Source organism: Rhododendron vialii, chromosome 6a (assembly GCF_030253575.1).
Source record: "Rhododendron vialii isolate Sample 1 chromosome 6a, ASM3025357v1".
In the NCBI taxonomy this organism is placed as follows: Eukaryota; Viridiplantae; Streptophyta; class Magnoliopsida; order Ericales; family Ericaceae; genus Rhododendron; species Rhododendron vialii.
The window spans coordinates 1,395,532-1,535,340 of record NC_080562.1 but is presented as its reverse complement, the minus strand read 5'-3'; the positions used below and the strand labels follow the sequence as shown (position 1 = coordinate 1,535,340).

At 38.6% G+C, this 139,809-nt stretch overlaps 13 protein-coding genes and 2 pseudogenes across 30 annotated transcripts; 13 read left to right on the top strand and 2 right to left on the bottom strand.

Annotated features, from left to right (window-relative positions):
* The first annotated feature begins 3,579 nt into the window (after positions 1–3,579).
* Positions 3,580–9,777, top strand: LOC131329498 (probable nucleoredoxin 2). Of its 2 annotated transcripts, none has more exons than XM_058362641.1 (3): positions 3,580–4,067; positions 8,062–8,559; positions 8,940–9,777. In XM_058362641.1, the coding sequence occupies exons 1-3, from the start codon at positions 3,720–3,722 to the stop codon at positions 9,567–9,569; spliced, it is 1,476 nt and encodes a 491-aa protein (XP_058218624.1). In that variant the 5' UTR covers positions 3,580–3,719; the 3' UTR covers positions 9,570–9,777. The 2 variants fall into 2 exon arrangements, with proteins under 2 accessions (XP_058218624.1, XP_058218623.1); XM_058362640.1 differs by having other exon boundaries at positions 3,877–4,067; positions 8,059–8,559.
* A 4,381-nt stretch (positions 9,778–14,158) lies between these two features.
* Positions 14,159–19,565, top strand: LOC131330261 (uncharacterized). 3 transcript variants are annotated; one of them, XR_009201031.1, is made up of 5 exons: positions 14,159–14,638; positions 16,971–17,092; positions 17,318–17,373; positions 17,452–17,558; positions 19,292–19,565. XR_009201031.1 is itself a non-coding variant. In XM_058363789.1 (3 exons), the coding sequence occupies exons 1-3, from the start codon at positions 14,423–14,425 to the stop codon at positions 17,483–17,485; spliced, it is 306 nt and encodes a 101-aa protein (XP_058219772.1). In that variant the 5' UTR covers positions 14,159–14,422; the 3' UTR covers positions 17,486–17,572. The 3 variants fall into 3 exon arrangements, 1 of the variants encoding a protein (XP_058219772.1); XR_009201032.1 differs by lacking the exon at positions 19,292–19,565 and adding an exon at positions 17,728–18,438; XM_058363789.1 differs by lacking the exons at positions 16,971–17,092; positions 19,292–19,565 and having other exon boundaries at positions 17,452–17,572.
* Positions 19,566–21,743: 2,178 nt separating this feature from the next.
* Positions 21,744–28,810, top strand: LOC131328860 (uncharacterized). Of its 2 annotated transcripts, none has more exons than XM_058361818.1 (2): positions 21,744–23,087; positions 28,577–28,810. In XM_058361818.1, the coding sequence occupies exon 1, from the start codon at positions 21,800–21,802 to the stop codon at positions 22,358–22,360; it is 561 nt and encodes a 186-aa protein (XP_058217801.1). In that variant the 5' UTR covers positions 21,744–21,799; the 3' UTR covers positions 22,361–23,087; positions 28,577–28,810. The 2 variants fall into 2 exon arrangements, with proteins under 2 accessions (XP_058217801.1, XP_058217802.1); XM_058361819.1 differs by lacking the exon at positions 28,577–28,810 and having other exon boundaries at positions 21,744–22,960; positions 23,060–23,257.
* On the top strand, positions 22,411–25,729 carry LOC131330334 (probable nucleoredoxin 2; annotated as a pseudogene).
* Positions 28,811–32,555: 3,745 nt separating the features above from the next.
* LOC131328859 (probable nucleoredoxin 2) lies at positions 32,556–38,876 on the top strand (annotated as a pseudogene).
* Positions 38,877–39,882: 1,006 nt separating this feature from the next.
* On the top strand, positions 39,883–46,230 carry LOC131328858 (V-type proton ATPase subunit B 2-like). Of its 2 annotated transcripts, XM_058361816.1 has the most exons (15): positions 39,886–40,003; positions 40,208–40,272; positions 41,765–41,820; positions 41,935–42,033; positions 42,158–42,217; positions 42,881–42,992; positions 43,096–43,304; positions 43,717–43,845; positions 44,019–44,156; positions 44,542–44,692; positions 44,797–44,879; positions 45,298–45,345; positions 45,429–45,482; positions 45,570–45,653; positions 45,770–46,230. In XM_058361816.1, exons 2-15 carry the CDS (start codon positions 40,215–40,217, stop codon positions 45,956–45,958), a joined length of 1,470 nt encoding a protein of 489 aa, XP_058217799.1. In that variant the 5' UTR covers positions 39,886–40,003; positions 40,208–40,214; the 3' UTR covers positions 45,959–46,230. The 2 variants fall into 2 exon arrangements, with proteins under 2 accessions (XP_058217800.1, XP_058217799.1); XM_058361817.1 differs by lacking the exon at positions 45,298–45,345 and having other exon boundaries at positions 39,883–40,003.
* A 2,146-nt stretch (positions 46,231–48,376) lies between these two features.
* Positions 48,377–60,457, top strand: LOC131329883 (calcium-dependent protein kinase 29). 3 transcript variants are annotated; one of them, XM_058363298.1, is made up of 8 exons: positions 48,377–49,382; positions 53,990–54,133; positions 54,509–54,661; positions 54,936–55,051; positions 58,956–59,123; positions 59,530–59,657; positions 60,004–60,103; positions 60,199–60,457. In XM_058363298.1, the coding sequence occupies exons 1-8, from the start codon at positions 48,659–48,661 to the stop codon at positions 60,286–60,288; spliced, it is 1,623 nt and encodes a 540-aa protein (XP_058219281.1). In that variant the 5' UTR covers positions 48,377–48,658; the 3' UTR covers positions 60,289–60,457. The 3 variants fall into 3 exon arrangements, with proteins under 3 accessions (XP_058219281.1, XP_058219282.1, XP_058219283.1); XM_058363299.1 differs by lacking the exon at positions 48,377–49,382 and adding an exon at positions 51,932–52,103; XM_058363300.1 differs by lacking the exon at positions 48,377–49,382 and adding an exon at positions 52,210–52,249.
* A 1,318-nt stretch (positions 60,458–61,775) lies between these two features.
* LOC131330233 (RNA pseudouridine synthase 2, chloroplastic) lies at positions 61,776–67,107 on the top strand. Of its 3 annotated transcripts, XM_058363740.1 has the most exons (7): positions 61,777–62,207; positions 64,074–64,217; positions 64,654–64,914; positions 65,021–65,223; positions 65,562–65,640; positions 66,098–66,273; positions 66,357–67,107. In XM_058363740.1, exons 1-7 carry the CDS (start codon positions 61,848–61,850, stop codon positions 66,484–66,486), a joined length of 1,353 nt encoding a protein of 450 aa, XP_058219723.1. In that variant the 5' UTR covers positions 61,777–61,847; the 3' UTR covers positions 66,487–67,107. The 3 variants fall into 3 exon arrangements, 2 of the variants coding, with proteins under 2 accessions (XP_058219724.1, XP_058219723.1); XR_009201029.1 differs by lacking the exon at positions 66,357–67,107 and having other exon boundaries at positions 61,776–62,207; positions 65,021–65,219; positions 66,098–66,236; XM_058363741.1 differs by lacking the exons at positions 65,562–65,640; positions 66,098–66,273; positions 66,357–67,107 and having other exon boundaries at positions 61,776–62,207; positions 65,021–65,227.
* Positions 67,108–69,640: 2,533 nt separating this feature from the next.
* On the top strand, positions 69,641–70,722 carry LOC131329155 (uncharacterized protein At1g76070-like). The gene has a single exon (XM_058362233.1). It carries the CDS (start codon positions 69,748–69,750, stop codon positions 70,471–70,473), a length of 726 nt encoding a protein of 241 aa, XP_058218216.1. The 5' UTR covers positions 69,641–69,747; the 3' UTR covers positions 70,474–70,722.
* A 10,915-nt stretch (positions 70,723–81,637) lies between these two features.
* LOC131328271 (24-methylenesterol C-methyltransferase 2-like) lies at positions 81,638–83,010 on the bottom strand. Its single transcript, XM_058361238.1, has one exon. The coding sequence runs from the start codon at positions 82,927–82,929 to the stop codon at positions 81,838–81,840; it is 1,092 nt and encodes a 363-aa protein (XP_058217221.1). The 5' UTR covers positions 82,930–83,010; the 3' UTR covers positions 81,638–81,837.
* Positions 83,011–93,575: 10,565 nt separating this feature from the next.
* Positions 93,576–102,131, top strand: LOC131330894 (uncharacterized). 3 transcript variants are annotated; one of them, XM_058364645.1, is made up of 15 exons: positions 93,576–93,715; positions 94,059–94,170; positions 95,625–95,736; positions 97,188–97,300; positions 97,892–98,014; positions 98,764–98,963; positions 99,421–99,496; positions 99,880–99,966; positions 100,185–100,265; positions 100,432–100,464; positions 100,573–100,626; positions 100,709–100,750; positions 100,984–101,062; positions 101,146–101,216; positions 101,651–102,131. In XM_058364645.1, the coding sequence occupies exons 2-15, from the start codon at positions 94,072–94,074 to the stop codon at positions 101,741–101,743; spliced, it is 1,263 nt and encodes a 420-aa protein (XP_058220628.1). In that variant the 5' UTR covers positions 93,576–93,715; positions 94,059–94,071; the 3' UTR covers positions 101,744–102,131. The 3 variants fall into 3 exon arrangements, with proteins under 3 accessions (XP_058220628.1, XP_058220626.1, XP_058220627.1); XM_058364643.1 differs by having other exon boundaries at positions 93,580–93,715; positions 93,986–94,170; XM_058364644.1 differs by lacking the exon at positions 93,576–93,715 and adding an exon at positions 93,722–93,948 and having other exon boundaries at positions 93,986–94,170.
* Positions 102,132–102,969: 838 nt separating this feature from the next.
* Positions 102,970–114,718, top strand: LOC131330892 (phospholipase D delta-like). 2 transcript variants are annotated; one of them, XM_058364637.1, is made up of 10 exons: positions 102,973–104,146; positions 105,352–105,468; positions 106,694–106,888; positions 107,270–107,554; positions 107,648–107,716; positions 107,855–108,002; positions 111,991–112,139; positions 112,697–112,867; positions 113,320–113,520; positions 114,080–114,718. In XM_058364637.1, exons 1-10 carry the CDS (start codon positions 103,250–103,252, stop codon positions 114,371–114,373), a joined length of 2,526 nt encoding a protein of 841 aa, XP_058220620.1. In that variant the 5' UTR covers positions 102,973–103,249; the 3' UTR covers positions 114,374–114,718. The 2 variants fall into 2 exon arrangements, with proteins under 2 accessions (XP_058220621.1, XP_058220620.1); XM_058364638.1 differs by lacking the exons at positions 113,320–113,520; positions 114,080–114,718 and adding an exon at positions 112,997–113,282 and having other exon boundaries at positions 102,970–104,146.
* On the bottom strand, positions 106,171–110,525 carry LOC131330893 (uncharacterized). Of its 6 annotated transcripts, none has more exons than XM_058364640.1 (3): positions 110,395–110,525; positions 110,157–110,283; positions 106,171–106,556 (listed from the first exon to the last, which is right to left on the bottom strand). In XM_058364640.1, exons 1-3 carry the CDS (start codon positions 110,444–110,446, stop codon positions 106,346–106,348), a joined length of 390 nt encoding a protein of 129 aa, XP_058220623.1. In that variant the 5' UTR covers positions 110,447–110,525; the 3' UTR covers positions 106,171–106,345. The 6 variants fall into 6 exon arrangements, 4 of the variants coding, with proteins under 4 accessions (XP_058220623.1, XP_058220622.1, XP_058220624.1 ...); XM_058364639.1 differs by having other exon boundaries at positions 110,157–110,286; positions 110,395–110,517; XM_058364641.1 differs by lacking the exon at positions 106,171–106,556 and adding an exon at positions 106,886–107,002 and having other exon boundaries at positions 110,157–110,286; positions 110,395–110,517.
* A 7-nt stretch (positions 114,719–114,725) lies between the features above and the next one.
* Positions 114,726–125,108, top strand: LOC131330326 (ornithine decarboxylase 1B, chloroplastic-like). The gene is made up of 6 exons (XM_058363874.1): positions 114,726–115,802; positions 118,093–118,152; positions 118,796–118,849; positions 118,966–119,110; positions 120,965–121,139; positions 123,590–125,108. Exons 1-6 carry the CDS (start codon positions 115,497–115,499, stop codon positions 124,902–124,904), a joined length of 2,055 nt encoding a protein of 684 aa, XP_058219857.1. The 5' UTR covers positions 114,726–115,496; the 3' UTR covers positions 124,905–125,108.
* Positions 125,109–136,675: 11,567 nt separating this feature from the next.
* On the top strand, positions 136,676–138,077 carry LOC131330891 (ornithine decarboxylase-like). Its single transcript, XM_058364636.1, has one exon. The coding sequence runs from the start codon at positions 136,737–136,739 to the stop codon at positions 137,967–137,969; it is 1,233 nt and encodes a 410-aa protein (XP_058220619.1). The 5' UTR covers positions 136,676–136,736; the 3' UTR covers positions 137,970–138,077.
* The last annotated feature ends 1,732 nt before the right edge of the window (positions 138,078–139,809 follow it).

Here is a 139,809-nt window from a genome sequence, read left to right as displayed (position 1 = left end):
TGTCCCAGACGGGACCTGGGTTCGAGCCACAGTACCATCTCTTTCTCTCTCTCCATAACCTTCAGAGTTGTTCAGGAAATGAGATTGGCTTATTTACGGCGGGGCCGTGATACCCTTATTCACGGAGCCATGCAATCTCAACCGTCTGTTTCGGCTTTGGACGGTCTGGATTTAAATGAAATTTTTCCAGGAAGGAAAGCCGAAACTTTTTTCAGGAAAAGTTTTATTTAAATTTGGACCGTCTAAAACCGAAACGTTTAACTTGGAAAAGTTTCATTTAAGTTTGAATCGTCCAAAACCAAAACGTTCAACTCTTTTTCGGAGAAGTTCCATTTAAATCCGGACCGTCCAAAATCGAAACGGACTCGTACGATTCACCTCCGTAAATAACTATTCACGGAAGCCCCATTAAAAAGAAATTCCCTCTGGAAATATGTGGCCGTTGGAGCTGGATAAATGATTTCTTTGTTTGTGCGGCCCTAAGTTTTGTTGTCGTGATTATTAAAAGCGCAATTTAATTAATCCAAAAAAAGTTCATAAAGTCGCATTGCATGTCATACTTTTATATTTTACTCCCTCTGTCTCATAATTTTTTTTTTAAAACGGAAAAATATTATTAAAAAAACTTGATAAAGATACATCAAATGGGGATTCAACTAAAGGTTGGACAAAATCAAATGAGCCAAAGGCTAAACACCTGTGGGTCAAAGCCTGAACACCGATGAGTCTAAAAACCCAGATCAAACAATTAAAACAAGTAGGGAAAAAGGCCTAGTTTTTAAGCTTGAAGATATATACTTGTCGAAATAATTTTTGCAATATGAATTTTATTTGATAGGTCTCAATGAGAACTTTTGCATGGTGTAAAAAAATTGAAAAATTAGTAAACATATTATTTTTAAATTTGAGAATTAAACGTAGTTTTGTTAGAGACCAACTTTACGGGACATAGGAAATGTGTGTGTATATATATTAGTTGAAATTTATATCATGAAAGTATAAGCTTCATGAAAGGCAAGTAGTTTTCACTTTCCATAAATTATTCCGTTTGACCCAAAAAATTTTTTTATTCCAATTTGATTTTTCTTTCGGAACATACAAAACAAGTCTTAAAGTTGGACTCTTGTTCCACCTAAGTACGGATAATTTAGTGTCAAGACGGATTGTTTTTATTTACGGTGCGATCACATAATTATTTAAAATTCTAATTAGCGGAATCGATTCAGAATTACCCCAAAAAAAAACCCCATTAAGAAGTTGTAGCAAAATAATTTAAGGTGAGCGAGGAGAGAGGTTAGCTTAAAAAACAGCTGTGTTAATGAATCGAGTTGTTCGCAAGTACGTAGTTCTAGGCTCGCTCAATTCGTGCAATGAACGAGCTGAGCTCGAACATAGTTTGTGGCTATTTCACTAAACGTTAATTTTACTAAACGAGTAGTTAATTAACCAGCCGAGTAGCAAACGAGGTGTGCTTGTTTTAACCGTAGCTCAACTTGTTTAATTAGTGCTTGAACCGAGGTTGAGCTCGAATGCTTGGGCTCGATCTGGTATTGAAATTTAGACGAGGCAACCTCCGTTGTCCTTAAGCGCGACTTTAATCGAGCCGCTTGCACCGCCTAGCATCAACAAGGCGGATGCCAATCGAGGTCGCATGTGGGGACTGAGGGAATGAGAATTTTTGACATGGGACGGAGCATGTTATGGTCACCTGATTTTTCTGTAACAATGTTACCCGTTCTGCTAAGGATTCTTAAAAAATAAATATTTATTTACAATTTTCAAACTTAAAAATAATGTATTAACGAAAATAATTTTTTGATTTTTTTGTTGCGTTAAAAAAATCTCATCGAGATCTATCAAGCAAGATTCATATTGCACAGAAAATTATTTTAGTATATCTATTATTTTTAAACTTAAAAACCGCAAATAAGTATTTACTTTTTTAAGAATCCTTAGCGAAACACAAACACTCTTTTTTCGATAGATCAAAGCCGGGGCGATATTTTGGGAAAAGTAATTGGAGATCAGGGGAGACGGCTCTAAGTCCTAAAAGTTTTAGTCCGATTGATTGGTGAGTTTTCGATTGATTGGTGAGTTTGCTCACTACATAGTTTATTAGGATTCGATAATTGAAATCAGGTTGCAGTCTGCAAGAAATTAAATACTGTTAATTTTTTTGTGAATCTCTAATTCGGCATGGGTGGTTTACTTTTGACTAGACCGAAGAATAAATTAATTGAGATGCAGGTGAACGGCGAGACACTGTTGACCTTCAAGGGAGAGAGAGAGACAGACAGGTGTCCCAGAAATGTTGGCTCTTTATTTGGCAAAGAAAGGTATCCTATGACCACACGGATCTAGCCATCTGTAAATCACCAATGTCAGAAGATAGTGATCTCTCAACGCCAAAGAGAAATGCTACGGTACAGCAGCCCAAGTATAGCAGCCGCGTACAGATCCGTTTTACGCCCGTGTCAGGTTCCACAAAAATGATTAGAATTGCTCATTATTCAAAATGTATTTTTTATGATCCCAGTAAAAAATCATCTCAATCCGATATCCATAACGGCATTTACGAATCATAAAACTTTGTTTTAGAATTTGGCCTGAAATTCCGAAGCAAAGTTGTATGATTTGTAAATACCCTTACCGATATCGGATTGAGATGATTTGTTTTTAGGAACCTTAAACAACATATTTTGAACAAAATGACCGGCTCGATCTGATCATCTTTGTAGGATTTGAGACGGACGTAAAACGAATTTGTACACGGCTAATGTACTTGGGCAGCTGTACCCCTCAAAGAGAAATGCTAATGTACGACCCATATTGTGTCCACCCACGTGGCGGCTCACTCAATTGTGGCCCCATCATGTGTGCCTTGTTCGTTACTTGGGCTGCTGTACCCCTCAAAGAGAAATGCTAATGTACGACCCATATTGTGTCCACCCACGTGGCGGCTCACTCAATTGTGGCCCCATCATGTGTGTCTTGTTCGTTTTGGAGTTCCAAATTGCTTGGGCACAATTTTTAATAAAACTTTTCTATCTACTTCTCTCCATTTAGTACTCTAAAAATCTTTCACAAAATTCAAACTGTGCTCGTGTTCATTATTTCAGTCAAAAGTGTTGCAAGTTTTAATTCTTTCCATAGCACAATCGGGTAGACAAGTAACAAAGACAAAAAATAAAAGAAAAAAGAAAAAATGAAGCGAATTTATCGAAGATTCATAAAAAAAAAAAAATCAACTGAAAAACAGTGACAATAATGTCCAAAAAAATAAGTCCAAATTAATTTTGTGAATAATTGTGATCTACTTCTACGCGTGCGCAATTCTACTGTGATCTTAGGCAGCATGCATGACTTTTCATGGATGTCAGCAGTAGCTTATCGAACCAAGTTGGAGGGAGGGTGATGAATGCTACGTGTCTCGTGTAGTAATTATGTTTGGTGGGACTACAGAATAGTTATTACTACAATTTTGGTACATAAAATGGCAGCTGTCACTTTCGTAACGAGTATTATCCCGTCACACACATCATTACTTTAAGATAGAGGCGAGGTTTCATTACGCATGAGTGATGTTAAAAATATCTTTAGCCCCAATAAAAGGTTATACGGACGGGGACCTGAGCCTTTTGCACCCAACCCGGCTAGCTCCCAAACTAAACCAACCTCTCTTTGGTTTTTTTTTTTCTCCCACACGATAAGGCGTTAACATGTTGGTCATTACTACAAAGGACACAAAGAGGCGGACTGCTACTCTGTCGGCTCAAACCTACAACCTCACCCTTAGGATTCAAACCGAGGGAAAGACCACTGAGCCAAATAAGCCTAAGGTCTCCCCTAAGTCCACAAGTAAGCCAAATTTATCAAAGAGAGAGAGAGAGAGAGAGAGAGAGAGAGAGATGAGGCAGGAGGTGAAGGAAGTTTTGCAGGAGAACAAAGTAGATCGTGAATCCGAGGTATTTGGTGAACTAGTTGAGGTTGTCTCGACTAAGTCCACAAGTTTGTCCCTCTTGACTTCAAAAGATCGTGATTTTCTGCTATCTCCAACTGGAACTCAGGTTCTCTCTCTCTCTCTCTCTCTCTCTCTCTCTCTCCCAAAAGAATCTCGTTTAAAACCTTTAACAAACAATCTCGATCACGGCATGTCCAATTTTTGTTGAAGTTTGATTATCTTTCCCTTCTTATTGCCAAGCTTACAGAGAAGTAATCTTGCGAATATCTTGAAGCACATGCACAGATCCCCATGGGATAACCTTGTTATAATCACTTAAGAGTGCGGGCTTAATCAAATCTTGTTATGTTGACAAAGTGAATATGATTTTTTCTTGCGGATCAAAAAAAGGAATATATATGATTTATTCTTTCTTTTATCGTCCTCTTCTTTTTGCATTTTATTCTCATTCTTCTAAGTTTCGTTGTTCCAACGTTATCCTTAACCACCGCGGCTTCAAAATTTCGGTCCAGCGATGACAAAATCTTGTAGAAAATTTTTGCAATTAAATATTTATTTTTACAATGGACTTTTTTTTCCTTTCCTTTTCTACAATTGATTTGTTTTTTGTGAAAAAGTATTATACTACTGTACTAAAAACTTTTGAAAATTAATGCCCATGCCCTTTATTTCCTTTTTCAAATCCAATCCAATGGACCACCGAAGTGGTAGCTCAGTTGGTGGGATCATCACCCTCTTAACGCAAGTGAGAGTTTGAGTCTCGGCGGGTGCTCGAACTTCGTTTGTGGACCAAAGGGAGGAATCTTTCACCAGTTGTATACTAGGTGGTGCCGTGGTGACGGTCCGTCCTCACGGACCATAGCCAATGGCGGGTTGAAAGACCTTATGATCGCGCCCAAAGGATTGTTACGCTGGTTGTTCCCTCTCACTATTTTTGATTATCAAAAAAAAATCCAATCCAATGGTAAGCAAATTCGTCCTTTTCATTTCACAATATTCTTCTCTTCTCATGATTCGTACGTACATGCTTCTTACGATAATAAATTAAAACAAGTCAATAATGGAACCAGATTAAAGCCCTCATGCCTCTTTAGCAACCAAATGGAATCTCACCAACATTTTGAATTGTGTAACGCGCAAGATCAGTCCTCTTTCGAACTCTTGAGAGGATTGGCCTAATGGTCTGGGCCGCATGAGATTTAAGGGTATGTTCTCATCTAAGGTTTCAATTCGATTCTTTTTGCCAGTAATTTTTAGAGTTATCTTATCTCACGCTTAAGTGTATGAAAAAGCATGTGAAAGAGACTATAAAAATTAATTCAAGGTGCATGCACGCAAGTTAACTCAAGATATCTTGCATTATTAAAAAAAAAACAGAGAAGTCATTTTCCCATTTGCTGTCACTCTGTCTTTGAGTTACACGTACGTTGTTGTGTTGTCAGATATTCAATTCTCCCAAGTTGACGTGGGGTTCAACTAATAATTATCCATCGAAGAACCAAAGTGACATGTGTCCATCACTTTAATTCCTATTCATTAATCCTTTGAACTCATCTTACTGCAAAAATGCAAAATTCACAGCTGTATGCATACATGTGATCTCATGTGGTAAAGTGCAGCTAGCATTGTTTTTCAAAAGGAAATAACAAATAAATTCTTGGGTCTGCTTTAGCTGGGCTGACTTCCATATCGAAAATTTAGGTATTGTGTGTGTTTAAAGGATTCATTATACATCTTCCTAATCAGCAATTGACTAGGTGAATTAGTATGTGAAATTACTCTCTTATCCTTTTTCAAAACAAATAAATTTTGCGATATATATTGCTCATCATAATAATTTTGACATGATTATTGGAGTGCTAGACTTAAGTAGAACCCACAAAAGACTCGAAAGAGGTAATTCGGTTCTCCATTAGCTGAACTAATCGGGTACCAGACTACTGAGATAGATATTAATTAATTATATATATATATATATGTATATATATATGTATAAAATAACGAATTCACAGATGGACTAGGGAGGGTTTGATCCTTTTTCAAACTTAGAGGGTGTTTTCATTAATGAATAAGTTTAGAGAAAGAAAATTGTAGCAATCACGTTGTTAAGTGTTTCTTTTAGTAAATATAAATTGTTTAGAAATGTTAAATTGTTTCGGTAGGAATATGTTGTAGATGAGTTTGTGAATAGAGTTACGTAGCAATTTTTTTTGTGGATTACTTTTCTTATTAGTATGAACAAGATGATAAAATACTGAAACTTGTTAATTAATGTGAACGAAATAAAAAAAAGGTCAAAGTTTTCAGTTTTTTTGCCGGTGGAAACCTGGCCTAAATAATGGGCAAGTGTCTCTTTCGTGTTTGTGTACGTGGCTTTAGGATCGGCTTCATCACATGAGTGTTGGGGGGACACTTCCTATTGTGGGCCTAGTTTCAATGACAATTCACAAGATTTTTTTCACATGTAATTAAAGCACAAAGATGTTTGGAAAATTTGGCCCCCTCCCGCTAAGGTTTTTATTTGTTAAGTATTTGTTTTCTACTTTTCAAGACATATCATTCTCTTATAATACATCAATTTTAATTCAAAAAATAAGTATTTAATTATTTGAATTAATGGAATGGAGCCTTTATAGCATGTATTGATGAACACGAACGATAATACTCAATAATAAATGGGTGGCTATAATGCCACGACACCTTTTATACTGCCACGACAGTTGGAATTAAATGCCAATTCTACCCTTGCAATTGATTGCTGGACTCCATTTTCTGCTTTTCAACTTAACCCAGTTTCATAGTCCATACCTTTGCAATCCCGTCTCCACCGTCTTCCAACCCTGCTGCCTAGTCCCTCCTCTGTGCTCCACGACATCTAGCTCTGTAATTTAACGCCTCTCTCTCTCTCTCTCCCCGGTATCGGGCTCCGGGGACAATCCGCTTCACCAGTCCACAACTTTCTCTTGCAACCACCACTCACCTCACCCGTATCCCATGAGCATTAAACACGGCAGGAATAAAATGGATGACATGTGTTGGTATAAAATGGTATGATTACCTTCAATCCCAACAGCCCAATTCCAAAAATAATAAAGGAAAAAGAAAAAGAAGCAGCCCGACAACCCCAATTGTAGTTTCAAGCAAAACCCCAAATGTCACCAAACCCTATTTTAACAGTGGCTTTAATTCGCCGTGGAATCAGCCAACGGTCTTCAATTTGGGGCGTCCCTGGACCACTTACGCTCCAAACTTGATTTCAGCTGCAGCACTGCCGGTTGTTTTCGCCAGCATCACCGCCAGGGAAATAAAAAACAGAGAGAAAAAGGCCAACGACTGTCCATTGCTACGCTAGAGAGGGTAAAGTTGTCGAGGCATAATAAAATTTGATCGTGGCATTATCATTACAGAAAGTCTACACACACATACACTTTGTGCACAGATTGTGCACAGATTTTATTGTGGGGCCCACCACGGGTCCCACACAAATTATCCGAGCCGTTCATTAAATGTAAAACACTTTTTCAAGGGACCCCATAAAAAATAAGCTCAATCCAATACCTATAAGTGCTCGATCCAACCACATAACTTTTCATTAACCGGAAATCTGAATGAAAAGTTAGATGGTTGGATGAAGCACCTATAGGTATTGGATTGAGCCTATTTTTTACGGGGACCTTTGAAAAACTGTTTTACATTTAATGAACGGCTCGGATGACTTGTGTGGGACCCGTGGTGGGCCCCACAAAAAAATCTGTGCACAATCTGTGCACAGACTGCTGTGTGTGTAGCAGCTCTCTTGTCATTAACCTAATAGATAACATCTACTTTTTGAGTACAAACTTATTCGAAAAGTTTGTTTACACAGACCTTTAAACACAATTTTTTGCACATATTTTTTTGTGGAGCCCATCTAGGATTTTATAAAGATGATCCAAACCACATATTTTTCTTAAAATGATATTTTAAGAGTCTGAAAAAAATTAGTTCAATCTAATAGCTGTAAGCGTTTATTTTGTTATTGTTTGGAACCCTTTTGTTCAAATTTCAAGCTACGACTTAAAATAGTTTTTCTTTTCATTTTGCCTTTAATTTCATTGCAGGTTAAAGTTGCGGACCTCGAAGGCAAAGTCATAGGTCTCTACTTCTCGGCCAACTGGTACCTGCCATGTCGAAACTTCAACGAAATTTTGATCAATGCCTATGACCGAATCAAAACCATTACTGGGTCCCAATTTGAGGTTGTTTTTGTTTCCTCCGATGAAGACTTAAACGCCTTCAACAACTACCACTCGTCGATGCCATGGCTAGCCATTCCATTTTCAGACTTGGAATCGAAGAAATCGTTGAACCGAAGGTTCGATGTTGAGGGAATCCCGTGCTTAATTATCCTGCAGCCAAACAAGACTAAAGATGGGGCCATATTCCATGATGGAGTGGATGTTATCTACCGGTATGGGGCGAGCGCATTTCCGTTTACTGAAGAGAGGTTGCAGGAATTGAAGAGGGAGGAAAAGGAGAGATATGAAAGCCAGACTTTGGTTAATTTACTGACTAACCGTGACAGGGACTTCCTCTTGGGGCATCCCACCCTTAAACAGGTCGGTCCTTTAGTAATCTTCTAAAGGCTAAAGCAACGTTTGATTTGAGGATAAAGGGAAGAATATAGGGTAGGTCTGGCCTATTGCACGCGTGGTGTACCCTCTCAATAAGACGTACATTGATCGCCTCTTCACGTCTTATTTATTAGTAATTTCTAAGCAAAATAGTTTCTCAAGTACTGTCTTTTTTTATTTTACTAGATAAACATACGGTCACATATTTAGTCGGACCTACTAGATAATTTTTCGAGAATAATTGTCGAGCTTGAACTGAAAAAGTGCACAAGTGAACAGCAAAATTTTTTTAAGGACACAAAATTTTCAAGGATAGCTAATCTTGAACGATTGCTGTGTAGTTTTTGAATAATTCACTTGTGCAGGTGCCTGTTAATTCGTTAACCGGGAAAACAGTCGGACTCTATTTCACAGCCCAATGGTGCCTTCCAGGAGTCAAATTCACTTTAAAGCTGATCTCCATCTACCACAAAATAAAGGAGTTATTGCTGGCTGAAAACAAAGATGACGACTTCAAAATAGTTCTCGTGTCGAGTGACCGTGACCAAACAGATTTCGACGCCCATTTCAACACCATGCCCTGGCTTGCATTGCCTTTCGATGACCCGATTGCAAAAACCCTCACCAAGTACTTCGATATCCAAGGAATACCGAGTTTGGTTATCCTTGACCCGGATGGCAAGACCGTTACCAAACAGGGTAGGAACCTGATAAACTTATACCAAGAAAATGCGTACCCTTTTACCGAGGCCAGAGTAGAGTTACTGGAGAAACTAATGGATGAAGAGGCTAAGAACCTCCCGCCGGTGGAGAGACATGCGGGCCACCGCCACGATGTCACGTTGGTGTCCGAAGGCAGCGGAGGCGGACCTTTTATATGTTGTGACTGCGACGAACAGGGTTCGGGCTGGGCTTATCAGTGTATCGAATGTGGGTACGAGGTCCACCCCAAGTGTGTGAGGGCTGTGGAAAATAGCCCGATCACCGATGCTTGATGGGCCTGCGACTGCTTGCTGTATACTACTAGTTCGCTAATTGTACCCGGTGATGTATTTGGAATAGTTAACTTGTTTCTATGAAATATGTAAATTAGAACTATTGCAGGAAAGGCTTTGCTATCCCACGGATCCACACATTTCTTCATCACTTTGTAAGAGAATGGAAGGAGGAGGAATGACTAAAGCTGGATTTGTCCTTGTTGAATACTGGCTAATTCTATGCTTATTCATATAGGCCAAATGTATGATATGGAAGTGTCAGAGAGTGGAAAGAGATTGTCATGCCTCTATCCCAATATCATGTACCAGAGTTGAACATTTTTTTTTGAATTAAAAAAATGTCCAAATCAGTTTACGCGCATCTCAATTAATCTGTATTGGGTTTTCTAAAGATATGCTCCAACAAAGGAAAAACTCCTCAAAAGCAAAACTCCTGAACCCAGAGTTCACTCTCTGCAATTCCTGAAGCAAAACAAAAAGGGGCAGCTCTAATTTTAAATATAACTGGGTAATGGGACTGAATTGAAGAAAGACTGGGAGCATTGATAATATGCACCAATCATTCAGAGATAGCTTCGTGTTTGTTTTCTATCTCATCTTCTCACTTGCTAAAATTGACAAAATTGGCCAAGAAATAGCAGGAGACAGAGAAAAAGCCAACGGTTGTATTTGTTTACCTTGTGTAGATCTTACAAAATGGCTAGTGGCCGGGGCTGGCACAGCAAGATTGTTTGGATCTCCAAACCCGGGGTAGGTGCATACGGTTCGAATTGGTGCGATTATATAGAAACTCAATAATCGGATCAATCAAGTGATTTGTTTACCTTGTGTAGATCTTCCAAAATGGCTAGTGGCCGGGGCTGGCACAGCAAGATTGTTTGGGTCTCCAAACCCGGGATAGGTGCATATGGTTCGAATTGGTGCGTTTATATAGGAACTCAATAATCGGATCAATCGAGTGATTTCAAGAAATTGAAAATTGAAATCCTACAATTATACAATTATACACGTAAGACATGACTAGGACCAAATTGCAAGACCAACCTAATTAATTCTTGTTCGATTCCCGGTTCTTGTTCGTTCCCAATTCTACTTTCTAAAATATTCAACGACAAGTTATCTTAGCATATTTCGAGTTTTGTTGTCATTTGAGATAGTGTTTATGCGCGTACTTTCTATTAGTGTTTTATTTTTGAATTTTTTCCCTTTTTGTAAATATAACATGTTTTCATGTGTTCTTTTTTATATCTCATCAAGGCATGCATTTTCTTTGAATTTTATCAGGTTTTATGTGTTTGATTTTGTGCATGTAGAAATTAGGGATGGATAAATTATTTGTTCTTTATCGGCTTATTCAAGTTGTATTAGATGCACACGGTAAATTGTAATCTTATTCATCAATGAAGTTCTTACTCTTCATAAAAAAAAATTAACCAAGTCAATGAATATGCTTGGTCTATTAATTTTTTCATAATTGGAATTGTTTGGCAGGAGTTTGAGATGTTAGATGTTATTTGTGTGTGCCCATTGTGCGAGCTGCCTGTAGGTTATAAATAAGAGTATTGTTGGACTTTGTTTATACTCCTATTTCAGGATGAGATGAGAACTTAATTATACAAATCAAGTAGGACGAATAAGTATTTACTACAAGGGTTTAGGACTAATATCCAGTCCCTGTTTGGAACTAAAAATGAGAGAAAAGAAAGGAAAATAATAAAAAAAATTCTTAGGGGTTGTTTGGTTTCCTATTTAAGGAAAAAGAAAAGAAAATAATAGGAAGGAAAATAAAGTTCTGAAGAGGAATATGGCCGAGAAAAATGGGAGAGAAAACCCCCCACACAGTTATAAGAAAAAGACAATTACTAAAACTTTTTCTTTTCTTTCCATTTTCCTGTTGAAGCCAAGGAGAAATCAATTTTTCTCGCAATTTCTTTTCATTTTCTTTCTTTCACCAAAGAAGAAAAAGAATTCATTTTTTCGCATTTTTTTTATTTTCTTTCCTTTCTCTATAACGGAGCCTCAAGTTCCCTTTAGAAATCATCGAACAAATGTGAGGGAGAGATTTTTCAGTGTCGAGCAGGTATATGCGTGGTATTCGCTCGGCGCATCTGAAACGCCCGATACATTTTTAGACGGCTCGGATTGAAACCCTCTCTCATCTCATCCCAATACTTTCTCTCTTCTTTTTCTCTTTTTAAATTTGAGCCGTTTAAATATGGAATGGATAGCTCGGATGCCCGGGCAAGCATCATGTGTTACTCGCTCGGCACTGAAATTTTTTTTCCATTGCTAGGGACCTAGGGTTCTATAATTGTATTCCTTATCCCACGGAGAGAGACAGAGACAGGGACAGAAACAGAGGGAGATAGGATGATGGAACAGCAGATAGGGGAAGGGGAGAAACTATCACCATCACCATCACCATCGAGGAAAAGAGCAAAGACGGAAGAAGTATCGAAACAAGCAGTCCCCGCGGCTGCAGAAGCAAAATCCGTCTACTTGTTCACTTGTCACTTGTACGGCCCTAATGCTCATGTTCTGTACGTTGTCGATACTCCTCCTCTTCCTGATCCCTCCACCTTCCTAGCGGATGATTCCCAGATGGAAATTACCCGGCCAGAACCTGTAGAACGACCACTAGATCCCCTTGTCGAATTCCCTCGCGCAGAATACCCTATGGAGATGTGTGCCGTTGAGTTTGATTCCAAGCTATACATTCTCGGGGGAGAATTTGATCCTCCAGATTTGGGAGGACCGCCTCAGTTTCACGAAGACGACTTCTGCCCATTCCCCAGAGATGTCCACATATTCGATCCCACTTATTCCTCCTTGAAGGTAGGTCCTAAAATGAACACCGGAAAGTTCAAACCTTCGGCATTTGTGGTTGATTCTATGATTTATGTGGTCTCCGGCTGCTTAGCTGGATCATACGAGGATTCGCTGTTCCGGTTTGAGGTTTTGAAACCTGACGACGATGGTACTGGTGGAACATGGACTCGATTGGAGGATCCTCCCTTCAAACGCACCGTGTTTACGGGCCACGTTGTTATCAACAGACAGGTCTTTTTCTCCACTCTCAATGACGAGTTCTTGTGTTTTGATCTCGACTCCTCTAAATGGTGGCGCAAAATCTGGGGAGAAGGTCATTCCCCTTGCTGGACCAAATTACTGTCAGAAGAAGAAGATCCCTTCTGGTATAGATCCTGGGAAGGTAGTATTCGTCCTCCTTTCCAACGCTGTCCCAAGCTTACGGAGGATGGCACCTTGTACTCATGTTATCAGGACTTTAGTGTCGCCTCATTTGGTCAGCTTGTTGCTAATAATGATAACAGCTGGAGAAGGAGGAGCCAAGAAGAAGAACGAGAAGAGAAAATGTTCGACATAAAGAACTTCTTGTCGCCTGGTGTGATTCAGATCCACCGCGAATTAGTGTATGCCACGGTTTCCCTCTCGCACTTGGGGGAGAGACTCTTTTGTCACGTGTTGTTTGGTAACCCTATGAAGACCACCACTCCTCGGAATCCATACGACCAAGATCCTACAAGATGTTATGCTAATATCACAATGTTTGAGGCCTCGAAAGACACCTGCTACTCTCAGGACAAGGGTTGTACTTTTTTTAGTGGTAAACTTCTGCAATCAGCTCTTTTCGTCATTACTACTGAGGGCCACACCTTTCTATCTGATGCTTTCACTCTCCCTTCGTGAGTCTCTCTTCTATTCCTCATTGTTTACATGCTTTCTTTTGTTCTCATCTTTATTTTTATGTTTACTTCTGTTTTGGTGAATGTTTCTATGCCTAAACTCAATTTGGCTACAAGAGATGCAAGCTGTCCATTGCATTTTTAGAAGTATATATAGTGAGAATTATATCAGACTTGGTATAAGGCCGAATAAGAATATACAAAAGAATACGTGTTACGCCAAAGTAACCTTACCCTCCTAGATCTCTAACTATACAAAATGGACAAAAAAAAATGGGTCTCCAATCCTTCCACAGATTACTCAATGCCTCAAAAAGATGTTGTATTGTGCTCCGACCAAACGAGCCACATTAAGCAGGTTGTTGGTAGGTGCCAACAGCCGGGCGTTTCTCTGATTTTGAACAAGGTCTACTCATGTTAAAATGAGGCCAGACCAAAAGGCATAGGAGGACATGGATAATATAGCCCAACTTCCTTGGCTCAATCTCTCCTGCTAGTCTCTTTCATTTTGCGATCATGGTAAACTTTTTGTTTTTAATCTTCCCTTGTCTGCCCGTCTACCTTTGGTAAGCCTTTTTTTCAATTGTACCTTCGAGTGACTTGACTTGATAGCATCTAGAACTCTAGCCATCTGAAAACATTTAACTTGCTGAAGACCTCTTTTCCACTCGTATCTTCTTTTAGCATCTCCAACTCACTAGATCTTAGTTATGACCTCTTTTCCACCCTCAAACATGTTTATCAAGTGGCCACAAAATCTTGAAAACCTTAGGCCTGGAACTACAATCGAAGTGGTGTCCTCCCCTTTCAATGCATCCACTATCAAGCGAAACAGATGCATGATCCGAAGTTTACGCAGGATTGAAGGCTGAGACACTACAACAAATATAGCTTTTAATAGCATAATTTCATAGCGTTTTTAAAAAAATGCTATAATAGGGATGCAACAATAGTGGTCCTTGCTTTGAAAGAGACGGGAAGAAGCGGAGGATAAAATTATAGCGTTTCATTAAATCTGCCACAGCGTTCCACCCAAAATCCAAGCGTCAAATCTCTTTGCCCCAGAATCGCTGGGCGCGCTTCTAAGATCTCAATCGCACTCCTTATATTTCAATCGATTCCACTGGTTCCCCACTCTTCTCTTTAATGGATTCATCTCCAGTTGAGCTAGGGTTTCTATTGCAAGTTCTTCTTCCACCCAAAGGTTTGTTCTTCTATCTTTTCCAAAATCTGTACATACGCACTCCCTTCATCCAGTTTATTCAACTCCCTCTTTCCTGCTCAGAGAAGAATCAAAAGCTATTTTGTGATTTGCTGCACCAGTTGAAGCGAAGAATCATTCTCTGGGGAAGCCCTCACCAGGTTTTATTTTTTTCCCGTAATTCTTTCCCAAAGACAAAACTAGGGTTTTCATTTCATCCATTATGTTGTGAAAGGTAATAACGGTTAGGGATTTGTACATATTATACGCTTAAAGGGTTTGAATTAACTGTAATTGGGGTTTTTTGTTCTCATTCGTATATGATTATTGGGATTTATGTTTTGCCCAGAAAACATGAGAATACTAATTTGGGGTTTCCGATTTTTTCCTTCCAAAGGTGGTGGTCTGATTTTCATTAGTTGAGATCTGATTAGGCTTACTTTTGTAGCAAAAGAGCAGCAAACCTTTGATATCCTGCCACCATTGTTGAACCAGAGCACTTTATACTATCATCAAAATCAGTAGAGATTGTTTTTGCTCACAGTTTGTATCTTTAATAAGATCTAATGAATCCTTTACTAGAGACCCACCAATCAATAATTGCGTAAATAGAAGAAAATGGCTGTCTTTTAGTGGATATAGTCCTGTGTTCTTCCTAAATGTGACATACCTTTGTGCTCTTAATTTTAGTTGTATACTCCAAAAATGATCGAAGCTTAGTGGGTCAATCAATTAAATGGATTTTGTTATTGTAGAGAACTTTTTTTCCCCACCTTGCTGAATAACATTGTGACCTCTCCACCATCATGTAAGTTGCCTTTGGTGATGGACTGTGATGTTCCCTTCCTCTTTCCCACCTATGCAAGTCTAGAACAGATCAATTTGGGATATTGGGTTGTAGTGGACATGTGTTGAGAAACGAGCACTTTGAATTTAGTTGTAGGGAGGTTAGTAGCATTATTTAAGATTACATTTGTGAAATAATTTAGCGGTGCAAATTGTCATTATGCAAACTTCAGATATTAGCCTATACTAGTTTGGGGTTTGGTTCAGCATCTCCATATGAAGAAAAAGTAGGGCTAACGTGTCCTACCTACTAGGTCTCTCATACTATTACTCTTTATAGGTAGGAGCCTTGTACAGAATTGCATCTTTATTCTGACATTCATTACTGTAGATTTGCATTCTTTATGCGAAGTTTTTTGTTGGCCCGGTCTAACGTTCTTCATGAAAGACCTGAAAATAGTTACAATTGCAAATGTAGTGTCAAGAACGAGGTTCATTGGAGTTTTGTGTTTGCATGGTTATGTTGAAAAATTAGATTTATGCAACTTTGTGGGTGATTGAGGTGTATAGGAAGGATAGACTTCGGTTTTTTTTTTTTTTGTTTATGTCAAGGTTGGATACTCTGACTTCGATAGACTAAGTCAAATTTGTTCAACTCATATTTGTTGTTGTGGTGTGCTGATACTGCAATCCCGAACTATGAATTACATGTAGGAAGTGAATTTGCTATTGAGCGCTGGAAAATAGTATTTTTGTTAAGATAAAGAGCTGGAATATGATATTTGTTGCTTAATATACCATAGTTGCTGAACTGAAATGAGCTGACTGCTAAAATTGTAAAGAGAGCTAGAACTATAGACTTAAGTCTCGGAGTTTGACGTTAAATGCTGAAAATGGGTTAGTTTGCTTGATATTGAGATGAACTGCTGAAATGCAATGTTTTAGAGTATTCAATGTTAGTTGCTGGCTACATATTTGTTGAATAATACCATTATCTTAACCACTGTGGTCCATGTTGTCACTAACCAACAAAAACACCCCAAAAGGAAGATGAAATCCCAAAGCCTAACAGTGCAATTGTTTTTTTTTCACTATATACTGTTTTGTTTTCATTGTTGAGATTAGTTTTCTTTGTGGGGCAGTTGGCCTCACCTCTCATCAAGTCAGTCTCTCTTGGTCGATATTAGGGACCAAGAAGATTTTTTATGTCTCCCACTAAAATTATTCTCAGTCGTTTGCTGTGCAAACAGTTCTCTTTCCCCTCTTATGGAGCAGAGGTAGCAAAAACAACCGCTGAGTTGTGTCAGCCAAAGCCGAAAGAGTTCGAGATAGCAATGTTCAATAAGTAGAAACTAGATTAGTTTAAATCCATGTATCTGCCCACAATGGTCCCTCTGGTTGGGGCAACTCACGAATAGTCACACCTCAACCAAGAGTTGTATCCACTTCTTTCGCTGGTAGTATCCACTTCAACACTAGATTCATCAGCGAAATTGGAGATCTTTATAAACAAAATAGGAAGTAAAATTATCTTCTGCTGCAATTCTGGGATTTCCAGCAATAAGCGGCTTGCTCTGAAGCATGGATGCCGATACAAGACAGAAATACGATAGGATACAGATATTGCTATGCAAGAAAATTTTGTCTTTTGCATGTAATGAATGATATTGCTGTGCCCACTAAATTAGTGTTCACTTTGCATTTTAGTTTGAATGGAGAACAATTGAACCACTTCATATCAGGAAGAGAGCATGTTGAACCACGTCAAGAAAGGAGAGACGAGTAGTTCGGAAAATCATTAGAAGATGTAGAAACTCCATTATATTAAGGTTGCCTAAACTACACAAAGTTATCAGCGGTTGTAACTTTGTGTAAGCTTAAACATATGTATTGCTACATTTGTTCCCTGCAAATAACTTGGCTGCTTACTTTTGTTCGTACACACGTCGCTCAAAAGATTGCAAGGCCATGGCTCCTTTTATTTATTTGTGTTTTATGCAGACTACTTAGGCTAATGTTTTGTTTGTTTGTTTTTAATTTTTTGAACACTTTAGGTTCACAATCAGGCAACAATGAAGAAACACCAGCTACACCCTTTGTTTGTCCCTTGGTAAACAATTATATATTTTAGCATTTGCTATAGATGGATAATTTAATATTCTTGCATCTGAGTGAATCTTGCTTTTAGGTTTCTAATTGCCGAAATAGAAACTACTTGGTGAATTCTCTACACAATGAGAAATTACTGAAATAATGAGGAGGTATATTCTCTGAAGTTGTTACTGAAATAATGAGGTATATTCTCTGAAGTTGTCGGCTACACCCTAATGTTCCTTTTCCTGTTTTCTTCTCTATTTTCACCTCTTTTTTGTTGCTTTCAATCTCTCTTCAAGTGGACTATATGATAACTGTGATTATACTTTATCACGTTCTCTGTTAAATCATATTTTCCTTTTTGTAATAGGAACCTGATTTGGGCTTTTAGCTAGATCTACATAGGAACCATGCCAAGAATTCTTAATTTGCTAATCAACTGGATTGGGGAGAAAGTAGGAAGAGCAAGCTTGTACAAAGTTGCAACTCCTCACTGTTTGACAATCATAGTCTAACAATGCCAAGTTTGTGTAATTGGTAGGAAGAGCAAGTTTCTTAATTCGCTAACAACCTCAATCCCTCCCCTGTCTCGCTCTTTGTACATATGCTTAGATTTGTATAATTGGTGTGTGTAACCAAGTCTTAGTACTGTTCTTGATTTCTGCACTCACTTTGATGTCTTTTTGCGTATATAGATGTATAACCAAGTTCCTTCCCTCTTCCCCCCTATCCAAGTCTTGTACTGATCAATTTGGGACATTGGATCATAGAGCATGTGTTGAGAAACAGACACTTAGAATCTAGTTCTAGGGAGATTCATTAACACTCATAAAGGTTTATAATTACGTACACAATTGAAAAAATCCACTAGGCTTTGGGACACAAATAAGACTTAGGAGGGACACTTGTTATTCTATATTTTGTCCTATTTAAAGATATTTCAGTTACTTTTTCGCTGCTGCAATAACACCAAAAGAAATTGGTGCGAAAACTATACTAGCCATCAATCATGCGTGAGCCAATTTTCTTAGCTCACACAGCCTTAGTTGTTGCTGAAGTGTGCTGAAATTGTAAAAAGACACGGGGATAATAAGAAGAAAAACTCTTTCTCCCATAGCGTTCAACCAAATTTTGGGCGCCAGTCTCTTTTACCTTTCTTTCCCTTGTTCTTTCAGTGTCTTTCTCTACCATTTATTTTGCTGGTTCTTGCTAGTTTATTAAACACTACAACAAAATGAACAAATTATACTTTTGATAGCTTTGAGTTATGAGTGGTTTAGTGGAGATTCCTATGAATGCTCTACTATTATTATACCTAGCTATTATCCCTTTTCTTTGTTTTGTCATAAGTTCATCCACTTTCCATTTTTCTGCTAAACCTTAATTGATAAGAAAATTCATTGATAAATTGGTAGTCCAAATGCAACTTAGAGGGTACTGGTGTAATGTGGATACATTGATGATAGTGAATGACTATATCCCAATAGGTTAATGTGAACTACTCTCGCCCACTGTGTGTATGTCGACACTCGCACAAAACTCTAATCCATTTGGTTAATGGGGATGATTAGTGATGCCGGTGTCATTTATCTTTTGCAAGAGCATTATGCTCATTGTCTGCCACCATTGATCAATAATGTATGTGTTTGAATAGCTAAGTGGCTCGGCTGGTAGTTAAATGCGTGTGGTTGAAGTTCTAGCTTTTTACATAGTTTTCTCACATGAATAGTTATGTTCCACAATCACGCATGGATTGGTATATGTCGTTCGCCATGGTATGGCTGCTTTTGAGATTGTTCTTGGTTCTTGCTGACAATTATCCATCATATTCTTCTTTTTCTAACTGCAAACATTATGTTGCTTTAAAGTTGTTTTTCTCGTTAATAATTTTTACTATATCTATTGGATTATTTTGAATAGTTCTATATTTACAGGTTATGTGTTCGCCATTGGGAGCAAAAGGGTATAAACTTGGCAAAAAAGTAAGCTTCAAATAAAGAACATCTCCGTGGGCGAAGAATTGGGGTACTTGAATGAGATGGCTGCCTAGTTTAGGATTACATTTTCTGGAAAGAGAAATTACATTAGTGTTTTTTTATGAGTGTAATTAGTCTGACTCTTAAATGTAGTTTGTGCTGAAAAATTATTCTTCAAGCTATTGTAATGAATCTTCGGTTGAATTATTTATCTTACATTGAAATTGTATCGTGTTTAGATGTACTTTGGTGTTGAATGGAATGCAGATTTTCTGTATGGAAATGCTAGTATATTGGCATTTGTAGTATTTAAAAAAAACAAAGAAGAAGCTAAAATTAGCTAAGATAACATTCAGAAAATGCTATTGTTTACATTTTAATAGCATTCATTGCACGCTGTAAAAAGAAATAAGATAATAGGCAAAAAACGCTATCAAAGGTACAAAATACAACAACGGGCAATGGACGCTATAGAAAGTTTTTTAACAGCGGGCTGAACGCTATAGAAAGTTTTTAACAGCAGGCAATGAACGCTATAGAAAGTTAAGACTTTTAATTGCATGGGCTAATAAAGCGTTCTCCGGAACGCTATCTATTACCTACTATAGCGTTTTTTGCATGCTATTAAAAGCGTGTTTTGTTGCAGTGAGAAACACTTGTGGAGCCTCCCTTCGAGTTACTTGGAAGTTGAAGCCAAACAATCTCGGGTAAATTTCACTAACCTCCCCTGAGGTTTTTGAAATGACACTACCCTCCTATGAAAGCTCGAACGAACGCATCTTTGGTACACTGAAACAAGCTTGAAATTGAGGAAAGTGAAAACATTGGACTCTTCTGGTAGCTTTTCCACAACCCTACCATCATAATCACCATCATACCTGACACGTTGCAATTAGTGGGGTTGGCACAACAAGATTGTTTGGGTCTCCAAATCGAGGTAGGTGCATACGGTTCGAATCAATGCGATGATATTGGAACTCAATAATCGGATCAATCGAGTGATTTTAAGAAATTGAAAATTGAAATCCTACAATTATACACGTAAGACATGACCAGGACCAAATTGCAAGACCAACCTAATTCTTGTTTGATTCCCGGTTCTTGTTCGTTCCCAATTCTACTTTCTAAAATATTCAACGACAAGTTATCTTAGCATATTTCGAGTTTTGTTGTCATTTGAGATAGTGTTTATGTGCGTACTTGCTATTATTGTTTTATTTTTGAATTTTTTCCCTTTTTGTAAATATAACATGTTTTCATGTGTTCTTTTTTATATCTCATCAAGGCACACATTTTCTTTGTTGTGTATTAATTTTCATTTTGGCATTTGTGTTTTTGATGGGGGAAGAATTCCCAACAAATTTGAATTTTATCAGGTTTTATGTGTTTGATTTTGTGCATGCAGAAATTAGGGATGGATAAATTATTTGTTCTTTATTGGCTTATTCAAGTTGTATTAGATGCACACAGTAAATTATAATCTTATTCATCAATGAAGTTCTTACTCTTCCTAAAAAAAAATTAACCAAGTCAATGAATATGCTTGGTCTATTAATTTTTTCATAGTTAGAATTGTTGGGCAGGAGTTTGAGATATTACACGTTATTTGTGTGTGCCGATTGTACAAGCTGCTGGTAGGTTATAAATAAGAGTATTGTTGGACTTTGTTTATACTCCTATTTAAGGATGAGACGAGAACTTAATTATACAAATCAAGTAGGACGAATAAGTATTTACTACTAGGGTTTAGGACTAATATCCAGTCTCTGTTTGGAACTGAAAATGAGAGAAAAGAAAGTAAAATAAAAAATAAAAAATTTTCCTTAGGGGTTGTTTGGTTTCCTATTTAAGGAAAAAGAAAAGAAAATAATAGGAAGGAAAAGAAAGTTCTGGAGAGTAAAATGGCCGAGAAAAATGGGAAAGAAACCCCCCCCCCCCCCCACCCCCCCCCCACACACACACACACACACACACACACAGAGTTATAAAAAAAGACAATTACTATAAAACTTTTTCTTTTCTTTCCATTTTTCTCTTGAAACCAAGGGGAAATCAATTTTTCTCACAGTTTCTTTTTATTTTCTTTCTTCCACCCAACAAGAAAAAAGAATCCACTTTTTTCACATTTTTTTATTTCCTTTCCTTTCTCTAAAAGTTCCAAACAGAGCCTCAAGTTCCCTTCAGAAATCCATCGAATAAATTCACGAGGGAGAGATTTTTCACTGCCGACCGGTATATCTTATGTGTCACCTATTCGGCGCATCTGAACCGTCTGATACACTTTTGAATGGTTCGAATTAAAATTGTCTCTCTCCTCTTACCTCAACACATTCTCTCTTTTTTGCTCTCTCCAAATTTGAGCCATTCAAATACAGAACAGAATGGAAGGCTCGGATGCACGAGCGGACCTAGGGTTCTATAATTGTATTCCTTCATCCCGCGGAGAGAGACAGAGACAGAGACAGGATGATGGAACAGCAGAAAGGGGAAGGGGAGAAACTATCACCATCACCATCACCATCACCATCGAGGAAAAGAGCAAAGACGGAAGAAGAATCGAAACAAGCAGTCACGGCGACTGCAGAAGCAAAATCCGTCTACTTGTTCGCTTGTCACTTGTATGGCCCTAATGCTCATGTTCTGTACGTTGTCGATACTCCTCCTCTTCCTGATCCCTCCACCTTCCTAGCGGATGATTCCCAGATGGAAATTACCCCGCCAGAACCTGTAGAACGACCACTAGATCCCCTTGTCGAATTCCCTCGCGCAGAATACCCTATGGAGATGTGTGCCGTTGAGTTTGATTCCAAGCTATACATTCTCGGGGGAGAATTTGATCCTCCGGATTTGGGAGGACCGCCTCAGTTTCACGACGACGACTTCTGCCCATTCCCCAGAGATGTCCACATATTCGATCCCACTTGTTCCTCCTTGAAGGTAGGTCCTAAAATGAACTCCGGAAAGTTCAAACCTTCGGCATTTGTGGTTGATTCTATGATTTTATGTGGTCTCCGGCTGCTTAGCTAGACCAGACGATGATTCGCTAGTCCGGTTTGAGGTTTTGAAACCTGACGACGATGGTACTGGTGGAACATGGACTCGATTGGAGGATCCTCCCTTCAAACGCACATTGTTTACGGGCCACGTTGTTGTCAACAGACAGGTCTTTTTCTACACTCTCAATGGGGAGTTCTTTTGTTTTGATCTCGACTCCTCTAAATGGTGGCGCAAAACCTGGGGAGAAGATGGCTCCCCTTGCTGGAGCAAATTACTGTCAGAAGAAGAAGATCCCTTCTGCGATGGATCCTGGGAAGGTAGTATTCGTTCTCCTTTCCAAGGCTGTCCCAAGCTTACGGAGGACGGCACCTTGTACTCATGTTATCAGGACTTTAGTGTCGCCTCATTTGGTCAACTTGTTGCTAATAATGATAACAGCTGGAGAAGGAGGAGCCAAGAAGAAGAACGAGAAGAGAAAATGTTCGACATAAAGAACTTCTTGTCGCCTGGTGTGATTCAGATCCACCGCAAATTAGTGCATGCCACGGTTTCCCTCGCGCACATGGGGGAGAGATTCTTTTGTCACGTGTTGTTTGGTAACCCTCTGAAGACCACCACTCCTCAGAATTGGTACGCCCAAGATCCTACAAGATGTTATGCTAACATCACAATGTTTGAGGCCTTGGAAGACACCTACTACTCTGAGGACAAGGGTTGTACTTTTTTCAGGGGTAAACTTCTGCAATCAGCTCTTTTCGTCATTACCACCGAGGGTTGCACCTTTCTATCTGGTGCCTTTACCCTCCCTTGGTGAGTCTCTCTTCTATTCGTCATTGTTTACATGCTTTCTTTTGTTCTTGTCTTTATTTTTATGTTTACTTCTGTTTTGGTGAATGTTTCTATGCCTAAACTCAATTTAGCTGCAAGAGATGCAAGCAGTGCATTGCATTTTAGAAGTATATATAGTGAGAATTATATCAGACTCTGTGTGAGGCCAAATAAGAATATACAAAAGAAGACGTGTTACGCCAAAGTTACCTTACCCTCTTAGATCTCTAACTATACAAAATGGACAAAAAAATGGGTCTCCAATCCTTCCACAGATTACTCAATGCCTCGAAAAGATGTTGTATTGTGCTCCGACCAAACGAGCCACATTAAGCAGGTTGTTGGTAGGTGCCAACAGCCGGGCGTTTCTCTGATTTTGAACAAGGTCTACTCATGTCAAAACGAGGCCAGGACCAAAAGGCATAGGATGACATGGATAAGATAGCCCAACTTCCTTGGCTCAACCTCTCCAGCTAGTCTCTGCCGGTCTACCTTTGGTAGCCTCTTTTTTCATTGTACCTTCGAGCGACTTGACTTGATAAACTCTAGCCATCTGAAAACATTTAGCTTGCTGAAGACCTCTTTTCCACTCGTGTCTTCTTTTAGCATCTCCAACTCACTAGCTCTTAGTTATGGCCTCTCTTCCACCCTCAAACATGTTTATCAAGTGGCCACAAAATCTTGAAAACCTTAGGCCTGGAGCCACAATCGAAGTGGTGTCCTCTACTTGAAATGCATCCACTATCAAGCGAAAAAGATGCATGATCCGAAGTTTACGCAGGATTGAAGGCTTAGAAACACTTGTGGAGCCACCCTTCGAGTTACTTGGAAGTTGAAACCAAACAATCTAGGGTTAATTTCACTGAACTCCCCTGAGGTTTCTGATGAATATAGAAACCTCAGGTTTTTGAAATGACACTACCCTCCTATGAAAGCTTGAACGAACACATCTTCGGTACACTGAAACAAGCATGAAATTGAGAAAAGTGAAAACATTGGACTCTTCAGCTAGCTTTTCCACAACCCTACCACGGTAATCACCATTATACCCTACACATTGCAATTAGTGGCGATTCTGGAAAGTTATGATAATGGGGTCAAATTTCAAGCTACTACTTGAATAGTTTCTCTTCTTCCTTTTCATAACTGGTTAAATGCCGACCTCGAAGGCAAAGTCATAGGCCTTTTCTTCTCGGCCAACTGGTATCTACCCTGTTGAAACTTTAACAAAATTCTGGTCAATGCTTATGGCCGAATCAAAACAACTGGATCCCAATTTGAAGTTGTTTTTGTTTCCTCCGATGAAGACTTAAACGCCTTCAACAACTACCACTCATTGATGCCATGGCTAGCCATTCCATTTTCAGACTTGGAATCGAAGAAATCGTTGAACCGAAGGTTCGATGTTGATGGAATTCCGTGTTTAGTTATTTTGCAGTCAAACATGGCTAAAGACGGGGCTGTGTTCCATGATGGAGTGGATGTTGTCTACCAGTATGGGGTGAGTGCATTTCCGTATACTGAAGAGAGGTTGCAGGAATTGAAGAGGGAGGAAAAGGGGAGATATGAAAGCCAGACTTTGGTTAATTTGCTGACTAACCATGATAGGGACTTCCTCTTGGGGCATCCCACACCTAAACAGGTCAGTCTTTAGTATCTTCGAAAGGCTAAAGCTTTGTTTGGAACCTGCGGAAAAGAAGAGAAAGGAAGGAAAAATTAAAAAAAAAATCTCTCCCCTTGTTTGGTTTGGAGAGAAAGAGGAGAGAAAATAGAAAATTTTATAATTGTGTACAGTACATTTTCCCTCCCATTTCCCTCTCATTTTTCTTCCATTTTCCTTTCCCTTTCCCTTTCCCTTCCTTTCTCCCACTTTCCTTAACGTCTAATTTTGAGGATAAAGGGAAGAATATAGGATAGGTCCGGCCTATTGCACACATGGTATGCCCTCTCAATAAGACGTACATCGCCACTTCACATCTTATTATTAATTTCTAAGCAAAATAGTTTCTCGAGTGTCTTTTTTTACTAGATAAACATACGGTCACATAGTCAGTCGGACCTACTAGATAACTTTTTGAGAATAGTTGTTGAGAATCTCGAGATTGAACTGAAAAAGTGCACAAGTGAACAACAAAAAAATTTCAAGGACACAATTTTCAAGGATAGCTAATCTTGATTGATTGCTGTGTAGTTTTTGAATAATTCACGTGTATGGATGTGTGGCTCCACAGCCAATGGTGCCTTCCAGGAGTTAATTCGTTAACCGGGAAAACAGTTGGACTCTATTTCACAGCCCAATAGTGCCTTCCAGCAGTCAAATTCACTCTAAAACTTATCTCCATCTACCACGAAATAAAGGAGATATTGCTGGCTGAAAATAAAGACGACGACTTCGAAATAGTACTAGTGTCGAGTGACCGCGACCAAACAGAGTTCGACTCCCATTTCAACACCATGCCCTGGCTTGCCTTGCCTTTCGGAGACCCGATTGCAAAAACCCTCACCAAATACTTAGATATCCAAGGAATGTCATGCCACGTCAGCACCGGGGACCCACCTTTTACCTTTTAAACCCCCCCCAAAAAAAAATAAAAAATTGGGGGTGGGACCAAAATCCCCCAAATTCAAAATGGTTGTCCTTCACGTTCGAGTTCGAAGGGAGGGGGAGAGAGAGAGAGGAGGAGGAGGAGGAGGACAGACCCATTACAACAGCTGACCACCGCCGCCACCACCGACCCCCATCACCACCTCCAACGACTGCCACTACAGTTGGGCTCTCTCTCGCACGGTTAGAACCTTCAATGCAGACACACGACCTAGGTCTCTCTCTCTGATTAGCCCTACTAATCTTCTCTATTTTCTGTTTCTTCCGTAGATTTCTTTGATTATAATGCAAATCAGTTTTCCCTAATTTTTCCTAAAAAAATCCCTTAATTTCCAAACTAGGATTGCTTAAAATTAGGGCTTTTGAAAACCTAGACATGGATGAAGATATTGTTGTATCCTACTTGATTGGCATTGTTGTATTCTACTTGCTTTCGTAAAATTAGAGCTTTTGGGAACCTAGAACTGTTCCAGAGCTATGTTTTTGTGTTTTCATAAAGATCAGTGTGCTCTAACTAGTTACAGAGCTAGTGACTAACAACTGTGTTGTCAAGGTATGGTTATATTTTCCCGAATAACAATTAGGCTACTCATGTTACTTAAGCAACCATATATATTCCTGCATGGAAAGTGAGGATAGCTAATGACATCAATTTCAAAGCTTGCATTGCATGTCCTTCACTGCCAGAATATTGTAAGATGGAGACTGGTGGTACAAATTTTCACAATATCATTTTTTTTTTTTTGAACATGTCACAACATTAGGTGGAACATTAAAAAGTGGTTTTGTCCCATTATGTACCCATTCCTTTTTTCTTACCCGTTAAAGTGAATCTATGGGAATCTGAAAGACCATGAGCCATCATGTTCCCTTTTTTTCTGATCTTCTGAGCCATCATGTTCTCTGTTTTGATTATAAAGCTGAATGTTCCTGTTTGAATAATAATTTCGAAAGCAATCTCATTTATGTTCTGTTCATTTTCCTTTGTGAAATTCCAAGCATTTTTAGCGGTGATCGAGTTATTTGGCTTCGAGACAGATCTGAGGTATCACACCCAAGGACAGGCATTCTGCCTTTCTGTGTTTGATCATTGGGCTATAGTACCTTGCGACCCTCTAGCCAAGAGTATTGTCTTTAGACCACTTGAGCTTGCACCCATTCAACACCTAGCTCGTGCGTTTATGAGAGTGCTGAGTTGTTTGCATTTCATAGTACACCTAGCTCGTGAGTTTATGAGTGCTGAGTTGTTTGCATTCAATATTTGGCAGCGAATGAGCGAAGATGTAAGCATCAAACAAGTTTTTTGATGAAGCCATGGTTGTGGAACTAGCTCAGCAGGCAATTGATCTTCATCAACAAATGTGGAACTAATTTAGAAGTTTTTTTTTTTCCACATGTAGAGAGATGAATTTTGTAACTTGTACTCGGTTGAATTTTCTTCTACTGGTTTGTACAAATTCAATTTCTGGTGTTCTTCAATAAAGTTGTGTTCTTCAATCAAGTGGGGTCTTCAGTTTTTGGTGTTCTTCAAAAAATTCAGTTTTTGGTGTTCTTCAGTAAAGTGGTCATGTTGCCTTTCTCAAGCAACTTTCAGTAAAGTGGTCATGTTGCCTTTCTCAAGCAACTTTCAGAAAAGATGGTGTGGTGTCCCTGGTCTTTTGAGAGTCAATGACACAAATTTGGACATGGCATAATCAACTAAGAATCTGCCCAATTGTGGAACCATTCTAATTTGCAAGTTCATGACAAATCATTGTACAGGACGAAACATATTGTCAATGCCACTCAAGTTGGAAGCTTTCATTCAAACCTTTAACACAGACAAATGTTATAACATGATAAAGACACGATACAAATACTCAAAAAGGGGATGCCTCGGGGGTAGTTTTTCTGTTCATCACTCAATTTTACATGCCAATACCAATTACAAAGTCTTGCCAAAAAAAACGAGTTTGAGATCCCATTGAGCACTAGCTAGCAAATGGACACAACACAACACAGATACGACACGATACAAATACTAAAACATCCACAATCAAGTGAACTGAACTACTCTTTAGCATTATCCGGTGCATTCAGTATTTCGGTAAAACTTGGTGTTGGTCCTCCCTAACATTGTCCTCGAGTCTCCAAAAAACTTGATTGCCCTCTTCCCCAAACTTGACTACTTGTAATATTTGATTGCCTTCTCCAATTATGACTATTGAATAAGGTTGACATGTTGGTTTGTGAAATTGAAAACGCATACATAAATTTTTTATTTTATTTTTTATTGGCAACGCATATATAAATTGGTTGAAGCCTATTGAATAAGTGTAGGCATTAAACGATACAAATACATTCCTAGAAAGAAAATTTAACCCTAAACAACAAACTAGATTCCATAAAATACTCTTCCAAAAAAACATAAAACCAATTCCCCAACTAAATATTGCTGATAAAGTTAGGGTCACCAAGAAGTTGACAAGCTGTCCATGAAGAACACAAACTTCAGCTCAAACATAGAACACAGAGAGAGAGAGAGAGAGAGAGAGAGAGAGAGAGAGCTTGGTCGAAGTTCGTCGTCCTCTCTTTGCATGGTTTTGAATCTTGTCGGTGCGGTACAGGGGACTCTCGTCGTCCCCGTTTCTTTTTCCTTTTTAGCTTGGTTAAAAGGTGGGTCACCCGGTGCTGATATGCCATGCCATATCAGCATGTTGTAAACATGTTGTAACACAAATTTCATCGTAGCATTATTGTAAACTTATACCAAGAAAATGCGTACCCTTTTGCCGAGGCCAGAGTAGAGTTACTGGAGAAGCTAGCGGATGAAGAGGCTAAGAACCTCCCGCCAGTGGAGAGACACGCAGGTCACCGCCACGATCTCGCGTTGGTGTTGGAAGAGGCGGACCTTTTATATGTTGTGACTGCGACGAGCAAGGTTTGGGGTGGGCTTACCACTGTATCGAATGCGGGTACGAGGTCCACCCCAAATGTGTGAGGGCTGTGGAAAGTGGCCCGATCGCTGATGCTTGATGGGCCTCCGACTGCTTGCTATATAGTACTAGTTTGCTTAATTGTACCCGGTGATGTATTTAGAATAGTTATTATGTTTTTTGTGAAATATGTGAAGCATGTTTCCGAAGGAAGAACGAGAAAATGTTCCATTTTGGATCTTCCTCTTGTAATTTCGTTAATTAACAACAATTATCATAAGTTACTTAAAAACAATTAATGATTCCCTTAAGTATTGGAGATGAGATTTTGCCACATCTCAAGTTGAATTTAGCAAAATCAATTAACCGTTTAACCCCAAGGGATTGGCTCGGTAGTCAAGACGTCAAACTTTGGAGTTTGCTCTCTCTCAAATTAATTAGTAGTTGAATTAAGTATTTTTTGTTTTCTCTAATTTGGTTGGTTCTATGAATACAGGTTTGAGTTTAGAAGGCAAAAAGCGTGTTTTTTAAGATCTGAAACTTGCCCAAGAAGAGTTTGTGCAAGCCAGCATCTACATCGACAAGGGAAGAAAAATTTTGCTTCAAAAAATCCTTGACTACTTTGCTCAAGGATATGTCTCTGGATGTGCCTCGGTTGTTAAAAGTGGTTAATGACTGTCTATCTGAAGTTCAACAGATGGCTATCATAAAATGCATCAAGGGTAGAGTTGACAAGTATATTCCCTGGTTACCATAGAGGTCAACTTTTAGGTACTTGATTCTAGGGGTACGTGAAAGATAAAACCGACGGACCAAAAAGACCAACCGATCGGTTTGGTTTTTGGTCGGAATAAGAGTGGGTTTGGTTGGGTTCGGTTCAGGCCGAACCGAACCAATCAATTTTCAGTTCAGTCTCGGTTTCATTTCAATCTTAACGCCAAACTGAAAAATCTGAAAAAATCGACTGGACCGAACCACCCCGAACCGATATCAGTCCATTTTTTGTTTTCGTTGGGGTCGGTTCCTGGCTACATTACCCTGAACCGATCGATTCAGTCCCAAACACTCCAAAAACCAACCCATTTTCACCCCTACTTGATTCATAGAGGATTGTTTGAAGAAAAAATACATCAAGTTGGATCAGTTCAGTTTCTTTGCAATGCATAATTGGAGTTTTTGCAAATCATAAACATGTGAAATAGTAATTATATGTTGTTTAGAGGTCGAATTTAGTTTTGTTCATCTCTCCTAAACGAGGTTGAACGTAACCCTCCTTCTTATTGAATGAAATTATGTGGATCTCATCACGAAGTAATGTCGTGCTTATCACCGAGAACACCCAATGCACATTTGATGCACACACTTTTTCTCTTCTCCACTGAAAGCGCGCGCACACTGTGCACCCACGGTTTTTTTTTTCTATTTAGGAGACAAAACCCTCATTAGGTTCCAGAGAAGCTAAAACACCCACAAAATCATGTGTCGTAAGGATATGTAGAATTTTCTATCCAATAAGCTAGCCGACAAAAATAATCTTTTGAGCCAAACACTATTAGACCTATTTTCATGGGCAAAAAACCCAACAATTAGCTTGATTGATTAGTGTCAACGTTTTCTCGCTTAAAGATTGATGCTTGAATTTGATTCTTCCATTGGCCAAATGAACTTTCTCATCCTCAATTCCCTTCCTACCCATTTTTCACTGAAATGTGTAACATCCCACGGTCGCATCTATAGTGTCATTGAGGAACATTTTGGACATTTCAAAATTATACTAGTATTTCATAAGAATAAGAGTGGAATCAACTAGTTCGGAAAATAACCGATCAGAAGAAAAAAAAACTAGTTCTAAAAAGTCCGATTAAATAAAAATAAAGAACTACTCCATTTAATTGCGTGGTACAAGCACCACTTTCATATTGCCAATGCCATAGTTCCCTTCCTCCAATACTAGTATGTTTGGAACTTAGGGCATGTTTGATAAGTGTGTAAGGCTCTTGGGATGGGATTACTAATCATGTAGAGTCATTAATACTTTGGTTGGTTGCACAAAGGTGGGGAAGATTAGTAATCACAAGGGATTAGCAATCCCACACTTACCTGGGATTCACAATATCATGTTGGACTAGCTATTAGTAATCCTATCCCATGGTTTCTAATGCCAAATTACCTTATTGCGCATGCTCTTTTTTATAACTGGATGTCTAGAGTCACCGCACGCCTATTGGGCCCATTCCGGGCTCCGCAAAAATACAGAAAAATATTCATAAATTTCAAAACAATATTTTTTATAGGGCCCTGTAAAAAATCATCTCCAATGAATATTGGTAAGTATGTTTCCTGCATTCGCAGACGTGCGACGGTCGTGTGGTGCCGTGGTCTTATCATTGTTGTTTTGTTAATGTATCTTCTTCTTAAGCAAGGAAACCACAACTAAAATAATATTGTTTGAAGAAAAAAAGAAAAATAAAAAAATCTGGAACAATTAATGAATTCTATTTTAATTGTATGGTTGAGGGCCATTGAGGAAATTATGGTCGTAATCCAATCTCATCCAGACTTTTAAACAAAATGGCCTACAAAGAAAAGAAAAAAAAAATGAAACAATTTTCTCGTACTTAGTTTTAAAGAGAAAGGATAGAAAATAATATGCAATATGAGAAGGAAAAAAAAAAAGAGAAAAGAGCATGTTAAAGTAATGAAAATAATACCGGATTTTTTGGTTAATAATTTTTAACTTTTATTCTTTGTTTGTTTCTTCATATTTTATTTAAAGATGGAGCATTTTTATAATAATCGTGTATTTTTTATAACCCTTGTTTGTATAAGGGTAAAAATAGAAATGGATACTTTCAATCCAATCCTATCTAGGGGTGAGCAAAATAACCATGAAACCGTGAATCCAGTCCAAACCAATCCAAACCGAATAATTTGGTTTGATTTTTTAATGATGTGGTTAGGTCTTGGTTTAAAAAAAATAAAAACCGTGTTAAATGGTTTGGTTTATGGATTTACATTAATGGTTCTGGTTCCAAACCAATCCGAACCGTGTGATAGACACACACACACATATAGTATATAATTTGTTTAGATATACTTAATAAACTTAATTTCCTTATCTAATACTCTATTCCACCACCCTATTCTTTTCTTTCACTTTCAATATTAATTTCCTAAACTTCCTATTCCTACAATTTCATTATGCTAAACATACATGGTTTGGGCTTAGTAAAGTGATTTCCTACTCTTTTATCTCGGTAACTTACTTTCTAATGTATTCTATTCTTATTTAGTTGATTGATGTTAGTGAGTTTTGATGATTTTAATATATTAATTTCAATATAACTTTTAGTTTAAGTTATCTATGCAATTTTAAGTACTTAAAATAGTTTATAGTAATGATATCTCAATTTTAAACGAACCGTGGTTTAAAACCGAAACCAAACCGCCTTTGAATGGTTTGGATTGGTTTGGTTTTATGAATTTTATGGATTGGTTTGGTTCTCTAAATTCATAATCCGTAAGTAGTGGTTTGGTTATTGGATTACTATAAAACCAGACCAATCCGATCCATGCTCACCCCTAATCCTATCCTATGTAAAATAAATATGCAAATAACAATCCTTTCTACTAATTCCATGCAAAACGTCGCATTACTAATCCTACCACATCTTACTCACTTATCAAACGAGGCCTTAAAGAATAGAATAAAATAGAAGAGGCCTTATTAGAGAAGAATAGAAGAGAAGAGAATACAAGAGAAAAGAAAGGAAAGGAAACAAGTTAAAATTAATTTTCCTAGAATAGAATAGAAGAGAATACAAGAGAAAAGAAAGGAAAGGAAACAAGTTAAAATTAATTTTCCTTCTTTTCCTTTCTTTTCCATATAGGATCCAAACAGAGCACGGTTCTCACTTCTCACTTGTGATCTCGGCCAAGTTGAACCCTCAGAATGGCGATGCGTTTAGATATTTGGGTACCAGAGAGCGGTCACCCTCTCTCCCGACGACATTGAGTCTAGGGTTTGTTTCAATTCTTACATGTTTTCTTTAGCGAAAATTCTAATCTTTGCTTCTACTAGTCCTGTTCATGTGTGCACTATTTGATGCGTGCAGGAAGCATTGTGTGATTTGTTGGATGGCGGAGGAAAGGAGACCCTCGAGGTTTCTGTCTGCCGGGAAGCTTCTGAGAAGTCGCCGAGGGCCTTTTGGGCTTTCAGAAGATTGGGATACCTTCAGGTCTCTTTCATCATCATCATTGGTTTCATTCATTTTTTCCCCCATCGAGTGCCGGTTCTCTTTGTTGTTTTCGGCTAAAGTTTGTTTCCTTATATCCTGCCTGTGCTGATTTGTGGGAAGCCTGTACTTTGCTCCCCAAGCTCCTTCCTTTCTTTCTCTCTGTGCTTTTTGTACGGGAAAATGATATAGTTATGGTTCTTCCTAAGTGTTATGATGTGATTGCACTATTGCAGGATGGTTTCTGGATTCTTCCTTTTCTTGAATGTGCCCAATTCACCCGGGAATAACGGTTCATTCTCAGTCCATATGTATTTAGTGTAGCCTTACTTTATGTGCGGTTTAAAGTCCAAAGTTCAGACTGGTTTTGCTTCTTTGGAAGTGATTTAAAACCTGTGGAATTGGAAAAATATTTCTGTAAAGCTGCATTGTGCTTACTGAATACAATACGAAAGCTGTAACTCAGCTGCTTTGGTGAGTCCCTTTCATGTCATTAGTTAAGGAGAATCTGCCAATATATTTGCGTTAAGATAGAAATGACATTACATGGATACATTTACATGTTGAGTCTGAAATTAATGCGACCCGTTCAATCTAGTAAAACATAAATGAGCTCCCAATTATGTGGGTGTATTTTTACTTTCAACTTATTCAAGAAATAAATAGATTTTTTTGCCGATTCTTTGAAGCTTTCATTTCCTTTGTGTTCCATGCGTAGTAGGTGCCCTTGTTGTTTCAGCTGGAGTATCATAATTATAGGTGCATGAGGATCACTACGTATGTAGAAAGTAAATTTCTTGCCCTCTAGTTTGTGCTATTTTTGGCCATTAACTGGTTCTGCGTGACTGCACTGTCTTTGATTCTGGTAGTCATTTAAAGTTTTGAATGACATTTGGTTTTGTTTACTTACTTGTGTAACTTCTCTTGGTATTCGAACAGTCATATGCCCATGCAACTGAATTGGACGGCTCAAGACTCTTTGCCTTGGTTGAAAGTGGAAATATTAATCTGATGCTTGGTTCCTTTAGAAACGTATGATGATTTTTCTTTGTATTTGTCTGAAGTTTTAACAAACATTCTACTTATTCTATGTGACATATAGATGCATATCTCAACATTTATTTAGATTTAACTAGATCAAGCCAACCAGCAATTTTTAATAAGTTAGAACTTCCGTCTTTTGTCATTTTGGTTTATCCAGGCCTGAGGTGGTTTATGACATGGACATTTTGTAGACCAAAGTTCTGTACCATCTTTGTTGAGGAAATATGAATAAGCATTCAATGGAAAATTCCTATCCCTTTTTGATGGATTTCTTGAGGCTTTATTGTTGAGGTTCGTTATGGGTATTATCGCATTTTGGTTTCTTGCAAAATTTCTCCCACCACTTCTCTCATACTACGTTTTTTTTTACTTTATAGATTCTTCATTTCTCTTATGATAAAAAAGCCACTGGTTTACTTGAATGAATTGTTAAGAAGTTTTACATCCCTTTGTCGTAACAATGGTTTTTTTTTTTGCAAATCGTGAAGGTCTAGCTGGCTAGCCCAAATTGGAAAATATTGTTGCAGTTAGGACGGGAACGTGATAGGTATTAGACTAGGGACTGTAGGGGTGGTAGCCACCCCTAAGAGTCTATGCAAGCCACCTATTGAGTCGACTCCAACAGGTGGGAACCACTTGTCATGCACTCTAGCACAGTTTTTCTTACTTATAAAGTACTTTTGATGGTGATTCGATGAATTGTGAGATCCCCCATTCTTGTTTTATAAAATCCAGCTTGCTTCTCGCTGGCAAGTGTCGAACGAATGCAAGTGTCTTATCTTTAGCTTGGATTGGTCCATCGGGACCATTTACTTTTTTGCTAATAAACGTGTTGTACTTTTATATCTTGTGTTGATTCTGTTCTTGTTTTGATTGCATGTTCAGCCATTTTCTCATCATAACAATTACAGTTAAATGTTTCTTTGCTATATTGATGGCGCAGGGTGTTCAAATTAGGACAGCATTGAAGTAGTTTTTCTTAGCCATATTGATGTTTCTTGCTTTCTTTTCCTTTCCTCCCTGTTTCTTGATTTTTTTCCGGCCAGCCTTAGACTTTATTTTGTTTGAACTTAGTCTCAGAAGAATCCCCAGTGTATTCTATCCTTTGAGCAATGTTCTAAAAAACGTTAGGCGCTAGTCGGGCGGAAAAGGGTCTGCTGCCTAGCGCCTAAGTGGGGACTATGCGCCCGACTAGTTGGACTGTCTAATCTAGGCGTTGGACCACTAGGCGGGGACTAATCGGCCTTGGTGGCCACCTTTTAGAACACTATCTTTGAATAACTAAGTTCCATAGTGGATTATAGTTGGATATCTTTGTTTTGTAAATGGGGTTCCAATGTCTGCGAAAGCCAAATCTGCTGGATTCAGAATGTCTTCAAAGGCCAAATCTAAGGGAAACAATGGACTTCAATATTTGTTTCCAAATCACAAATTAGTTACATTTAAAATGGTAAACAATGCCCAAACTTCACTTGGGTATAGTGATTGTGATGATGATCAAAGTTGTTGTGGCGCGGTTGTTAAAGTCGTGGATATTACCAAAGAGTATTTGTTAGAATGTTGTCACTTTAATAGTACATCGAAGGAATGGTTGGATGTGAATACGGTAGAATAGGATGGGGTGAGGACCAAAAGAGGAAGGCATTGCACTGTGTTTGCCCAAAGTGAGGTTAGATTAAGTAATCCATAGCCAAGCAAAGAATATTATAAGGGGGATTTTACGTGTTTGTTTTGAGGTAGTTAATTCAAGATCTTATCATGGAAATTTAGAGGATCCATATGACTACTTGATTTCAATGGTAAGAAATCTTGATTATCGCTCACATGTTCAAAACAAGACCCATGTTAGATTTAGGTTCAAGAACTTAAGTAACAGAGTCGATATAGGTAATATTAAGGAAGTACAAAACAATGATCGGTTCTGCATTAGGGACATGATATTTGGAGAAATTTTAGAGGCTGACCATAGGATTTACAACCAATAATGGCAGGATTTGCACAATTTATTTGTTACTTTTAACTATGGGCGGAGGGTTCTAGTCAATCATGTGAATCTAGGGCACTGAAAGGAACGTTTTGATTTCTTCTCCGATCTCGTTGTGCCCCCAGGTAGACAGCTTGAAGAAGAAATCAAAATGTTCATTCCAGTGCCATAGATCCACATGATTGATTAGAATCCCCGCCCACGGTTAAACGTAACCAATAAATTGTGCAAATCCTGCCATTCTTGGTTGTAAATCCTATGGTTAGTCTCTAAAATTTCTCCAAATATCATGTCCCTAATGCAACATCGATCATTGTTTTGTTCTTCCTTAATTTTACCTCTGTTACTTAGGTTCTTGAACCTAAATCTAACATGGGCCTTGTTTTGAACATGGGGGAGATGATCAAGATTTCTTACCATTGAAATCAAGTAGTTGTTTAGATCCTCTAAATTTCCATGATAAGATCTTGAATTAACTACCGCAAAATAGGCACGTAAAATCCGCCTTATAATATCCTTGCTTCTTTACTTGGTTGTAGATTACTTTGTCTAACGGGCAAATTCAGTGCAATGCTTCTCTTTTAGTCCTCATTCCATCTTTTTCTACCGTGTTTAGATCCAACCATTCCTTCAATGTACTATTAAAGCGACAACATTCTAACGAATTATCTCTGGTAATATGCACGAAATTAACAACCGCACCACAACAACTTTGATCGTCATAACAATCACTTTACCCAAGTGAACTTTGGGCATCGTTTACCATTTTAAATGTAACTATTTGGTGATTTGGAAACAAATATCGAAGTCCATTGTTTCCCTTAGATTTGGCCTTTGAAGACATTCCGAATCCAGCAAATTTGGCTTTTGCAGACATTGGAACCCTGCATATAAAACAAAAGAAATCAAACTATAATCCAATATGGAACTTAGTTATTCAAAGAATAGAATACACCGGGATTCCTCTGAGATTAAGTTCAAGCCAAATAAAGTCTAAAACTGGACGAAAAGAAAGCGATAAACAAGGAGGAAAAGAAAAGAATGCAAGAAACACCTTCAATAACTACCACTCATTCCTGCTGTGGCTAGCCGTTCCATTTTCAGACTTGGAATCAAAGAAATCGTTAAACGAAGGTTTGATGTTGAGGGAATTCCTTGCTTAATTATCCTGCAACCAAACAAGACTAAAGGCGGGACTGTATTCCATGATGGAGTGGATATTATTTACCGTTATGGGGTGAGGGCATTTCCGTTCACTGAAGAGAGGTTGGAGGAATTGAAGACGGAGGAAAAAGAGAGATATGAAAGCCAGACTTCGGTTAATTCGCTAACTAAACCATGATAGGGACTTCCTCTTGGGGCATCCCACAGGTATGTACTTTAGTATCTTCTAAAGGCTAAGAGCATGCATCCACATTTGACTCTTGAAAAACTATTTGTTATATGACAAAAAGTGTTAATAGGGGAGCCCAAAAATTCTGTGTTAGAGAGGTACTAGGTAGAGAGTGAAAAAGTGGTACATTTGATATTTTTAGGGGGTTTTGTAGTGTTAGTTAAGATTATAAAAGAATTAAAATGAGACTCACCTTTATGTTTTCACCCTTTATCTCTCGTTTCTCTCTCTAAGGGGCTAACATTAAGGAGAAGATTTTTATCTAAAGTAGTGGTTCCGAAAGTGATCAAATGGAGCAAACAAATGTGCAAATTTTTGTTCTCTCTATAAAATCTGACACTAGAGTGTACAAAAAGAGTCAAATGAGGATGCCCTGCAGCAACGTCTCATTTTTGCAACGTCTCATTTTGAAGATAAAGGGAAGAATATAGGGTAGGTCCGGCCAATTGCACGTGTGGTATGCTCTCTCAATAAGATGTACATGACCACTTCATGTCTAATTATTTGTAAGCAATATTGATTCTCTAAGTGTTTTTTTTACTGGATAAACATGCGGTCACATGGAAAGTCGGACCTACTAGATTGCTTTTCGAGAATAATAACCGGAGATTGAACTGAAATTTACAAGGATAGCTAATCTTGAACGACGGCTATGCAATTTTTGAATAATTCACATGTATATGGATATGTGGCTTCCATGTACAGGTGCCTGTTAATTCCTTAACCCAGTTGGACTCTATTTCACAGCCCAATGGTGTCTTCCAGGAGTCAAATTCACTCAAAAGCTGGATGTCCATCTACCACAAAATAAAGGAAACATTGCTGGCTGAAAACAAAGATGACGACTTCCAAATGGTTCTAGTCTCAAGTGACCATGACCAAGCAGAGTTTGACACCCATTTTAACACTGTGTCGTGGCTTGCCTTGCCTTTCGGAGAGCCAGCTGCTAAAACCCTCACCAAGTACTTCGATATCCAAGGACTACTGAGTTTGGTTATCCTTGGCCTGGACGGTAAGGCCGTTACCAAACAGGGGAGGAACCTGATAAAACTTGTACCAAGAAATTGCATACATTTTTACGGGGGCCAGGGTAGAGTTACTGGAGAAGCTAATGGATGAAGAGGCTAAGAACCTCCCGCCACTGGAGGCACGCGGGCCACTGCCACAATCTCATGTTGGTGTCAGAAGGCAGCTGTGGTGGACCTTTTATATGTTGTGACTGCAACAAGCAGGGGTCGGGCTGGGCTTACCAGCGTATCGGATGCGGATACGAGGTCGACCCCAAGTGTGTGAGGGCCTCCAAAGCCCAATCGCTGATGCTTGATGTGCCTTCGACTGCTTGCTATAAAGTTTGCTAATTGTACCGGGCAATGTGTTTGGATAGGTTAATTTGTTTTGTTATTATTATTAAGTGAAGCAATGTTTCCAAAGGAAGAGCAAGAAAATGTTCACTTTTGGATCTTCCTATTTTAATTTCGTTACTTAACAACGATTATCGTATGTTAATTAACAACGATTAACGTTTGCCTTATGTTTTTTTTTTTCCATCATTATGTTTATTTTGGAGAGTTAGAGAGTTTTTGTAAAAAAAGAAATTCAAGGTCACGTGGGAAGATTCATGTGAAATATCATACTGGTGGAAGCTTCGTCTCACTTTCCTCCAACCGTCCAAGATGTCAAAAAATCCACTGAAAAAATACACGTATTTCTTTGTCATCATTCTCATATATTCGTCGACAGGGCCGTAAATAGTTATTTATAGATGTGCATCGCGACCATCCAAAAGTGTTTTGGACGATCTGAATGTAAATAAAAAATTTCCGGGAAAGAGTTCAATTTTTCTTTGTAAAAATTTTATTAAAATCTAGACCGTCTAAAATATTTTGGGACGGTCACGATTCACCACTGCTGTAAAGAGCTTATTATTTCTTCATACTTCGCAAACAATATATATACACATAAAATGTAATATTTTCTACTACGTCTTAACCCATTTATTTTTATTTTTGATACATTTATTTTATTTTTCAAAATTTCGAGAGGCCGATATAGGACATTACGGCTATTTAATGTGGATGCTCTCTTCCCTCCCCTCAATTTTCCCAACCTCCAAACAGATGTCAAAGAGAGTGAAAAACAATAAGTCTATGTACACAACCAACCAGGATACCCCACATACACATGCCCACACCTTATTATGGGTGCAGCGGTGCTACGTTCATCACTCAACATCTCACCATCCGTCTCGGTAATTAATGGTCCGAATTTAAAAAAAGCTTCCAAGAAAGAGTTCCCCGGAAGAATTTTTTAAAATCTGAACCGTCCAAAATATTTTTAGACGGTGAGATTGAGACCGGCGAAAAAAACAGTGAGCATTAACTCTCTGGTATGGGTGTAGGTTCCACGTGTATGTGAGGAATTGTGCTTGATATGTGTGGTTGGTCGGTTGTGTATATAGTCGTGTCGGCAAGAGAAACAGGGAGGCGCTGTCACGCTCATCATCACACCCTGTCCTTACAAAAATCGAGAGTATCTTCTCAACCTTTTTGTCGTTTTCTTCATAAAAATCTTCCAACGGCTTATGTGCATTTTCGCTTTTATTTATAGCCTGAGAGTATCCGAAACCCGTCAATCACCAGCTCGCTCAAATCGAATTATCTTAATCACTCGTAAGTTCTCTTTTTCCCATAACTTTTGGGTTTTCCTCGAAAAATCCTGTCGTGTAGTATACTGACAATTTGAACGAATCTTGTGTTAGTTTCTCAGTTAGTTGCAAAATCACACCCCTCAGTAGTTGTAGTAGTAGTAGTTGAATTGGCTTTTATCGGTTCATGTCAAACAATTGCTTGACGTTTTTGATTGATTGATCGTAGTTTGAAGATGGGAGAGGCACAAAAGAGTTCTGACATGGAGGAAGGGACCCTGGAAATGGGAATGGGTAAGGATATATTGTTCTAGTGTTACTAGCAAATTCTAAATTTTTTGTTTTCCGTCGTCGTTGAAAGTGTTGTTATTTGTTCGTGATAACTCACGTTTCCGGGCCGGCTTACACAAACCTCGACTCATTGGGGAAACCAATCCTGTCGCCCACTACCGGTGGTCCAATCAAAGCCGGGAGAAAGCTCCATATGGACTCGCTTAACAGGAGTTGATAGCACACGTGTCGAACCTGAAACCCTAAAGAGCGGGAAAACTGATAAATACTAGGCCTTGACCGGCAGGCCAATCCCTTGGGGTTAAGAAGATAGTACTGTTGTTTTGTTATTGGTTTGTTGTTGTGAGTTGTGACTCTTGGATGGATTATCAGATTCTAAAGAACTCTCTCTATGACTCTTTGTGAGCCATTTCGTTTGGGGAATAGCTCTTGGTTTTCCGTTTTGGCTGGGTATGGATTCATAAATTGTAGTTAATTGGTACACTTCTTTGCAAGTGAAACCTCATCACATCCGTTGTGTAGTATCAGTTGAATTTCACTGTTTTCTTGACATGTTGATTTCTATAGGTAACTAAACATGCCCGGAATTTTGGGATGGAAGCCTGTGAACTCTATATATTGGAAAATATACAACTTTTGCAAACAGAAAGTTACACTATGATCATATGTTACTTATAAAAAAAAAAACTAAACTGCTGATATGTTCAGTGAGGTTTTAAGAAGTTTTCAAGTCATCACCTTGGTCCTTTTGGATACCATTTGTGATTTCGTTCAAGACACTTTATTGAACTAGCCTCATGAAGAAGTTGAAAGTGTCTCTGGATTTGTTAATCATTTTCATGGGTTCAACTAGTTTGTTGAATTGGTGGCAGCCAGACACAGTTTGGCTTTTTGACTATGTGGCCGCCCTTGGGGTCATATCACGGCACGTTTGCTCCTAATACATCTCTTCATTCACAATTCTTTCACTTGTGACCTGAGAATCAAATCTAGCATGCTTTAATAATGTGCAAATGGAGTGTACTTATCAAAACAAATAATGTGCAAATGGAGTGGCAAAGTTTTTGTCGTGCTCCTGTTCTAGAAGAGGTTTTTTGCCCTCTTACTTCCTAAATGTTGCGACACCCAGGGTTAATGTTGATTTTTACACTGGTTTTGGCATAGTTTTATGTCCTGGAGTCCCTGATTATTTTTATCTTTCGAAATGGTGGGCCTTCAATTAAATCTAAAGGACTTATCATAAATTCGCCAAAGAAGTTGAAAACCTAAGAACTCCAACCATGAATGATAGTGTACTTTCTTCTTCTGCTATCTAGTTAATATTTCTTTCCCATGATAATATGACTTTGGTTCATGTGTAATGTGATGGAATGGAAAGAATGTTCTAGCACTATCCTCTCTTTTGTTTTCCATAGCATATTCTATCAAACTGTTTCCTACTGGGTGCTTGGTCACGGAATGGATCATATTGTTTTGGTGTTTTTTTAAATTGCAGATTACAGAACAATCTCCGGTGTTGCAGGACCACTTGTTATTCTTGACAAAGTAAAGGTGTGTTGGGTTCTTTCTTCTCCTATTTTCTTCTTTCCTGGAGTCTCATGATAATTTTGTTCCAAGTGTAATTGTTTTGATGAGTCGTGTTATAATTTGTCCTGGGACGTTCAGGGTCCAAAATATCAGGAGATTGTTATTATTCGGTTGGGGGACGGAACAACTCGACGTGGTCAAGTCTTGGAAGTGGATGGAGAGAAAGCTGTTGTGCAGGTTACATTTCACCAAGCAAAAGAGTTGCCTGCAGTTTTCTCTAGATATTGACCCCTTGGAATTCCTAATCTTACTCCCTGCACTCAGTTTTTTGGGTTTTTTTTTCTTTTCTTTGCTCCACCAGGTTTTTGAAGGAACATCTGGAATTGACAGCAAACACACTACTGTGCAATTTACGGGGGAGGTATACAAATTTTTAATCGTTATGTTTCTTGCGTTCAACTTAGACTGCGGTATTTGCCATGTAGTGAACTGGGTTGGTGGGATATTGTGGGTGGCGACGGGTATCCTAGATGTGGTTAGGAAGGTTAATATTGAGCAGCATTTGTGTTTGTGTGCATGTTTGATTATCATGTTTTTTTTTTGGGAAGTTTTACCAGAATGAAGGAAAAAGCATAAATAAAGGGCTACTATGACCTTCACCTCCCACCAACCAAAAATGTCAGTTTTTTTTTTTTTATTGTTTTATAACCTCAAAAAATAGGAAGGCACACTTTCAATATTTTCTATGGCAATATTATCAACAGAATCTCCTGACCCAAGTTGTACTTCAGCCGGAAGTAATAAAATTGCTAGATGCAAGACTGATGGATTAGTTTTTGTCTTTAGGTATGCGGTCTCCCATGTCGTAGTATAGGACCTATAGGTGAACTTTGCTTGGAATTCTTCCTTGTAGAGAGAAACAAGCACACACGGAATTGCATGTATTTATATATTTTTTATTTACTCTGTCAATATAACGTAAGGATGACTTGATTTATGCTAATATGTGGTGGAAGCTTAGCATTTTCTCTTGTGCTTCATTTGTATATAGAGGACTTAGTCCCTTAAAGTAGTTGTTGTGCAGGTTTTGAAAACTCCTGTCTCACTGGATATGCTTGGACGCATCTTTAACGGTTCAGGGAAACCCATAGATAATGGACCTCCAATCTTGCCTGAGGCTTACCTAGATATTTCTGGTGAGTCGTCATAAGAGGATCGTGACTTGTAAATAATGGGTATCCCGTGACCTTGCATTTTTTTCATGTGTGTGCATGATAAATTCTTTCCTTGTCTATTCAGGAAGTTCCATTAACCCAAGTGAGAGAACCTATCCAGAAGAGATGATACAAACAGGAATTTCTACCATTGATCTCATGAATTCCATAGCTCGTGGACAAAAGATCCCTCTTTTTTCTGCAGCTGGACTCCCTCATAATGAAATAGCTGCTCAGATCTGCCGTCAAGCTGGTCTTGTTAAACGGTTGGAAAAGTCTGATAATCTCACTGAGGTATGCTTATGATACCAATGCCACTCACATTCAACAAAAAATATACTTCATGTGTTCAACATGGTTTTCTAGTATATTGCGCTCTTGTGGAATTTTCAGAAGCAAAATAATGTTCAGAGAAAAAAGATGCTTTTGACTGCATGTTAAAGTTATTGTTAGATTATTTTCCTTCTGGATTATTCTAATTCTGAAATTTTATTACTACTTGGTATCTATCTTATGTGACGACTACCTTGTATATGGGACATTGACTATCAAATCAAGTTGGTTCTGTGTGGTTCAAGATGATAGGGATGTGGTGAATTCTCCAGTTTAATACTTTTCCCTGTTTTTCCTGTCGGTTTGTTTTTGTTGGTTCAGCTTTGGGGGTTAGCCGTACATGAATCTCTAATCCTATGCTATGCCTTAATAGGGTGGAAAAGAGGATAATTTTGCCATTGTGTTTGCTGCCATGGGTGTAAACATGGAGACAGCTCAATTTTTTAAGCGCGATTTCGAAGAGAATGGATCAATGGAGAGAGTCTCTCTCTTCCTGAATCTGGTATTTTCCATTACATGAATAGTTTAATCTTCTGCTGCCTTTGGGTATATTTCTAGTGTTTGTGGTGTAATTTCTGTTGTCTTTTGTCAGTTCCAATGAAAGCTTATACTTTTTGCCCAGATGTTAGGAACATGATCACAAAGGTTAACACTTTAATTGTGATCATTGCTCAGGCCAATGATCCCACGATTGAGCGCATCATCACTCCTCGAATTGCTCTCACAACTGCAGAATACTTTGCGTATGAATGTGGGAAGCATGTCCTTGTTATACTTACAGATATGAGTTCATATGCTGATGCTCTTCGTGAGGTATTTGATTTTGATCCTTATGGAGGTGGGAAGCCATACATTTAATCGCCAATACACTGAACACAAGTTTCATAGATTCATTGTGCTGTGTGTTAATCTGATGTGATTTTCCAAAAAGTAATACTCCCTCCAATCCTTGTTGATTGTCAGTGTTCAACAATCGTTCCTTTAATTGCATCAACAAATAGAGGTTTCGTGATTACTTTTTTCATCAATGTAAATGATGTTTTGGTGGTCTGATAAAAGGCACGCTTACTGAAAATCAACAAAAAGATGGGATAGAGGGAGGGTGATTCCATTGCCTTTGAATCCTTTAGTAGACATTTTTTTGCAACTGCAGCATCTGCGAGTTTTTTGAGTCTAAAAACTGTACATTGGACTGCAGGTATCTGCTGCACGAGAGGAAGTGCCTGGAAGGCGTGGGTATCCTGGGTACATGTATACAGATCTGGCAACAATATATGAGCGTGCTGGACGTATTGAAGGAAGGAAGGGCTCCATCACCCAAATTCCTATATTGACCATGCCTAATGATGGTATTGCAAGCCTCGTTCAGTAGTACTGATATGACTGTCGACACTTTCTCCTCTGCGTTAGAATAACCAAGGGACCTGATATTAGTCTTTTTTTTATGAACCAGATATCACACATCCTACTCCAGATCTCACAGGTTATATCACAGAAGGGCAGATATATATTGATAGGCAGCTCCATAACCGACAGGTGAGTAGAGAGAATGGAGTGAAGGTCATGTAATGCATCTTCAAATTTTATCAAAGCCGATTGAAACGTGCATTGGACACCACTAACTGAAAGAATTCTTTATGATTCACTTTTTGTTCCATCTATTTCCAAGCAAAATGAATGCTATCTTTCTTTTACTAAGATGTAGTCTTGGTGTTAACTTCTATGTTATTGAAACAAGATCTTCTTTGAGCATTTCCCTCAAGTTGTTTCATATTCTTTCAAAATACGTTTCCTTGATATTCAGCTGTTATCTGCTTTAATTTGGTTCAGTTTGCAATGCTTAAGCTTTTACGAACATGAAGCTGTATCTGGTTTTCTTTAAGATGATGTTCTTCCATAGTCTCCCTCGTCATGAAACCAATGGGTGCTCATCATTTCATTTTCTATTGAACAGATATACCCACCTATCAATGTACTCCCATCACTTTCTCGATTAATGAAGGTAAGGTGTCAGCAGCTCACCCTGTCTCATGAGCATGCCTACTTGCTAACTCTTTGTTCTTCTAAATGGGTTTGTTTTGGTAGAGCGCTATCGGTGAGGGAATGACACGTCGAGACCATGCTGATGTCTCTAACCAGGTCTGAATAGAAGTTTCTGTGTTATAAGGTTTCTTTTACTGTTCTTCACAATGTCCTACTAAACACCTAGATAAATTCTATCTTCAGTTATATGCAAATTATGCCATTGGAAAGGATGTTCAGGCAATGAAAGCTGTGGTTGGAGAAGAGGCACTTTCTTCCGAGGATATGGTACCTCCCTCTCACCCTTCTCTGTCTCTTTATTTCTGTGTACTTTGAGTGTTTTTGTTTATTTCAGGAAATGATGATGTTTCTTTTTTGTTTTTTTCAATGTTTTTGTTTTTTAGCTTTACTTGGAATTCCTAGACAAATTTGAGAGGAAGTTCGTAGCTCAAGGGGCATACGACACACGGAACATTTTTCAGTCACTTGATCTGGCTTGGACGCTGCTTCGCATCTTCCCTCGCGAGCTTCTCCACCGTATCCCGGCTAAGACTCTGGACCAGTTTTACAGCCGCGAAAATGCAACAAACTGAGTCGGAATAGGAGCCGAGCTATCCTTCCTTTCGAGTATAATGGTTGACTACTGAGTGGCCATGTTGTTTGGCTTTAGTATTTTAGAGGCGCGCGGCATGAATTATTAGAATGTGTGAAGTGTCTCTCAGCTGAGATACAGTAGGGAACAGGTTTTCCTTCGATTGGTATTGTTATGAAGATCATTTGAATATGGCTATGGTAACATATGTAAATTTGACTTATATTTTGCGTTGGTTTCGATAAAGAAGTGCAAGGAGCAAATAGTGAAAAAGTATCAAGTGTCTCTTCCCCATTATACATTCGTGCGGGCTTTACTACAAAATGTGACTCTGACATGGCAACGGGTTCATGAGCGCCACTTGGCAGTGCTCTAAGAGTACTAAATAACTGCTCCAGGTAAAACCGGACTAGGAAAGATGTAAGCATGGAATTGAAGATCGATAGGCTAACGTGTTCATTATCATGAGGAGCCAAATACGGAAGTAGAATGTATACTTGACTTTTGTAGTTTGTAGTTTGGATAGCATTTGCCGTATGTGAGTCAACCGGTAGTAGAGCTATGTTGGGGCCCGGGCTGGCCCCATCCCTCCCTGACCCCTTCCGAACTTCCGAGTTTTAAAATTTTATTTTGTATGTACATAATTTTGAATATTATTGATAATTATTTGCTTGTAACTACTTATAATCTTAATAATTTTGGTTTGATTTGATAAAAAAATTTATTATTTTACATTCTTATTTCTCAATTTCTTTTAAAAATAAAAAAGAATCGTGTGACTGTTGAAGTTGCTTAAAAGAAAACACAAAATGATTGGTATATTTTAGTTGTATTAGGCTAGGATCATTTTAAGGTATGTTTGGTTGGATGGAATCAAGGTTGGAATGGAATAGTCATTCCAATGTTTGGTTCACCATTGAATAATAGAATGATGATTCCAATGGAATTACTATTCGCCTTAGTAAAGGAATTGTCATTCTATCCAAAAAATAAGGGAATCGTTATTCCATTTCTTTGTCACACCAAAATTACTAGTGTCACTCCAACATTCACTATTGCCACATCAAAAATTATTATTGCCACTCCAAAAATTACTATTTCCACTCCAAAAAATGCTATTGCCACTCCAAAAAATACTATTGTCACTCCAAAAATTGTTATTGCCACACTATTCTATTGGAGATGAGAATGACTATTCTTAAGTACAACCAAACATGAGAATGAGAATGGTTATTCCATTCTCAATTCCTCCAATTCTATTCCATTCTTAATTTCATTTCTATTTACATTCCATTTCATGTATTGAAGAACAAAAAATTTATGATATAATAAATATCACAAAACTTCCAATAAGGGCGCCCTTAACTTATTAAGTTAAGGACGTCCCTGTCCCGACCAATTTGCAATGATCCGAGCCGCTCAATATGTTCAGAACATGATTTTAAGGGTACATGGTAGAAATTAGCAAAAAAAAAAGGACCGGAAAGGGCTTGATCCGAGCAGTTTTTATTTGTATTTTATTAAACGGTTCAAATAAAAACTGCTCAAACCAAGCCCTTTCTGGTCATTTTTTTTGTTGGTATCTGCACAGTACCCTTCAAATCACATTCTGAACACATTGAGTGATTCGGATCATTGAAATTTGATTGGAAAAAGGAGAGAAAATGGGACGTTCGCATTTTATTTAAAATGAGGACGTCCTCATAGGAAGGAGGCTCTAATAAATATACATTTCGATAACAAACATATGTCTATAAATCCAACCCCCGGAGTCAAAATCTTAACTCTGGCAGTGGAGTCAAATTTTTGGTGAAATCCAAGTGATTTTTTTATGCTTCTGTGATTTTATAATCTCATTATATGTTTTTTATTTTTGCCTTTTCCTTTGTTTATTTAATACAGAGTAATCTTATTTGGCTGCATAATTATAGGTATTTAATTACTAAATTAAGCTTGATTCCTTATTTAAGATGGATTTGGATTGAAAAATTAAGTAATTTTTGTGACTTATTGATTCGTCTTGACTCAAAACTAACAAATGCGTTTTTTTCTTTTGAATAAAGATAAAAATTAAGTTATTAATTGACTTTGAAAGCCAAATTGAGCCTTAATCTTGTTTATGAGTATAATATTGTGTTTTGCCAAAATGAGTCTTAATCTTGTTTTGCTAATATTCGTGCCAAATTTCACATTTTCAGTATTTCCGTCTGTTTTGGATGGGAAGTTAACGGCGGGTGTAAAATTGATGGGTTTTTAAATAAGTCAGGTGTTTTTTTGATAATTTTAAAAGATCAGGTGCCAGTGTGTGATTTATGCGAAAGATCTGGTGCTATTCTGAAATTTTTCCGGCCAAGAATGTAATTTCCACCCATAAGAGATGCAACCAACATAAAATCAAACAAAACATACCAAAGTTCACACTCGAGCCAGCACCGAAAGAAAGCGACGAAACCCACCCCGTCCCCTTCGCACATTCTCTCTCTCTCTCTCTCTCTGGCGCAGCGTATGCAAGAAAAAAGTGCAGAAAGAAACGATGCCCAACACAAACCATAGGTAAAGCAAAGCACCAAGGGGAAAAAAACATCCTCATAAACAAGAATCCAGTACACACCCAAATCCACCCATAAGTAGTCTTGAATTTGAAACAATCCCAAATCCATCTCTCTCTCTCTCTCTCTCTCTCTCTCTCTCTCTCTCTCTCATGGGACTCTGTGCAAGCCTAGGAGCATTCTGCTGCGGCGGCTCAAAGCCAACCACCCAAGAAATCACAATCAACTCCTCCTCCTCACAAGACTCTCCCCACCACCCTCCTCCTCATGAATACCATCCCATACCCATAACCAGCCAAGAACCACCTGAACCCAAACCGGACCCACCAAAACTAGCCCCCTCCTCCTCCTCATCATCTTCCCAAATCGGACCCATTCTAAGCAGACCATACGTTGACATAACCCAAATATACGATCTCGACAAAGAACTGGGGAGGGGCCAGTTTGGAATAACTTATCTATGCACTGAAAAATCCACTGGCTTGAAATACGCCTGTAAGTCGATATCGAGGCGAAAGCTTGTGACTGACAAGGATATAGAGGATGTTAGGAGAGAGATTGCGATGCTTGAACATTTGAGCGGGCAACCCAATATAGTTGAGTTCAAAGGGGCGTACGAGGACAGGAGTAATCTGCATTTGGTTATGGAGCTGTGTTCGGGTGGGGAGCTTTTTGATCGGATAACGAAGCAGGGGAGTTATTCGGAGAAGGAGGCGGCGAGGATTGGGAGGCAGGTGGTGAATGTGGTTCATGTGTGTCATTTCATGGGGGTGCTGCACAGGGATTTGAAGCCTGAGAATTTCTTGCTTATGAGTAGGGAGGAGGATGCTCCTTTGAAGGCTACGGATTTTGGGCTCTCTGTTTTCATTGAAGAAGGTTAGTTTTGGAAAAAAAAATTCTCCCGCCCCCCCCCCCCCCCCCCCCCCCCCCCCCCCCCCCCGCGCTCTCTCTCTCTCTCCAATTGATCCTCGCTCTCTCTCTCTCTCTCTCTCTCCAATTGATTCGTTTCTGGGCAAATGCGACACCTCTCGAGACTTTTTCTAATGATGGGTACACTCCTCACACGTATAAGGAATGACAATAAACAACTATGATTCCTTTGTTGATTTTAATGATATTTTCCGTTCTATTTTTATTGTCCATTTTCGTTATTTGTGTCGTTCTTTAAATACTTATATCTTTCAATTTATAATATTTTTTATAATTTTAAATATTTTGTATTATATTTGACAGCGGAAATAACAAAAAACAAAGAGATTAGTTGCGTACTAATCAAACGAATGATATATACTTGTAGTCACAAGCAGTTCTTGAATCCTCAAGAGAAAAAGACAAAGTCTGAATATTATTGATAAAAAAAAAGCTGCATAAACATTAGGTTACAATCCCTTTTATAAGAAAAATGCGTAACCCTAGCAAAACCCTAACTCAAAAACAAAAATTCCCAAAATTTGGGAAAATTAATAAAATTGGAAAAAGGAAAGAAAAACATGACTTTTCCAAAAAAAATCAACTCCTACGGAATTATACGCTAAAAGTTATTAACGAAACAAATATTTTCTAAAATAGCAAAAGCGTTCAATTGGAGGCCTAAACGAAGGAATTAGGCCTAAAAACACCACCAGTCACGACTTAGGGGTGGTGAGTATTGATCGCAGCGCGAAAATGAGTCAGCCCACCAAGTTTGGGCCCGATTCGAGCTCGTCCGAAAGTTGCTAAATCGGATAATTTACAATTAAACAACGTTTGGACTTCCGAGTCTTCGACCGGTCCAATTGATCATGAAATTGAGCCTCCACGTGTTCTACATCAATATACCTAATTGAGAACTATCAAACAAGATCTATATTACACATTTTTAGAGATTTATATTGAAAGATATAAGCGATTGAAAACTGACACGATTATAAAAAAAGGACAAAGAAAATGAGACAGAGGGAGTACCTTCTTTATCGGATCAAAAAAAAATGATACCTTCTTTACGTATGAAAGAATTGTTTTGGAAATTCTGTTTGACCAAAAAAAAAATTAGTTTTGATAAAAAATGATAAAAAAAATTACCAATTTTAAGTCCTGAAAAATTGAGAATTGAGAGTATTTATTTTAGTTTTTTATTATCAAAAGAGTGAATTTTTCAATGTAAACCACTTTTGGATAATTCCATCATGTGTTTAGTAGAACAATTGTTGGTTAGGAGTCAGTAAAATGAACAATATACCATAGGGGGCTCATAGCCATTTTTCGTACGCAGAGGGGGATGTATTATTGGGGAAAACCGCAAGAGTGTAATTGAAATCTACCCTTTACTTTTCTATCAACTTGTGCAATTGATTGATGGTGATTTTTTTAGCTTTGTTGTCTTGTCCTTGGCTTTGGGGTGCATCCAATTGAGTTCTTTTCTTGACATGTCTTGATTATGTTATATTGTTGCAAGGAGACAATTGTGAATCTAGAAATTCAATTGAAAGGGATCGATACTTATAAATAGTAGTTGAAGATGTTTTGTCACATCTCACAAATCACTCATCCTAATATGAGGGTTAAAGTTGTCATTTTGGTGATATGCCACAAAAATGGAATGCTTTCATTGAGCTTAAACTTTAAAGTTAGCATGGGGGCTAGTTTCAAATTTTAGAAGTGCTATGGGCAGTACTATTGGGCACGTTTGATTGCGGGCTTATTTGTTAGGAAGGATTCAAAAAATAGGATCAAGGATGGAACAGAGAAAACAAATGGAGACCATAGGATAATAGATTAGATTATATAATTTTAGGATTAGTTGTAATATATTTGGTTAGAGCGAGATAAAGATAATAATAATTACTTTTGACCGTAGGACGAGGAGGGAGATAATCTAGAGAAGCGGGACTACCTAATACCATTACTCTCCCTCGTATCCCCCTCGTATTAGTTAATCCCCACTCATGGGGTATTAAAAGAACAAATAATCCCAACTTGTCCAGTCAAATAGTTAATCCTAGATGTACTAAACACGGGACTAAGGAATAATAGAAAGCATGTGAGCCTTTGTGTTCCTCTAATCCTGATTTCACCTTCTTAGTCTAGCAATCAAACGAGCCCTATAGGAATATAGGAATCATAGTGATTGTGTGTAACCAATGGTACGTGACCTGCTGGTGCCTTCTTAATCCAAACTCTTAACTTTTTTCTTTCTTTTTCTTTTTGGTATATTTGTTCAAATTTCCTGATAATTTTTAAGATTCACGTCATATTTGTTGAATTAAGCATTCATGTCGATGAGAAAGGTCTAAAAGTTGAAAAAATGGATGCATTCATGTTGATGAGAAGGGTCTAAAAGTTGGAAAAACTGATTACTAACAAATTCCGAAAAAAAATAAAAACACTTAAAGACAAAAAAAAGTTGGGTAGAATCAGGGGGCCAAAATGCCCACGTGAAGGATGGGGTACGATAGGATGAGCAATCTCAATCTGTATTCCCACAGGATCGAGAAGAGATACCACATTTCTTGTTCCTCTGTCTCAATCTCAATTGTTGCATCAAATGCCGAAAGTGAATCCGACACCATTTCCTGTCAACCTGGATCATGATGGGATCAAATCTCCATCCTACCATAGGTGTCTATACGCTTTGATGAGTTTCTTTATTTATTTTAGTTGGGTGAAAACATTAAATTTGATTTCGAGGGGGACTTGTGACTTGTCAGACCCAGACTTTCGATTTTTGTCATGTGAGTGGATGTTTACTGTTCTTCACGCGGCATGTAAGTAAGGTGTTTGATGAATTTACTGTTACGGTTTTTGTTTGTAAGAGGAAAAATAATAGGGACTTTAGTTTATTGAGATAGTGAAATTAGGTTGAAAAGAGAGTTTGCATCTGATAAAAAGAAAAAAAGCAACAAGCTTGCTAAACTTTCTGTTAACTTTTCAAAAAAGTTTGAAAACTTGACCTGAGCAACCGCGAACTTGGGTCATGTGACTCATGTGGTAGAATTGTCAATCGGGCCTCCTACTATAATCATTTCGCATAACTTGAATTTTACTTGCAGAAAGGTGATTCAAATAAACTTAATGCTCTTTGAGAGTCGAACCAGAGAAGGGTGATCCAAATAAACTTAATGCTCTTTAAGAGTCGAACCAGAGAAGGGTGATCCAAATAAACTTAATGCTCTTTAAGAGTCGAATTAGAGACTTGTGTATGTACGTACATCCTCTCTTCTTACCACTTGAGCTAAACGTTGCTCAACATGAAAATTAAAACCTGCTAAACTTGAACCATTGACCCAGGTCAATGGTGAAAGGGACAGGTCAACCAAGTCTCTCTGTCTCTCTTGCACATGTTGGAAAAGGAGCAAGAGGTACTAGATAGAGCATGTGAAAGGTAGAAAATGTTGCACAAGATGACATTGTTATGAGTCAGATTCCACCAGAGAAGTGGCCCAGGTTATTTTTTAATTCCGGGCTCATTTGTTTGACCAAATATGTGAATTGAATTGGATAATATATCTAAAGGGATCACATATTCGTTGTTTGGTTAACGTTTTTATGGGCTAGATTAAATGTCCACCGTACTTATAATCACAACAAATTGTGGATATGTAATACGGTAATAGAATCAGGGTATTGTATTACAGAGTACTATTAAACTTATCACTATTAATCCCGTGGGACTGAAGTTGGTCTTTTGTTTGGTGTTGTAGGGAACAAAACAAAGTTGCTCATAGTCTAGCTAATTTCAGTCTCAATAGAAATCTTGTTTCAAATTCAGGTTGTATTCCGCCTGAGGTAGGAGTTTTGTTGGTTAAAGATATAACTGGTTGACTTGAGTTTAATGAGAAAATCCGTAATCTTGTCGAAAAATAAAAAATAAATTTCCTGTGGGGCTGCATATTCTATGAGATTATATATGTATTAGTTTATCAAAACTGCATGCATTACACTTACTCCTTGATAATCAAGCAGAGGCAACACATCAAAACAACTCTTGAAACAATTTTCTGCTCCATGTCAAGTTAGAGAATACATAGCTGATCAAAAACAATCTTAGAGAATACATATAACCATTGCTTATTTCAGTAAATAATTAAAGCGCAGCTGTGAACTTCTGATACATGTATGGATATCGATGGTACGATATGTGTGCACCAAATTAAATGGATCCACAGTAGGCAGCAATAAAAGAAGTGAAGAATTTTCATAGTTAAAATGAAAAACGTGATTAGAAATAGACAGCAATGGATGTTTGATCAATACATGCAACTTTACAGAGCTTATATTGCCACCATGCCTCCAACTGGTTGGACCAATGCTATTCTGTCATACCAAGAACATGACATTCTATCCATATTTTATCCCCCTTAATTTGGAAGTCGGGAAGTTCACTCATTTTTCTTGGCCTTGAAATTTTTTGACGTTGCTTTTCATTGGTCGTTTCTATTGCCTGGCAATCATGTATCTTTGCGAGTATCTCAGTGTTAACAAAAGGCTTCAAAATGTTTATCCAGGGAAAGTTTACGACGACATTGTAGGGAGTGCTTATTACGTTGCTCCGGAAGTGTTGATGAGGAACTATGGGAAGGAGATAGATGTGTGGAGTGCAGGAGTCATTCTATACATCCTCCTAAGCGGAGTGCCTCCATTTTGGGCTGGTAAATGCCTGTTTTTTTATTCATATACCAGTGCCTAAAATAATACATTTATTCTTGAGTATAACGTATCTTGAATACCTGTTCGGCCAGTTTGTGTTTGGACTATTTGAGTTGTTGCATTTGTCAAAATGGCTGCTCAGTACCAAGGATTTCTTATTGAATTAACCAGGTTTTGTTTTCCAAGTGGATGACTTAAGCATCCCTCCAAATCCTTTTATGAAATATAACTCTGTGTAATTTCATTAGTTGTGCTTGTACCAACTGCCAAGTCCCTTTAGGATGCGTAAAGTCTGACTGATATGAAACCAATATATCTCTGTCGAAATGAGATTTTGACTTGGTTATTTTACGCTTGGATGGATACATTTTTTTCAGAGACCGAGAAAGGCATCTTTGATGAGATTTTAAAAGGCCATATCGACTTCGAAAGCTCACCTTGGCCTTCTATATCAACTGGTGCAAAGGATATCATCAGGAAAATGTTGACAATGGATCCTAAAAAGCGGATAACTGCTGCTCAGGCCATTGGTAAGTACATAACAAAAGGAAGAAAATACCAATAATCAATTCCTCCCACATCTATTCATTGTCCCTCTTGGATAGGTCATTGAGACTAAGTGAAAATTTTCAGAAATAAGATGACTTTATTATCCAATGGCTTATTTGAGAGGGCTGTAGGGATGCAGTGTATTGGGGGATCCAATATTCAAAGTGTTAGTAGGTCTCTATTGCTGGAGATGATATACTTTTAGCTAACTTTGAGTACTCATCAATTTAATCCGGATCATCATCTGTGAACCAGAGGATCCATGGTTGAAAGAAGGCGGCGACGCATCAGATAAACCTCTTGATAGTGCTGTACTCGTTAGGATGAAGCAATTCAGAGCAATGAACAAGCTAAAAAAGCTTGCTCTAAAGGTATAATTTAACACTGAGTTCTAAGAAATCACAAAATTCGCAGAATTCAGATATCAACTATATGTGGCTGAGCTTGTCTATGGTTCTTTTGAGGTACTTTATATCACACATGTTGTGGATTGTGATTCCTTCTTTTGCATTCACGATGTTTTTTTGGATGACCGGATGTCCGGGTCAGCTTGTGCGCACCTCGACTTTTTCAGGGGCCCTGAAGTTACTGACCCGCAATCCCCTCCAGTGCCGCAAGGTTTGAATGTTTGCATAGTCATGTAGGACAAACACTTATTGTTTACTCATGCCTACTTGGCCAAATCCCTTGGGGTTTGCATTCACGATGTTTTTTTTTCCCGATAAAATTGCATTCACGATGTTGTGCGTTCGAATTTGGACTAATCAAGTTTGCATGTAGCACAAATCTATTGAACCCATTACTTCGAAACCCGAGACTCGAGTTGGCCTATTTTGCATATTTAGGCTTAGTTTATTTTTCATGTTTTTTTTGAAGATGTCAATGTATTCATAGGAACTCAAGTCAAGTCTTTACACAATTTGGAATCAAGACCGGGCGGAATACAACCCAACTGAAATAAAATCTTCCTATCAAAGCATTTAGAAGCTATCCAGTGTGCTACTTTGTTCTGGCCCCTACAACACCACACAAAGACCATTGCCTCGTCTTGGCCCATACTTTGATATCCTGTACCACAGCTTCAATCTCCCAGGGGCACCATGATTTACCATCAGTCAAGCATGAAATGAGGGTCTTGCAGTCAGCTTCAAAAATCACATTTTGGTAGTTTTCTTCAATTGCCATTGCACAAGCAATTCTTAAAGCCCAAGCTTCAATGGATAGAGCTGATGAAACCATAGTTCTCCCACACCGCCATACCTGAGCCGATCCACCACTATCTCTAGCAATAATGCCAAAGGCAGCTAAGCTGCGGGAGGATTTGAATGCTCCATCACAGTTGAACTTTATAACCGATGGGGGAGGTGGTGACCACCTGTCCAACCGGCTAGGCCTAGAGAGGCCCCCTTCCCTTTGCTGACATACCCCTTGCAAGTAGTCCATATTAGCTTTTCTCGCTTGCTCAATGACCTCTTCCGGGATTAACTTTTGACTACTGAAAACAAAGTTATTCCTCGCCTTCCAAATGGCCCAACAAATTTGGAAAATATCCCCCACAACCTCTTTACTTGTTTCCTTTGCTAAGCACCCACACAGAATATCTTCCATCCACCTATCCACAGCTCGAATCTCATTCTGAAAGACCCAAAAGGCTTTCCCACTCCCAAACCAAACTGCTTTACTCCATGGGCAATGAAAAAGGAGGTGCTCAATTGATTCACTTGCATTGTCACAAATTTGGCATGTTGGATTGGAACTGCACTTTCTTGGGAAAAGATTTTCTCTACAAGCCACCCAATTCTGGACTACTTTCCACATGAAGATACGCATTTTAGGGGCAGTAGGAATCAACCATAACTTGTTCCACATTCTACCTGGAGGAGTGAAGGAACACGATGGAAGAGCTGGGTTAACTTTCATCAAATTCAGTCTCCTCTGAGCGTAACCCGACTTGACAGTGTACTCTCCCGTTTTTGTGTGGCACCAAATGAAATGGTCTGGGGAATTTGAGTAACTTACTGGGATTTTACAAACAGCTTGTACCTCTGTCTCCGGAATGCACTCCTTCAGCTTCACTCTATTCCATTCCTTCGTTAAAGGGTCAATGAAATCTGCCTCCTTTAGCGGTTCCTTGAGACGATTATCCAGCAAAGAAACCTTCCCCCCGATAATCCCAGGGACCCACTGATCATCCCAAAATTGAATTGACTCTCCATTCATTACATTCCATTGAGACCCCTCTTTGATCAGGCCTCTTCCTTCTAGCAAACTGCACCACACCCATGAAGGGGTGGATCCCCTCTCTGCCTCCATACATGATTTACTAGGAAAGTAAAGCCCTTTTAGAACCCTAGCCCATAGGGAATCCTGATTTATATTCAATCTCCAAAATTGCTTGGCCAGTAACGCAACATTAAAGGATTCAAAGTCTTTAAAGCCCAAGCCACCAATACTTTTCTGCAATGTCAATTTATTCTAGGCCCCCCAATGCATCTTTCGTCCCCTACTACTCTTCCCCCACCAGAAATTGCTTAGAGTCGAATCCAGACAATAGCATATAGACTTTGGAACTTTGAAGCACATGAACGTGTACATCGGAATAGGCTGTGCAACAGATCTTATAAGCACCTCTTTCCCAGCGTGGTTCAACAGTACATTTCCCCAGCCTTGAGCTTTCTTCATAATTGTATCCCTTAGATATCCCAAAGATGCCTTCTTTGATTTTCCCCAGCACACAGGCAAACCCAAGTACTTAGCATCCCCTTCCATTTCCTTTATCCCCAGAATCGATTTTAAACTGTCCTTCAACTCATTCTTTGTGTTCGGAGAGAAAAACACACTAGATTTCTGGGCATTGAGTGACAAACCAGACGCATCACTAAAAGCTGATATGAGCTCCATAAAATTCAAGCAGGACTGAGGGGCAGCTTCAAGGAAAACCAGAGAGTCGTCTGCGAATAGGAGATGAGACAAAATGGGACATCTTTTTTTCATTCTTATACCACCAATAGACTTATTCATCACTGCCTTATGCATCAAAACTGAGAACACATCGGCCACCATTAGAAATTGGTAAGGGGAAAGGGGGTCTCCCTGACGTAGACCCCTTTCAGGCACAACTTCACATACTTGGCCTCCATTAACAACTATTGAATATTTAACAGTGCATACACATTGTTTAACCAAGGATATCCACTTTGCATCAAATCCCATCTTCTCCATGACACAGAATAAGAAGTCCCAACACACTCTATCATATGCTTTATTCAGATCCAGCTTTACTGCCATTGAAGCTTTCGTACCTACTTTTTTGTGCTTAAGGAAGTGGAACACCTCTTGAGCTACAATAATATTATCCTGAACTTGACGCCCTGGTATGAAAGCAGATTGTTGCTCTGTAATAATACCATTCATAAAGGGCTGCAACCTATTAGCCAACACTTTGGAAATAATTTTGTAAATGAAACGACACAAACTAATAGGACAGAGGTGATTCATACCTTCAGGATTCGAAACTTTAGGGATTAGTGTCACGTTGGTGAGTCTCAAATCCCCAAATTTCTTTCGATTCCACTCCTTAAGTCCCTCTTTGCATCTCTTTAGACTCATCTTCAGTTACCCAAAAAGACTCAAACCTGAAAGGTTTGCTGACCTTATTGAGTGGGACAGAGGTATTCAAGAGCAAAGGGTTATGATCAGATCCTATAGCTGCTTCCACAAATACCATTGCTTGATCATGCATCTCACGCCACCTAGCATTCGCGAAGGCCATGTCAATTCGTTCCATAATGAAATTCTCTACACTCCTATTATTTCCCCAAGTAAATTTCGGACCTTTAATTCCAAATCGACCAACCCACATTCGCTTATCATTTCATGGAAAGATGAAATAGGCTTCTGACTAGGCACAAGACCCCCCAATTTGTCCTTGACTCGCAAGACTTGATCAAAATCACCCACACACAACCAAGGTAGTCTTTCTGACTGAGCAATATTCATGAGATTTTCCCATACCAGAGCTCTCCCAAACCTCGTCGGACACCCATAGACAAAAGTAGCAGCCCAACTTATTTTTCATGTTGAGTGAACACTGGTAGTGGTAGAAAACATGTGGATTTTGATGCCCAGAGACATGGGTTTAGGCAATGAAAAATGTGATAAAGAAAAGCAAGTAACCTACCCTTTTGAGGGCAACAATGCAAGATTGGACTGAATATACATCCTTTGTATTATAGTATATGTTTTCTATAGCTGACATTTTTGGGTTGCTTGAAGGTTATTGCAGAAAATCTTTCAGAAGAAGAAATCAAGGGCTTGAAACAAACGTTCAAAAACATGGATACCGATGGGAGTGGCTCAATCACGTACGAGGAGCTCAAAGCTGGATTGACTAAGCTCGGCTCAAAGCTTACTGAATCAGAAATAACAGCGCTTATGGATGCTGTAAGAACTCTAACTCTTCCTCTCTCTCGCTCACACACAACCGACTCTAGTTTAGAGCTACTAACGAAACTAACTATGTTCAAACTCTTTACCTATACCTTTTACGGGACACATTTCCCAATATATTTTCCTATCAACCTAATGATGGTTGCAAGCAATTTGTTTGTATATTTCTACTTAAATTCAGTTTTTTCTCAAGTCAGTTCCTTGAAGAAAGGAAAAAGGATGACTGTATTACTATCTTTGGTGGCACTGTGCGTTCATCCATTGACTACTTCAAGTGAAGATATTCCTAAATACAGTCAGAGAAATGTAAACAAGAAGGGAAAAAAAAGAGAGTGAACTAACCAAAACAAAACGGATGCACAAAAAGTGAAGTGTTTTGTTACTGGTATTCTTTTGGCAGGCGGACGTTGATAAGAGTGGAACTATTGATTACCTCGAATTCATAACTGCAACTATGCATCGGCATAGGCTTGAGAGAGAAGAGCACTTGTACCAGGCCTTTCAGTTCTTTGACAAGGATAACAGTGGGTTAGTATTCTATAACTACAGCTTAACTGCCTTGTGATTCACCTCGGTAAATATCTCACGCGTTCCCCCCACCGGAGAGGTCATTTTTGGAGGAGAAACTGTGGTTTTTCCAAAAAAAGGTCCGAAGAAGGGGTTGTTTGTTTCTGGGATTTTTATGGAAAGTATTTTGACGATGCTCCCTAAATTGCTAAAAGGCCCTCTTTCAACTGACATCCTCGATATTTGCTAGCTCCATGTTGTTTCGGATTTGGCCAAGATTTTTCAAAAGTCTACAGTGAGCTTAATCCAATTCATGTGATCCAGAGGAATTAATTACTCTTCACATTTTGCGTTCTATTTTTACCAGGTTTATTACAAGGGATGAGCTGAAAAATGCTATGGCCGAGTATGGAATGGGAGATGACGATACTATAAACGAAGTCCTCGACGATGTGGATACCGATAAAGTACACTACAATATCTTCTGGAAAACAAAAAAAAATCCTCATGTTATGTTTTTTCCTTGTCATTTTTGTAATGCTGCTCAGTTTCTGCTATGCAGGATGGGAAAATTAATTACGAGGAATTCGTAGCGATGATGCGAAAAGGAATGCCGGATGTTGGCGGGCAACAAATTTGGACTGAGGGTTAAAGAAAGAAGCAGAGTTAAAATCCTCAGTGATTCCAATATTTCTTTCTGGTTCAGTTCTCTGTGTATAGTGTTCCCAAGGTTGATAAACTGCTTCCCTGTAAATCTCCCATTATGTAATAATCTTAATACACTGTGCGTTTCATAATGCAATTTTAATTTTGCTGTCTTATTTCCTTGTGTTATTAGTTGAATAACTATTCTATTTGACAATCAAAATCTCCTCCAAATTGGCTGGATTTTGAAGTTTCAAATTCCAAACCTGTTTTCATATGAATCAATGTCAGTTCACAAAGTCTCTAAACATTTGTAGTAGTAGTAGTAGTAGTAGTTTAGAAGAAGAGTGTATTATAGAAATTTGATTCATTTGTTATTAGTCTATTTCACAACAAAACACTTTGTTACCAACGAGTTTGACCAAGTAGGCATGATAAAGCAATGCTTTATTCTACATGAGCTTGTGTGTTCGAATCTCACGAAGAGTAAACACTCCAAATCTTGAGATCACTAGAGGGTTTGTTTGATTGTTAACTTTTTCGGGTCCAGAATTAATTGGAATTCATGCAAACTCGCTCGGATATCCTGTTATTGAAAAAAAAAATAGTAGTAACACTTTGGTGCCCTTGTTCACAAACTAGAGATTAAGGGCTTGTTCGGTTTTGGTACTCAAAACCTCTGCGCAAGGTCCCCAATAAATTTTCTTTATCTATCTCTCTCATTCATTACTCTTAAAAATCCCCCTCAAAACCTCTCTCCACCATAGGTGGAAAACCTCAAGTTTCCACCACCCCCATTTGCCGAATCCACCGTGCATTAAATGTAGAAATTTGAAAAAATCAACTTGATGGGACATCGATAAATATATTAAAAACTGTATTTGCCGTCTATTCTCTAAACCAAAATTCAATTTTTGATATTTCTATCGATATTCGATCAATCTGATTTTTATCTGATTTTTTACGTGGAAATATTACTATGCAGATCCTATAGGATAAATGGTTTCGATTATTGCAATGAATGTGCGGTGGGGCGCACAATAGGTGGTTAAAACTTGGGATTCACCTCTAGTCCAGTGCATTTTCTCCAGTCCACTGTTCAGTTCGTGTTTTTTGGGCTCATTTTAGGCCCAAATTTTTAATCGGAATCGTTCATCATGTAGATCTCGTTGAGACAATCCATAATTCCAAAAATTGAGTCCATCGGATATGTATTGATACTTGATTGATACACATTTATTTGATAAAAATGGTGCTGGGCACACTAGATGTAACCCGTTGGTAGCAAGTTTATATGTTCCAATAAGTTATCAATACATATCTGATGGACTTGATTTTTGATGCGGTGGCTCATCTCAACGAAATCTACATGATGAACGGTTCCGATTATCAACCCAAATCCAAAATAGGCCCACAAAACGCAAACTAAACAGTAGCCTTGAGGGAAGGCACTGGACTGGAGACGAACCCTAAAACTTGGGGGTTTTCCATCAATGGTTACATGGCCCGGTGTCAAAACGGAGAATGCCCAACTGCCATTATCAACTACTCTAAAAAACGAAGAGCATGCTCTCGCTCCTCTCTCTCTCCACCTCCTCACTCGCCACCTTAAAATCCCTTCACGCCTCATCCTCCTCCTCTCTCTCCTTCTTCCCGTCAAGAAACCCTAGAAGTTTCTCTAGCACCATCAGAGCTTGTTCCGCGTCCTCCTCAGCCTCAGATTCCGATGAACCTCACGAACTTCACTCCGGCCGCCGGCGAACTAGTTACGCCGGGGTCCGGTTGGACGGGACCGTCGATGCCGAGTCCGGCAAAATCAGGCTCGATTCGTGGATTTCCTCTCGAATCAACGGCGTGAGCCGGGCTCGTGTGCAGTCGAGCATTCGAACTGGACTCGTTAGCGTTAATGGCCGCGTAATCGATAAGGTCCGTTCAGTTTGTCTTGTTTATTGATCTACCTTCCGGGAAAAAAATCATCTTTAGTTAGCCTTTTGCATTTTTAGCTTGAATATTATTTTTTTGGAGTTCAGATAATCAAAGAAGTAACAAAATTGCCTCATTTGAAAAAAGGACTGATAAATGAATAATAAGCAAACAAGCCCTTGTTATTATCCTTACCTCTAAAAAATGCTTCTTTTGAGTTATCAATCTATTATGTTTTGTCAGTTTTGAGGAAGAGAACGTAACGTTTAAACTGTGTCAATGTTCACTATCCATCCCTATTTCGGTGGCCAATCGGTTAGAGAAGCTGGAAAGAGATTTCCTTTGGGGTGGTTCAGGGGAGGAGTTTAAGTTCCATCTTGTGGATTGAGATACAGTTTGTACTGCAATTCATGAAAGGGGTTTAGGAGTGAGAAAGCTTGCTATTTTCAGTCAAAGCTTGTTAAGAAAATTGTCGTGGAGATCCTGTGAAAGGGACAAATGGTGGAGGAAAGTGGTGCGGGCTAGGCATGGGGAATGTTGGGGTGAGTGGTCCTCACTGGAATTGCAATTGCCGCACGGTTGGGGTCTTTGGAAGGGTATTAGGGGAGGTTGGGGTGAATTTTCTATACCTATTAGTATGAAGGTGGGGGGGCATGGAGGAGAGTGAATTTTTGAGAGCATTTTTGGTATGGAGATGTTAGGTTGCGAGATGCTTACCCGTCAATATTTTGTTGGCGGCGGATGGGGATGCAGCTGTGGCAAATTATCTTAAATTGGAAGGGGATATACAGTGCAGTGAGATGTTACGCTTCTCAGGGAGGTACAAGATTGGGAGATGGAGGAGTTGTTGGAAAGCTTTATGCAATGAGGGACGTGGGGAGAGGGGAGGATTATTTGAGGTGGATCTCGGTAGCTAACTGGTCATTTCAGGTGAAAGGTTATTACCAGGTTTTTGTCTGGACTCTGGAGAGCCATTTGGGGTACTCTTGCGCCAACCAAGGTTTGTTTTTTTTGCTTGGTGTGCAGCTAAGGATAAGATTCTCACTATAGGTAATCTTGGACGGCATCGAATTGTTATTGTGAATCGGTGTTGTGTATGCTTGAGAGATGAAGAGTCAGTGGTGCATTGGTTTATTCATTGTCTGGTTGTTAAGGAGATTTGTAATGTGATTCTTGTTTCAGGGGGTATGTCATGGGTTTCCCCTACGACGGCGATGGAGCTTATTCAAGAATGGTATGGGGCTAGAGTGGTTAGAAGAAGATGGAAGCTATGCATTATGATCCAGCTGTGCTTGATGTTGTTAATAGGCCTTTGTTCAAAATTAAGAGTTTTTTTTATTTCTACTTAGTTTAGTTGGGAGTTGAGGGACATGTTAGATCTTTTTGGTGTATAGAAGGATGTATAGGGCCTTTTACCATTTGATCCTTTCTTTTTTATTCATCACTTCTTGTACATGGATGGCATCCTGTTGATGCCTTTAAGTAAATTTTTACTCCGTATTACTTATGAAAAAATAAAGTGAAATAAATGTATTAAAAATTTATGTTGCAAATTATTTCAAGTGTTTAAGAGGAGAAGAAATTAACGTTGTAGTGTGGCCACGTGCCCCCGGTGGGCACTGCGGGGGCATGTGCTCCCTCCACCAGCTAGCTAGGTCACTGACTCCTAGCTGTGTTTGACTCAACCAGTTATTGTTCACAAATCTGAATTCTGTGTTTAAAAGGTGTTCATTTAGGGTCAATGCGAATTTGGAAGATTGATGGCAAATCAAGCCGATATTAACTTACTGATGACAAAGTTCTATTTTTCAAATGATTTTGGGTGTTTAAGCACGTTACTCGTGACTTGATAGACTTTTTATTTAGCAGGTTTCACACATGGTCAGAGATGGGGATGAAGTTGAGTGCACTATATCGGAGTTGCAACCTCTAAAGGCTGAACCAGAAGATATACCTTTGGATATTGTCTATGAAGACGAGCACGTGCTAGTTGTTAACAAACCTGCACACATGGTAAAGAGTCTAATCCTGTTTGATAACTATAGTTAATGTTCAATGATTTGTTGCAATTCATTTTTCTTCATTCTGAAAGGAGATTAGCACCAAAATAACAGCTGAAAGAATAGATCGTTTTTTGTTTGTCATGCAATGAAATGCCATTATGTTAGTAAGTTAGATTATTATGGAGGGTTGACGCTAATCCATCAGCTCAAACCTGCAACCTCATTCTTGTTAACCAATCATGACAGGGAAGAACACTTGGGCTTAGCCAAGGATCGCTAAAAACGCAGTAACCAAGTGCTAAATTTTAATATGCGGGCTTGACTTGACTAGGTGTTTGTGGTTCATTTATATTGATATACAAACCAACAGTAAGTGGTTGCCGTTTTTCCTTGTTGTTGGACCTTTCATCCTTCATTTTAAAACATTAAGCGATCTTTTTATGCAGGTTGTTCATCCAGCACCCGGCAATGCAACTGGAACTCTTGTTAATGGAATTCTTCACCATTGCAGTCTTTCCACATTTGCATTTCCTAATCAAGAAGTACTCTCCGAGATGGAGGATATTTCTGACGATGAGTTTAGTTGCTTTTCTCCTGGTCAAAGTGGTGATGAAGATGTAAGTTCTGTCATATTTGCGGCATCGGTTCGCCCAGGAATTGTCCATAGACTAGATAAAGGCACCAGTGGATTGCTTGTTGTTGCAAAGGTGAGTTTTGCCCCTTGCTAAATGCCCACTACCCTTAGTCACCAAAATGAACTTTTGGGATACACAATGGCTTATTAATTGGAAACCCTTTGGAAACTGATGACAGGATGAGCATTCTCATTCTCACTTAGCTGAACAATTCAAGCAACACACAATCCACCGAGTATACATCAGCCTAACATGTGGAGTGCCCTCCCCACTATCAGGACGTGTTGATATTCCAATTGGTCGTGATTTGAATAATAGGATTCGAATGACTGCTGTTCCTGGACCAAGCAAATGTGGACATGCACGTCATGCTGCTAGTAGGTGATTTAAGGTCCTCCATTAGTTTTTGTTGCGCATATTAAAACGATTTTGAAAAACGAAGTTCTTGCAATCGAAGGTAGAAAAAGAATGTAAGAAAATTTTGATTTTGTCCCAAGCAAGTTTCCTGCGCAGCTAAATATCTGGTTTGTCATAGATTTGGCATGTGACCCAGTCCTGCTTTTATCCGAATTAAGTAGGAGATCTCGTTTACATGAAATTGGAGATTCAGTTAATCTTTGCCTAGTTTGCAGTATCAAATGTGTTGATAGTCAATGTCATATGCCTTTGAGGTTGTGATTTATATGATTATTTCAATTGAGTTTTTTGATTTATATTAGGTACAGAGTACTAGAAATACTTGCTGGCGGTGGTTCCGCACTGGTAGAGTGGCGATTAGAAACTGGACGCACTCATCAGGTACCCTATTTTCTTTCGTAATGGAGACTTCATTGTGATGCTTAATGGTTTTAAATGACTGTATTCACTGAATGGACCAAAAGTAAGTATAAGAAACTGTTTTATACTTGTTATTCCTGCCATTATCATTTCTTACTCCCTGAGTGCACCACTGTAACGCCCACTTTAGGGCCATTTTAAGTTGCCTATTGGTATCTTGTCCCAAATAAAAAGGCCTGTTCAGATGGTCAATCCTTCTTCATGTTTGAGATGGTATCTTGGCAACCTTGGTCATATTTTTTTCCGCAAAATTCTTTCTTTTTGTTTGGAAATTCTAGTCTTCAATGTAGCCTATAAACTTTGCTGGACTAAGTTATTTGAAATAAGCAGCTTTTCAGGGTTGTTGCAATGTGCAGCTTGTTGTTCACTGATCGTGATGATACAACACTGACATGTCTTGGGTTGTTTTTTGAAACAGATACGTGCACACGCGAAGTACTTGGGAATTCCTCTATTGGGGGATGAGGTGTATGGTGGCACTGCAAATATGGCCATGTCGGGTCTTCGGCCTAGGACTCCATCTTACTTTCATGGGCAACTTATGCAACTGGTTTCCCAAATAAAGAGGCCTTGCCTCCATGCTTTGGCTCTTGGGTTAGCAATCCAAAGCTTTTTATGCCTAATTATCCAAAGCAATCCAATTATCCACTAACAAATTTCTCGTCTTTGTTTTGCAGGTTTAGGCATCCGCATACAAGGGAGAACACAAACTTTTCTTGCATTCCACCTGTTGATTTTGCTGAAACTCTGAGCCAGCTCCGTGACATCAGTTTCGAGAAGGTGAAAACAACTTCAAAAACATTTTAAGAAACAGATTGGGAAATAGTTTTCCGGCTGAATTGAGGGCTGATGGAGAATGGGAGCCACAGAAGCCCCGCCTAAGTCAACAATGTCCTCCTTGGTCAGAATACTCGAATCAACGATGTGCCAACGCGTCCTTAGGCACCAACTGCTCGAGAGATGTTGATCAACTCCTAAGAGCATCTCCAATCCGACACCCTCCAAATCTCTATTTGAGAGGATCAAATTAATCTATTTTATTTGAAAACTAGATTTAGAGGGTTGTACTATTTATCTCAACTTCAATCCAACACTCTATTTCTCAACTCCAACACATATTTGGAGGAGATCCTCTATTTTTTCCTTCATCCTCTATATTTAGAGGATCAAAGTTCATCCTCCCAAATGGAGGAGAGTTTTAGAGGATGGGTTGAAGAATGTTTTTCCTCCAAAATGAAGAAATGGAGTATGGGTTGGAGATGCTCTAAGAGTGGTAGAGTAGAGTGGTAGAAGTTGATCTCTGTAACCACCTTGGTGAGCGTGTCTGCAAGATTATCTGCAATCGAATCACTTGTCTGTTTGTCACTCGAATTTCTTCTATGCAAAACATGGCTCCAAAGTAAAGAAGTTTCACCTTGTAACTATTTAGATATTCAAATAGCTCAATTAAGAGCATCGAAACGGCTCCAAAGTAAAGAAATTACACCTTGTAAAGAAGTAAAGAAGTTACACCTTGTTACTATTTAGATATTCAAATAGCTCAATTTAGATATTCAAATGGCTCCAAAGCTGGCATAATAAATTCCAAGTTAGTGGGGACCAAAAATGATCGATGGAAGGTCAGCCAAGAGTTGAACACCTTAGGAGCTGTTTCAAAAAAACAAAAAATAAAATGAAAAGAAAAGAAAGGCCATAGGATGTTTAGGTAGGAAGGACTCGGACAAAACCAACAAAAAATTGGTCCACAGGTTAGTATTGGTCAGTGGAAACACCCCCTAAATTAGCAGACAAATAAAGTTTTATCATGGCGGATGGGCGTATGAATTTTTTTTATAAGAAAAGGCTTGTGAGAAAATCAACTACCCTTTGGAAAACAATGATAAATTTAGTCAAATTTTGAAGACTTTTTTAGTACGACAATTTATTACTCTTCGGGGGGGGGGGATAAATATTTTAGTGTGTCCAAGGAAAATTTATCAAAAATTTCATGGATGCCACCCGCGCCTTGACGATTTATTAGACGTAATTGGATCCTTTCCGATTCTTAATTTGGACTAACAATTCAATTTTGGATCGTTCATTATTGCAATTAATGGTTTGAATATGTTCATATACTCTTGTAAGTAAAAGTCTCTCAGCAAATCCGAATCATTGATTATTGATTGTACCAATATAAGTTTTAGATTTGGACTGTCCCGTCCGGTCCAAAGCTTAGACCGAAGAAAATCCGAACCTTTATTAGACATAACAACATGCCACGGAGATATGGTCAACAATATGAACATATAAGTCCATTTAAATGTAACAGAAATCAAAGCTATGTACTCGAAAGAAGTCTGAAAAAATACACATAAAATAAAAGTTTAGTCGTTTAGTGTAGTTTCTACGTCGGCCTGGCATTCTTCAACCTTAAATAAGTGAAGTTGATGATGAGTCTCTCAATGAATGTTGAATTACTGCCTTTTCAACACAAACATATGGACTGTCTGTCGTCCACATACATGCCCGGCCCACTGCAACTGCCCCATTAATATACAGAGAATTGATCTGTTACGACCTTTCTCTTTCCTCTATCTAAAGAGATGAAAAAATCTTCTTGACAGAGGTGTTGTTTCAAAAGTGTTTTGGACGGTCAAAATATTAATGAAACTTTTTCGGAAAAAAGTTAATTGTGACCGGTCATAGTTGAAAACGAATCTCAGTCAATGATTGCGCGAATAGACGATTAATATTGCGCGGCTCCGTGAGAAAGACTATCTCTTAAAGAGATAAGAGGGGCTATTTCTGTTTGGGAATTACCTTCTCAACCGGTTTCCTTAGGATCTGATACAACCATGGCTTTTAGAGTGATTTGTCTGTATGCCACCCTCCCCCTCTCTCTCTAGAAAATGAAGAATTATCATGCAATATTTGTTAGTGAATTAGTGGAGTTTGGGAGAGTTGAACCTAAGACTAGGTAAACTTAAAACAAACACCCATCTACTTAGCCTATAGGGTTCATAAATTACGTTCAACAAACCATAGGAACTACTAGCTTGTAAGTTCTCTCTGTATGTATGTATAATTTTTTCCCTTCGCCTTCTACATTTTCATCACTTCCATGTTGATTAAGATGTAGAATAGAATGGGTAGTTTCTTCACTTCAATGTGAAAAATGGCCAAAAGGAAAATCTACAACCACAAATACTTTGCACGCAAAATTTGTGTGAATTCGACATTTTTCTTTTAGGAACTCAAATTACACAAGTTTATTTCTTTTGAAGTTTCTTTTTTTTTTTTCCACTTGCAAAAGTTTGAAGGGTTTTTCTTACCCTAGACATAGACAAAATGCTTACGATGTTTGGATTTGCGTTTAGGATTACCCAAGTTATTACGTGAAAATCCGACGAGAGCCGAAGAGAAATACTGAAATACTGAGCTGGCCAATTTGATCTTTCAAGCATTCTTTTTCTTCTTCTTCTTCTTCTTCTTTTTTTTTCCTTTTTGATTATTTTTCTAATTGAACCACATGTTGATTATGACGGAAGTGAAATATATGTATATACATATATATATATATATATATACATATATATATATATATTATTACTTTATAAGGTAAGTGACAAAACATTCCAATTATTGATTGGTCCAAATTGGGTTGCCAGCTGATTTTAGCCCCGCGTGTTTTAATTTAGACTTTAAAAATCCAAATCTAACCTTTCACACAGTTAGACGAAACCTATGCATCACTACTAGCTGTCACATTAATGCCGATTGAGCGATCAATCCCAAAGGGCCTTCTAACTTCTCTAACTCATTCATATCCTCTCCTTTGACCAAATCTCTCTCTCTCTCTCTCTCTCTCTCTCTCTCTCTCTCTCTCTCTCTCTCTCTCTGGGAAAGGTCAAGAAACATAACTTATATGTCGTTATCTTTTTTCTTGTATATAAACACACACTCCACAGAGAGAGAGAGAGAGGGAGAGAGAGAGAGAGAGATCACTCAGAAGAAAACTAGACTGATCAATATATCTAGAGGAGAGAGAGAGAGAGAGAGAGAGAGAGAGAGAGAGAGAGAAGGAAGAGTATGGAGAAATCAAAGTCAAGAAACAAGTTCTTGAAATTTCTACCAAGAGCAGCTTCAGCCGTTAGATTCCAAAACCCACCATTCAGCCCAGACAAGCTCAAGCACCTCGCCGGAAAAGGATTCTCCGGCCAGTTCATGTCCATAATTCCGGCGGAAGCCCGAGGGAAGCCCAAGAACTCAACCACTGCCACCTTCGAAGCCCAAGAGCCCACGTCACCAAAAGTCTCATGCATGGGCCAAATCAAGCACAAGAAGAAGATCAAGAATGAAAAGCAGCCCGCCTTTCAGCCCAAAGATCACGTAAAGCCTGTTTCGGCCCAAATTGAGGTGAAGAAGAATACGACGACGTCGTTTCATAAGAAATTATCAAGTAGCATGAAACCGCAGGGTAGGAAATCCGATGCTTCGTTTGATCAGACTAGGTTGCCAGATCGAGCGCCTAGTTTGAGTCAAATGAGGCGGTTCGCGAGCGGTCGGGACGCGGTTAGAGATTTCGATTGGGGGGATCAGGTTAAGGCGACAGATGAGGATTTCGGGGATTATTATTCTGGTGAAGAGAGCGAAGGGGAAGAGAGAGAAGGTTTTGTTCCTTTTTCTGCACCAATATTGGTTGGTGGGGGTGGTGGGGTGGTGACAATGGAGCCTAGAAAAGAAATTAATTTGTGGAAAAGAAGGACCATGGCTCGACCTAGCCCACTTCAAGTTAAGACCATGGTTAGACCATGAATAAGCCTATAGATTGAAGAAATTAAATTAGTTTTGGTCTTATTTCTTAATTAGTTTTGATTCTTAATTGTTACTTGGAATCACTTTCGATAATGATTGCTTATATTGTTGAAAAGTAAAAAAAAAAAAAATTGAAAGTAAAGTAAGCAAGCAAAGATTTGTCAAATGGGATTTCATTTGAATAGTTTTAGGGTTTCATTTGAATAGTTTTTGGTGGATACCTAAATGCAATTACGTATATATAATTTTTACGTGTTCTTATTCAATTTCCTTATGTTTAGGGGAACAGAACGATAGTTGGGGGACTCCGAAGTGGGCCCTGTTAACGCGTCTGTGCACAGACGTGCAAGGCAAGTATGCTTTTTGAGTACTCCTTTGCTCCTATAAAAATGTGGGCGGCTAAAATTATTAAACCTAGCATTTTCACCTCTTCTGTCCATTTATTGTTTGTTTGTCTAATAATTTTTATTACGTAAGTCAGTCAAACTAGGCACAAACTCACAATTCCACTAATAGCAACAATAGTCACATAGGGAACAAATTAGTAAACAAATATCTCCCATTAAATAAATAATTAATCTTTGGTTTTAGCAAGAATTGACTCAATGACCTTCCATTTGGAAGGAGGCAAAGTTAACCAAACTTAGTTTTCCCAAATTGTATTTATTGTTTTTTTTTCTCCGAAAAAGAGTCAGAAATCCATTGATAATAAATATTACTACAAATCACCGTATGCATCTAATACAATTGAAACTCCACGCTCAAATCAAATGAAGGATACACCAGCGTTAAATTGATCAGGTGATTGGATGTCAGAGACGCGCATGCAAGTTGTCGAAGAACACTTGTCATGGTAGTTCCACTATAGACGAGGCTTCCTACAGAGACTCCGACACCAACTAAGTGACTATAACGTGCACGAAAAATACCTCATGCAGCTAGATGGCCAAAAAACCAACTACAGTGCAAAAATTGATGGAGAGAATGCAAAAAAAAAAAAAAAAAGTCGCAACCGTGGTTATTTTGATGCTACTAAAAACGAACAAATCCCTTTGTATGTTCGGTCGTGAATTTGAGACCCCAAATAATTTGCGTAAGGTATTAAATACTATAACTTGCAAAAAGCAATGGGATGAAATTGAAGGTCTATCGAGAATCAACTTAAACAAATTGGAACCTTGATTTCATGCTGAAAAGTTCGCTCACTTTAAGGACTAATCACCTTTTGACCCGATCGAGGATACACAACTACGATATCAAATCTATGAATATGTGACTGCCTGACGATTCGGGGTCCTGTAGTACACTATGTAAGTATGTAATGTGTATCTGAACAATACGTTGGCAATTGATGGTTCAGACTCGCTGAAACATTTAATTTTATCGGTTAAAGTTAACTCTTACCGATAAGAGTTAACAAGTATATTTGAACCATTGATTACGGAAACAGACGGTTCAGATGGGACCTCATTCCCTGCCTGACTGGTATCGAAATCCATAATTTATGCAATTAAAATCCTTTTGACCTTGATTCATTTTAGGTGAATCGCAGTCTTGATTCTTGACTGTAGAGATATGTGAGATTGGGATTACTGCCGTTGATTTGTCAACCTTTCTTTCAATCAGTTTTTAGAACATTGGAAACCTTTTTTCTATACATTATTATGACTTTTGAAACTTGCATGTACGTATTTATTTGTTATATTTGCAAAAAAAACACTCATTACTCCTATTACAGAGCACCAAAAAGGTGAAAAATGATTTCATGTCGCTAATTAAGGACCATTTCAGTTTTTTTTATTTATTATAAATTACCATCGAAATCGGAAGAATAATATTTTTATAAACGCCAAAAATAGTTGATTTTGAAATCGCAACTAATTAAACAGGACATTTTTGGAGAATTCCAAGGTTCGTAGATTAAGAGCAATGACCATCCCAAACAAAGGTCATTGGGGTGAGGAATAGAGTGTGTCCATGGTATCATATATAAATTGATGAATTGCATTCGTCTTTTCCCGTTGGAATCATTTTGGATAAGCAATTACTTGTCTTGGGCGAAAGCCCGAGAGGCTGGTTCCTTCAAGTTCTCATGCACGAAGCCTCTCCGGTGGGGCCAATCAATTGAGGTCCTCATATGGTGAACGGTGAAGTTGATTCTCCAGAGATTAGTCGATATGAACGTAATACTACCCGGACACTGTAAATTATCAAAAACATCATTTTGTAGACCAACCCAACAGGACATTTTCGGTGAAGTCCAAGTTGTGCAGATTGATTGATCACTACTGGAGTGGTTTACTCAAAATGTGAAAAAGGATGATTCTAGAGGCAGAGCCATGAAGCGATCTTTAGCTGCAACTGTGTACGTTGTTCATAGTAGGTATAGTACACGCTGCGAAGACCCTGCCTGGGAGACATGGACCCCCTCGGTAGTATCTGGATCAGGAATGGTCCGAGCCTCATTTCCAGGGCCACTACAAGCTTAATAAAAGTAGTGTACTTATAATAAAAATTATAGCATTGGATTGGGCCTATAACCAACAAATATAAGATCGGGCCACATGACCGGCCCAACCTTCACAGCGAAGCCCGCCCATATCCACACGACCAAACAGGAATTGGGGTGATGAATTGACCATGTCCATGGCGTCATTGAAATCAAGACTCTTTAAATCATTTTGTCTTGCCTTCTTGTTTTCCCGACGGAATCATTTGGGATAAACAATCGCCCGCTATGCTCAGAAATCCAAGAGTATTCGTATTAGCCTCTCTACATTTTGGACTAATTTATATCTTAAAAAATTACTTTATTATTTTAGCTATCAATTTTCAAAATGTCTATCGCATCAGATTCTCTATATTCAAAAAAATCATTTCATCAAAAATATTATTTCTATATTAAAAAAAAAAAAAAACACCAAACCAAATCCCTCTCTCTAACTTAACTCTCTGGAGAGGTACCTGGATAACCCCATGTCTAGGTTCATTTGAATTCAGGAAGGGATGAAGCAATAAAATAAGAACAAGCTTGTGAATAGTCTCTCGCCTCTTGTAACAAGCAAATGTAGCAAAACTAAAAAAAAATTGCCAAGCAGCGTGGAAGGCCACGAGACTAGTGCAGCTCACTTTCCAGTATCTCGCTCGCTATTCTACTGAAAAAAGAGGTACATAAAGGGAGATGAGGATGCTCTAAGAGGTTGGCTTGAGATGAGATTTGATTTCACATATGGTATCATGTTCGAAATCTCTTCGATGAGGCCAATCAATTGGGTCACTACCTAGCGGAACGAGGTGTCTGTAATCTAGTCCTTTTTTTGTCAATCGATAGGAGAGCTCATTTACATCATGCATTTGAATTACAAAAAATACATATCACGAGACACTACAAGAAATAAGCCTATCATAGGGGAAAATCAAATAGAAAAAGAAGAGCCCCTCCGGGGGGAAAGAGAATCGATTCTTACCAACCCCTCCACCTCCCACTTAGGAGCGTACAAAGGGTGGTCAACTGAACTAAACCCAGTCGGTTATCCGTAATCTAGCTTAGACACTCTAAATTATAGGGAACAAAAATCTTGTTGTGGGTGATTGAGATTTCTAATTTTTTGGGAGTTTTCTTCGGAACTTCCCATATTACATCTCTGTTCTTATGGACCAATTTCTTATGTCGGGTCTTGGATTTAGAAGGGAATTATAGGCCGAACTGGGATAAGATAAGAATATGGTTTTCTTTGCAATTTGGGCCACACCCTCAGCATGTCATTAGGAGTACTTTGAAAATGGGTTGTGCCCACAAACACAAATATCTGCCACCCAAATTACTAATACCATCATCACAACAGACAGGTTGGAGTATTTGCACTGCCCTTAAACTCATCCGGCCGTTCATCTCTGCACGGATGGTTGGGATTGAATTTGAATGCATACAGATCTGAACTGTCCATTGTTTGGTCAAAATATAAGCCGTCGATTGCCGAGATAAACGGCCGCATCGACCGCTCGACATCCGCTTTGCAGGGGCCCATAGTCTTTCAAAGTAATCTTTCTTTTATAACTCATGTTCAAGTCAATTAAAGCGCACTTCAAGTTTTCCTAGGTGACCAATCTACATCTATACAGTTCATGTAATAGAAGTACTAATATTTACGGGTGTAGTTGAAGTGCCATGATGATATTCCTTCATTTACTGCCTCATGCAAGGTTTTAAATATGAGCCATTTTGTAGCATATTACTTGATACGTATCTTTTTTTGCACCTTCTGATACGGCTACGTCTCGATATTCAAGTAAGATAAATATTTGCATGCGTATCAGCCGGCTTCGATTAAGTATCGATTCGTTTTCGATTCACAACCGTTACGACTAATTTAGGCGCTTTGAAAAACGAATTTTTTTTAAAAAAAATGCATAGCTACAACAATCAATTCCCTTTTAGCGTATTATTTTATTTTCTTGATACCGTTACATCACACCGCGACGACTACGTGTGCCGATACCGTTATTTAAAGCATTTTGGACCATGGTGTTTTGATTTCTGCTCTCTCTCCTAATACACATTTGCGATATGCCAATATCTATCTATGTAAGCAGAGACTTATTATAGCTTCTTTCGGTGCAAGGTCAACGGTGGAGTAAAAAAGTGGTGGGAATAAACTATGTGGCTTTGTTATTTTTGGCATATTCGGTGGCATTGTGGATGGCTGATGGCATGCATGACCTCTGCTTGCTGCCTTTACCGTCCAGACTTTTACGGGCCTAAAGTAGATGCATATTAAAGATACGTTCATTTTCCTGAATTATTATAAGTTTTTAAACAAGTTTGAAGTTTGAACAAACTAAAGTCTAGCCAAGTTCGAACTGTTTGGTTCGTTTAACGGTCCTAACCGGAACTAATACTATATTTAATTCTTTCATATAATAGATGATTCCCTCTTGCACACACAAACACAAACACAAACGTAAGAGATGCTGTTTAAAAAGGTTGAATAATCGGGTTTTGGGTGTTGAGAAATTTTTGGGTGTCGGGTGGGTATCACGTGATGTCTGCTAGGTGCATCCGGGCCGTTCATTTCGGTTTTGACCGGTTCAGATTTGGAGAGAGAAAAAGAAGAGAGACAGAGGAGAAAAAGGGTTTCAATTTACGTCGTTCAACTCACTTTTGGATAGCCCAAATAGGCAGCTCAGGCACCACGTGGAAACGGTCACGTGATACCCACCCGATACCCAAAAATTTATCGTATCACTGGCAACATATCGAATAATAAGATAACTACATCAGTGTACAATTAAACCTCCAAAAAAATGACGACCTCGCGGGAGGAGAAAGGCCCATGTGACAGTATTTGATCACATGAGCCATGTGGATGTGTTGATATGGGAGGAAATCAAATCGTATTGTGACGTAGTCTAAGGGTTATTTCGATTGGTTAGTGGGTTTGTTTTCCATATGATTGATTAGGATTAGATTTTTTGGGTCAGACCGCAAGAAACTAAGTTTTTGTGAGTTTTTTAGTTCCGACGTGGATGACCTGCTTTTGACAGTATTAGGAAATGAATTAGTTGAGATATGCGAAAACTGTCCAGACACCTTTTTACTGTCAAAAAAAGAAAGAAAGAATGATTGTGACGTACTAGAAATCTAGAACAAAATATTTGCCAGCCCATTGCCGGTGAACGGATCTCCCGTGAGACCTATTACAAATATGAGCTAATGGAAATCCTGGAGTGCAGGGGAGCCGGGGATGCAGAGACCGACGATCATTGCTGAGATGAAATCTGAACCATTGATTACCGAAACTAATGGTCAAGATGTCGTGGTACACCCTGTAGTGCACTCACTGCAATATAGGATCCCCGTGACCAAATGTACCAACTAGTTTGTGCGCATTACGACTAATTCTGGGATCTTGAAATTAACAACTAGGTAACCTCACTATGGCCCCCACAAGATTTGAAATGTTTTAGCCTACGTGAGATTCGAACCTGAGACTTTATAGAAGACAAACAGTATTAATCCAAACACTGATAAAAAAAATCTGTGATTTCAAATCACTTGTTTGGATAATCTATGTAGGAAGAAAAGGAGAAGAGAGAATACGGATTTGTGCTTTTTCTAACTTTGCCCTATCTTATTATATACAACCTTAAATTGCTTTATTTTCTTATCCCAAATGAGGATCATCATAGTCTAGGTCTCTTTTCTCTCTTTAATCTCTCCTAAATTATCAAAAATAAGATAGCAAACCTTTTCTTTTTCTTCTTACCTAAACTTTATTTCCTTTTCCTCTCCTAACTTACCAAACAATCAACTATAAATCAAATAAACCTCAATGAATGCCACAAATGTGATCGAAGTCAAATACCTAAACAATATTTCGAGAAATAACAAATGTTGTAGTAGTATAGTTTAGTGTTTCTCTTGGGGCAATAAATTAAAATATCTTTAATATCTGCGGGGTCAACTTCATAGAAATAAGTGAAAATCTATGCCAATATTTGAAAATTTTCACAAGTTACAGCCATTGATTAATTTGATTGTGATAAGGGAAATGGTTTTGCCACTTCCTTTTTTATTAATATCACTTCCCTGCAAGTGTATTTTTGCACTAAAGATACACTTGCAAGAAAGTGGCGTTAAAAAAAAAAAAGAGTGACAAAATCAAGAGCCTTGTGATATTGCTTTATATAAAAGCCCGTGTATGATGTATGTGCACAAATCAAAATCCGTGCCTCGGGAGCTGGGGGGCTGCTGTCCCCTTAGGGGCAGCAGCGAGCTGCTATCCTCGAATTCGGGACCCACTTCGGTCTCATTCCGATGATCGGAAGTGTTCACTTCGTAGAGCTTGTCGAGTATAACAACTGTGCAAAAAATCAGCTTAATTGGATATCATTAAGTGCTTGATCGGAACCTTTTTATCTTGAAAAGAATGGATCCGAAACACTGGATCAAATCCATTGTAACCCATGGACCGAGAGTTATATGGGTTCCGATCAGGCACTTAATGATATCCGATTAAGCTGATTTTTAGCATAGTTGTTCTACTCGACGAGTTCTACAAAGTGAACGCTTCCGATCATCGAAAAGAGACCAGAGTGAGCCCATAAATCGACACAGCAGCACGTTGCTGTCCCCCTTGGGGACAGCAGCCCCCCGCGTCCGCCGTGCCTCATCTTCGTCAATGGGATTCAAAATTATATTGTGATTTAATTTCAAGTTCCTCTTTTTCCCAGCATTCGAATTTATGAGACTTGTCTTTTCATTTGTAGATTTTTCCCTCTCACTCTTGGAAGGATGAAATAATAAAGGGTTCCACACTTTAGAAAGTGGTAATGATTTGGCAATCTATTTTTTAGAACACAACACACAACCAATCTCTAGTCATCCATTGCTGTAATAAATAGCCAGGATTCACTCAAACTATTTTCTATAAAAGCTAGACTTTTTCTTAGAAGAGTTTGTTTAAAATCTTGACCATCCAAATACATCTAGACGGTCAGAATTACGCACACAACCAACACAACAGTTGTGCAAATAGCATTTTTGTTTTTAATAACCATACTTCAATACATTTGTCTTTTACTGTTCTTGCAATGTATGGTTATCAATGAGCGGAGTGCAAAAGCAATTGTTGAATTTGTCTTTATTCAAAAAAAAATTATAATTATTAATTTTGAGCCAAACTTTTGAGGATTATTAATTCATTTCGATGAGAGAAATCAAAAAATGTAAAAAAATAATAATTTTACCCAAATATTTTACTTTTCCAATTTGTCTCGACATGACGAAACAATAAATCACATGTGTGACCCAAAACTAACAAAAGCAAAAAAAAAAAAAATTGAAGAAAGACAACTCAAAAAACTGAATAAAAAAATAAAAATAAAAACCTCAAAAACTCTTGGCGGAATAAGGCCTAACTAAGTGCAAACATAAATATAAGGGAAAATGACGGTTAAAGACGTGTTTTGATAATTAATATCCGCTAAGAACATGTTGATAATATTTATTAATACTGAAAATGTTATTGATGAATATTAATTATAAAAATACATTATTGGCCGTTATTTTCTCTAAATAAAAATGTATGAGAAATGAATTTCCTTAAAATTTCACCATCAAACAGCCAATCAATTGACAAGACATCAAGAAAAAAGAACAAAAATCCAAACGATACTATAGTATATCACATGGTGTTTCGGTTCACACGTAAATCCATATTTTTGTAGAAGGGTAAACTATAGTTAACCCCCTCTAACTAAGCCTCACGAGCACTTTGCTTTCTTTAACTTTTTTTTGACACTCAACCCCCTCTAACTAACTGAAATTCAAATGGTCATAATTTTTTTTTTGATAATCAAAAGGGTAGGAGAGGGCGACCGGCGTAGCAACCCCCTTTGGGCGTGAATGGTCATAACTTCTTTGTCTAAAATCAAAAATATGCAAATTATATATCGATTTCGAGGTCTTGAAGTCAGCTTTCTAATGACACCAAAATCACATCACGATTCAAAGTACACAAAAAGTTATGATCAAAACGGTCTTTTTTTCTACCAGCCCTTACTCTATTGATCATAACTTTCTGTGTACTTTGAATCGTGATGTGATTTTAGTGTCATTAGAAAGCTGACTTCAAGACCTCAAAATCGATATATAATTTGCATGTTTTCGATTTCGGACGAAGAAGTTATGATTGTTTGAAGTTATGACCGTTTGAATTTCAGTTAGTTAGAGGGGGTTGAGTGCCAAAAAAAAAGCTAGAGGAGGCAAAATGCACGCGAGGCTTAGTTAGAGGGGGTTAACTATAGTTTACCCTTTGTAGAATTCAAGACTAATTGTACAATTCCCACATGTGTGAATCTGGCACATGCGGCTCTACAGCTATTGAAGGGTGTGCACTTGAACACCCTTGGGAAAAAAACTACCACTATATATATAGGCTCCGTTCAGTTGCCAAAAATGTTGTATGAGAAAGTTATTCTCAGGAAAAGTCAAGTAAAAGAAAAAAAAAATTATTTTCCTGTGAGTATTCATTTAACAAAATTTTTTTACAGGAAAACTCAAGTTTAGTGGTTCATTTGTCAAGAAAATACACTTATGAGAAATTTCTTTATTTTTCATGGTTAAAAGTAACTTTGAGAGCTAACACATATCGAAAAATGTATTTTATCTAATGCAAAACCTTAACATGAAGCTTAAAAAATAAGTAGATGATAACTAAATAAACAAATTTTAAACAATTATGCTTGATTAGTTGCCGATACAAAAACTCATTGAAAAACTGATGATTAGTAATTACAAAACAAAACTGAAGACTAATGACAAGATAAATAAATACTTTCAAAAAAAAAATCAATTACTAATTTTTTCCACAACAATTATCTCAGAAAGCACAGTAGTTGAAATTGTTGTTACTCACGTAAATCTCAAATTGTCTTTCTAAAAATCTAATTCGTATTTTTTTGGTATTGACGTCATTTGCTTTTTTTCTTATCCGCCAATTATTTTGGCCCCACAATGGAGAAAACTTTCCCGCAAAATCCTATGCTTTTGGCCGGATCACTTTTACAAGAAAGTAAATCTTGCAGGAAAATTTAAGAAAATATTTCCCACTACTTTCCTGGCAACTAAACACTACAAAAGTTATGGAAAATTGATTTTCTCATCATTTCCCGTACTTTCCTGACAACTGAACGGAGCCATAGTGTTTTAGGCTCCCTCTGGAATGTCTTAGGCTCCGTTCCGGAAACGGAAAAAACCCTTTATTTTTTAAAAAGGTAATTTCAAGTTAAAAAATTATGGATTTATTAAAATCTAAAAATATGTAATATATCTTTTATACGATGCAAAAAAAATTTTAAAATATATTTTTCATTTATATTATTTTTGAGTTTGAAAATGTGAAATAAGCTGCTTATTTTTTAAAAAGGTTTCTGGAATGGAGCTTTAGGCTCATATCAAACACATAATCCAGTGTTAGGTTATTTGTTATGTTTGTGGTTTGATAAAAAAAAAACCCACAAAGCTTGAACACCCAAAAAGTACACGTTTCAGTGCAGAAGGAATTACCATTAATAAGGACCTTTTATTGAACAAGGTTATCATTTATTTTCTGCACTTGTAAAATACGGATTGTCCTTGCAAGACACCACGTAGGACGCATACTGGTCATCGATCTTGACAATAAATGGTTGAGATATAATCTTTAATTATGACCGGCAAGAATCATTTACTATCGGTCACAATTGATTTTTAATCTGGACTATTGATTGATGATATCAACAGCTGTGCGCTGCACTACAACCCTTGTAGGTTATAAGTCACTCTGCCCTACTAGATTCCCGGGTCCTTAAAATACAATCAATTTTGTTAGGATTCTCTTATATCAGTCCTATTTTTGAATACATGTGGAAGAATTTAAACTTTGTGAGAAACACCCTAACAAATCCCTGAATGCGAAACATCATCTGAAACATCATGTGAGGATGCTCTCGTGACTCCCGGGACTCGGAGTTGGTGTTGTGCACTGCACAGCGCTGTACTGCATAACTTTCAGCCGTCATGCATCTGATGGCTCAGATCTCATTTCGGCAATCAATAATTGAGAGCCGTTTATTGCCGAAATGAGCTACAAGCCGTCGGATGCACGATCCGACGGCTCGAAAGTATGCGTATGCAACACGGTGTTGCGTACATTACTGCACAACACCATCACCCAGCTAATTCTGACTACTGAGTGATTGCTCGATCCATAACATAACAGTACCTCCAAAACACGGATTGAACAAATTACATGACAAAACAAACCGAAGCTGGATGGATCGCCCGTGTCTCTTTCGTTGATTACGAGAGACCAGCCCAACAACAAGTCAAGTTGCTAAGCTTTCTCTCTCTACCACCACCCACCCATGTGCCTCTCTCTCTCTCTCTCTCTCTCTCTCTCTCTCTCCTGTCTGTCCCCACACATCACTTCACCTTTCCCATGGGAATCCTTATCATCCACTGCGGTGGAATCTACAGTAGGCCGTTCCCTCATCAAATCAAAACCGTTTAGACCGGATCCTACGCTATTTAATCAAATCATCCGCCATCGACGCCAGAGAACCAGGTCCAAGAACAAGTCTAAATTTTTTTTTTAATTAATTAAAAAAAACAAAAACAGAATTCAACACAGAACCAGCAAAATTTAATATTAATTAAAACAAGATCCGGAAATCTTGACCATCCCAACTAAGCAAAATTAGATAATTCATAAAAAAAGAAGAAAAATAATTGAAAAGACAACGGATAATGCTTAGAACTTTGAAAAGATAACCAATACCTCCTCAATTTTATCAAAAGACGTTTTCTTCTTCTTCTTCTTCTTAAGACGAGGGTTCATGGGAAGTCCCGTGAGGCTTCCTGCACAGGATCATGTACATCGGGGAGAAAATCCCCGCGTCCCCGCCCCTGCTGAGGTAATCGGCCGTCTTCACGAGCATCTCGTGGACGTCCACCGTCCCCTTGGGCGCGATCCCCAGCGCCGCGAGCACCGTGACGACAATGTGGTTCCGCCAGTAGGCGATCCTCCCCATCTTCAGCCGCGTCCACCACGGCTGCGCCGGCGGCAGGGCCAGATCCTTCTCCCTGAGGACCTCGAACCCCACCTTCCTGGCCGTCTCCGCTATGTCCGCGTAGCTCCTCAGCCCGGGCAGCGCATCGCCCCTCTCGATCCCCTGGATGACCTCCACGTGCTCCGCGTCGTCGCCGTTGAATTTATCCGTGGTGACCCACTCGTAGGAGACGTAGAGGGCGCCGGGTTTTAAGACCCGGTACACCTCGGCGTACACCTCCTCGAGCTTGGGCGCGTGGCACGTCGCCTCGATCGAGTAGGCGCCGTCGAAGCTGTCGTCCTCGAAGGGCATCTGCAGAAAGTTGCCGCAAACGACGTCGCAGAGGGAATCGAGCCCGGCTTTCTTGTTGTGGAGTTTCGCCCGGTTGACTTGGTACTCGTTGATGGTGATGCCGACGACCTTGGCGCGGGAGTGGGCGGCGATGGCCCGCATGGGGCCGCCGACGCCGCACCCGACGTCGAGGATCTTCTGGTTGGGGGAGACGGAGATGAGATCGACGGCCATCTCCTCGTGGAGGCGGGTGGAGTCGCGGTCGGACTTGCCGGGGATGGAGGGGGAGAAGTGGAAGGACTGGCCCCAGCCCCACTCGTAGATGTCGGTGACGAGGTTGTAGAACGTGTCGACGAAGTCGGGGACGCTCTCGGTCTTCTCGATCTCCTTGGGGCGGCGGAAGAAGGACCAGTACTGGTTGTAGTTGTCCTGGACCTTCTCGGCGGTGATGGAGCCGCCGGAGAGGTTGACGGCGCTCTTGCCCTTGACTTCGGCGGGGCCCAGGACGCAGACAAACCAGTAGAGGCCGCCGCCCAGGAGGGCGACGGTGCAGATTAGAGCGAGAGAGTCCATTCTGAGTTCTAGAGAGAGAGGTAGTGGAGTGTGTGAGGGATCTAGTCTTTATGCTCTTATCACTTTGTAAGAGCAAATAAATGGGGGGGGGGGGGGGGGGGGGGGGGGGGGTTTCCGAATATTTTAATCTGTAATTTTTTTTTTTCAATTATTTTGGTCACTATTTTTTAAAGAAGGGATCCATCCTCCTGTCGGTTTGAGGTTTTTTTTTATTTTATTTTATGGGTTTATTTTAGTGATCGAAATAGTTTATGATTTTTGAAATTCATCGAGATCGTAGAGTACGTAAAAAAATTTTACTCATCGAAAATCGAAGATATGTTTTCGACGTACATTTATGTTGCGAAATAAGGGTGATGTTTCGGTGTAGTTTTTTCGCCATCAAAATTCATGATAATCTTATATTCTAAATTCGCTCGCTGAAAAGAATAAAATAAAATAAACTATTTTGATTAGAAGTTATAAAAAAAAAGAAATTAAATAGATATCCCGTTTGTTATTGAATTCCTTAATTTATGGGATTAGATGAAATCCCAAATGCTAGAGATTCACTCCTCCTTTCCAAAATTCCAGAGAGATTTTTCAATGCGGAGCAGGTATATTCCATGTGGTATCCGTTTGGAGCATTCGAGTCATCCGATACACTTTTGAACGGTTTGGATTGAAATCCTCTATCTCCTCTCACCACAACACTTTTTCTCTCCAAATTTGAGCTGTTCAAAAATAAAATAGATAGCTCGAATGCGCGAGCGAACACCACGTGATAACCGCTCGGGATTGAATTTTTTTTTCAAAATTCTAAGGCTTTCAGGACTCTATTTACGGAATTCCTTAACTTACGGGATAATTCTCCGTGGCGGTATTATCACCAAATTTGATTCCCACTCTATCAAGAGATTAAATTCTATATACCGACAACATAAAATTTCATTTTTTCATCATCGCCTACTATGGACCCCATCGAACGTTTATTATTATAATTTAAACCTTTAATATTTTATGAGCCGTAATATAGTATTACCATGCAAAAAATCAGTTTGATCGGAAGTCGATAGATATATCAAAATTTAAATTTTGGTTTATAAAATAGACGATCTGATTCTGTCAATAATAATAAAGATAAATTGCCCATTTTAGAAAACAAAATTTAAATTTTTGATTCTCATGTTGATGTCTGATCAAGGTTTTTTTTTTTTTTTTGCGTAGATATACTACTACATGAGGTTCACAAGATGGATCAACAATAAATACATGGTAGGACCAAAAAATGCGATGATGCAAAAATGGAATTTTCCACCGGCAGTGAAAAGAATTTAATCACCTCCATCAAACCTTTCATCTCTTGTCAACACCACCCACCAGACCAAACCGAGAAAGCCACCCCTTACCTCGGTTCGGATCCTCTGTAAAGCTCGGACACGACGACGGCAGCAGTAAACGCAACAGCCTCCACCCGCGCGCCTATCCACCGCCCATCCTCTTTCTCCTCCGGCCGCCTATCCGTCGGTGTCGCCACTGGTGCTCGCAACCATACATCCGGTGGTCCTTCTCCATCGGAAAACTCTTCATCATCTGTGGATGAGGAGAGGTTCAGTTTAGTCACTAGAAACCCCCTCGATTTTGCCATGATTAATTATATGCCTTGCGTCGGACAAGCCACTACTTTTATCAATCGCGACCGGTGCAAATCAATTAAGAGATAGTGATGATGGATGGTTGTACATATTTTCGGCGGATAAGCTACTACTTTTTGTCATGATTTTGGTATACTACTTTTTGTCATGATTTTGGTATACGTGTTTCGATTTTTTCAAATTTTATCATGATTTTTGTTTATTGTAGTTTCGTCAAGACAACTTTTATGAAACGTGTTCATGATTTTTTTATGTTTTATGATGATTCTAAAAAATTTGTCATGATTTCGGTATGTGTGTTTCGGTTTCCCGAATTTTGTCATGATTTCGGTTTACTGTAGTTTCATCGGCACAATTTAACGATACGTATTCATGATGTTTTCTGTTTCATGGTGATTCCACAAATTTTGTCATGATTTTAGTATGTGTGTTTCAATTCCTTCAAATTTTGTTATGATTTTGGTTTAATGTAATTTCGTAGGAACTATTTTATGATACGTGATTTCAAGTAATATATCATGATATTTTTATAGAAATATGCCATGATTATTTATGGTTAGGGTACTGATAAATTAGAGAGAAGATTTGAGATAAATTAGGAAAGATAAGGAGAGTGAAAGATTTCAAAAGATCAGGAGAGAGAAATGATAGTTTATGATTTATTTGAATTTAATAATGGGAAGATAAGTTTTGAAACCCACTAAAAGATGAGGACTTAAGTATTTGTATAGGGAAGGACCCCTATTCAAGTTTCCCCAAAAAAAAAAACACACACACACTCATTAAAAAGTAAAAGTCACTCACAAGAAAAGGGTTTTTTTTTTTTTTTTCCTCATTCGAATTCAAAGTCTTAAATAGAGTTGGTGTATTATATACAAACATGTTTGTTTTATCTACTGGAAGGACTTTTTGAAAATACCAATGGGTTGGTCGGATGATCTTTGCCCGTGACTCATTACCAGCAATTTTTGGGGCCACATCACCTCCTTGCGTAAGTTGGTTTGATCACCTGTATTACTAAAAAGAAAGAAATGACTTTTTGAAAAGAGAAATGAATTCGTGTATTTCTTTTTGGTAAATTGGATGCCATGATGTGGGGAGGGGATTTTTTCTGTGACAGCTTTTTTTTCAAAGAGTCTATGACAAAGATCAAACCTTTAATTCTAATACTCTATCGGGGGGGGGGGGGGGGGGGGCAAATAAATATATTAAAAGAAAAACTGGACCTAAGCTCATAAAGATATTAAAAGAAAAACTGGACCTAAGCTCCGTATCTGTTCAAATTAAAGAAAAACTCCGTAGAATGTGGTTGTTAAATAAAATAAACATTTGTATCACTGGTGGCAAGTATTAAAGTAAACAGAAGAGCAGAGATAAAATAACAAGTGGCAAGATTACCACAAAGGAATTTGACCGGGTCGTCGATCTTGGCCAGAAACTTATGGGTTTGCCAATTTTAAATCTCAAGTTCGTTTTTTCTTGTCGTCAATTTTTGATGCCGCCTCACCCCACGCATCAGATTATTAGAGAAACTGCAAGAATAGTTCGAGATGTTACAAATTGGCGCGGAACACTGCGATTTAAAAAAAAAAAAAGATTTGGGGGGGCTTTTGGCATTCACAACAAATATGGATTTGCTACCTCTAGGTCTCACGTTTTTTAATGCCATCTCAACTCATGTGTAAACGTGTTGAATGAATGACTGAAATTAATTTGAGGCACGCGCAAACCCGGAACAATGCATTATGAAAGAAACAAATACTAAAACTATTGGCAACATTAGATTAGATTTGGGGAATCCACAGGCGTGGTGTTGGCTTTTGGCATTCACATGGAACCTGCTTTAGAATGTGCCTCCACGTTGCCAGTGTATGCTTTTCTCACCCAAAAGCTGGTTGCCTAAAGATACTTTGCCTGCTAAAGGTTCTGTAATAGTAGTATTCAACTTTTCATTTTTTTTTTTTGGCCAAGAAAAAAGTTAATGTCAGCTCTTTTTGTGTTATATATCTTGGTTGATTCTTTTTTTTCCTTTTCTTGGAGATGGCACACAGGTCAAAAGTTGATGCATCTTGTGGTCTCAGAAAGAGCTCACAAAGATGATGGAACCATTTTTTTTTCCTTTTGAGGATGCGTGATATTCTCAGGAGCAGGGGCGGAGGCAGTGAGAGACAAGGAAGGCAGCTGATCCCACTGTCTCCCAAATTTTCTTAGGAATATGTATAATTTTCACTCTATTTTTACTTATTTGATTCTACTTTAAAATTCATTTTTGTCCCAACCCATACATAAGGGTTTTGTACTTAAGAAAAAAATGAGTCAAAATAGAATTTACATAAGGGTTTTGTACTTAAGAAAAAGATGAGTCAAAATAGTATTTACACCCACAAAATCCCCAAAACGTGAACAACGTTTCATTCGTTCTTGCTGAAAAACCCCAAAACGTGAACAACGTTTCATTCGTTCTTGCTGAAAAAAAGCTATGGTTCCTAGAGATATCTCTTCTTCATCGTCTAAATAGGTACTTCTCTTCTTCATTTCTCTCTCTCTCTCTCATCCCAAATCAATCTCTAACTTTGCTCTGGTTTCGTTCGTTTATGGGATTAGTGCTCTGCCTTTTGTTGTTTTGAAACATCAGTGATTAAAATAGTTTCTGATCCCAAACCCGAGTAGATGCATGATTAAAATAGTCTCTGATCCCAAACCCGAGTAGATCCATCGTTTCTAAAGTATGAAAAGTTGCCGAGGTTAATTGTGAATCGAAAGTACATTGTTATATTAATTAATATCTACTTTTTGGGTAAACTTGTTAATGTAATTGTTCCTTTCAATTAGCAACTAGAAAAAGTGAATCATATATAGTTCAAGTTTTCGACCCCACTTATCGAAAATCCTGACTCCGCCACTGCTCACAAGGTCGAGAAGCGCTCACACTGATTTTCATGTTTTTCAATTTTATAACCGCACATTATTTTTATTGTTTTATTGCATGTAAATTTACGTCATCGTTTTTTAATGTTCAAAAAGAATTAGAGAGTGGAAATCAATATCGCTGTATATATGTTTACCAAAAGAGTGGTAAACATTGCTGTTAAAAGGACTTTCATTTGCCTTCCGTTTAAGCCTTTCTTACATTGCTGTTGGGTTTGGTTCTTATTGAAGTCTTGAAATTGGAACCTAAAGGCCCCAGGAGTAAAATGCAGGCATTTCGATCTTGTTTATAGGCCCACACGTCTGAAAAAATTACCTTTTTGAGATGGCCTACTAAATAATTTTACCCTAGAAGGTGACACAACTTGCTCGTTTTGGGTTTCAAAACTTCTGCGCACAGTTCCTAAGAAATTTTTCTCTATCTATCTCTCCTCACTCATTACTTTCAAAAACCTTCATCAAAACCCAAAGCGAACAGGGTAGCCAACAAAGACTTGAACTAGATGGTTCCTTATCTATTGATTTAGGAGAATATAGAAACAAATAAAATTTTTATGCACAAAATCCGACTCATAATCATGTTCCAGCACTACAACAATTGAAATTGTTCTGGAATTCTTGGGTAGTACCCAAGAATTATACACGTAGGGTGAGTTTGCCTATAACTTAAGGACTTCAAACAAGTTATTTCCGCTAAATAGACTTTTAGTTTGAAGTATGTCAAGAGAATCATCTGTCTCAAAATTTGTGTTTTTCCTGGTTGTAGCCCTTTCGGAGCCGACAAACACAAAACAAGGGCTTTTTCCCAACTCTCTCTGTTTGAGGGTTTGGGCCTCCCAAGAATCCAATGTTTAATTGGTTTGGATAACCCAACTGCTCGCAAGACGGGTCAGGCCCAACGGAAGTTGTTCCCGGTCTTGCTAACCCATGTGCTAGAATCCACAACTGTTTGGTTGGTTTATTGGTCTTGAGGCCTAAACCCAACTGATCGCAAGACGGGTCAGGCCCAACGGAAGTTGTTCCCGGGTCTTCCGACCCATGTGCTAGATCAAATCAAATTGCTTCACCAGGAAATCATACCCCAGGTGGCGCAACTCTAACTTGCACGCCTCCAAGCGTAAACCCAAATGCCACCAGGAAGGAACACAAAAGAGCGTAACCTAGCGGACGTTTCCACGAACAATTACGGGCTACAATTTATTGCATTTTGACAAGTCGTTCATACTACCTCATGACTTATGAATTAGTGAAAATAACTTGACATTTTACAACAAGTTGTTGTGATCCACAAACCTATTGTTAGTGAAAACGGCCCCTAAATTCATCACGCTTCCAAACTTTTTTTTTGGAAAAGTTGAAGAAGACAAATAATTGGAGTAAAAGATTAAAACGCCATACGAACACATAATTTACAGCAACATATGATTTTCTCAACGAGTTATGCATAATGAACATTACAGGTATTTGGTTGAGCTGATTTTTCGCGGTAGCCTTGAAAAAATAATTTAAATTTAATGAACGACTCTGATCGTTTGTGTGGGATCCGATCTAATCATCTAACTTTTTATTCATATTTTTGGATTGTTTGTGTGGGATCCCGTGGTGAGCTCCATATTGCGATCTGTGCACAGATTGTTCGTGTCGACAGATTTTTTTTGAAGAAAATTAGGGTGGGCCGCGACCTCGTGACTAAGACGAAGAACCAATCACGATAATTCCTGTTAACAATAGTAACGTTGAATTATATATATTCTACAAAAAAAAAGAAAAAGAAAAATTTAATCGTAGGTGATTTATGCCTTGCGTGAACTTACAATCAAGCAACGCATCGATCCCGTTATTTCACCGTCACTTCTTCGCCAACTCTTTTGACTTCTATGCAACTCTTTTTTTTGTAAACCAAGACAAGTTAAGTTACACACCTACTATTAATTTTGACGCATAATAATTTAATTGTCCACAAAAATAGGTGGTTTTGTGACCCACCAATCGTGGATTAGAGCTGTGACTCTAGTTAATTAGTGGCCGAGGAATTAAGGGGCCGGCGGAGTCGGTCCCATCCAGAATTTAATCCAGTCGCAATAGACGTGCAATTTTTTTAAAAAAAAATTTAAGTATTTCCGTGTTTTTTTTTTTTTAAGATGTCAATTTCATTAATCACAAAGTCAACGCGGTACAGCAGAATCTAGTAGGAATTGCAATTTTGGCGGAATACAACCCGAAGAGAAAATACAATTTCTACTAAGACAATTCGCAGCAAGCCTATGCGCAACTTTGTTGTTCTCTCTACAACATCAAACAAAGGACCAATTCCTGGAGCTAGCCCACTCTTTGATGTCATCCACGATTGCTCTAATCTCCCACGAACCAGAAGATTCAAGATTTCTAGTAGTACAGGGAAAATTTCAAAATACCCCCAACCTTTACTTTAAATTTTAATTAGACTCCCAACCTTTTAAAAAAATAATTTTACTCCCAACGTTATCTTCCGTTAATCAAAACGCCCCATTTCGTCTGAATGACTAACGGATTTCGTTAAAAGCTCTGTTAAATAGCGTCCCAATTGAATTTCGATGATCCAAGCCACTTAATGTGATCAGAACGTGATTTTAAGAGTACTCGCGAGAAATCAGCAAAAAAAATGACCGGAAATGGCTTGATTTGAGCAGTTTTTTATTGAACATCAGGACGCTATTTAACGAAGCCTTTAACGAAATCCGTTAATCATTCAAACGAAAAGGGGTGTTTTGATTAACGGAAGATAAAGTTTGGAGTAAAATTGATTTTTTTAAAAGGTTGGGAGTTTAATTGAAATTTAGAGTAAAAATTGGGAGTATTTTGAAATTTTCCCAGTAATATATATCACTAGTGCATGCCTGTGCCTGAAGGCACGGCTCGAACGATTAGCACACACAAATAAATTCTAGACTCATGGGCAATATATTAACCCCTGTCCAACGAGGACCGGGAGACCCTGCCAAGCAGGGGTGCTTGGCAGGGGTGCCGAGCGCATCTCGGCCGTCCAAAAGTGTTTTGGATGGCCCAGATGCGAAGGTGCCGAACAGATTTAAAAAAAAAGAAAAAAGAAAAAGGAAAAAGATGTTTCGATCCGGGCCATTGATTTCGAGATGAATGTCCGGATTGGCCGCTCGACAGGATCCCCGGGTCCTGCCCAATGAATCCAGTTATATGGAAAATAATAACTCAAGCATATTCCTTGATTTGTTTAATTTGAACAAACAATTTTTCAATCCATAGTTGCCTGTGCCTGAAGACACAACGCAATACGTTCACAATAAATGAGCCCGTGCCTGAAAGCACTTATTAAAAAACATTAATCTAATAAAAGTTTCTTGTACTATCAACAATGAAATTGCATACTCTCAATCAAAAATATTACTTAAGGAATCAAAACCGTTTCAAAACTGCTATTCAAATCACAAACATTCATTAAGTCAATCAAAAGAGTTATAAATATGACTAAAGACTATTGAATTCAGTACAAAGTGGGGGTCTACCCACCAAAATTCAAAGCCACCATAGTTGATGTAGCATTTAATAGCTATCAACAAAAAAGATAGAATGGTAGCCAGCAGTATAAAAAGAATTGAAGAAGATAGAATGAGAGTCATTCGGAAGAGGATAACCAACAGTATGACCTCCACCACCACCTTCCATCTCTGGATACCTGCATATTGAATTTAAACGTTGGTGCAACAGGATTAAATAGAATCATTTGATTTTTGTTTAGAAAGAATCTGTTCAAAAATAACAAAACACTACCGAGAATACTTCTCATTCAACTATGAGGGCTCCCTCAAAAAGCACGATCATCACCTCCTTCCTGCTCCATAGAAAGTAAAAAATAGTTTATCAAAAATAATTAGGAACTATAACTAAAAAATGCAAATAGCAAAAGATAAAAGGGAGAGACGGTGAGAGGGACTTATCGCAACAATGATTTGGTTTGGGAGAGATGGAAGGTTCAGAATATGGAGATTAGGGATGGAGAGAGAGAGAGAGAGAGAGAGAGAGAGGGATCGAGATTGGCGGCGTGAACCGTGATGAAAATACAAAAAATTTATCAATTTTGTTCGAAGCCAAAGCAAAAATTGAAACTTTGCTTTTAAAGTATTTGTCTTTTTCTGTTGGAGTGATTTACATTCGGGTTAATATTTTCTCGATCCATCCTGCAAAAGAATTGATTGGTCATTCATGCACAACGTCGGAAAAGGGAAAAAGATTATTAGCCAACACAAAAAACTAAAAACATTAAATCAGGGTTTACACTGAAGTTGGAAAATTGATCGGTCTTTCTCTAAATTAATTTTGTGCTCTCAAAATTAATTTTGTACTCGAGCGAAGAAATCTACAATGGCATGTTCACCCAACGTGGAAAAAAATTAACATCGTTCTTTAACTAAGCAAAATCCAAACAATTCAAGCAAGGCTGAAAAAAATAACAAATGGAAAAAGACCGTTAGAATCTAACCTGTAGTTCCAAAAGAATTATTCAAGGTATGTATTCCTCTCACGTTTAAACGTGAGATAGGTATTTTAAAGGGTTTGGAATAATTTTGAAAAGATAGGGTTTGAAAAGATTTACAGATTTCAAAATTCTAAAAGATTGATAGATTACCCAATAGGAGTAACTTCTTTTGTGAGATAGGAAACCATGTAATTATTGTGTAATTTTGTACAAGGAAACCATGTAATTAAGTTTGTTTATCATTTGAATTTTACCTAATAATTTACTCGTTATTACCATAAATATCAAATTAGGTTTTCCTTCATCTCCACCATTCACGCCTCAATCATTAGGGACCAACATAGATGTTTTTTCCTATCGGCAATCAAAAGTTACAACGCTTATCTATGTTAATTTGTCTTTCCCGTTTAAATCGATCAATCATGCTTCAATATATGGACGGATGAAAATTGAGTTTGAAATGAATTAGTTGGACATGTTATGCAAATAAATCTTCAGTCACTGCATTTCCTTTTTGGACAGATTAATTATGTTTCATTAGTTGGACGGATGAATTACGTTTCCTTTTCGAAATTTTCAATCCTTGCATTAAAACTGCATAATAATTTTAACAAATATCATCTAATCTCGTACCATATAGACATAGGTTCTTTCCAAATTTATCGCTAACCCTACTACCCTGTAATCTCAGCCGTAGAAAAAATGTGTACCGATTCTATGGTCGAAAATATAAGGTTTAAAAAACCACCCTCCCACCCTCCCATATTAAATAGATATAGATGTGAAATTTGAAAATCTTAATTGGAATCTAAATTAACGTAAAAGGATTTTTTTGTTTTGGCTGTTACGTAAAAGGAAATTAGAAAGTTCAACTTACTCATTACTACCGTTAATGTTTTATTAGGTTTCATTCATTTCACAAAATACAAATCATGTCTTAATTAAAAGGATCCTTTCAAAAAAATTCCAGTTTTGAGACAATTATCCCATAAATTTTTAGAATATTAGATTACTATGATTGGTTAGGATATTTGTTTGTATGGGTAGATAAATTTTGGACAGAGATGAAGATACCCATCCTATTTTATAATATAGATAGTTCGTATTTTACTCAATACTTTATGGCATGAATCATCAAATACACTCCAATACAACAAAGTTTGTGTGTGGGATCCTGTATCAAAAGGATCTTGTTATTAATTCCTAAAGGCTTGGTCAAGTGGTCTTGGCGTGAAACTTAGGTATTTGCTCTAATTTAAGGTTTCGAGTTCGATTTTTCTTACCAACAACTCTTAGAGCCATCTCACCTCTTACGTGTAAGCCTGTGAAATGAGTGTGGAAGAACCTGTAGAGATTAGTCCGAGGTGTGCAAGCTGGTTCTGGACACCTTGCATCACCAAAAGAAAAAAAGGATCTTGAATTTTATTTTCTACGGAGTAATTCTTTAAATATGTCCTACAACAAGTAGAAGAGTCAAAGTAAGATTTTTAACTCGATAATGTCTTTGTCCCTTTCGTCAAGGGGGGTACCGACTTGCATAATAATATTTTTTTCCAAAAACAGGAAACATGTACGCATTCAAGCAAACCAAGTTCACAAGTATATAAATATAGAGAATGCAAAGCACTTGAGGGAATCACTTCAAGGTTGAGTCTAATGGGCCTTTTCCTCTAGAGAGAGAGAGAGAGAGAGAGAGAGAGATATAGATGGGAAAGCTATGAACACAAATAGCTAGGTACAAAGCACTAGGGAATTAATTAGTTTTAGCTAGGTTGAATCGATTGGGCTTTCCCCTTTTGGTGTTTCTTCTTTCTCTGTCTTTTGTAGATAGATTATAGATAGATGCACTGAGAGGGAGGGGTGAGAAAGCTATGAACATAAATAGATGCAAAGCACTTGTTCATCATCAATATGAGAGCATATAAATACAACACTTGTGGGTTAGAGTCTATTGGGCTTTTGGTTTAGGTAATAGTATTTTTTGATTGTAGAGAGAGAGAGAGAGAGAGAGAGAGAGAGATGGAGGTGAAAAAGCTGATAGGGTTGAGTCCTCTTTTCATGACGGTGTTCTTGTACAGCTACTCCACATTCATGGTGATTCCGGCCATAACCGATGTTACTATGTCAGCCATTTGTCCCGGAGAAGATGAGTGCTCTATTGCCATCTACCTCACCGGAGTTCAACAAGTGGTACGTACGTCCTTTTCCGCTCTTCCTGGGCTAATTCTCTCTAATTTCCTTTTCGCTATATATATTTTTTTCTTCCTTCGTCCCAAAATGTTAGCCCACCGGGAAAAAAAAAAGAGGGTGCAATTTCCCTCTCAAAAAATAACGTACTTGTGTGCATGATTTTTAAAATTTATTCTCACCGATTTAAATATCACAATTAGTTCTTTAATTTGACGGGAAGAAATTTGAAAAAATATGTACACGAGGACTTTATTTTTTATCCGAAATTTCATATGTCTTTTCGTAGTAGAATAATGTTTTGGGACGGAAGGAGTATTTCTTTCTATGTGCACTATCTTGAGACATATATAATTGTCTCAAGAACCGTCCGATACAATACGTTGAGTTTCACAAAATAATCAGCGACCAACGTGCCAACGGACTGTCTGGACATATTTGTGTCATGTTCTATGCACATATTTTCGTGTATGTATTTCTCATTAAAATTTTAAATAGCAATGCTACATACCAAGAAAACTTACCCCAAAAAGGAAAAATTAATGGTTCAGATTTACTTTACCAATAATTTCTCTTTTTGGGGTAATTTCGGTATAAGTTGAGTGGGTACGTAGAATTATCGAATTTTATATCTGTTTTGGTTTTTTGATTTGCGAAATGAGAACAGAATATTGTTGTTGTCGATGAGTTTGTCTTACAGACTACAGTCTTGGTGTTACCGGTTGGCATCCGGCTTACCTTTGAAGCAAATTTATCTCGAATTTACCCCATATTTTGCTAATTATCCAAATATTCAACTATCCTTTCTTTTGATACTTCTTTTTGTTTTTTTTGGCAAGGGTTCTCAACTCTTTGCAGGCCAGAAACTTATATTTTAAAATCATTGGTTATCCCGAGATAAGGAGTTACACAATAAAGTATTATGTGAGCCCCACTCATTGTCGTTACATTATTTGCAAAGAGCACCATGTGAAAACGCAACACAGTACTTTAGGCCTTATTGTTGATTAATTACTTGTGAAAATGACATATAACAAACTCTTAAGCAGAAACAGGTTGTGATTAAAAGTAATCAGTATTTGAATATTTATCAAATCATTAATTTGATTTGAGCTATTGAGATGATGTCAATGATGTAGCAAGGGACTGGTGATTGCGGTCTCCCCACGCTTTGGATTTTCAAAACATTATGCTATTCTTGTTTTACGAGTATTTAAGTCAAATTTTCCACTAGATTTTTTGGGCTTTTTTTTATGAGCAGTAATATATAGTTAGTAGTTTTTTTTATAATTATTTTGTATTCTTTTGTCTACTTTAATATCAAAGACTCGAATTAAGTGGTTGTTTGGTTGGGTAGGTCACAGGATCGCGGGTGTCCACAGAATAAGATGCGAATGATCATGTCATCTCTAATTTAAACATGATAATAAAATTTGGAAGGTGTGGATATTGTGCAGCTTGTAGGATTGGGAACTCTAGTGATGATGCCACTTATTGGAAATCTCTCTGACAAATATGGGAGGAAAGCTCTGCTCACCATCCCCATGACTCTCACCATCATTCCACTTGGTATATGTACTTTCCCTTTTTAGCTCCTCTTGCAACTTACTCACTTCACTATAAAAACTTGTTTTCACAAATGAAAAACGAAAAATTCTAAAATCAACCCATTAATAATAGGTATGTGAATGTGTATTAAAGAGTGTAAAAAATAAACAGAAATACATATTTTTCTTGCCTTCTAGTGTGTTTATCATCAGCCCAGTGGACTGACAATAGCAAGACCAATGAATTCTAAATAGAGAAAACTTATTCAGGACGCGATGAAAATGACATTTTCAATCTATATTGATAGTAATATTTTAGCGCTTGAATAAAAAAATCCACGAAAAGCAAAATTGTTATGTCTGAGTTTCTAGTCTTGTTCAAACTTAATTTTCGTCGACAGGGATGCTTTAGTCTAAAAAATCTGGAACTAGCTAAACTAATTAAGCAAAACTATCAACAGGAAGTAAAATAAGCGAAACTATCAACAGGAAAGTAAAATTAATAAGCATATGGGTAGTTTTTAAATCAAACTATTGTATGGGTAGTTTTAATTAACCAAAACTATCAACATAAGTAATCAAGAATAAAATAAAGCATTAAATCGCTCCCATAAGATTCTCCCTCCATCCGCATTTGTTAGTCCACAAACATGCTTTTTTAATTTCTATAAAGATTGTCCATAGAGTCACATTAATGTGCATTCTGGGTGATTTCCGGGTGATCGGTTATAAATACCCTCCACAAGTGCATTCTGAGTGATTTCCGGGTAAAAATTCTTTGTATCTAGCACTTTTGTTCTTTTTTATTATGTAGTCATATCAATATTTAAAACTTCACTTTTGAGCCAAAATTTTTATCGAAGGGCAAAAAAGAAAATTTATCTTACAAAAATCAATATTATTTTGTCTCCTTAATAACTTGGAATCCCCAAAATGAACTAACAAATCTGAACAAAGTAAGTACTTAAACTTTGTGCCATTGAGTCAACCAATGAATGATACTCCCTCCGTCCCTTTTTAAGTGTCCTACTTCGTAACTCCAACTTATTAAAAAGACATCATCATTACACCTTTCACATCAACTTTTTCCTCCACTTTCCCTACTTACCCATCATCATTACACTTTTACTCACTAACTTTTCAAAATAAAATCTACTTTTAGGGACAAAATAGACAATACACCAACTTTTACCTCTCTAACTTTCCAAAATGGACACTTATTAAGGGACAGCCCAAAATGGAATACTGAACACAAAAAAAGGGACGGAAGGAGTAGTAGGGATTGAATTGAACTAAAAGTGAAGGCGATCGATGTAGGCATGCACCACTGCCAAGATATTGGGCTGTGCACTTGCATTATTCTATCCAATATTCAAAGCACAAAATCAAATACAGTATGGGAGACACAACTAAATGTGGTGTTAACTAACTGTGGAGTAGTACGTACTATTGTTTGTTTGTTCTCTAGTGCAGCCATATTGGCGTACAACAGGACAAAGAATTACTTCTATGCCTATTATGCGCTCAGGACTATCACTTCCATGCTTTGTGAAGGAAGTGTTCAGTGTCTTGCCCTTGCTTATGTGGTCAGTCTCACTCTCACACTCTCTTTATTTCTCTAATATTTGTCACCCGTATATTTTACTGTTCTTTATTACTCCACTGAAACCATTTATATATGATTTAGGGTAACCGACAATGCTAAAAGTACTCATTCGCTCGAATTTCGGTCATTATCATCATCCTAAGGATTTAAATATCGGTTGCTGCATGCGTAGCAGTTTTTTGGTACTTTCACATCTATACCAACATTATCAAAAACTCACACCCTATCAGCTGATTCCAGTTACGTATTGTTTTTCATCCAATTTTTCGTCCGATTCATGATCGCTATGGCTGCTTCAAGTGATCCAGCGCCAAAAATATTTTTAAAAAATTTATAGTTGCGACACCCAATTCTCGTTACGTGTCATTGGTTACATAGTCTGCTACCGCCATTTAAATTATTTAAACAAGGCTAAAAATTTCACAATGTTACGTGAGACTGAGCTAAAGGAAGCTGTTTGGAATTTGGATAGTTTTAGAATGGTTTTTGTTCTACCCCAGATTATATATATTCACCATTCCGGAGTAGTATTTATTAGTGTTTACGTACTATGCTATAATAATAATGTCAGGCGGATAATATTCCGGAAAATCGACGGACATCGGCTTTTGGAATCCTATCAGGTATCACCTCAACCGCTTTCGTAGCCGGAAACCTATCTGCTCGCTTCATCTCCACTGCTTTAACCTTCCAGGTTCTCTCTCTCTCTCTCTCTCTCTCTCTCTCTCTCTCTACTATTCTAATATATAAAGTGATTTTCAATATTGTCCTAATTAAAATTCAAATTTTACCTCTTATTTTACTGTAATATGAATTAACCGTAGGGCAAAATAGTAAAATCACTTAAACTCAACCACTCTCTCCACACCCAAAAAACAACCACCCCACTCTTAGTGGCCACTCTCCAAATATGTTCACGTGCACATGCACACACACGAGGGTGTGCCTCCAACCGCTATTATTTATAATAAAAAATATACTATAATACACGCCTCTATTTGGGTGTATACGGAATGCACCTCATGCTTTAAATTTTGAGATATTTTGCATAACAAATCATGCATATAGTTTGTATAGAAATTTATGACATTTGCTTAAATATTTGTAATATGAAGGCAAAGTTATACTCCCCAGTCTCATTTCCTACGGAAAGTCATGCATTTTGACTTCAAAAAATAGTATTTCTGGAAATATATATTCGAATATTTTTGCACCATTCAAAAGATCTCAAATGAGTACTTTTGAATAGTGTAAGAAAAATTTAAAACTTAATTCCCAAAATCTTTTATTTTGAGGTCTAAATTATACGGTTTTCAATAAGGAGCATTTAAAATGGGACGAGAGAGTAACATACTACTACTAATGTGATTCAAAGACGTACATACCGTATGTATCCCCTTATGTGTATTGCAGCAGTTGTTACATTGTTGTATCAATGGTCAGGTTTCTGCAGTAGGGGCAATGATAGCGACAGTATACATGAGAGTTTTCCTCCCGGAGTCGATTGCAGACGTCAGCATTTCTGCGTTGCACTCTACCAAGGGAGACGTAAATATCAGCCTTCTAGATGAAGATAAAACTAGTGTCAAGATATTCAAGACAATGCCTTCCTTTGATGATTCCGTCTCCTTGTTAAGGAGCAGGTGAATTTGAGTCACTCTCTCCAATTTTAGCATAGCTAAACCTCTGACTTCTTGATTCTTTGAGAACTGTTTGAATGTTGAATAAACCTTGACAGAACTAAATGAAAAAATCGGATTCTTGCAGCCGGCCCAATTGGTTGGGACTTGGGACCCTTGATTCGGTTTTGTTTGGTTTGAATGTTGAAAAAGGAGCCCATTTTTTAGATCATTTCGGCCTTTCTTTAATTTGCACTAGTTTGTAGAATGTTGAGTTCTGCATCTTAAGCCATTTTGACTTTCTGATATTACCTGAGTTCTGTTTCAATAGAGCATGTTCTGCTTCAACTTCTCGAGCAATTTTAACTTCTTTTGAAAGCTAAAATTATTCCTTTTTGTACATCTCTCCTTAGTGCTAAATACCTTTCTCCTTATTTGTTGCCTTTGACTTGGGTGGATTTTTCTGTGAATCATTTTGCAGCGTGACATTTTGGCAAACAGCTATTGTAGCATTCCTCGTCAGTATTGGGGATGTTGCCCTTGGAGACTCGATATTGGTACTTTTTTCCGATGCTTTTTAGAAAACATTTCCTCTATATCGCTGCATTACAATTTTTGCATCTTCTCCCTTTCGAAGTTTACTATTTCTTATATAAACCATTTTAAGGCTAGCTCTACAAAATCGTAAACGAAATAAAGGGACCTATCATTGTGAATTCTGAATGAAGATTATACATCTGACCTGCTCGCTATTTCTTATATAAACCATTTTAAGGCTAGCTCGAAATTTTGTATCATTTCAGTTTTTCAAAGCATGACTTGGGTTTGATGGATTAATATATATCAGTAACTTTGCTCGTATGGTTACATTCTTGTACCTTAAGACTTGGGGGGCATTCGTACTTGTTTTAACGGACCTCTCGAATTAAATGCTTTGCAGTACTACCTAAGGTCCACTTTTCACTTTAACAAGGACCAATTTGCTGATTTAATGATAATTTCTGGGTTTGGAGGGATCATATCTCAGGTATGCTTTGCAGTTTGCACTACTTCGTTTTGGTTGTGATTCATGTTTCATCTCATGCTGTTTTGGGTACTAACAATACCAATACATAGGGCTTTCTACTTTTCGAAATGAAAGATTTTGACGCTCACAAGGCATTCTGTATAAATAGTACTATTCAGATACAGTGTTAATAGCTCCATATTATGCACACCTATCTGATCACAAGAGGAATTCTGCAGATGATTCTGATGCCAATGCTGGCTCCAGTGATAGCAGAGGAGAAGCTGCTTTCAATCGGGCTCTTTTTCGCCTGTGCACATGTAAGCATGTGGCTTGCTCTCTACTCACTCAGCTTAAATGATATATTTTAATGCGAGCCCAATGTCATTTCCACACCAGTAAAATTGCTTCTATTCGATATTCTAACCCCTTCGATACTCTATCAATAAATGCGAAGTTATTTAATCTTTACGTCCTTCGTTGCAGATGTTTCTTTACAGCATTGCATGGTCTCCCTGGGTACTTCCTTGGAGCTCATAAAGCTTTTCAAGTCTTCTTATATACCAATGTATAAGTAATCTAATGGATTCTGGTTACTTAATTTTGCTAACAATTTGGGTCTTGTAGGTACCTTATGCTGCTGCTATGTTCAACGTTCTGTCAGTGTTTGCTCAGCCGGCTGTAAGTTCTATACGTCAAATCTGAAACTCACTCATGAGTAGTTTTATGGTCATTAGTGAGTAGTGACTCTAAAATTGTGCAGTTACGGAGCATCGCATCCAAACAAGTAGGACCCCATGAGCAGGTATTTCTTGACGAGTTGTGGTGGTTTTCATTGATTATGTTGTGCATGTTGGAGTTGTGAAGCCACAACATACCTTATGATACATTGTTGTATCTTTCACTACTGAAACCAATACCATACAGTCACGAGACTTGAGTAAATTACTAACATGTGTACCGTCCAGTGTGATATTTCATTGTTTTCCTGACCCGTTCTCTTGCTTTCTTATTTCTTTCTGCCGCATCCTTTTCAAGGGGAAGGCTCAAGGTTGCATTTCAGGCCTAGGTTCCTTTGCCAACATTCTCTCTCCTCTAGTATTTAGTCCTCTAACAGGTAAATGAGACGTTACATTTTGAACTTCTTCTTTGGGTCTGAGGATCAATTTAAACGATTTTAAGTCTTTGTGTGAATTCCAGCTTTGTTTCTCTCTCGGAATCCACCATTTCATTTCCCTGGCTTCAGCATTGCGTGTGCCGGATTTGCTGTGGTAAGATCCGTTTCACATGGGGATTTACTATATGTACTTTGTCAGTGATGGGCTTCATATTATGGTCACACTTTCACTGCCTTGTTCTCTATTTCAGTCCTTGAGTCATAGGAACACTCGTTTGTTCTTCATCAACTGTTTTACAACTGCCAAAGCATTAATAACTTACGCATACTTGTGCATTGATACATCCAAACCTTTGTTCATACATATTTTTCATGCAGAAATCTCTACCATAACGATCTCACATCCGCATTACATTACATTACATTGTAAAATTCGATTTTGGTGGGTACTTTCTCTCAAACGAAACGACTTAATACATCCCCACTGTCCTTGGATATTTTCCCATTTGGATACCATTACTCTTCATGAATGTGCAAACGCATACGTCATACTAGTCATTCATACGCGTACTTGATTTTTTTGTACAGATGATAGCGTTCGCTAAGAGCATCATGATAAATCCCGCTCCTCCCGGTTCAAGTTCCAAATCCAGTAGCAACTGCGACTGCGTAGAACCTTAGTTTTGTGGTGGTGTTTTTTGGGCTAACCAGGAGTGAGGTGGATGCCGAATTTCAGAATTTATTTTGGTCTTTGGCATCATAACATTCTGTGTTCGTTGTTGAAGCCTTTCTTGTCTATGTACATATCAAAGAAAACCTCTCCATAGTAAAGGGGGTTATTCACTATACAAATGCAGTAGCCAGTAGTAGGTGTTCTCTGTTGAATGCTGTGCAGAAGCTAAAGCAGTAGTAATGCAAAGATAAAGTGCTAGTTTTTCCTCCTTTTTTGGTCTTTGGATACAATGCAAACATGTGTGGAGTCAATATTTTAGCTGTAAATTAATATGTGAATTCTCAAATGGAACCATTATATATATAAAAAGAAGTGGATTTCTGTATTTGTTCCCTAGACATGAATTCAATCTTTTGTTAGTTCAGTGCCTAGAGACTTGAAAGCAATAACAATTCATCTCTAACTAGGGAGAGGTGGCTGTGCCATTAGAACACAACTCAGTTCAGTCCTTACTCAAACTGATCACTTCACCCCCACATCAGATTGATCGAATTTTACTCAAATTTTTACTAATTAAACCAAGGAGCATCAGGTTTCTATTCAAAGTAAAAGAATGAGAGGAGGATTGAAGGTGCAATTGCATGATAGGATGGCAATTACCTTCTCATCAAACAGGAACATGTCTTTTTCTTGGTGGAATCATGGGGGACCGGAGTTTGTTTCTCTCTTCAATAGGCCAATTACTTGGGTTGAGCTCAAAGTGATTGTGAATTTATTTCTCGTTTGATCCGGGGATTAAGTGTTTGGGATAGAAATTTTTGGGATGCCCAAGACCTAGGCCTCTTGGGCCTTATGCTTGAGCCAGCTCTGGCTATCGAGATTTAGTCTCGTGTTGCGCGTAAGTTAGTTCAAGGACACTTATGCATAAGTATTTAACTATGAGGTCGCATGTTCGAATTTCACAAAAGTCAATCATTCCAAACCTTAGAGCTACATTAGAATTTATGCTCAATAGTTTATCTAAATTTTTAATTAATCGAGATGCACATAAGTGAACCGAACATCCGCTTTTAAAAATATTAGAATTTTGAATTAGAAATTGGACGGGATCGTGGTCCTTAGTCACTCCTTACAGATAGGTTTACCTACAGATCCAACTACCCAACAAATCCCCGTTTTGTTTTTAAAAACGTTACCCCACAAATTCAAAATTTCCTTTACAGCATGGGACGCTCCAACTAACTGCCATCCACGTGTCACTCCCCTAATAGCCCTCGGAACACGTACTCCATCCTCTCCGTCCCCCTCCCCTCGCCGTCTCCTCCTATCAACCGTTTCCCGCCGCGGCTGAACCACCGCAACCACCCCCCACACGGCGGCCAAACCTCTACCGCCTCAGCCCAACAACCCCACCCCTCCAGATCCCTCTCTCTCGCCTCCCGCATATTTCCCTCTTGGTATTGTTTTGTGTTTGTTTCGAATTCGTTTCGTTTCGTGATTGATTTCGACATCCCATGGCGGACGGCGATTCAGAAAGAGTTGTTTACCTCCACGGCGATCTGGATCTGAAAATTATGGAAGCTCGGAACTTACCGAACATGGACATGCTCTCCGAGCGCTTCCGACGCTGCTTCACCGCCTTCGACATGACCTGCGGCAGGCCCAGGCAGGGCCAGCACCGCCACCGCAAGATCATCACGAGCGACCCTTACGTCACCCTCTGCCTCGCCGGCGCCACGGTGGCGCGCACGCGCGTCATCGCCAACTCCCAAGATCCTAAATGGGACGAGCATTTCCATGTCCCTCTCGCTCATCCGGTTTCTCAGGTGGAGTTCCAGGTCAAGGACAACGACGTGTTCGGCGCCGAGCTGATTGGCGTCGCGGCCGTCCCGGCGGAGAGGATTTTGTCCGGCGAGGTCATAAAAGAGTGGTTTCCGATCATCGGATCCCACGGTAAGCCGCCGAAACCGGACTGCGCGGTTTTTCTCGAGATGAGATTCGTGCCGTGCGATGAGAATCCGGTTTATAACAATTCTGATCCGGGCCGGTTCGACGTGGACCGGAGTTATTTCCCGGTGAGGCACGGGGGGAACGTGACTCTATACCAGGACGCGCACGTTCCCGAAAACGCCCTCCCCGAGATCGAGCTGGAGGAGGAAATGGTGTTTAGTCACGGTAAGTGTTGGGAGGATATTTGTCACGCGATTTTGGAAGCGCATCATTTGGTGTATATTGTTGGGTGGTCTATTTTCCATAAGGTGAGGCTGATGAGGGAGCAGAGCAAGCCGTCGCCGAGCGGCGGGGACTTGATTCTTGGTGATTTGTTGAAGTACAAGTCTCAAGAAGGGGTTAGGGTTTTGCTGCTGGTTTGGGATGACAAGACTTCCCACAGCAAGTTGTTCATCAAGACGGTATATATATGAATCTTGATGGGTTTTTTTTGGTTGGTTAATTAGAAAAATGCTTTGGATTTGTTTCTTTTGATGGGTTAAATGGTGGTAGCATTTGTTTGCAGAAGATTGTCTGTTGTGTGCTTCCTTGGATTACTTGTGGGGACTACATTGTGATGAATCTTGAAATTTTTTTTTTGGCTAGTGCATGGTTGGTTTTGTTTCTATTTATATGAATGAAATGGTAGCCTTTGTTTGATGTTTGTTTCTTGTAGATGCTTGGTTTTTGAGAATTTTGTTGCGTCTACATTGTAATGAAATAGCTATGAGTTTGTTTGGGCATTTTGGGGGCTTCATGGTCTAGGTAATTAGTGCTGGTTTGATTTTCCTTATTTTGAGTGATTTAATCAAGATTTCAATAAATTATCGTACTCCCTCCGTTCCATAATGTTTGTTCGGTCTGCAAAACGAGGACATTATTTTTGTAAGAACACAATTTTTGTAAGAAAAATTCAAAGAAATTTCAACAATTCACTAGATATCGACGAGTTCTTTTAATTTATGGAAAAAGTTTGAATTTTTTCTTGAAAGAAGTGCATTGGTTTTGAGTCATTGTTTTGCGGACCGGACAAACATTTTGGGATGGAGGTAGTAATAAATAACTCGGATTTCAAACTAAATCAGCTTGAATAATCTAGACGAACCCGGAACTTTGATTTCTGCATTACGTACTAGCTGACTTTGTAGAATTAGCAACCTGATCTGCATGTAGGATATATTGAGCTGAAATTATAAAGAAGAAGAAAATTAGTGGTTGTTTGGTTTACATTATTTGCACTGATTTGATCAAAGATTTTGATAGATGATCCTAAATAACTCAGTTTTTCTGATTAAATCTACTTAAATTATCTAAGACAACCCCTGGCACTTTGATTTTGGCATTACATTCTACTAGCTGACTTGTTGAATTAGCAACTTCATGTGCATTTATTAGATATTGAGCTGAAATTATTAAGAAGAAGATAAACTTTATTTGTGGGGGAAATGAGGAGGAGATGATGGTTGAGCGAGTACAGGAACAATTTGTGACCGTGCATGATGCTGGACCCCTACTTTTACCACTTTGTATTGTTTTCAACTAACGCAATAGCTCATTACAGTGGTTCATTTTTAAGTTAGTCAAGGTTAATTTTCTCAATGTTGATGTACAAGTGATCTGCGTGCAGGCAGGAGTGATGGGAACTCATGATGAAGAAACTCGGAAGTTTTTCAAACACTCTTCTGTGACTTGTGTGCTGTCGCCTAGATATGCAAGCAGTAAGCTTAGCATTTTCAAGCAACAGGCATGCTTTATACCGTGGTCCAGTAATTCCTTTCCTTTCTAATGTTTCAAGTTAAATCTTATAGCAAAATAAATTCTGATAATTATGCATGCATGTTGAACATGGAGCATAACATTGGTCCCAGTGATAAGTTTGATAGGCACATCTTCAATTCCTACTTAATGTGCTGCCACTTCTTCAATTCCTTTTTTAGAAATTTTACTCCTCTGGGTTCAGCTATGGTTAATAAAACTTCCTTTTGTTTCCTTTTTCTAATGTGCATCTGTAATAAATGATTACTTGAGATTATCTTGAGATAAATACCTCGCGACTTGGGTGGTTATGGAATCTGGGGTGTATAACACCTAGGGGTGTATAACACCTTGAGGTGTATAACTTCCTTTTGTTTCCTTGAAAGAAAACAATTAACAAAGCGACCAAAGTATTGAGCTACCTCTCCTTTTTATTGGGCTGCGATGGGTGATATCTCAAATAATTGACTATGCTGTCTTGTTTCTTCTTTCTTGTCACTGCCGCAGTTGATGCTATGGAATATATATCATCACAACCTCTCCCATCAAAATGCTTTCTTCATTGAGTGAAAAATTCTAAAAAAGGAGATGGCAATTTATGAGATACTGTTTGGGTGAGTTTGGTGAGGGTTGCTTTGAACTTTTGCAACCTGAAGTGAGGCTATGGCTTGATATGGTAAGGGTGGCATCGTTAGATCTTGGCATCTGCAATCATAAATGCTAGAAGATAAATTCGGTTACCATTTGGAACCTTCATAATACACCATTGCACTCCTCTGTATTAACAAACTATATCGCCTAGTTTTAAGCATTGGAAAAGACCAAAACACTAAACAGAACTTGCTTCATAATTTGTGACCCTGCTGTCATGTGAAAATGGTGAACTTTGGGAATGCACCTATCTCAACACACATAGCAGAATAGCTTGTGTGCAACTGTACATAGTTTACCATCATCTGAGTATGGACGAGTTGCATTACCCTTTTCAAAAGGGATTGACTGTTTCTCTTAATCTTGCAATCAATGTTCCTCTTTGGGTTCGTTATCCCATCCATCTCTATTAGATATGTGCAGGGCCTGCGGGCAAAAGAAACCCTGCTGAAGTAACAGAAGTTATTTATTATAAAACCCGTACATGGACTTTTGGAAATGATTTCATCTATTTGTATAATTATATTCCTTAAGGAACCGCTCATTTCATCTTGCACCTTCAGGTTGTTGGAACCCTCTATACACACCATCAGAAATGTGTCATTGTGGATACACAAGCGCATGGAAATAACCGGAAGCTAACTGCTTTTATTGGAGGTCTGGACCTCTGTGATGGTCGCTATGATACACCTGAGCATCGACTATTTCGTGATCTCAACACTGTTTTTCAGGACGATTATCATAATCCAACATTACCTGTAAGTAGTTGATCCATCTGTAGTTATCAAGTCTCCCCATGTGGGTCAAAATTCAAATTGGTATGCCATTGGTTGTTGGGCAGCAATGCTGCAATCCAGTGGAAAGTGGGGTTCCTGTAGGACCCTACCTATATGCGTCATACTCTGCTTAAGACTCCAACTCGGGATAAAAGGAATCCAAATTACGTAATAATTTACTCATGTCACAAGCTCCCAAAACATATTCAAGCCCCAAGTGTAGATCTTGCTATTTTTGTAGTTATGAAGGTTTCATTAAGTAATGGTTTCTGTGACCATAAGACAGAGAAAATGAAGTTAGCTACTTCTAAAATTAACGTAATGTTTGACCTTTGATTTTCCCTACATTCTTCATTCTAATAGGCAGGAGGATCTAAGGGTCCAAGACAACCATGGCATGATTTGCATTGTAAAATTGAAGGGCCTGCTGCATATGATGTGCTCAAAAACTTTGAGCAGAGGTGGAGAAAGGCTACAAAATGGTCAGAGTTTGGGCGACGTTTTAAAAGAATATCACATTGGCATGATGATGCTTTAATAAAGATAGAACGGATATCATGGATACTTAGTCCTAACCCATCTGTTCCAGATGATGATCCTCAGTTGTGGGTTTCTAAGGAAGATGATCCTCAAAACTGGCATGTGCAGGTAAATTAGCACGCACATCTCGTCCAGTCAAAGCTTCTATATGATTGGAATGTCTCCGTGCTGAATCTTGGCTAGTTGTTCTCTTGTTAACAGATTTTCCGATCCATAGATTCAGGTTCTCTCAAAGGATTTCCAAAAGATGTTCATTCAGCAGAGGCTCAGGTTTTCCTCATTTCATTTATTAATCTCATTAGTCTTTGAGTTAACTGGTCAGTTAGCAAATTGGAAAGTTCTATTAATTATTTGCATTCTTTTCAGTTAGAATAATTGGTTGTGCTTGTGACACTGTGCTTATTGCAGAACCTAGTGTGTGCAAAAAATCTTGTGATAGACAGGAGCATTCAAACAGCATATATTCAAGCAATAAGATCTGCTCAGCATTTCATATACATCGAGAATCAGTATTTTCTAGGGTCTTCATATGCATGGCCATCCTACAAGAGTGCAGGTTAGATCCTTCTCCATAAATATATGCATAAATGTTGACTTGCTCAGCCCGTATTGATTGCTCAAACTAAAGTTCATCCGTAATAAACATGTTGTGTAGCATTAGTGGCCCCTGCATTTGTACCAATAAAGGTATGCTCGCGGAACTAGACTGATGGTAAAGAACCTTAAAACAATCCAATAATGGGGTATAATTGTATAAGTCATCGACTTCATCCCCAATCTCGTCATCCTCATCCTTTGATTCCCCTCGCAAATAATTAGATACTGAAGCTGAGTATTCCGAAGACATAGCAAGGCTAGGGGTCTCTATGCTTTTTGCCTTAACTCGCCCCAGGACAAGCAACTCACGTCCCTTCTCAAACTTGTTTAGACTGTCTTATGCATCTTTGCTTTCGAGAATGAAATATTTGCCTTCAATGAGAGAGTCAATGTAAGCTTTAAACTGGTCCAAAGAGGAGGGTCTCGACACAAACCCTTGTGTGGGATGATTAAAGCTCTCAAGAAACATCATCTCCAATGGGGAAGTCATTGCATTAGGGTCCTCAAATTCAAAACGAATGAGTGTCCCACACAAAAGGCTACACTTGGTCTCCAAGGTATTAACAAGATACTATCGAGGATATCTCCTTGGGGAGGGCCTTGTTGCTTTGTCAAGACAAAGTCTCGTTGGGAGCGACATACCAGAAGAAGACTTCGAAGATCTACTAGAAGAACATCTTGAAGGTGAAGTATTTGGTCTAGGCGAAGAAGGAGGGGGGTTAAGAATGATCGGAGCAGAGGCCTTCTTGGTTTTCTTCTTTGGAGTCTTTGGCTGATTGGGATGCTTTCATTTCAATCCGGAGAAAACTGATGGGTGACAAAAGAAGATTCTATCCACCAACAGCTTCTTGTTTTCTTAGATAACTATTATCCTAGAGCCCTAGAGCCCTTACTCACGAAGATGAGCCCAAAGGAAGGATCAAGGATGATAACAAACTTGCCTTCGTCCTGGGACTCTTCATTCCTCGAGCCTTATGTCCAATCGGTACGTTTGTCAATTCGGATTTGGTCAAGCGTGCCCAAAAGCTTTAGATGTGTCTTGCTGCGAAACTTTGCACTCCAGTCCTTTGTCATTTTACTATCATTAGTGCGGAATGTTGCGATGGAGTACTGGACTGTAAAGTTTCGAGGCAAGACACATCTAAACCTTTCAGGCACGTTTGACATCTAAACCTTTCAGGCACGTTTGACATCTAAACCTTTCAGGCATGTTTGAGGCAAGACACATCTAAACCTTTCAGGCACGTTTGACCAAAACCAAATTGATAGGCATACTGAGGAATGAAGAGCCCATGAAGAGCCCACCTTAAATGTTAAGATCCTAGGATAGGACAAATGCACACTAAATAACTGAGTAGGAAAGGATAAAGTTTGTCATCATCCTTGATCCTTCCTTTGGGCTCATCTTCGTGAGTAAGGGCTCTAGGATAATAGTTATCTAAGAAAACAAGAAGCACAAGAAGCTGTTGGTGGGTACCTTAAAGGATGCAAGTAGGATCGCGCAAATAGGCCTTGAAAATCAAGAGAAAAGCTCAAAAAATAAAAGGAAAAAAAGGAGGCCTTGAAAAGGGTCCTATGGTAGCAAAAGAAACAAAAAAGAAAAGAAAGACAAATGCTTTCTTTAGCTTAGCTTGACTATGCAAAAGTATAAAACAAATTTATGAAAGGGCCTTTCCTCGATAGAAAAAGTAAAGGATCAGCTTGGTTCTAGCCCAGTTCTTTTGAAGAAATTATGTTCTCAAGAAAGATAGCATAAAAGGGCTTCTAGTGCAATGCATCACATACACGGGCCATGGGACCTTGCTGCCAACAGTGAAAAGAAGTTCAGAAAAAAGAGAGGTTAAGTTCTGGTATTAAAAGAAAGGGGACCCGCTCCACCGCTTGAGCTTACAAAAAGGGGGGTTGTGTTTGGGTTTAGCCAGAGAAGGAAAGATGTGGGACTGTTTTTATTAATATCTCAATGAAGCAGCTTTCTTCATATCAGGAAAAAGGGCGTACATAGCTACAAAGTCAGAAAAAGAATTATTGAAAAAAAAAAATGAAATTTGCAGCAAGTAAAAGGAGCTGCTGGGGCAAAAAAAACTGAAACAAAGTTCCAAGAAAGACGACTTACCCGAACAAGGAATCTGTAGAAGGGAACGGGGTGGATTGCCGAATGAACGGCTCAGATGGTTCACAGCACGGTACACCAACCCCATTTCCCAATAGGAGCAAACAGTGGTAGCAAGAAAAGGAAGGGTCTTCTGCAAAGAAAGGTGTTTGCTTGGTGAATGAAACAAACTAAAGAAAAAGGGCAGGTATTGAAAAGGGAAAAAAGCAAAAGAAAAAAAAGGAGTCAGGAAAGTCCTTACCACAAGAAGAAATATGTAGATATGCAGAACTTTGCAGCAGGAGCAGCTCCATATATTGAGAGGCCAACACGATTTATCGGTTAGGAAAGGTTGGGTAAAGAGGAGTAGTTGTCAAAGACTATAAGGAGTAAAATCTAGGTAGAAATCTGATAAGCCAGTACGTATCTTTTGAGTTCTATAAGAGCTAGTTCTCTTAAAAGAAGCATAAAGGATTGAGTCCTTCCCAAACCCTCCTTCTCAAAGATCCTATAAAGGAAAAATCCGCAGCTGAAAGAGAGAACTTCCAACAAAAGTTGGAGTTGTTGGAGCTTTCGGATTGGAAGAAAAAGTCTTGGCATTAATCTGATGAGGGCCAAGACAAGAGTCCAAGAGAAACAAGTGTCCACAGGAATTGTTTTCCTCATAACAGTTGTAAATTCCCACGTCTCTTACACCTCATCCAATACGGGCCTGGTGATAAAAGAATAGACCATGACAGCCATAACAAGGCAGGCCACACAAACCCAAAAAAAAGAGGCCTGGTCTACAACAACAATATAGAGACTAAAAAAAGGGAAAATGACGGCCCAGGACGTGTTTTGATAATTAATACCCGCCAAGGACATTTTCAACATTAACAAATGTTCTCACCATGTCCTTGGCAGGTATTAATTTTCAAAACACGTCCTTGGCCATCATCTTCTCCTAAAAAAACCCATAATTGCCCAGGTTGCTTATGTAAAAAGAGGCTTGCAAGAATGCTCCATTAAGAAATAGCCCATCATAAGGAAAAAGGGTTGCAGGAAAAAAATAAAGTGCTTATGAGTGTAGGCCTTGCAAAATCAAAAGGCCGGCCGGTGGTCCATCATAAGGCCACCAAAGGCTCATAACAAAAGGAGTCCAAGTAAACAAGGACTTGTATACCTTTCCACAAAAAGTGCCAAGAAATCGCCTTTCCTCAAAAAGTGCCAAGAAATCGTGACTCGCGCAATCAAATTTGCTTGCATGACTCACGAGGGGACATTTGTTGGCACATAAATTTCAACTAAAATTTGACGCATACCGTCAAATTAAGAATGTTGGGCCTATGGACTAAATGGCGCACATAAAGAGCCTACAGAAAAGGCATGTTGGCCCAACAAGCCTACGAATATATGTTGAGCCTACAAGATATTAAACTTGTTGGGTAAGCATAGCAAGTGATAGGTAAAGGGTTCCAATCCTTCTAAATGTATCATGTTTAAGTATATTCTCTATTTTGATTGAAACAAGGGTTTTAAACCCCAATCATCAATAAAACAAAGTTATTCCCTACTTTTTCCTGTTCTTTATTCTTCACTTACTGGAGGTTTTACTTTCGTAGTATTTAATTAACGATTCAAATCGGAAATAGGAGTCTACAGATAAACAATCATCATTGTTCACTTGAACAATCGATATCTGAGATATAGATCTCAGAGTGTGGATTAAAATCTACGGTTCAACATTTATGCCTACAAAATTATAAACCCATCCAAGTCTTTAAGCATGTTAGTTATGCAATTTTAAGCACATCTCAATTTCATTCCGGTTTCTTTTGTTGCTTTAAAATACTTTTGTCCTTTATTTTGTGTCTAGGTGCTGATAATCTAATACCAATGGAGTTGGCGCTAAAGATTGCTAGCAAAATAAGAGCAAAAGAAAGGTTTGCAGTTTATGTTGTCATTCCAATGTGGCCTGAAGGCGTTCCAACATCCGCATCTGTTCAAGAAATTTTGTTTTGGCAGGTAAAAATATATAGTTTATTCGATGTATGGAGGGGATTGATAGCGGCACAAAGTAAAAGTCAAGTGCAATTGTAGGCAATGTGAACAAGTAGACAAAATTAAACCTTGTCACAGTGAAGAGGTTTCGGGGTAAAGTTCTTGATAAAATAAAGTGCTTTCCATTCCTATGTTTCTCTATAATTGGCTCATATTGTTCTTCAACACTTCTAATGCAAGTTGCTCCTTATGCTCTAAGTATTCCTTGAGCGCAAACACACTTCCTGATCTTTAGTGCCATATTTTTGTGATTACTGAAGACATACTCTTTAATTTTGTTAGCAGTAAGCCATCTGCCATATTTTACTTATCCCTGAAGATATATAATCTTTAATTTGGTGAGGAGTAAGTCATCTTAAGTTGGCATGTAACATTGAAGGAACTCAAATCAGTTCTGGCTGCAACTACGAATTAGTATGTTTTACTGGAAGTATAGTATAAATGTTTGTGTGTAGGTGAAATATACATTTATCATGTGCGAGGAAGACTCTTAGTTTAACTATGGCTCTTCGGTTTTGTAGGGACAAACTATGCAAATGATGTATGAAATTATTGCCCACGAGCTGAAAGCCATGAATCTTGACAAAGCACATCCAAAAGACTACCTGAATTTCTATTGTCTTGGTAATCGAGAAGAATGCCCAGTAGAAAGTTTAGATGCAACCAAGCAACCTTCTGCCAATGGAGATGCGGTAACAATGCAAACATAACTTATTCCACCAGTTTCAATTATCAATACTGCTGATATTCTGTGTTTCCTAAGTACTACATACTAAGATTAGTAATTTTATTTTCCTGCATCTGCTGGTCCTTATACGAAGATATCTCTGTCCTCGATTTGTGAATCTGCACTGTAGAAGGTCTAAAATCCATGGGCTCCCATTTTCTTCTCTTTCCAGTAAGTTTTAAGTTGCATGGTCCAAGTTTTAAATAACTTATAAAGCTTCTGAACTCATACTCTGAATGGATTGATGGACGATAGGGGTTAACATCAGAATCCAACTGTTTAATTAAAACAAAAGCTGATCAAGAAAAATAACATTAGAATCTATAAATAGTCGTGTTCTACATAATGATTTGATAGATATAGTTGTCGTTATGCGAAATAGACCTAAACTTATGTTTTCCAAACCCAACAATTCAGGTGTCAGCTTCCCAAAAATTTGGACGGTTTATGATTTATGTTCATGCCAAGGGGATGATAGTAGATGACGAATATGTGATTTTGGGTTCTGCCAATATTAACCAACGATCTATGGCTGGTTCAAGGGACACTGAGATAGCTATGGGCGCATATCAACCCCATCATACCTGGGCTAAGAAGAAAAAACATCCACATGGCCAGGTTGGTATCTGCATTCTTGTTGCTCGATATTAGTCGTAGTCTCCTTGCATCCTTAGGTGTTGTTTGGATTCACTCACAATTAAGTTGTTGACTGATGGTACTGAAAATTTATTTCTGCACATAGTTTTTCTCAGAGCAATTGTTGTGGGTTGTCTCGAACTCTTACAACCCGTTTCAACCTGCTGGACCCAACCTACGAAGACCGACCCGGGTTGTTATTATTAGGCATATTGGCCTGATTTGTTACGTTGGGCTTGCTCATGTATATTGGAATTTCCAGTGTGTATTGGATATATTTGGTGGTGTTGGATTTCTCCTGTACATATGTCTGCACGACTCTATAGTTTTTGGTCTGAGAGATAACTATGTTCTCTGTCACAATTCTCCTCTTTCATCGTAAGATTATTCTTCTTCGCCTATGGATGCAAGCTTTAAGCCGAACCAAATAAATCACCTCAGTTGTTGAGTGGTTGTTCTGTTTTCTCGTCTCGTTTATTATTCCCATCACAATAGTGCATAAAATCGCAGTTGTGCCAACCTTATTGTCTATCAATTGCAGGTATATGGATACAGAATGTCGCTCTGGGCAGAGCACTTGGGGAAATTAGACGAGTGTTTCAAGGAGCCCCACAGTTTGGCTTGTGTGAAAAGCGTGAACAAGATTGCTGAAGAAAACTGGAAGGGGTTCAGCTCGGAGGAATTCACTCGGCTGCAGGGCCATCTTCTCAGATACCCGGTGGAAGTAGACGTCAATGGTAAGGTAGGCCCCTTGCCTGGACAAGAGAATTTCCCTGATGTAGGGGGAAAGGTGATTGGCGCTCGAACAAACCTCCCTGATGCTTTAACGACGTAGCCTTTTTCCGATAGTTTTCTTGTCCATTTTTTACTACGAGTGTACCATTTTCTTGTCAGTGTTTCCTCTCAATTTTCTGTACCCACTTTTACTTGTACATGTGTTCCGGTGCATATTCGGCTATTAGATTACGTGAGAGTCTTGAGAGATGGGAAGATATTCACCAGGTCTATTGGCCGATCGAAAACCGATACTTGTACAAAGGATTTAAGTTCTCATTGTTTCCGGTGTGATTCTTTTATAGCACTGCTGTAACTCATACCACAAAGAAACACAGAATTGTACGGAATATCTTTAGATGTTGTGAGAGTGGAATTTTTGTCACGCTTAAGCTCTCAATTCAAACACTTGTAATGTGCACTTGAATTATGCTTCCTGAGATTTATCAACCTTGCCACCTCGCTGCTAATTATTCATAATCTTTCCAAATGTTAGAACCAGAGTGCTTCAAATGATGTGCACCATCCGAATCGTCCGTTCGGTAATCCAACGGCTTGGATCTTATCTCTACCGTGTAGCATCCGAGTTGTTCATTGCCGAGATCCGAAGTTGGATTGCCAAACGGACAGCTCGGATGGTGCACAGCACGGACCATCCCCCATTCCCAGCAGGCATGGTAATTTTTTGTGCTTCTCTTTTACGAAAAATCTCTATAAATAGTCTGCAACAATTCTATATTAATTGATAGATGATAGATCTTGTAAGATTTCCTTCAATTACAAAGAAAATCAAGTGCTTATTTAGCTACAAACCCGAGCTATAAATCTACAAATATTCAAGAGAAGTGCTAAAATGCACAAACCAGAGGAAATTGATCATTACACCTCAATTAACAGTCACCTTCCCAACCATGCCAGCTCCCTGATGAGGCGAACAGTAAAAACTGTAAGTCCCTTTCTCAGTCAAAGTCACAGCATAACTCTCCCCCGGACCGTTCAAAAGATCCTCATCGCTCATCGATATCTTCGAAACGTCAACGCCGGAGGGCACCCCATCCTCGTCGAAAACCACGTTGTGGGGGAACCCGGCGTTGTTCTTGAAAACGATTTTCTCCCCGGAAGCGACGGAGAAGGTACTGGGCTCGAAAACCAGCCCGCCGTCGTCGGCCCCAAGCAGAACGTCGATGGCCATCGCGTTTCCTGCAAGCATTGCACCAGCTGCGGTGGCAACCATGGCAGCGCCGAGTTGTTTTAGTGAGGATTTGATGGCGAGGCAGGGGAGCGGGGTGGTGGCGGGTTTAGCGGTGGCGGTGATTCTTGAGGCGGTCACGGTGGTGGGTTTTACGGCGGTGAGGGACGGGATGACGACAGCGGCAGAGGTGACAGCCATTTTTTCGGAGAGGATTTTTTTGGGAGCGATAAGGTCGTTGTTTGTGTATGTGGTGGATTTGAAAACAGGGGAAAACAGAGAGCAAGTGGATTTTAATATGTGAGGGAGAGATGGGTGTGGGCTTAGGGCCAACTTATAATTATAAATTATGGGAAGTGCTACAATACACGTCTTTTATTTGGGTGTGTATCATATGCACCCTCATTAAAATACATCAAAATGTTATGAATTTCAAAATGTTACGAATCTATTGTTAAAAAGTTACGAATCATATTGTTGAAAAGTTACGAATTTTTAGTATAAAAGTTACGATACAAAATAAAATGTTATGAATAACCGGTTCTACAAGTAATTTTTTATGAGGTGGCACAATATGAACCACACAATAGGTGCATATGATACACACCTTAAAGAGGTGTGTATTGAAGACTTTTCCTTTATTAATTTAGTGAAAACAACTTGACTTTTATAGACTACAAGATAACTTAACAACTAGCGAAAATGTCCCCTTAGTCACATAATTCTTTAAAATATCATGCACTCCTGCTTTTAATCTTTGCACTTCACTCACGCTCTCATTCTTCGCTCTTGCAAATTTTGATAGTTTGAAATGTATTTTGAAGACACTTTTACGCTCGCGCTATCACTCATGCAAGCGAATTATGTGACACAGGGTGTGGGTTTTTGTGTGGTTATGTGTTGGTGGGGGGGTCAAGTGTGATGGATAATAAGTGGCAAGGAGGATTGGGTAGGTTATCTGGTGCGAGTGAATATTATTGGTTGGTTTGGATATTGTTCTGTGATGTGGATTGGCTGTTTATCATGTGAGGTGGAAAATATGGGTAAGAGGAAAAGTATGCTTTAATTCTTAAGTTCTACTAACTTGCTTATGTTTTTTGATTTGACATCCCTTTATGGTCGAATCTACTCGAGCTCGATTCGTATTTGACTCATTAAAAGCTTTATTTAGCTATCGGTCTAAATAAAGCATATCGGTTCTTTTAAATAATAGGTGAAACTCAAATAGATGTTTTGAGATCATTAATATTTGAATTTGAATCCATCTTGAGCAACCTTAAATCAATTTTGAATAATAATTTACGAGAGTACTTGATTTGACAACTTGTATTGCAGGAAAAAAAACAAACTATTTAGGCTCATTGCGTATATGCTCATTAATAGACTCGTCAAAGATCGATTCAATTTAAATGCATTTTTGAAACTTGTTAGTTTTTCAAATCAAGAATCAAGCTTACCAACGGACCGATAAATGCAGGAGACTAATCGCATTTTCTACTTAAGGGCCAAATTAAGTCGTAGGCCAATGCCCATATGGACTAGCCCAATTGATAGCACGTGGATGAGAGTCGACCTCAAATTGAATGCTTTCTGAGGTCCTAGTGGATTGTCAGGCGAATGTTGCAACACAATTCAACCTCTCCTATGCATTCGAGGTTGAGAGATGACAAAACTTGCTTCTATCTGTGAAGAAAAGCGAAATGATGCATTATTGACTATGTGTAAAACATAAGTGTAACATGCCTTTATATAGGGAGAAATTTTTGGGTACCGGGTGGGTACCAAGTGACCATGCCCACGTGGTGTCCGAATAGCCCATCGGGACAGTCCAAAAGTGTGTTGGACGGCCTCGAATGAAACCATCTCTCTCCTCTCACCCCACCACTCTCTCTCATCTTTCTCTTTCCAAATCTGAACCGTCCAAAATCGAAATAAACAACCTGGATATTCCGAGCGGACACTACGTGATACCTATACGACACTGAAAAATTTCTCTTATATAAGCACAAATAAGGAAAAACATGCATAAATAAAACCTAAACTAAACAGAATTTACAATAATGAAAGGAAAATTATATCTACACTCCCTTTTATCATTCATACTCTCTTTTTTGTTGTTCTCCACATGAATTTACTATTTTGCCTTTGGATGTATGAAAAAATGAATTGAAAAATGGCAAGAAAGTAAATTCATGTAGATAAGAACAAAAAAAGGAGTGTGGATAGTAAAAAAAGGAGTGTGAATATCAATTTCCATAATAAAGCCTAAAAAACTTGGTAACATAATATTCCTAATCCATCTTGTGTCGATCTCGGTGACCCTCTCTCTATCTGTCTCTCACTCGTGAGTCGGCTGCAATCTTCTAACGCAACCTAGGGCTACTCCGTAAAAACCTGGGCGGATTCATCAATGGCGTGTGCGTGGTATGCGCGTAGGCCGGTGGCCGGCGAATGGATTCCTACGTAGGTGCAAGTTACTCAGGACGTTGATGACGATGGCCGCAAGATCTTTGAGGCATTTTACGGGATGCCTGTTTGGCATAATTCTAATTCGAAGAATTACCAGTAAGTTATATGTTGAAACTTGAAAGGTACTTGTGGTGGTGGAGGTGTGTTCACTTTTAAGGGATAGACTTAGGGCCGGCACAAGGGTAAGCCCCGCAAGGCTTGGGCAACCTCTGGGCTGGGGCAACCGTTAAAAAAAAAAGAAAAAAAAGACGAACTAAAAATTTATAATAAATATAAATTTTGACAACATTATAATTATATGGCTTTCTGGCCCAATAGAAAGACTTCTGAAAGAGTGGCCTGAGAGCTGCACTTCATTTGGTCTTCTATCTTGGGGACAGTTTCCTTGTTTTTAGATTTTCTCTAACCTATTAATAATCTGCATTCCTTGTTCGTATATTTTGGCTTGTTAAAACTCTATTAGAAATACTACGTTGTGGCATACCTTTTTATCGTTAAGAAAACCGAAATGATGTATTGCTGATTGTACCTAAAACATAGGTCTAACATGCGGCTACCAGACTTGTAAACAAATAAACATAACAGGCATAACAAGGAAACCTCTTGTTTCGGGATGAGTGGATTCCTGGACTTGTGCTGGTCAGTCCTTCACTGGTGTTAGAGTGGTGGATTTATTTGACAAACATTTGAGGAGGTGGTGCGCGGGAACCTCTTATCTCTGTTATTTTCCCAAGGGATGTGGTGTTTGCGGAATAATGCAGCTTTCAATAATGAGAGAGTGGTGCTGTGGATTGATAATGCTATGAACTGCCTTTCGGGATTCAGAAGTTTGTGCAGGGCTTATTGTTAGGAAGGGGGATACGCGCGACAAAGAAAGATGTATGTGCTGCGGGCAGTGGGGAATGCTGCTCCTCCGGTTGCGAAGCATCATAGCTTTTGGTTTCAAAAACCCGGGGCTTTAATTTATAAGGACAAGCGCTGTACCTTTGCTATAGATGGTGCTTGGCATGAGGCTTCATCCCGAGGGGCTGCAGCTTGGGTTCAGAGTGTTAAAACAAGTCTCCGCCTCTGTATTTCAAGTCCAGCTTTGCGATGCAGCTTCGGCGACTTTGGTGGAAATCAAAGCTGGGATCGATAATGGTTTTGGAGTGGGCTATTAGTCATGGCGTTCCCGCAAGTTTGTATCAACTCCAGAGGCGGCTCCTTATGGTTTGCAGGCTGCGTTATTAGACTCTAAATTTTTATGCTCTTCTCTTAATGTTGTTCAAGTTCCTAGACCTTTAGTTAGGGCGGCTCATGTGAAAGCTAGAGCTGCCTTAACATAATGTTGTGTACTGTGTTTTGTTTATGTATGAATGTGTATATGTTTGTCCAAAAAAAAAAAAAAGGAAGGAAAGGAAATATAGACTAACTAGGAAACATAAATAAAATCCTAAACTAAATAGGAAATACAATAATTAATAAAATCGAGAAAACTTGGTAACATGATAGGAAAATAATATTGACACTCCAAAAATTGATGCAGGCACTCCAAAATTAGTGTAACTCCAAAGTCACTTTCCTTTATTTTTTGAAGTGCCAATATCATTTTTCACACAATATTCCTAATATTATTCTAACAATACCAATTCAATAAGGAAAAAAAAAACTGGCATGAAAACTTCCTTTGATAACGATATCGGAATTGAGAGGAAATTAAGCAAGTGTCAAAATGCTCGCGGTAGTTGTCCTAGTTTGAACAGATAAAAAACAAAGCTCGTGGAAAGAGACCAACCAACATGGATTTAGCTTGGACATTATGCAATCTTGTTTTGGAAACAATTGACTAGTACTAAAGTTGATTTTTCATTTTGAGCAGGGGAAAGGCTGGGTTAGAAAAGGGCCATGGTCTCAATTTATTTTTTATTTTTGAAAAGCCTCACTTTCGTTGTTTTTTTTTTTTTTTAGTATCCCAATTCAAGACCCAGGAAATATCATCTTGTATGGGTTTCTCTTTTTGTTTTCTCCTATTACGGAATACTAGAATTTGGTAGCGGTTACGTTCCTGATGGATGGCGAAATTAATAAAAAAATTTGTTTCTAAACTACATCATGGTCAGTCTATATTTGTTTCTAAAGCCCCATTTAGCAAATTCATTGGAAATCTATGGGACATCATAGACTTCGTGTCTTTTGCTTATATTTCTTACGGAGTAGGTGAAGAACAAATTTTCATTTAGTATTGAAGCCAACGACGAGAGCAACGACAACGACAATGACAACGATAGCACTGTTACCCAATACCCTAGCCTTTGAATACCAGCAGTTGCTAACTGCATTGTATTTTTACTTCACAAATAATGTGCATGTGTGTACCTTAAAAGAGGAGTTGAATTCGCAATCTCCTTTCTCTTGATACCTAAAATGTATCCTTGATGCCATTAATTAGCCCAAAACCGTTCGGCCAAACTTTTAAAGTACGTTGTTAACAAACCATCATTTGCAAGTACTAGTATTTTTTAAGTGATGTTAAAAAATTCTGATCCTACCGAAAGTTATTTGGTGCATGCCTCGAGTTTAAATTCATGTTTTTTCATTAAAAACTCAATTAAGTTTGATTTGTTGCAAACATAGGTAAAATTTGAATAATGTTTAGGTTCGTTCACGTTTACATCAAGCTTGAAAAATGTACCATTCAGCGCGTTGAACTTATAATAATGTTTAGAAAAACTAAACTACTCGAGATTGACTCGATTTGAAAATCGTTCGATATCTGCTCACCCCAAACTTGAACTTCATTTTTTTTCACACTCGTTAAGTTTTCAAACTAGAGAAACTTTTATGTATAACTAGGATACCACCCCCAGTACTTCACTCATTCGGTTAAGTTTATTAACCCTACAATTAATTAGGACTGTGTTAATACAAAAAACGACGCCGTTTTGGAGCTCCTCCATCAATTTTTGGAGTGTTAAAATCAATTTCCATTACTTTATTAACCCTGCGTTAATTGAGGGAGCATTGACACAATGGCACGTGCACTGAATACATTTTCTATTGGTGACTACGTTAGGAGTCAATGCTGCATGGCCCACCAGATAAATTTCATGCCATCTGGTGCGAGATCAAGGCAACACCTCTCATGCATGGAATTCCTATATGTTGCTGAAGAGGGGGGGTTTTTGCTGGGGTGGGTTTTTATAGAGAAGTGAAGTCGTGTTTGTCTATTCCTTTTTCAAACTAGTCTTCATATTATGTTTCTGGTATTTTCAAACTTCTCCAGAAGGGAAGAGTTTTTTAATCTGCTCAATTAAGCAAACTTATTTAGGAACAGAATGAGGGACCATGTAGTGCGCCAATACATTACGGGGCACAACGAGACATCCTACAACCTGTAGTGTATCGGTGTAGTGTATTGGTGTACTGTGGGATCCCCTTATCCCAAAATGAGCGAACAAAAGCTTACAAATAAGACATGCGTACACCAACCAAGCGGTCTAAAACAGCTTACAAATAAGACATGCGTGCACCAACCAAGGGGTCTAACCCAGAGCCGGCTTATAGCCAAGGCGAGGGAAGCCTACGCTTCTGGCCCCCAAAAAAAATTAAAAATGAGGGCCCCCAAATTTTTAGGATTCAAATATATATATATATATATATATATATATAGATGGTCCAAAAAAAATTGCACTAGCCTTCTCTACACAAAATAGATCCAATTGAAATTTAGGAGCCACAAAATAGGCCTAAATTGTGGAATTATTCATTAGAAACACTAACGCGTTAAAAAAGAAAAAAAATTAACATAAGGGTCGGCAGATCACTTGCACACGGAAGATATAGCCGAACTAGGAAGATATAACCAATCAAAAAGAAGATCAAAAAAGAAAAAGAAGAAGATATAGCAGATCATAAGGAGTAAGGATGGCAAGAACTAGAAACGCTTGATGCTTCATGCTTCATGCTTGAGGAGTAAGCCACTTTTGTATGAAAAATATAGGGTGGCCTCATTCAAGAGGTTCGCTTTCGGCCTCCAAAACTTATGAGCCGGCCCTGGTCTAACCAAGTAGGCATTAGAAAGTAACAAGTGGCTGTCCTGCATAAGTTTGTATGTTTGAATCTTACGGAGGCCAAACATTAAACCTTGGGGCCACTACAGGGGTTGTCCGATCTTTGACTTCAAGGTCTGAAACTTATTTAGTTTCACACAAAGTGGCTCGAACATCTGGTTATAAAACAAAAGTGCTTGAAACCCGGCCATGAAGTCGTATGTTCAAATCCCACGAAAGCTAAATATTTCAAATCTTGGGGACCACAAGAGGATTTGCCCAACCGCGAACTTCAAGACCCTGAAATTTGTTGAGGTATGCGCAAGATTGCCCGAACATCCATTAAAATGAAAAGATCATCCACACGTAGGCCCACTACACAACCTTTTCTCCTCTGATCAAGCGCTCCTAACAGTCCGATTCAGTACCTCTTCAACGTCACATGCATGATATTTATTGGGTCCTCCTCTTACACGTAATATTCAACGCGCTTGGAATACTTTGAATATTGAACATTCCGTGATGCATGTGTGCTCCTGGCCACCACTTAAATTCCAATCTAACCTCTAATCTCTTCTTTGATAAATAAAAATATGGAGAAGTCTAAACACACTAGCTAAGATTCTCTTCGTTTTAAGGTTTTGGATTTTGAATTATAATTTTTATTTTATTTTATTTAAATTATTACTCTCATTTTTTTCTATATCTCTCTTCAATTATTATCACTATTTTTAATCATTACTCTATTTTCCTCTACACTCATTACCTATAAATTCAAATCCAAAATCTCAAAACGAACGGGAGACCCAGGACCCCGTTCGTTTTGAGAATTTGGATTTGTACGAAGGTAATAAGTGTAGAAAGAAATAGAGTAATAATTAAAAATAGTGGTAATGATTGAAGAGAAATAAAGAGAAAAATAAAAGTAATAATTAAAAAGATATATGACAATGATTAAAATTCAAAATCCAAAACCCTTAAACGAACTGAGTATAAAATGTGCATGTGGCGTCTTTTAGTTGATGAGCCTACCCATGTGTTGCCATATGCATTGATGTAGAGTACTTTGTAAACTATTAGTGTTTATAGCATTGCTCCCAAAACACTGCAATTACACCCCACGCAATGAAATAGCCAAGTAATAAGGATTCCCTTTAATTACCATGAAAAAGATTGATCTGGGCCCAATTCTCATTGTGGGTTTCATTCCCCACCTTCTAGGGTTGGTCAAATTAGGTTTTTACCACATGTGATCAAATTTTTTTTTTATGGTTTCATTAGTTAATGCGAAATCAAGCTATTCAAAACCCCAGTTAATCTTTATGCTTGATTCTTTGGTCCAAAAAGGAGACCTAAATAATGCACCACTTTTCCCCCTTGTTACAGCTTTGTGTGAATCTTCGTATGAGAATAAATTATTAACACCGTCAATGCAAATATTTATTTCCTCCAAATCAATTACATCGCGCCACATTGCAAAATGGTGGTCTCAGTAGAACACAATGACGTGGCGCAATATAATTGATTTGAAAAAAACAAATGTGTAAATAATTTATTCTCCCTTCATATATATCTTCCCTATATATACCAGCGTGCCAAAGCAACACAACAAGTTTCAAACCCATCTGCTTTGTAAAACACTCCCATTTTTTTCCCCAGCCATGGTTTCGAACCCTAAGAGCCTCCAAATCATAATGGGCGCACCAGGGGTGAAAGGGAAGAAGATGACGGCCCTACCGGAAGACGGCCTGACGGATCTCATACTATCCGTCATCTCCAAGAGGCAAGAATTCAAAGAACCCTTCTACGTGCTTGACTTGGGTGTGGTGGCGTCTCTCATGGAGAAATGGTCTCGCAGCCTCCCGTCCGTCCGTCCTTTCTACGCCGTTAAATGCAACCCCGACCTGGCTTTCCTCGGAGCCATGGCCGCCCTCGGCTCAAGCTTCGACTGCGCCAGCCGGGCCGAGATCGAAGCTGTTTTGTCCCTCGGAGTTTCTCCGGATCGTGTCGTTTACGCTAACCCGTGCAAAGCCGAGTCTCACATCAAGTATGCCGCCGCGGTTGGTGTTAACTTGACCACGTTTGATTCAAAAGACGAAGTCGAAAAGATCCGTAAGTATCACCCGAAATGCGCGCTGCTCATCCGGGTGAAAGCCCCGGATGACGGTGGCGCCAGATGCCCGCTTGGGCCAAAGTACGGCGCGCTCCCGGAAGAAGTCACAACGCTCCTTCAAGCAGCCCAAGCCGCGAAACTAACCGTCTCGGGCGTCTCATTCCACATCGGGAGCGGAGCCACCAATTCCAGCGCTTACCGAGCCGCAATAGCCGCTGTGAAAACAGTCTTTGACACGGCTACACGGCTCGGCTTGCCGAAAATGCACGTGCTAAACATCGGTGGCGGTTTCACAGCGGGACCAGATTTCGACGACGCTGCAAACGCCGTTAAATCAGCCCTTCAAGAGTACTTCAAAAATGAACCGGGCCTAACTGTCATTTCCGAACCGGGGAGGTTTTTCGCCGAGTCGGCTTTCACTCTAGCGACCAACATAATCGGGAAGCGCGTGAGGGGGGAGCTGAGGGAGTACTGGATAAACGACGGCGTTTACGGGTCCATGAACTGCATACTCTATGACCATGCCTCGGTCGATGCGACGCCATTTGCGTGCACGTCGAACTGTGGCAACCCCACTTGTCGGGGGATGAGGACTTACCCTTCGACAGTGTTTGGGCCGACGTGCGACGCCCTTGACACGGTGTTGACGGGTCACCAGTTACCGGAATTGCAGGTGAATGATTGGCTGGTGTTTCCAAACATGGGGGCGTATACGGCGGCGGCTGGTTCCAACTTCAATGGATTTAACACGGCGGCAATCACGACTCACCTCGTGTACTCCAATCTCAGCTAATACAAAGGCCCCATGCAATCGTATTATTGTTGTGGTATTTTTTTTTTTTTACACTTTTTTTTATTGTTGTGGAATTGGTATTTGGTACGCGTAGTCGACTAATCCTCGAGTTGTTTAGGAGTAGTTGTCAAATAGGAGGTCAAATCTTTAGTATGTATCTATGTTTCTGTGGAATATAGTCTCTGTTCGGGAATAGTCGTTTAACATCGAACAATCTTTAGAGTGGTTTTTGCTAATTTTTTTGATCTTTTTTATTTTGGATATTTCGAAAAATATTTTTGGATGGAAGTTATAATTTTTTACTTTTTCGATTCGTCTTTAACGAGACAAATCAATAATTCATAAAAATTATGCGCAAAACTGACAACAGGAAAAAATTGAATAAGAACAAAACAAGAAAAAATCCCAAAAATTTTAGCGAAACTGAGCCTGTGTTGGATAGTTTCCAAAATAAAGATTATTCATAAACTAGTCTTTTAGATTTTCCTAAGCGGTCCATTAAAATAGTTAGTGAATGGCACCTAATAATTAACGGTGCTATTTGCACCCGTTCGGTATCGATGGCGATGTTTAAGCCAATGAGTACCTTAATTCATTGTGACTTTTGGAAAAGCCACCAATAGTAAGGGAAAATTTGGTTCAGTGCCTATGTTTTTTTATACCATCATCATCAATTCTATACATACATAGTGTTCTTGGTTTGGTCAGATCGTACATAATCTGAATTAAAACACTTATCGCTTGGGTTGCATTGTATCCTCGAGGCATACTTTTCGCGACTTTGGTGTGTTCAATCTAGAAGGGTGAAAATATTGCCCGAAAGATAACCGTTCCTAGAATGTGCCTTGCAGACGTGACTTGTTTTTGTGTCTACTTTTTCCGTTCTTCCATTTCAAGAATACCAAAATACTCCAACGCAAAATGTGTAACAATGTCCACAGTATGTGAATCCGTCACTGCGTGAAAATTGAGTAAATAACTCTCTTTTTTTCTTGTAATTATCAAGCATGCAAATTGTTGTACATGTTATTATGCTTCTAGACTTGCTCAAGCCATTCGTGCCCGCCAAATTTTACACGATAACTAGCTTTGCTAACCTATATAGATACTCTCATGGAACTAAGGCCCGTTCCGTTAAGGCTTTTATTTTTCAAGTATATTTTTCGTTTTATGAGACAATACATTCTCTCACAATACATCAACTTTAATTAAAAATAAGTACATTACTCTTAGCGGAACGGAGCCTAACTAAAGTGCCAAACCATGTAATAGCATTTTACGTCAGTTTCGGTGATTTAAGTGAAAAGAAATAACTTACTGTATTAGATTAGGAAACGACATTTAGACAAGTGACGGTTTTTTCAACATTTTCCCTAAACATTCTCATATTTGACCGGCCAAAGGTTTTTGAACCCCTTTTTGATTGACCAAACTATGGATATCACCCTCCATGGAGCATTATGGTTCTGATTCTGGACATTAGACATGTTTGCAACATTTTGGGGTGAATTGCCCGTGGTTTAGTAGGAAAGCCAATGGGCTGGCTCATGCGGTGGCAACCTCATGCATGTTGTGGCAATCAGATGGTATTAATTATCAAAACACGTCAAGGGCCGTCATTTTCCCTTCTTCCTCCGAACTTGGCCTCTTTTCCGCCAGAGATGACAATCGGATCCGCCCCGCCCTTAACCCGCTCTACCCCGCCCCGAACAAGCCGGGTTTTCCGACACATTTTCAGGTATATGGATCAAGGTCGGGTTAAAATTTCAAAACCCGACCAGGTTCGGGATGGAAATACCCCGAACCCGCCTGAACCTGCCCCGACATATATATATAATATATATATATATATATATATATATATATATATATAATTATACTTTTATCCTAATTTAATTATCATTATACTTAAAATTTAACATTTTTACCTTAATATTATTATCATATACTCAAAAACCTTATTCTTAACTTTATATTTTCACCATTATACTAAACTATCACTTTTTTTTTATAACTATTTTCTTTTATTTTGCTTTTAGATTACCAAATTTTTTAAATTTCTTATGGGACAGGTAAAACCGTTCCCCCGATCGATCAGGGCGGGAACGGAGATACCAAAAAAATACCCGGTAGGGGTTGGGGCCGTGAAATAATTTTCGGGTCAAGATCGGAGTACGTAAAAACCCACCCCGCCCCACTCCGTTGCCATTCCTGTTCTCCGCGCGCTCAAGTTTTTCATGTTTTAGCTAAAGATTTGCTCTTTTGGTAGCCCTCTTGGGCATGTTTAGGTGATTAAAAAAAAAAAACTAGGAAACAATTAAAAAACTAGGTCATGAGAAATAGGATGGCGAGGTCAGTGGTCTTATGCTTTTTTTGATCAAAAAATAGAAAGAATGAGAGGTCTTATGCTTAGCCCACCAGCAATGGACCTGTTCTATTTCCCACAGGCAATGGCCATTGTTTTCGTTCCTCTAGACGGGCCATTGCCATAGGACTGCATAATGGGAGTTCTCTTCTGTTGCGCAGCCCATTAAAACCTGTATGAAATTCTTTGCATTTTGGATCATCCCTCGCCTTTTTTTCTTTCTTTTCTCATAAAGTGTCCGGACCAACTTACGTGCACTTCAGTTAGTTCTTGAAGACCAATTTCACCATCTACTAGCAAGAGTCCCCAATTAATGTCGGAGCAAATGCTCCGTATGAATTGGCTTTAAATAAGTTAATACTTAATAGCACCATTCATCTAAGAAGAGAACAAACTCCTAAATTGTGTCTAAATATTCAGTGCTCCCGAAACATAGTCATGTGGTGCTCCGGGACACTCTAGCATCACAAATTCTCGCCGGTCCCAAAGAGCCTTCAAATCATAATGGGTGCACCAGGGGTGAATGGGAAGAAGGTGACGGCCCTACCGACCACATAATAGAATTTGGGTAATATTTTAGCATTGTGAGAGCATTACTTGATCTTTACTCTATTTTTTTAATAATATGATTGGTTAATATATTATTGTCTATATAGGAACCCAAAAGTATATCAAACTACCCTTTGAGGGCCCGTTTGGATGGGATATAAGGAACAAAGTTATCAATACCGCTCCGTATCGGCCGGTACGTACCGGTTTGAGAAAAAAACGGTACTCTAACCCTCTAATACCGTCCCGGCTCCAATACCAGACCTTACCGGATGATACCGGAAATACCGGCCGAGATGTCGTTACCGAAAATTTCGTCCGAAATTTTGCAAAACGGAGAGAAAAAGAAGAAAATAGAGAAATGGAGGGGAGAAGAAAAAGAAGATGATCGGACGAGAGCTTGGTCTTCTCCGTCAGTCCAGCGCAATCTTGCAAGCTGCAGCTGATCGATCACCGTCATGGGCGAGAGCTGATCGATCTATTCCAGTTGTTCCTGTACGTTTTTCTCTGTTGGTCTTCTCTGTAGTTTCTCTTGAGCTGAAATAGTTGTGGAATTTTGGAATCTGCATTTACTCTTTTTAGAGAGAGAAGAAAGTGCGTTGGAACTTTGAAAACCAGTGTATTGGAATGGAAATTAGTGGTTTTGGTTTTAACTTTTCAGCCCACCGTTTGGGAAACCTGCATTCACATCACATGCTTATTAATTTAATTATAAATTCACATGCTTGGGTCATAGAATAGATAAATGCAATTAATTTAATTACTGATAAATTCAACAACTATTTTTTCTTCCTAACAACTCTATGCGCTTTCTTTATTTTTATGTGAATTTTAAAGTCAATTATGTGAATTTTGTTGTCTTAATATAGGTATTTTATAATGAATTGCATAGTATGGGAAATTTTTTTGAATTAGAATTATATATATTATTGTTGCGGTAAATTCGAAACGGTACCCGGTATTTAACCGGTACATACCGTACCAGTAGAAAAATCGGTACCCTGACCGGTACGGTATTCAGAACTTTGATAAGGTAGGGGGATTAGTTATGTGCTCTTATCCTTGGTTTGGGAAGCATTTAGACAAGGGGTATAACAGTAGGGGTGATACCGGTCCGGTTTCAACCGGTTTAAGTGTATTTTTCGGTCGAAACCGGATATCCGGTTTGAGATTTTTAGAAACCGGAACCGGTTGAGATAAAACCGGTCCGGTTTCGACCGGCTCAACCGGTTTCGGTCCGGTTTATCCGGTTTTCATTCATGGACCATATTTTTTCCTCAACACATCAAAAAATTCACAATTCAACTCATAAAATATCAACCAAAAATCTATAATTCAACTCTTTTTTTTGGGCCCAACAAAAAAGGATCAATTTTGAGCCCAATACATAAAAAAAAAAAATCCATAAAAACATAATTAAGCCCATAAAAATAGTTTTTATCTAATAAATATATTTATTAGACCAATATACACCACAAAATATCAACCAAAAACCCATAATATATATATATATATATATTATACATATATATAACCGGTTCCGGTTTCAACCGGTTTTTAAAACACATAAACCGGATCAAAATTATTTTTTCGGTTTATAAAATTTTATAAACCGGAACCGGATCGAAATTATTCAACCGGTTTAAAAAATCCGGTCCGATCCGATTTTTCCTATTTCGATCAATTTTCCGGTTTCGAGTAACAGCCCTAGGTATAAGGGATGCAGGGGGATTGGTTTATCCGGGCGTAGGGGAGCGCAGGGGTATTATTTATGGGTGGATTTTGGGATGTTATTAATTAATACTCCCGGATGAGGCTTAAATAATACCCTCTTCTCATCCATTTTCACTACAAAATAAACTTATCCCCCCATTTTATTTCTTATCCAAATCAAGTACTCCCTCCGTTCCAAATTTTTTTGTCCGGTCCGCAAAACGGAGTGTTAAAAATAATTCAATTTTCACAAATTAAAGTACTCATTGATATCTAGTAAGTTGTTGAAATTTTTTTGATTTTTTCTTGCAAAAATTATACTCCCTCTGTCCCAATTTGTTTGTTTAATTATCGAAATACGTGTCTTTCAAAAATATACTTATATCTTACTCCCTCCGTCCCTTATTTATAGTCCGGTATTCCATCTTGGGCTGTCCCTTAATAAGTGTCCATTTTGTAAAGTTAGTGGGTAAAAGTTGGTGAATTGTCTATTTTGTCCCTAAAAGTATATTCCATTTTAAAAAGTAAGTGAGTAAAAGTGTAATGATGATGGGTAAGTAGGAAAAGTGAAGGAAAAAGTTGATGTGAAAGGTATAATGATGATGTCTTTTTAATAAGTTGGAATTACGAAGCAGAACACTTAAAAAGGGACGGAGGGAGTACATTTTATAATATTTTTTATGATTTTGAAGATTTTGTATAATAAAACTAAGGAATATTTAAATATTCATCCTCTTCATCCATGCCATCTAAGAATTCATCCCGCCCTTTTTTCATGCTTATGTTTTCATCTTCTTAGTGTATGAAATACCCTTGTTACCCCTTTGCTTGTTTGATTCCTAAATTAAAGGGATTCTAATGAATACCACAGTCCTAGATAAATTTTCTTGACTCCTAAATTAAAGGGATTCGATTTCATATCAAAATCCTCCAATTAAGTGAGAAACAGTAGGATGATTTCAAATTTTCGAATGTGTAGATCACCAAATCCCAATAATTTCTACCTTCCTTCTTAATAAACCGTCTTTTTGCATTTTAAAATTTTTACATTCGTCTTAGTCCTTCTCCATCCTTTTTCCGCAATGGCCATCTTTGCATGATAAGTTGACCACATCTTTACATTTTTTCTTCATTCTTCGAGTTGGCCAACCGGACAACAAAAAATTATATTTTTCATTGATCTTATTACATGGAACATGTCTAAATTACCATTAAAAAAAAAGAAATAAGATGATATACTCAAACCGTTACATGGTTAAATAGTTAAATTACCATGACGATTACAACGTGAACACGATAAATATCCCATAATTCGAACAAATATTCATGGTAAACGGTTCAAATATGGTTAAATTACCATCAAAACAGGTTATCATGATCAACGATTCATGGTTAAATTACCATGTCAATTTCAACATTTCATGATAATTCATAAATCGATAGGAACCCAACTTCCAAAAAAATTCATCAGTAATGCTACCCGCACAGCAAATGTGCACAGATTTTGTGCATGGATTTTTTGTGGGGCCCACTATGGGTCCCACACAAATAATCCGAGCCGTTCATTAAATGTAAAACATTTTTTCAAGGGCCCCCGCAAAAAATCAGCTCAATCCGATACTCATAGATGCTTGATTCAATCATTTAACTTTTCATTCGAATCTCAGGATAATGAAAAGTTAAATGATTGAATCAAACACTTATAGATATCGAATTGAGCTGATTTTTGGCAAGGGCCCTTGAAAAAATGTTTTACATTTAATGAACGGCTCGGATTATTTGTGTGGGACCCGTAGTTGGCCCCACAAAAAATCTGTGCACAAAATCTGTGCACATTTGTTGTGCGTGTAGCATTACTGAAAATTCATATCCCTTGTTGCTCCTCTGACTATCAGAAACCCATCACGGGGTATTATCTTTGGTCAAATCCACTTTTGATTGTCAATTATTACGATCAATAGAAGGGCTAGGAGGCGGATCAAAAAAAATAAAAATAGAAGCGCTAGAAGATGGATGAGAAAATAGTGGCTACTCAAATCCCCTATTTAACTGTTCGAATAAATACCCAAAATCAAATTAGTGTTGTTATAGATTTACAACAATAGAAACCAACCTCTGTGAACTCTTCGAAACACATCATTGGTGGCATCCATGGTAGAAGAAAACCCATTAACAAATGTACCAGTACAACACGAAAAGATAGGGAACTCGACAAATCTGTGATTCGGACGTTTGACATCGTCGTTGAGTTCGATCTTGGCAAACCCATCATGGTGGACGAGGTGGAGCACCGATCCACTCCCAGTTCGGCAACAAGTGGGCCACCATCGCCAGGTTCCACAATGGCCTGTTGAACAACGTGATCAAGAATCACTGGAACTCCGTGCTCAAGCAGAAGCACGCGATGGCGGCGATCGACGGTGTCAAGAAGCGCAGCGGTGGGAGAGGCCGCTCTCTCCAAAATCTGCAAATATGGAAATGGGATTTGGGGGGTGGGGGATGTTGTTTAATGCTTTTCCCAAAATTTATGGGATTTGTTGGGTTGATAATCTTGGGATCCAAATTTTTCGGAATTGAACGTAAATCGTGGGACGGAAATCGTGATAATCTCACGAGGACGAAAAGGATTAAGATGTCGTCCCTAATTTCAACGCGCTCTCTCTCTCTCTCTCTCTCTCTCTCTCTATACCAAACAAACACCCCATCTCCGCCCTTTATTTCAAGGGCTGAGATTAAATCCCAGCCCATACTTAAAACTAATTACACTCTTCCCCCCTCTCCTCCCATCTCCAACGTCAGACACAAGCCATCCTCTGTGACAGACCATCCCTCCACTCCGACTCTACCTCCTTACACTCCGACCGACGTGCTCAGCCCCCGCCGCCAACCCTCAGTCCCCTGCCGCCGACGCCCCTCTCTCTCCACCGACGACCCACGCCCGACGACCCCTCTCTCTGGTCGAGGTAACGCTCTCCCTCCCCCTCTCTCTGTCTCCGCGTCTCTCTCTCTCTCTCTCTCTCTCTCTCTCTCTCTCTCTCTCTCTCTCTCTCTCTCTCTCTCTCTCTCTTCCTCTATGAGCCCTAGATTCTCCATCTTAGGGTTTCAAAATTTGAAGACCCCCAAAAATGAGAGTTTGTGATCCACTACGAAATTGGGGATTTTTTGTGGTCCACTACGAAATTAGGGTTTGTTTCAGCTATATACAACTGGATTGCAAAGTTTTTACTGGAGAACATGAATTCCACTAGTATACCATTATTTCCCATTGATTATTGGGTCTATAACATGTGTTAGGTTGTAAATTCCATCCATACCAGTTGTTATAATATTGCAAAGTTCTGTCATTTAAACAAGGGTTCAACGCTTAGAACGACACATTGCATTAAAAACTGAACTGGACCTATGTAGTAACATTTGACGTAACGTTTAAGGATGAGTATAGATGCGTGAAGTATCCAAAGATGATTCTCTAGAATTAAGTTTCTTCTTTCAAGGACCCCAGTTGTTGTTAGCTTTCGGTTCCAGTTGATAGCAGAATAATTGACATGTATTTGATTTGTTTGGTTGTTGGTTTGTAGTTGATGGGTACGTGACAAAATGTATCCATTTATTGTAATCATTTTCAAATCAATTGTGGCAATACCAGTTTTTTCTTTTGGGGCCTAAATAATCTTTCAAGGTTCATTTTCGAATGCAACTTTAAATTCCCAAGGCGCGTTGAGAGAGAGGGGGGAGAGAGAGATTGCCTTTCTGCTTTCTCCCTCCCTCCCTCTCTCTTGTACGTTCTCTTCCCTTCTCTCTTTCGATTAAGTATTCTACCGTGGAACATTTCAAACTTGTATGGAGGTTTGAGGATGTGGAATTCCTGTGTTCTGTTTGTGTTTTATTCGAACGAACAGCCGTTGAGCTAGCTAGGAAATTTGTGGATCTTTGTCTACTGTTGGCTGGAACTGATCAAGTCTCCTCAATTTATCTGCATTTATGATTCACTTCTTATTGTTCTTGGTTGCATTTTGAAGTTACGGAACTGCTTAATTGGGAGACTACATCTTAGAGTTTTTGTATCTGATCATGGAATACCTACCTGGTGGAGATATGATGACTTTGCTTATGAGAAAGGATACATTGACTGAAGAGGAGGCCAGGTTTTACATTGCGGAAACAGTTTTGGCGATTGAATCCATTCATAAGCATAACTATATCCATACATAAGCAAAGTCATCATATCTCCACCAGGTAGGTATTCCATGATCAGATACAAAAACTCTAAGATGTAGTCTCCCAATTAAGCAGTTCCGTAACTTCAAAATGCAACCAAGAACAATAAGAAGTGAATCATAAATGCAGATAAATTGAGGAGACTTGATCAGTTCCAGCCAACAGTAGACAAAGATCCACAAATTTCCTAGCTAGCACAACGGCTGTTCGTTCGAATAAAACACAAACAGAATACAGGAATTCCACATCCTCAAACCTCCATACAAGTTTGAAATGTTCCACGGAAGAATACTTAATCGAAAGAGAGAAGGGAAGAGAACGTACAAGAGAGAGGGAGGGAGGGAGAAAGCAGAAAGGCAATCTCTCTCTCCCCCTCTCTCTTTCAATGAGCCTTGGGAATTTAAAGTTGCATTCGGAAATGAACCTTGAAAGATTATTTAGGCCCCAAAAGAAAAAAACTGGTATGGCCACAATTGATTTGAAAATGATTACAATAAATGGATACATTCTGTCACGTACCCATCAACTACAAACCAACAACCAAACAAATCAAATACATGTCAATTATTCTGCTATCAACTGAAACCGAAAGCTAACAACAACTGGGGTCCTTGAAAGAAGAAAACTAATTCTAGAGAACCATCTTTGGGTACTTGACGCATCTATACTCATCCTTAAACGTTACGTCAAATGTTACTACATAGGTCCAGTTCAGTTTTTAATGCAATGTGTCGTTCCAAGCGTCGAACCCTTGTTTAAATGACAACACTTTGCAATATTATAACAACTGGTATGGATGGAATTTACAACCTAACACATGTTATAGACCCAATAATCAATGGGAAATAATGGTATACTAGTGGAATTCATGTTCTCCAGTAAAAACTTTGCAATCCAGTTGTATATGGCTGAAACAAACCCTAATTTCGTAGTGGACCACAAAAAATCACCAATTTCGTAGTGGATCACAAACCCTCATTTTTAGGGGTCTCCAAATTTTGGAACCCTAAGATGGAGAATCTAGGGCTCATCGTGGAAGAGAGAGAGAGAGAGAGAGAGAGAGAGAGACGGAGACAAAGAGAGGGGGAGGGAGAGCGTTACCTCGACCAGAGAGAGGGGTCGTCGGGCGTGGGTCGTCGATGGAAAGAGAGGGGCGTCGGCGGCAGGGGACTGAGGGTTGTCGGCAGCGGGGGCTGAGCATGTCGGTCGGAGTGGCGGGAGGTGGAGTCGGAGTGGAGGGATGGTCTGTCATAGAGGATGGCTTGTGTCTGACATGAGAGATGGGAGGAGAGGGGGGAAGAGTGTAATCAGTTTTAAGTATGGGCTGGGATTTAATCTCAACCCTTGAAATAAAGGGCTGAGATGGGGTGTTTGTTTGGTTGTCTACAGATCTGCCCCCATATATATATATATTGCCAAATATAGATTTTATGCGATGAAATTACATTTTCTTCAACTAATGTCATGTACCATTTCAGCAATGAGCATTCAATTTCGTTGCCTTTGCTACCAAGGAAAACAAATTTCATCGACGAAAGCAAGCATTTGACGTAGACAATCGACTCTGCTGCCTACAATACGCATTAGGCGACGTAAACTCAATTTCATCGCCTTTTCCAATGACGAAAATAGATTTTGTCGCTGACAGATGACACGGTTTCGCGCACTTCAGCGACGATATCATTGCCGCTCGTGCAGGCGAAACCAATCACTGTTGCTTTCATAGCAGATTAACGCAATCTTGATTGGAGTAATATAAAAAGTAAGCAATACTTAAAAAGCCTTCGTATCCTTTCTATATATAGGACGCGGGGGCTCTGCTGCCCACCATGGGCAGCAATCCCTGCCCACACCTCACACACACTTCACACGGCACCGTTTTGGAAAGAAAGAAAAAACAAAACTCTCCGTTTGCAATCCTAAGAAGCAGAAACGTGATTATGAAAGTCCTAGAGTTAAAATTTAATTATGTTTCTTTAGAATAATATGATCAGAATAATAAGATCTTCGCGTCAATTCAAACGGATTGAAAATTGGAGCACTTAAATTTTTAATCATATTTTTTAATATAAAAACAGTCTAAAAAAATTAAGTGCGCTAATTTTTAATTCGTTTGAACAAATACGAAGATCTTATTATTCTGATCATATTATTCTAAAGAGATATAATTAATTTTTGTTTATAGGGCTCTCATAATCACGTTTCTGATCTACAGGATCCTAAATAAAGAGCATATACTTAATTATGAGAGCCCTAAAGACAAAAAATAATTATGATACTTTAGAATAATATGATTAGAATAATAAGATCTTCGTACTTGTTCAAACGAATTAAAGCTTGGCGTACTTAATTTTTTTAGACCGTTTATATATTACTCCCTCCGTCCCTTTTTAAGTGTTCTGCTTCGTAACTCCAACTTATTAAAAAGACATCATCATTATACCTTTCACGTCAACTTTTTCCTCTATTTTCCCTACTTATCCATCATCATTACACTTTTACTCACTAACTTTTCAAAATGGAATCTACTTTTAGGGCAAAATGGAAAATTCACCAACTTTTACCCACTAACTTTACAAAATGGACACTTATTAAGGGACAGCCCAAAATGGAATACTGGACTATAAAATAGGGAGGGAGGGAGTAAAAAATATGATTAAAAAATTAAGTGCTCCAATTTTCAATCCGTTTGAATTGACACGAAGATCTTATTATTCTGATCATATTATTCTAAAAAAACATAATTAAATTTTAACTCTAATACTTTCATAATCACGTTTCTGCTTCTTAGGATTGCAAACGGAGAATTTTGTTTTTTCTTTCTTTCCAAAACGGTGCCGTGTGAAGTGTGTGTGAGGTGTGGGCAGGGGCTGCTGCCCATGGTGGGCAGCAGAGCCCCCGCGTCCCTATATATATCCCCCAAAACCGCACAACAATTTTCAAACCCATCTGTTTTCGTAAAACACTTCCCATTTTTCATTTCAGCCATGGCGGCCAACACTAAAAGCCTCCAAATCATAATGGGTGCACCAGGGGTGAAGGGGAAGACGGTGACTGCCCTACCAAAAGACGGACTGACGGATCTCATACGCTCCGTTGTCTCCGAAAACCAAGATTTCAAAGAACCCTTTTACGTCCTGGACTTGGGTGTGGTAACGTCTCTCATGGAGAAGTGGACTCGCAGCCTCCCAACCGTCCGTCCTTTCTACGCGGTTAAATGCAACCCCGATCCGGCTTTTCTGGGAGCCATGGCTGCTCTCGGCTCAGGCTTCGACTGTGCCAGCCAAGCTGAGATCGAATCCGTCTTGTCTCTCGGGGTTTCTCCGGATCGAGTAATTTTCGCTCACCCGTGTAAAATTGAGTCTCACATCAAGTATGCCGCTGCGGTTGGTGTTAAACTAACCACCTTTGATTCAATAGGCGAAATCGAAAAGATCCGTAAGTATCACCCGGAGTGTTCCTTGCTCATCAGGATCAAACCTCCGGATGAAAGCGGCTCCATGTACCCGCTTGGGTCAAAGTTTGGTGCCCTTCCAGAGGAATTTGCTCCACTCCTTCAAGCCGCCCAATCTGCAAAACTAACCGTCTCGGGTGTCTCGTTCCACGTCGGAAGCGCAACCACCAACTTCAGCGCTTATCGGAGCGCTGTAGCTGCGGCAAAAGCAGTGTTCGACACTGCTTCGCAGCTCGGCTTGCCCAAAATGCTCGTGCTAAACATTGGTGGGGGCTTCACGGCGGGTCCAAATTTCGACCACGCAGCTAACGCTGTTAAATCAGCCCTCCATGAGTACTTCAAAAACGAACCGGATCTAACTGTCATTTCCGAACCGGGCATGTTTTTCGCCGAGTCCGCTTTCACTCTGGCGACTAACATCTTCGGGAAGCGCGTGAGGGGGGCGTCGAGGGAGTACTGGATAAATGACGGCGTTTATGGGTCCATGAACTGTGTCCTGTCCAATGTGACATTGAATGCCCCGTTTGCGTGCACCTCGAATCATGGTAACCCCACATGCCAAGGGATGAAGACTTATTGTTCGACTGTGTTTGGGCCCACATGCGCCGCCGTTGACACGGTGTTGAGGGGTCACCAGCTACCGGAATTGCAGCTGAACGATTGGCTGGTGTTTCCAAACATGGGGGCGTATACGGCAGCAGTTGGTTCTAACTTTAATGGGTTTAAGGCCGCGATAACTACCCACCTTGTGTATTCCAATCCATGATAAACGAATAGTCATGATCTGCACTCGCGCTATTGCTCCTTCCAAAAAGATTGTTCAATTCACAAAATAAGAACTTCAAAATAATGCATTTTTAATTGCAACTCAAAATTTTTGCATCAATGAGCTCCTTTAATTTATCAAAAGAAATTTTGAATTTTTCTCGACAAAAGTTCATTTCCTTGAAGTACTCGTTTTGCGAATCTTGACAATTTTGAAACGGAAAGAGTAGCATGTGTCAACCAGTGGCTGAATTGTTTAGTTGAGGTCAAGTAGGTCTATCCAATAAGTGTATTAGAACTAGCAAACCGCTGAAGAAGGAAAAAGTATTAGTTGGGCTTAGGGCACCGCCACGTAATATTTTAACATCTTTATTATCAGAAATTTTTGTGGGTCCAATACTAAATATACGAATTCACAAAAATGTGTGATGGATAACGATATTAGAGTATCACGTGGCAGTACCCAATGACTACTATTAAATAGTTACTCGTGAGTGAGAGTCAAAATAGTTTCAAAGGGTTGAAGTAGGAGTATCCAGTGGTGGGCTTATTCTTGTTTAGTTATTTTATTTTTTTTGAAAGTTGTTTATTCTCTTTCTTGTTTAGTTGAAATAAGTTAAAATAACTTCCCCTCTTATGCATAGTTGTTATCAACAAACATAATCTTTCATTCAATTCAAGCCTAACGGCTCTGCAAAGACAAACGGATTTCACCACAACGATTAGGAAGAACTCATAACCGCGCTATTAGACTCGGGAATTAAGTTCTACTTAAGAATTAACAAGGAAGTAGTATTATTTTAAGGGTGTTTTGGCAAAGTAAGCCACTTTGCTTTATTTTTTTTATGTTTATTCAAAAAATATAAATATTCGCATTCATTAGTTTCGCGTCAATTTTTTTTAATAAATTATTAGTTTGTCTCGACGAGAGAAATTGAAAAAGTAAAATATTGTGATCCATACTCAATTTTTTTGGAATAAAGTTGATTTTTTGGTTTATTTGATAAAAATTAAGTTCGGACCATATTTTTTTACTTTTCCGATTCCTCCCATTATGGCAAACGAATAATCCACAAAAAATTTAACGCGAAACTAGCCAATGCTTCTTTTTTTTTTTTTGAATAAGGACTAAAAAAGTATGCCAAATGACTTATTAGTCAAAACACCTCTAACCAGATAGAACGAGTTTCAGTTATTACCAGTTAAAAGTGAGGTGGTAGATAACCTAAAAATTGAGAAACTCAAACATAAAAATATGGCACATACATGCATGTGTATGTATGTGTACTACAAGTTTTTACTTTTCAAAGCAATTACAATTGACCAAAAAAAAAAAAAAAAAAAGCCTTAATGTAAAGAACCTCCTAAGAAAATCTTTTTGTCAGGATAATTTTTGTGTAAAATATTAGAATCGTACCCGATAGAGACTGAAGTAGTATTTCTTAAGTGATAACTTAACAAAAATTTATTCCGGTTAGAATCATTAGCAGAGAAAAGAAAATGATCATGTTGATGCACCTATTAAAGTAGAAATGAAAGAAAAAAATGCCCACAAGCGTTTTATAAAACTCTTGGATAATAATATAATATGTAATATATAGCTCACTGATTAAAATAAATAAATTAAATAGACATCTTATTTAAAAGACTTATTTTTAAATGAAGACGGGTAGTCAAACGAGATTATCTTCAAAAAAGTACCACAGTCAATAAAACACCACCACCCCCGGGCTGTAAACGAGTCTAAAATTTGAGTTCAAACTCGGTTCGAGTCTTAACGAGTCAAATCTTTATCGAGTCGAGTTGAGTCATTTTTAAAACGAGCCTCTTTAATCAAGTTG

Excerpts from the sequence above, each read along its gene's own strand:
- LOC131328858 (XM_058361816.1), top strand. The coding sequence starts at position 40,215 with ATGGGAGAGGCACAAAAGAGTTCTGACATGGAGGAAGGGACCCTGGAA. Across the intron at positions 41,821-41,934 it reads TTATTCTTGACAAAGTAAAG|GGTCCAAAATATCAGGAGAT; the intron begins GTGTGTTGGGTT and ends TGGGACGTTCAG. Across the intron at positions 42,218-42,880 it reads CTGTGCAATTTACGGGGGAG|GTTTTGAAAACTCCTGTCTC; the intron begins GTATACAAATTT and ends GTTGTTGTGCAG.
- LOC131330894 (XM_058364643.1), top strand. The coding sequence starts at position 94,000 with ATGGAGGTGAAAAAGCTGATAGGGTTGAGTCCTCTTTTCATGACGGTG. Across the intron at positions 97,301-97,891 it reads GTCTTGCCCTTGCTTATGTG|GCGGATAATATTCCGGAAAA; the intron begins GTCAGTCTCACT and ends TAATAATGTCAG. Across the intron at positions 99,497-99,879 it reads CCCTTGGAGACTCGATATTG|TACTACCTAAGGTCCACTTT; the intron begins GTACTTTTTTCC and ends AATGCTTTGCAG.
- LOC131330233 (XM_058363740.1), top strand. The coding sequence starts at position 61,848 with ATGCTCTCGCTCCTCTCTCTCTCCACCTCCTCACTCGCCACCTTAAAA. Across the intron at positions 62,208-64,073 it reads ATGGCCGCGTAATCGATAAG|GTTTCACACATGGTCAGAGA; the intron begins GTCCGTTCAGTT and ends TTTATTTAGCAG. Across the intron at positions 65,641-66,097 it reads AAACTGGACGCACTCATCAG|ATACGTGCACACGCGAAGTA; the intron begins GTACCCTATTTT and ends TTTTTGAAACAG.
- LOC131330326 (XM_058363874.1), top strand. The coding sequence starts at position 115,497 with ATGGCCATCGCGTTTCCTGCAAGCATTGCACCAGCTGCGGTGGCAACC. Across the intron at positions 118,850-118,965 it reads TACGCGCGACAAAGAAAGAT|ATGGTGCTTGGCATGAGGCT; the intron begins GTATGTGCTGCG and ends CCTTTGCTATAG. Across the intron at positions 121,140-123,589 it reads GAGGGGGGGTTTTTGCTGGG|CGTGCCAAAGCAACACAACA; the intron begins GTGGGTTTTTAT and ends TATATATACCAG.
- LOC131330261 (XM_058363789.1), top strand. The coding sequence starts at position 14,423 with ATGGATTCATCTCCAGTTGAGCTAGGGTTTCTATTGCAAGTTCTTCTT. Across the intron at positions 14,639-17,317 it reads TCTGGGGAAGCCCTCACCAG|GTTCACAATCAGGCAACAAT; the intron begins GTTTTATTTTTT and ends TGAACACTTTAG. Across the intron at positions 17,374-17,451 it reads CACCCTTTGTTTGTCCCTTG|GTTTCTAATTGCCGAAATAG; the intron begins GTAAACAATTAT and ends TCTTGCTTTTAG.
- LOC131328271 (XM_058361238.1), bottom strand. The coding sequence starts at position 82,929 with ATGGACTCTCTCGCTCTAATCTGCACCGTCGCCCTCCTGGGCGGCGGC.
- LOC131330893 (XM_058364639.1), bottom strand. The coding sequence starts at position 110,446 with ATGGAGCTGCTCCTGCTGCAAAGTTCTGCATATCTACATATTTCTTCT. Across the intron at positions 110,287-110,394 it reads TCTACATATTTCTTCTTGTG|AAGACCCTTCCTTTTCTTGC; the intron begins GTAAGGACTTTC and ends CTTTCTTTGCAG. Across the intron at positions 106,557-110,156 it reads TCTACAGATTCCTTGTTCGG|GCCCTGCACATATCTAATAG; the intron begins GTAAGTCGTCTT and ends TTTTGCCCGCAG.
- LOC131330892 (XM_058364637.1), top strand. The coding sequence starts at position 103,250 with ATGGCGGACGGCGATTCAGAAAGAGTTGTTTACCTCCACGGCGATCTG. Across the intron at positions 104,147-105,351 it reads GCAAGTTGTTCATCAAGACG|GCAGGAGTGATGGGAACTCA; the intron begins GTATATATATGA and ends ATCTGCGTGCAG. Across the intron at positions 113,521-114,079 it reads AAAAACATCCACATGGCCAG|GTATATGGATACAGAATGTC; the intron begins GTTGGTATCTGC and ends TATCAATTGCAG.
- LOC131328860 (XM_058361818.1), top strand. The coding sequence starts at position 21,800 with ATGATGGAACAGCAGAAAGGGGAAGGGGAGAAACTATCACCATCACCA.
- LOC131329883 (XM_058363298.1), top strand. The coding sequence starts at position 48,659 with ATGGGACTCTGTGCAAGCCTAGGAGCATTCTGCTGCGGCGGCTCAAAG. Across the intron at positions 49,383-53,989 it reads CTCTGTTTTCATTGAAGAAG|GGAAAGTTTACGACGACATT; the intron begins GTTAGTTTTGGA and ends ATGTTTATCCAG. Across the intron at positions 59,124-59,529 it reads TAACAGCGCTTATGGATGCT|GCGGACGTTGATAAGAGTGG; the intron begins GTAAGAACTCTA and ends TTCTTTTGGCAG.
- LOC131330891 (XM_058364636.1), top strand. The coding sequence starts at position 136,737 with ATGGCGGCCAACACTAAAAGCCTCCAAATCATAATGGGTGCACCAGGG.
- LOC131329155 (XM_058362233.1), top strand. The coding sequence starts at position 69,748 with ATGGAGAAATCAAAGTCAAGAAACAAGTTCTTGAAATTTCTACCAAGA.
- LOC131329498 (XM_058362641.1), top strand. The coding sequence starts at position 3,720 with ATGTTGGTCATTACTACAAAGGACACAAAGAGGCGGACTGCTACTCTG. Across the intron at positions 4,068-8,061 it reads TATCTCCAACTGGAACTCAG|GTTAAAGTTGCGGACCTCGA; the intron begins GTTCTCTCTCTC and ends ATTTCATTGCAG. Across the intron at positions 8,560-8,939 it reads GGCATCCCACCCTTAAACAG|GTGCCTGTTAATTCGTTAAC; the intron begins GTCGGTCCTTTA and ends TCACTTGTGCAG.